The following is a 144179-nucleotide window of genomic DNA, read 5'->3' as shown; positions in this document are numbered from 1 at the left end:
AACAAGTCAAAACACCTTTCTGTTTATGGACAGGTGGTGAGAGGAGAAATTAGTGCTGTTTAAATTAACCCTCCTCCTGTCTGTAACACTTTAACTTCATTTGTCAACTACATACCAACTATGGAAGATTATTAACGCTTTGCTGTGTTTTGTCAAATTCCTCCTCCATATTAATTATATCCCACCAATTTAGTACCACCCATAAATTTTGAAACTGGATTTCCAATTTGAGCCCAAGCCATTTATGTAAGTTGTAAACAACAATGGTCCCAGCAGTGAACCTTGTGGAATACCACTTCACACCTTGAACCCCTCCTCTGTGTTTTGGTACTTTGTAGCCAGCTTGTTATCTATTTTGCTACTTGGCTGCATAGTCCCTATCCTTGCCTCAACTCACTGGCTGCTGAAATCCTCATCCATTCTTTTATCTTGAGACTGGACTATTCCAATGCAGTCAGCCTCCCACATTCTGCCCTCCGTAAACTTGAGATCATCCAAAACGCTGCTGCCCAGTCCTTACTCTCACAAAGTCCCAGTGATCCATGATCCTGTGTTCGCTGAACTACACAGGTTCCCGGACAAGAAGGCCTTAATTTTTAAATTCTCATCGCTGCTTTCAAATCCATCCATGGCCTCACCCCTCCCTATCTCTATAATTTCCTCCAGCCCCACAAACCTCCAAGATATCTGTGCTCATCTAATTCTAGTCTCTTGAACATCCCCAATTTTATTTTCTCCACCATTTTTTCTTCAGTTCCATGGACCCTAAACTCTGCAATTCCTTCCTTAAACCTCTCTGCTTCTTTTTCCTCCTTTAAGACATCCCGTAAAACCTACCTCATTGACCAAGCTTTCGGCCATTTGCTCTAATATAACCTTATACGGTTTAGTGTCAATTTTTGCTTTATAACACCCCTGTGAAACATTTTGGGACATTTTACTGCATTAACGGTGCTATATACATACAAATTGTTGACTCCACATGCTCTGCCTTAGTTATGAATCTACCATGTGATTATCGTGAACCTTTTGGAAATCCAAATGTGACACATCTACTTCACTACCCATATTTACACATTGTTACTTATTCAAAACATTCAATAAGTTTAGTCAAGCATGACCTACCCTTTTGAAATCCATGCCTGTCAACTCAATCAGTTTCTAAGAGTTCTTCTATTAGTTAGAATTCTATTATGTTTCCTACCAACTACCTTAAACTAATGGTCTATGGTACCCTTGAATTTTTCTATTTCCTCTTTTATATATAGGAATCACATCAGCTGAATAGATATAATGGAAACTCCCTCCAGTCTGCCCTTAAAATGCACTTGATCAAAGCACCCACATCTCTACACTCCCAACGTTAGCTATTCATTGTGCTTTTATAACCAAGTTAGCCGTTTTGGAAGATTAAAAAGCATGGAAGCAGAATCCAAGCTGCTTGGCAGTTAAAACAGTTTATTCTAGGAATCATGTGCAATTTGCTCATGGCCTCTACCCTACTTATTTAAATGCAAAAATGTTTACATTCCACACAATGCCTCATCAAGTAAATCTCAACAATCTGACAATCCACATTCTTCAAACCTGGAGAGCTGTTTTCCACAGAAGACACGTCCATGATCCAGCAGAACAGGAACCAATGTAGTCAGTAGAGCATTTGAACATTTCTATCAATCCTCATCCCTATGACCTTATGTCCCACCCCATTCCAATATTTAACCATTTTTTTCTTAAAGAAGCCAACTGACAAAGCATTAACTGCTTTAGCTGTGACTCTATTCCACACATACACAATTCTGTCGGGGCACTGTCCTATTAGTTGCTTGAATTGTGTTCTCAAAATGGAATTTCAATAAAAGTTCACAATATTGAATTAGTAGTTAAACTAAAAGCCTGGAACTGGCTAGAAACAGAAAACTAATTATTGCTGAAAAAAGAGAGACATGCCATTAAAGCTTTTCTCATTGTGCTCATCAGGATATCTCTCAAGAAATTACTAACAGTAATGGGGGAGCAACCATTCATACTGTATGAGGGGAGAGTGCAGGTTGGTTGACAAGTGGACTCTGATTGGTGGAGGCATTGCCAGAGAGAATGCGGCATGGAACAGTTAACTGCCCAGCTTTGTTCAAATTCAAACCGGAAGGTCAACTCTGATTGGTCAAGGCATTGCCCTGGGGAATGAGCCCGGGAATGACTGTTCCCTAAGTTTTTGTTTAGTTGAAGAAGGCGCAATATGTGGACATGTTCCTTCTGTCTGCAAAGGACCCTGTGTGTGAAAATACATGTGGTTTATATCATGCATGAGTGAGTTACAATGTAAACTCGAATGACAATCTTAAATTGTTTTTCAGTGTAATTGTTAGCACAATCAGGATTGTTTAGCGGGTGCTGTCCAATTGCGGATTCACATCTAATGTTGAACACACTGTTTTGAGTTTTGTAAGCATGGGTTGGTTGCGTATGGTCAATACTTTGCTTGCTACGAACAGCCAAAGGGACATGCTATTTGATACAATCTGCCAATTGTTGGGACGTACGGCCTATATACCTGGCATCACACCAGCACTGAAATTCGTATACCACAATGCTCATTTGTGTGACAGGAAAACATCTTTTTGGCTCGACGGCAGCATCTTGTTAGTGGAGAATACCACTTGTTTTGCTATTGCATACTAAAAGCATGAAATGGCTAGCTTCAACTGTTACTCAAATTTTTGAGACACCTTACTCTTCCAGAGTAATTGAAGGTAGACTGCACACTTTTCAGGATAGAAACTTGCAGCCTTAGGCCCATTCATGAGTTTGAGCGATATACAGAGAGCAAGGATCTGATCTGCATAGCCATTATACCACAGAATGGCTTTGATGCGCCTTATTTCAACAACAAGCTTGCATGGTGAGCAAATGGCTTGGGCTCTATTTACGAGGTTGCCAATCAGATCAAAATCCCAATGCGTATATTGACCAGTGAAGGTAGGCTTGCTATCAAGAGCAGTAGAGAACCCACTGGCAGATTTCTCAACTAGCATGTCGAGGAAAGGGAGCTTGTTTGACTCCTCCATTCCTTTTGTGGGAATTTCCAAGGGAATTCTCAGCCAAAGTATTTTGGCTCCTCAGCAACCTCCCATGAAGTTGAAAGAACAGGTTAATATCTTAAAAGGAATTTCCACATTCCAAATTCTTTTCAAACTGTATTATTATGTTTGCTTGAAGTCAATGTCTGACAAGCTTTTGCTGTTACTAAACATAGTAAAACATGTGAAGAACATGCTACAACACAAACTAAAACACTGTCATACAAAATGACAAAAGAAAAACAAGACTACAAGAAAAGCAACTGGTAAAGGTCAAGCCCCTTAGCAGCTGACAGACCATTTGCTTGGTCATGCATCCTATCCAACCCATAGACTTTCCAAATTGTAGTAATCAAATACAGGTCATCCTCTGTGAAATTTCTCCTTCATCATAAAAGGAAACAAAGGAGCAAACTTTCAACATTACAAAGCACTTTCTGATCAGTCACATTCTATAGAAGTCTCATCTATGGTCCCAGCAGCAAATGAATTATTGTGCTCTGAAGATGTATTTGATCATCACTGTCTATCTTATAGTTTTCAAACCTATTATGAAAGAGTTAATTAGCCAGCTTCCCCTTCATTCATCATCCATAAAACAATTCACAAAGCATTGACAAAAGTGACTGGCAGATGATTTAGCTCCAAGTCCAAAATGCTCAATGTAGCATATGCAATTTACATATCATACTTGCTTAACTAATTCCAATATCAATCACAAAAGAGCAAAACAAAAATGAACAATGCCAATTATCTGAAATTTCACTTAATAGATAGGAAACATACCAACAAACAAAAGGCAAGCAGATTGGAAAACCAAATCAGATGACAAGCAGCTACAAATACATGAACAAGGAAAGGAAAGCAAACCAATTGAATCATTCAAGCTCTTTTTTGAAAGAATTTCAGCTATCTGCTGTGAGGAACCAATGAATATAGAAGCAACTTTTTAACATAAACTTAGTTATTTGGTACAAAATCAACAAGCATTACACAATTGTAGTAACACGTCAAAGATACTTCACTAGCCATGAAGTGCTTTAGGGTATGTGAAGTTGTAAAAAGTTGTTACACAAGTGTAAGTACATTATTTTCTTTGTAAAAATACAAAGATACCACTGCACTCTCTTAAAATCAGTTTTAAATCAGGTACAATGATCTATATCATCCAGTTATAAATATGTTTATCTATAAATGTGTAGAATTATTAATGGATTCCCATTTGATTTTATGTGCCAGCCTTTCCAGAATAACTGTTTCAGAGCTTCACTGAAATCCAAGTGCACTGTCTTTACCATAAACAAGTTCTTGCATCACATCCTCAAAGAAAAGCAATAGATTGGCAAGAACTTACAATCATAAGCACAGATTGCCTAACTTTCTTTTATTATTTTATTTCTATCCAGATGCTCCATATTCTTCTCATTAATAAAGGCTTCAATATCTTTACCCAAAAGCCAAACTCAGTGGGCTGTAAATTCCTATTTATGTTATTACTTTCCAAAAATGGGAGTAATATCTGCCTCTCATGCTAGTGGGCATGTTACTGCCTGTAGTGAGTGCAGCTCCATGTTCCTTCTTGTAAAAAAAAAATCATTCACCTACATTTTTCTTTGGGAAAGGATAGAACATATTTCAATCAGGTTATTTACTCTGATTTTATAATAAAGATTACTCTCTGAACAAAATTGACTGAAATAAAAATGTTACAATGGAATCTGTATCTGTGTAATACACGCTATATCCCTATAAAATAATGTCATAACCTGTTCCATCCCATCTCAGCCCTTTGGTAAAAGCAATTTACTTCAGCAATAAGATTTAAACAGAAAATTTTGTATCCAACTTTATTCCTCATTCCCTCTAAATCAAACAAAAATCAGATAGCAATCAAATTGCCCAGCCAAAAATTCAAACCATATTGCACCTTAATAACACACAACCAGTCATCTACCACAAATGTAAAATACTGTGACTGTTGGAATTTTGTAATATGAATAGAAAATTTGGGAAATACTTGACAGGTCAGGCATCAGAAAAAGAAGCAGAGTTAACATTTCAGGTCACTGACCCTTCATCAGAGCTGGAAACTTTTACAGATGTCCTAGGCCCTTAGAAAGTTCAGAGGCAGGGAAGAGTTGGGGAGGTGAGAGGAATGAGCAAAACGGTAAATGATCTCAAATTGCTGAACTTGGTCAAGTCTGGAAGGTTGTGAACTGCCGAATTGAAAGATTATGTCCTGTTCCAAGCTTTCATTGAGCTTCAGTGGAGCCATGTAGGCAGACAAGGAAAGAGAGTCTTAAAATGGCATGCGACCAAAGCTCAAGGACACATTGCATACTGATGGAGGTGTTCAACAAAGTGATCTCCCAAACTGTCTGTGGTCTCCCCAGTGCAAAGGAGACAACAACAAATACAGTATATTGAAATGAAAGAAGTGCAACTGATCGTTGTTTCACCTTCAAATCCTAAACATTGTTCCCACTTGGGTGCTCATAATGGTTCTGCTGTTGTCATTTACAGCTTCTCTAGATCCATCTTTTCTTTCTTCATCTGTCTCATTACTGTCCTTTTTTGTCTTGAGCCATTATCCCTTATATCGTTTAATCGCTCCTGCTTCCACCCTAACACAAGCCTAATTTCACTCCTGCCTCCCCAACCCAATCCAACTCTTTTCCTGCTTCTGGGCTTGCTTAAAACCTGTTACATCAGTAAAATTTTTCAATTCCGACAAAATGTCAACAGCCTGAAATGTCAACTTTGTCTCTCTTTCCACACATGCCTGAACTGCTGAATATTACCAGCACTTTTTCTTTATATACCAGTCGTCTATTATTCTGCATAGCTGATTTCTTGCCTTTGCAACTGTTCAAATCGAGTTCATCATAACTCACAGCAGCTTCCATTTACTCACTTTCATCCTTAATATTAACAGACATAGATCCGCAGCAAGCCACTGATGTGTCATCTAGTTTGCAAGAAAATTAATACTGTGATCGTTGCATCAAAGAGAATGGCCAAAAACATCCAAGGGGGCAAAATTAAAACCACTTAACAGATAGGATGTGGATTTTCATCTGTGCATCAGCAGAGTTAACAATCTCAGCTCATTGGTAATGGTACCATTCAATCTTTAAACATGTATTTTGAAGTCAGTCCTTTAATTGCCAGGCTCATGAAAGCACTATTTTTGGTATAATGATTCCTAATTGAAAGTACAGAACTGCTAATTACTAGATTAGAAATTATAATAATCTTTGTAATTACCACAGAGGAGCAATATTACAAAACGCCAATGCAAAACTTAATCATTACAAGATAAATATAGACACTGAAGACCATTATGCCATCCTGCCTCACCCATCTCAAAAAATATCCTACCGTCACATTAACTGCTTGTAATAAGGGCTTTCCACTATCTGCCCAAAACTTGCTCTTCACCAGTTTGAACCTGCGCCTTATTTGTTTATGGCATAGTGTAAAGTACTGCACTGAATTTACCTTTTCTATAACATTTACTGTTTCAAATAAACTGTTATAAAGTCCGTCAGTTGCCTTCTTTCAAGGATAGGTAGCTCAAGTTACTCCGTTCTAATCTCATAATTAAATTTTCCGACACTGGAGTTCAGCCTGGGACTGCACTAACGATTGTTTTGATTGAAAATGCGATAGAAAATAGGGTATTTCATGATTTTAAGCATCTAAAAACAAGTCAGTTCATTAGCTGACCGAGAAGTGCGATGACATTTGGATCAGAACGCAAACCAGTTTATCATATAAACTAGGACATGGGCTGACAACAGATCGGTTGTATCCAAACCACCCCACCGCCAGCAAACAAAGCAGGTACACGGCAAGTAGGAACAATAAGCTGGCGTGCAACTCAAACCGAGAAGATGACAACAGATGGAGGTGGAGGGGTGCTGTTGTATGTGGCCTCAAGGCAGCTGAAGTGGAGCAAAGTCGAGCCTTTTTAAGACCGACAAGAGAGATCTCCGGTACTCACGCACTGCACCATTTCAAAGCATTTCTATCAAAGAGTGTAATTTGTCAAACAGATGGAATATCACTTGCAACGTGCAGGTAGGATGTCAGCTGCTCATGATCCCGGCGTTCGGGACCAACCCACAAACACTGGGCGAATCTGTGGCCACCCAAAGTGATCGGTAACAAGGATAGCAATAATATTAGAAACGGGGTGAGGCATCTCTGTTCGACCTCTTCGATCAAAAGCAAATGCTAACAGAAATAAAACCGAGACACATGAAAGGTGAGTCATTACGATTCAATTGATTTCTGCTCTGGCAGATGAAAGATGCTCCACCTACTTCGATTTTCCCTACTCACCTCCTGACGAGTGGATTTTTTTTGATTTCCTGGGGAAAGACATCTTGCGGCGGGAAGATGAGATCGGCTGCCGATGCCGGCTGTCAATGGCATGCTCCTGTTCTCCAGAAGTGGCCTCTCTGGGGCGCTCCTTCTCCTGGGCTAATGGCTAGGTCCCTGGCGCCAAGCAGCAGCGCCATGTCTCTGATGAGGCCAACGCATCATTATTGGATAACCGCGAGTGGGGAGAACACAGAGAACAAGCATTTAGCCATTGATGGAACAGCTAAAAGGGATTATCAGTGGAACACTGCTCTGCTCTGTCATTTTCCTGTTCGTTTACAATGAATTCTAACGTGGAAAATAAAAGAACACCCCAGGGAGCGGCATAGATTCGATTAGTATAACCTGCATGTAATCCAGGTTACTCAATCCCACGTTTCCCTCAGAGTTTACATTTTTAAAATTAAAAGTGTTTGGAAATGCAATATTTACTCAGTGTACTCCCTGGCTTGCCATAGTCATGTGACCCTTAAGCGAGACAAGCTGACTGTAGGCAGACATGATACAGGCAGTTCAATAAAGCCGCTCACTGAGCACACACTGAAGTAGTACAGCTGTCCTTAAACATGAAACTGACTTCCAATCTAACCACAGCTCTGGGGTTATTTGGGTTAATTGCAAAATATCTGCAAGCAAGTCATCATCAATGCGGAAAAAAGGGATTCCCTCATCCCCCACCCTTCATAGTTACATTAAAAAGTTTAATCAGCAAATGGCTCATTCTTACTTAAAGCCACTGCCTTGATCATGATTTGTTTCCACCAAAAGTATGCCTCCTTTTTTTCCAAACTGGTTGTCCACTCAGACAATCGAGAGTGTCTCCTTCACTAATTCTTGCTGCTACCCAACCCATATAATTCTTTTTTTTCCCCTCTCCCTCCAAGTTTCTTATTCAATGTTTCCTCTTCTCTGTAGGTCTCCTATCTGTCCAGGTCTCCCAAGCTCTCTCTATTTTTCTCAGATATTACTTTAATAATTTACTTACTCTGTTACATTATATAGAGAGCAGCCACCATGTACCAATCGGAGGGAGATACGCCAAATCACAGTATCCAGAAGCTATAGAAAGGCATGTATGAGAGAAAAAATGAAAGCTAGGCCTTCCGCTCAGAGGGAGAAAGAGACCAACAATTGAAAATGGGTGGGAGCTGGGCCAGGATGCATGTATATGCAAGACCAAATGGTCCTTCCATTATTATAGTGAGCCCAAGACCATATCGCCAATTGGTAGTGTGTGTGATTCCTTGGTTGGAGGGGTGGAGGGGGGGAGGGGGGGAGGGGTGGAGGGGGGGAGGGGGGGGTTGGAGAAGTGGGGAGGGGGGGGTTGGAGAAGTGGGGGGGGGGGTTGGAGAAGTTGGGGGGGGGGGTTGGAGAAGTTGGGGGGGGGGTTGGAGAAGTGGGGGGGGGGTTGGAGAAGTGGGGGGGGGGGGTTGGAGAAGTGGGGGGGGGGTTGGAGAAGTGGGGGGGGGGGTTGGAGAAGTGGGGGGGGGGGTTGGAGAAGTGGGGGGGGGGTTGGAGAAGTGGGGGGGGGGTTGGAGAAGTGGGGGGGGGGTTGGAGAAGTGGGGGGGGGGTTGGAGAAGTGGGGGGGGGGGTTGGAGAAGTGGGGGGGGGGTTGGAGAAGTGGGGGGGGGGTTGGAGAAGTGGGGGGGGGGTTGGAGAAGTGGGGGGGGTTGGAGAAGTGGGGGGGGGGTTGGAGAAGTGGGGAGGGGGTTGGAGAAGTGGGCGGGGGGGTTGGAGAAGTGGGGGGGGGGTTGGAGAAGTGGGGGGGGGGTTGGAGAAGTGGGGGGGGGGGTTGGAGAAGTGGGGGGGGGGGTTGGAGAAGTGGGGGAAGTTGTTTACAGGACTAGAGAAGCCTGCTGAATGGGTGCAGTGCAGTAACAAACAACAGAAAATTTTAGTATTGTTGACGGTGCAGATATTTACCAGTAGTGCCCAACTCCACAGCAAGATGGCAGCCAGCAGATACCAACTCAATTGTCAGTTAAACAGATAGCCATTGAAACTCTCCTTGAAAAAAACACTTATCATGTGCTCATTAATCTATAAAACTAAACAGCCATTCAAAAACCTCAAAATATTTAATGCTATTATATGTTCATAAAGCTGTCAAACAAAATACAGGCCCCCTCACAGCTGCATCAGCAACCACAGCTGAGTTAAATCCATTAGTGGTGCTTGGAGCTCAGCCATGCCTTCATAATGAGATTACACTATACAGCTGAATAAACAGAGCACACAGAGCTCAAAACAACTGACTCTTTTAAGTTGCCTGATCAAATGTCCAGCCATCGGCTCCATCTTTTTTCGAAGGCTCAATGAAGTTTCAGAGAAGTCTGGCTACTTCAGTTTTTTTATTTCAGGCAGCTGACCCATTTAAATCAGATTTTCAATACTGTTGAATGCAGAAGAGGTCTTTATCCACAAATGCAGCTGAACACTTACACAGTGCTAGTCAATTAATGGGCACTTAACATTTTAAGAACACAACCCCATGATCAATCACTTCATTAAAAACATAGGCAACTTTTCAAACAGCATCCAATTATGACAGTTCTCAATTCCACAGCAGGCTTCCCCCGAGATTCACAAAAGGACAGAGCTGACATGGTTTACACAGCCGTCAGGAACACACCGCCTCGAGGAAAGTACCAACCTTGGGTAAAATTGTATTTAGAACATTTAAATGGCAATCCCAATGTCACTTTAAGTGCGGGTCCGCCAACTGCCAAGTTTCCCTCCCTGAGGAGAATGGTGTCCAGCAGGAATGGCACAAGTTTGAAATTGCAAATCCGCATGCCTCCATTTTTAGCCTCCCCACACAAATTTACTGAGCATCGTAAGGGAAAATTCAGCCGTGTGTTTCTATTTTCCCAAAATGGAGCGCACGCTCTGACGCCATAATATTTTCTACTAGTCCAGAGAGCTTCAGCGCACTTTGGCACAGCCAAGGCTGAAGGACTTCTCAATTCTATGTAGTAGTCCTACTGGGGTTTAGTCCTACTAAAATCATGTAATTTCCTAACATAGGACTAATAAGCTTCCTGCTGCTTGTCCAGCCAAACTGTTAGGGCATTGAATATTTAGGTTCTCGTACTGAAAGAGAAGCAGTGACAGAATTAGCCTTCAGAGGTGCATTAAGAAAAGCAACTCCTCATTAACAATACCCTAGGGTACAATGTGTGGCTCAATGGTGGATTCTCCAGTGTGTCACAGAGGGTTAATTGCACTCCAGTCTTTCTTTACCACACATGATCTTGGAACCAACTTTACTCACAAGGTGCCAGGCGCACTTCCCTTCTAACCTCTCCCAGGATTATGTTATGATTTCCATAAAGACTGATGAATTTTAAAAAGATATTTCAATTTCAGTGAAAAGATCACACCACAAGATTTCAAGTTAAGAATTTTACTGCAATAAACAAACTAAAAGCAACATTAACAAAACAATATTTTTGGCAATTTATACTCAAAACTACAGAAAGGTTTCCCAATTTAACTTTTAAAAATGGCCAAAAATCCCTTGCCACGGTTATACTTTATACTGTCTCTTAAGTGGGCACTTGATTCTCCTGGAACCAGTCCAAAGCTATTCTCTGCTCCCGATGGCCTGCTTCCTGTTGCCTTTCTCAGCTGGGTAACTTTTAAACCCAGAACTGACTTTCACTGTGAGGGTCACAATGGAAATTCCTTTCCTGTAGCCTAAAGTAGGCAAATCCTCCAGCCTCCTTTAAATCCTCACAAATTTGGTTTCTTCAATCTGAGCACAAGCTGCCACCACGTTCTGCATAGTAAACAATGGGGTCAGCATTTTCTCTGCTTCAGATGAAGGACTAGCTGACTCTTTCTCCTGCTCGATCTTTCTCAGTTTCTTGCAGATCAACCTGTCTCAGAGTTTCAGGATATCTTAGAAACCCTGTAATCCAATACTACAGTAACTGTGGACTCTTCGCTTCCCAAAGCCCATCTCCATGCCCAAGTGAATCACATGAACCTTATATCCACATTGTTATGACACAGCAGTTGGTAAAGGCTGAGTTGTTTAAATCCCAGAGGGAAACTTGAACAACTGTCATAACCTATATTTTCAATTGGTAGGTTTGAGACGCAGCAGAATTTAGGAATAAACCATACATCAAAGCACCCAGACTAGCTAGCTTTAATCCAATTGAGCCACACACAGACACAGACCCTACTACAAGTCCAATTTTAAAATAATTTCCAATAACATTATAGACATTAATATCTCTCATGGCAACATAGAAATGCCAATTAGCTAATCTCCAGACCCTCAAATCCATTCCATAGTGGAATTACATGGACAGTTGAAAGTATAATCCGCTTATAAAACCTGACATTCCAAAGACCTCCCTATGAGACTTGGAGACTAACAGCCATTAGATAAGATACAGTTAGAGTGCAGTGTGCAGTTTTGGGTGTCCCATTAAAGAAAGTACATTTATACCGTAACAAGCATATGATCAAATGATGCTAGGGATAAGAAACTATACTTCTGGGGAGAGACATCACGTTAGCGCCAGAGCAGAGAAGGCTAAAAGCATATTTAATTAAAGATTTTTAAAATTCTTACATGTTTTCATAGAGTGAATGGGGAAAATTTATTTTCTTTGGCAGGGGGTGTCAATGATGAAAAGCCATCAAGTTACATTTTAAAAAGCCACTAACAGATTAAGGAGACACGTGAGAAAATGTTTCTTTGCACAAAAGTGTTGTTGGGAGAATGCAATGCTTTGCCACAAGCAAATGACTGAGGCAAGGACCATTGCAACTTTTAAGGGAAAGCAGTTAAATATTTGAAGCAGAGGAAGAAATGGGACTTCATAAATAGTTTTGGATTGCTCCAACAAAGTAGGCACAGGCACAATTAGGTTCCTCCGAATGTCTACAGTTCTATTATTGCAAAAGTAAGTACTTTCTGGAATCTACCTTAAACATCTGTTAATAATTTTAAATATTTTTTATTCATTCAAGGGATGTGGGCTTCATTGACCAGGTCAGCATTTATTGCCCATCCCTAATTGCCCTTGAGAAGGTGGTGGTAAGCTACCTTCTTGAACTGCTGCAGTCCCTGTGATGTAGGTACACCCGCAGTGCTGTTAGGGAGGGAGTTCCAGGATTTTGATCCAGCGACAGTGAAGGAACGACGATATATTTCCAAGTCAGGGTGGTAAGTGTCTTGAAGGGGAACTTCCAGGTGGTGGGCATTTGCTGCCCTTGTCCTTCTAGATGGTAGTGGTCGTGAGTTTGGAAGGTGCTGTCTAAGGAACCCTAGTGAGTTTCTGCAGTGCATCTTGTAGATAATACATACTGCTGCTACTGTGCGTCGGTGGTGGAGGGAGTGTATGTTTGTGGGTGGGATGCCAATCAAGCGGGCTGCTTTGTCCTGGATAGTGTCAAGCTTCTTGAGTGTTGTTGGAGCTGCACACATCCAGGCAAAAGAAGAGTAGTCCATCACGCTCCTGACTGTGCCTTGTAGATTGTGGACAGGCTTTTGGGAGTCAGGAAGTGAGTTATTCATCGCAAGATTCTTAGCCTCTGACCTGCTCTTGTAGCCACAGTATTTATATGGCTAGTCCAGTTCAGGTCAATGGTAACCCCAAGGATGTTGATAGTGGTGGATTCAGCAATGGTAATGCCAGTGAATGTCAAGGGGCAATGGATAGATTTTCTCTTATTGGAGATGGTCATTGCCTGGCATTTGTGTGGTATGAAAGTTACTTGCCACAAGTCGACCCATGCCTGGATGTCGTCCAGGTCTTGCGGCATTTTGGACATGGTCTGCTTCAGTATCTGAGGAGTTGTGAATGATGCTGGACATTGCAAAATCATCAGCGAACAACTCCACTTATGACTTTATGATGGAAGGAAGGTCATTGATGAAACAGCTGAAGATAGTTGGACCTAGGACACTACCCTGAGGAACTCCTGCAGTAATGTCCTCGAGCTGAGATGACTGACCTCCAACAACCACAACCATCTTCCATTGTGCTAGGTATACCTTCAATTAGCAGAGAGTTTTTCCCCTGATACCCATTGATTCAAGTTTTGCTAGGGCTCCTTGATGCCACATTTGGTCAAATGCTGTCTTGATGTTAAGGGCAGTCACTCTCACCTCACCTCTGGAGTTCAGCTCTTTTGTCCATGTTTGGACCAAGGCTGTAATGAGGTCAGAACCTGAGTGGCCCTGTTGGAACCCAAACTGGGCATCAGTGAGCAGGTTATTGCTAAGCAATGCCACTTGATAGCACTTCTATCACTTTACTGATCATCAAGAGTAGACTGATAGGGCTGTAATTGACCGGTTGGATTTGTCCTGCTTTTTGTGCACAGGCCAACCTTGGGCAGTTTTCCACATTGCTGGGCAGATGCCAGTGTTGTAGCTGTACTGGAACAGCTTGGCTTGGGAGGGCGGCAAGTTTTGAAGCACAAGTCTTCAGTACTATTGCCTGAATGTTGTTGGGGCCCATAGCCTTTGCAGTATCCAGTGCCTTTAGCTGTTTCTGGATATCACGTGTAGTGAATTGAATTGGCTGAAGACTGGCATCTGTGATGCTGGGGACCTCTGAAGGAGGCCGAGATGGATCATCCACTTGTTATTTCTGGCTGAAGATTGCTGCAAATGCTTCAGCCTTATCTTTTGCAGGGATGTGCTGCTGAGGCTTTATACGGCTCTGGTCAGACCACATTTAGAATATTGTGAGCAATTTTGGGCCCCGTATCTCAGGAAGGATGTTCTGGCCCTGGAGAGGGACCAGAGGAGGTTCACGAGAACGATCCCAGGAACGAAAGGCTTAACATATGAGGAACGTTTGAGGACTCTGGGTCTATACTTGATGGAGTTTAGAAGGATATGGGGGATCTGATTGAAACTTACAGAATACTGAAAGGCCTGGATAGAGCGGATGTGGGGAAGATGTTTCCATTAGTAGGAGAGTCTAGGACCCGAGGGCACAGCCTCAGAGTAAAGGGAAGACCTTTTAGAAAAGAGATGAGGAGAAACTTCTTTAGCCAGAGAGTGGTGAATCTATGGAATTCATTGCCACAAAAGGGTGTGGAGGCCAGGTCATTGAGTGTATTTAAGACCGAGATAGATAGGTTCTTGATTGGTAAGGAGATCAAAGGTTACGGGGAGAAGGCGGGAGAATGGGGTTGAGAAACTTATCAGCCATGATTGAATGGTGGAGCAGACTCGATGGGCCGAATGGTCTAATTTCTGCTCCTATGTCTTATGGTCTTTTGCACTGACCTGCTGGGCTCCACCACCATTGAGAATGGGGATATTTGTGGAGCCTTCTCCTCCAGTGAATTGTTTAATTGTCCACCACATTCACGGCTGGATGTGACAGAACTGCAGAGCTTAGATCTGATCCATTGGTTGTGGAATCGCTTAGCTCTATCTATAACTTGTTGCTTATGCTGTTTGGCATGCAAGTAATCCTGCATTGTAGTTTCAACAGGTTGACACCTCATTTTAAGTATGCCTGGTGCTGTTCCTGGCATGCCCTCCTACACTCTTCTTCATTGAACAAGGGTTGATCCCTTGGCTTGGTGGTAATGGTAGAGTGGGGGATATGCTGGGCCATAAGTGTACAGATTGTGGTTGTGTACAATTTTGCTGCTGCTAATGGCCCATTGCGCCTCATGGTTGCCCAGTCTTGAGTTGCTCGATCTGTTCAAAATCTATCCCATTTAGCACAGTGGTAGTGCCACACAGCACAATGTAGGGTATTTTCCGTGTGAAGACAGGACTTCGTCTCCACAATGACTGTGCGGTGGTCACTTCTACCAATACTGTCAAGGACAGATGCATCTGCAGCAGGCAGGTTAGTGAGGATGAGGTCAAGTATGTTTTTCCCTCTTGTTGGTTCCCCCACCACCTACTGCAGACCCAGTCTAGCAGCTATGTCCTTTAGGGCTTGACCAGCTACCGAGCCACTCTTGGTGATTGATATTGAAGTTCCCCATCCAGAATACATTCTACGCTCTTGCCACCCTCAATACTTCCTCCAGGTGGTGTTTAACAAGGAGGAGTACTGGTTCACCAGCAGAGGGGGGTGGGGGGAGGGGGCGAGAGAGAGAGAGAGAGAGGAGGGAGAGCGGGGCGGGGCTAGTGCTCCGGTACGTGGTAATCAGCAGGAGGTTTCCTTGCCCATGTTTGACCTAATGCCATGAGACTTCATGGGGTCTAGAGTTGATGTTGAGAACTCCTCGGGCAACTCCCTCCCGACTGTCTACCACTGTGCCGCCACCTCTACTGGGTCTGTCCTGCCGGTGGGACAGGACATACCCAGGATGGTGATGGTGGTGTCTGGGACATTGTCTGTAAGGTATAATTCCATGACCCTTTGCTCCCGAGAATTTACATTCATCTTTTCCTTTCCCATCCTGGCAACTTTTATCCCCAGAACTGTGCTTCCCTGTGAGGGCTTTCGCTGGAGATTCTTCCGCTAGCCAAGGTTGGGCGAATCTTCCAGCTTTGTTCTAAATTATCATAAATTTGGCCTTTTCGTTTCAAGCATGAGCTCTCACCTGCATTCTTGCACAGTGAACCGCACAGACTTTTGGCTTCTTGTTTCTCTCTCTCTCTCCCCCACCTCCCTGTCCCCAGATCTTGGCAGACTAGCTGTGTCTGAGAGTTTCAGGGATACCTTAGAAATCTTCCCCTCTCAAAGCCCATCTTTACGGCAATATGAATCACCTGGGCCTTCTATTCAGGTAGAAATGCTGAATAGATATCCTCGAGAGCCCAACTCTCTTTCATCTTTGAACTAAATGGGTAGTTTAAAGTACAACTGCTTACGACGTGACATTTTTGACACTTTTCTGGGACTTTGGAGAATCTCAGTCTTTCCACTATTTGCACACAAGCTGCTACCATTGTCTCCAAGTGTAAACACCTTGCATTTTCCTCCCAGTAAACCGATCTGGGTCCCCTTTAATTTCTAACAATTAAACCACCCAGGCTTGCTGTCAGACAGACTTCAGAAAATATCGCATGACTTCTTTAATTTTACCTTAAATTAAAGATACAGTGCTAAAACATAATAATCTTATAAACCTCATAATTGTAATAATTTTATACTCCATAATCTTCACAATCCATCTTAAATTTCTATTTTTCTATCCTATTGCCACTCCCCATTGCTTGTGCACTTTTCACAAGTTACCAATCATTATCTCCAAATCTTTTTCTTAATTTGGAACTGTAAACAGTTTAAACTGCATAATATACAGATGCCTGGAATCTCCTCATTCAAATACACAAATGCCAACTAATAGTCAATACACATTATTTATGTATTAGGAAAGTTTGTTTCACACAATGGATAATGTCACTAAGTCTACATGTACATCTTGCTGTATTTATGCCGTATAGACACAAAATACAGTTTATATGAACACACCATATACACTTCTGGGAAGGATTTTATCACAACATTTATGCTCTTGTACCTGACTAGACTTAGTATTCTGTGTAATTAGGACACTGAATTAGACGTGCATGGGAAGAATAAAAACTGCTATAGGATTTAATATGCTGTGAAAATAGTTTTGTTAGTTTCAGCCATATAAACTAAAATAAAAAATAAGATTTCAAGCTTTCAACCAGTCAGTTTGATGCAAGGTTAGACTGTAGTTAGGAACCCTCTTATTTTCACCGCCCAAGTATAGTTACTGCATAAATGATAAAATTCAATCAGTTATTACCAAACACACAATTTAAAATGAAAATTTCAACATCAGAGCCCTATTAAAAAACTAGTATAATCTTGTTTAATACTCCGTTATAATTGATTTATATATACATACAAACATGCATTATATATTATAAAAATATATGCATAAACATACAAAATTATATTTCTTTGGTGGATAACTCCATTAGATTCAAGGTTGTTATGGAAAAGGACAAGGATGGGCCAGAAATCAGAGTTCTAAATTGGGGAAGGCCGATTTTAATAAGATCAGATTTGATTTGGCCAGAGTGGACTGGGAGCAGCTATTTTTAGGTAAATCTGCGTCAGAGCAGTGGGATTCATTCAAGAAGGAAATAGGGAGAGTACATGGCCAACATATTCCAGTAAAGACAAAGGGCGGGACCAACAAATCCAGGGAATCCTGGATGTCGAGGGATATACAGGATTGGATAAAGAGAAAAAGGGAGACTTATGGCAGATACCGAGGGCTCAAAACAGCGGAGGCCCTAGAGGAGTATAGAACGTGTAGGGGGAAAACTTAAAAGGAAATTAGGAGAGCAAAAAGGGGGCATGAAAAAACATTGGTAGGTAAAATAAAGGAAAATCCAAAGTTATTTTACAAGTACATTAAGAGTAAGAGGATAACTAGGGAAAGTGTAGGGCCCATGAAGGACCATAGTGGTAATTTGTGTGTGGAGCCAGAAGACGTGGGGGTAGGGTTCTAAATGAATACTGTGTGTCGGTGTTCACAAGTGAGAAGGACAACGTGGGTATGGAAATCAGGCAGAAGGACTGTGATTTAATTAAAGAAATTAGCATAGAAAGGGAGGAGGTTCTAAGTGGTCTGGCAGGCTTAAAAGTAGATAAATCTCCAGGCCCGGATGAAATGTATCCCAGGCTGTTGAGTAAGGCAAGGGAGGAGATAGCAGGGGCGCTGGTAATAATTTTCAATACCTCTCTGGCCACAGGAGAGGTGCCAGAGGACTGGAGGACAGCCAATGTGGTACCGTTATTCAAGAAGGGAGGAAGGGATAAACCAGGCAATTACAAGCCAGTCAGTCTAACCTCAGTGGTGGGGAAACTATTCGAAGCAATTCTGAGACACAGAATTAATCTACACTTGGAGAGGCAGGGATTAATCAAGGACAGTCAGCATGGTTTTGTTAAGGAGTGGTCATTTCTGACCAATTTGATTGAATTTTTTGAAGAGGTGGCCAGGTGTGTAGATGAGGGCAATGCATTTGACGTAGTCTACTTAGACTTCAGCAAGGCTTTTGATAAGGTCCCGCATGGGAGACTGATAACGAAGGTTAGAGTCCATGGGATCCAAGACAATTTGGCAAATTGGATCCAGAATTGGCTGAGTGGCAGGAAGCAGAGGATGATGGTCGAGGGGTGTTTTTGTGACTGGTTCCACAGAGATTGGTGTTGGGTCCCTTGCTGTTCGTGGTATATATAAATGATTTACACTTGAATGTAGGAGGGTTGATCAGTAAGTTTGAGGATGACATGAAAATTGGTGGAGTGGCAAATAGTGAGAAGGATAGCTTTAGATCACAGGAAGATATAGGCGGGCTGGTCAGATGGGCTGATCAGTGGCAAATGGAATTTAGTCTGGATAAGTTTGAGGTGATACACTGGCGCAGGACAAACAAGGCACGGGAATACACAATGAATGGTAGAACCCTGGGAAGTACTGAGGATCAGAGGTACCTTAGTGTGCATGTCCACCGGTCCCTTAAGGTAGCGGGAGAGGTAGATAAGGTGGTTAAGGCGGCATATGGGATACTTGCCTTTATTAGCCGAGGCATAGAATATAAAAGCAGGGAGGTTATGCTGGAACTATATAAAACGCTGGTTATGCCACAACTAGAGCATTGTGTGCAGTTCTGGAATCCACATTATAGGAAGGATGTGATTGCACTAGAGACAGTGCAGAGGAGATTTACCAGGATGTTGCCTGGGCTGGAGAGTTTTAGTTATGAGGACAGATTGGATAGACTGGGGTTATTTTCCCTGGAGCAGAAGAGATTGAGGGGTGACATGATTGAGGTGTATAAAATTATGAGAGGCATGGATGGGGCAGACAGGAGGAGCTTTTCCCCTTGGTGGAGGGATCAATAACCAGGGGGCATAGATTTAAGTTAAGGGGTTGGAGGTTTCGAGGAGATGTGAGGAAGAATTTTTTCACCCAGAGGGTGGTGGGAATCTGGAACTCTCTGCCTGAAAGGGTAGTAGAGGCAGAAACCCTCATAACATTTAAGAAGTGTTTGGATATGCACTTGCGATGCCATGGCATACAAGGCTATGGGCCTAATGCTGGAAAATGGGATTAGAAGAGTTAGGTACTTGTTTGACCGGCACAGACCCGATGGGCCGAAGGGCCTTTTTCTGTGCTGTAGACCTCTATGATTTTACGACACTATCATATGCTCCATTGCTGTAGTAATTCAAATTAGGTCTTGCTTTTCTGAAAGAAATACAGGACAGCCTCTTTGTGTTTATGTCAGTAATATGGTTTACTGTGTTTCTTTTCCCACCCTATACAATATAAATGAGTGAACATTGACCTTTGCTGGAAGTTCAATTTCCTCAGCTTGAGGTTTAAATTTCTTTTCCTGCTTTCAGTGTCAGCAATCCATAGTGCGTGAAAATCATATTCAGTCTTGTAAAAAGAAAATTACTTGTATTCTCATGATTTCTTCCTTTTGTCATGTTTGTTGATAAATCTATACAGTTTATTGAGAATGCTTGGACAAACATCTTGCAATATTTTATTACTATTTTCTCGTAATCAAATGTCCAACAAGTGTGGCCAAGCCTTCTCTATAACTGATTGGCATTTTAGACAGATTTTCATGCCTATCAACCAAGGGCACAGCTGTGATTTGAGACAAGGATCCACTTTCCTAACTCAGTGAAATGACCCCTAGGCCAAAATGGAAACTGCCGTGGCTTCTGGGCCTCATCCAGCTTCCTTAACTTTAACAGCTACACTAGTAATGACTCGGCTGTTGATTGCTATCATCAATTTATGGATATTATTGTTAATTTTCAATTTTCCCAGACTCAATTTCTACTGACAACTCTTACCAACAAGTAAAATTTACAGACACCCAAGGAAAATGAACTCACCTTTTTGCAAATGTTACAATCCCTATAGAGACTGGTAACTTTAAACAAGAGATTTGAATACCCAATGACCAACTTTTAAGGAATTGCAGGCAAGATTTCAAGTTTTATGGCTTTTACTGTAACAAACCAACTAAAAGCAGCACAACTAAACATTACCTAGTAAGCAAACAATACTAAACTACAGAAAAGTTAACCCTTATTAATGCTTTAACAAGATTGATAACCTTCGTACTACATAAATATACAATATAACACACTCTCCACAGGATTACATTCTTTCTAGGAAACAGTCCACAGCCACTCCCACCTTCCAAAGGGTTCACAACTCCCAGTTTCACCAAGTTGTAACATCAAGCTACAATCCAAAGGTGCTTCCTTCGGTTTTCGGAGAATTTCCAAACCAACTTCCAGCACTCAGATCTACTCCAGCAATTTCTCCTCTTGGCTCCGCAAGGGCAAATTGTCCTGAGTCTTTAACTTATGACAGGATGCGTTGCTTCAATAGGAGATTGTTCTCACTCACTTATTCTCTCACAGAGAACATGCAGCCTTCTCTCTGATGACCACACCAGCTGCAGCCTTTTGTCTCAGACTGCTCTCTCTCTCTTTCTGTCCAAAAACCTGGAGATCAAAAGTCTGCCCACAGTTAACCCAGTTGCTCTTGCCCATTTTCAGGTGTGAACATTTCACACCTTGCTCCCACCTCAATCTGGGCTCCCAGTCTCCATGGTAACCAAGGCATCCAGGCTTGTTGTTGGGCTGAATTTGAAGATGAGAGGACCCTCTTCATTCTTCCATTTTACTTGAATTAAAGAGACAGTCCCAAACCATAATCATCTTATAAAACCTTGCATTCATAGCACCTGCCCCCCCCCCAAAGATAATTTTCTACAACACTACCAAAATATAACATTCTAAACACCTTATTAGCAAACATAAAAGCAAAATACTGCGGATGCTGGAAATCTAATACAAAAACAGAAAATGCTGAAAAAACTAAGCAGGTCTAACAGCATCTGTGGAGAGAAAAACAGAGTTAACAGCATCTGTGGAGAGAAAAACAGAGTTAACATTTCGAGTCCGTATGACTTCTTCAGACCTCTGAAGAAGAGTCATACGGACTCGAATGTTAACTGTTTTTCTCTCCACAGATGCCATTAGGCCTGCTGAGTTTTTCCAGCATTTTTCTGTTTTTGTACCTTATTAGCAAAGTTACTATATACAGTACAAATAATATTCTCTGCCTTATCACATTTCACCATTAAACAGTCCATCTTCACAGCATATAAAGCTTATCATCATACTCAATCTCATGTGCCATTTAGGATTTAAAGTTCTTTTTATGGAAGGTTTGTAATTCCTAATTTTTTCTGAATGAGAATTAATTTTACTACAGATAGCTTAATTTTCCATCATTTGTCATAGCAAATCTCCTTTCTCATTTTATCTAGGTTTGTATAGCTTTTCCATGCCCTGGGTTAGAAAATTGTATAGTTGATTCCATCTGGTTAATTTTGTCAAGAACAATGTTGCTTATTTTGGATAATTCCTCTGGTCTTTTGGTATTGACAGATGTGTATTGCAAACCCAGAGGAAAATCTCTGACATGAAGCCTCTGGATTCAGTAATTCTTTTTGTTCTTCTTTAAACTCAGACATTACATGGCCATCAGGGTGTTGACTTTTTAAATACAGTCTTGAAAATGCCCTGTTCAGATTTTAATTCCAGATCTCCATTCTCTTTCTTAGCTGCAGGATTTTTAATATCCAACTCAAAAAGAAAATCTTAGCCAGCCATACAGTTCAATTGTCCTCCTCCTGTTTAAATGCAAGATTACTTTTAAGTTCACTCCCATGATTCAAATTTTCAATGTTTTTTTCCAGGAGAAGCAGGTTTAACATTGCCCCCTTTGCTGCTTTAAGAACCTTGTTAAGGTCACATCGATGATCAGTCAAAATATCCTGACACGCTTTATTTGGCCAGTTCACAAATTTTGGTTTTAAATTTTCCCAATCAGTCAGGGCCATGTCTCACTATTTTCTTGCAAAAGCGATTGCTTCATCATTTTGAAATTTTAATTTATATCCAAGAACATGTATCCTTCCTCGTAAATCCATGGTATCATTATTAGTTTCAGCATAGTCATTTGGTTTTAAAGCACCATCAGCAGCTGCTGTTATCTGTTTTGACACCTCTGGCTTAGGATCTGCTTGCAGGTTTAATTCAGCCAGTTTTAATTTGTTTCCAGCTGCTATTAACTTATTGTTGTTGTCTCATGTTCCAGTGCCTCCTTAACATCAGTAGTCTTGAGTTTTTGACTCTTCGGACACATCTTTAATTGAAACAGTAATTTCCACAATAAGAGTACAGATAGTCACTGATTTCCTTGTGTCAAGTGATTTCCACTGTACATTTCCAATTTAAACTGGACTTGTCTGACCTCATTGAAGATGGCAATACTTTATCTCCAATGAGATCATTTCCTAATATAAAATTGACACCATTAATAGGCAACTTCAACACATTTCCCACAAATACAATACCAGAAATTTAACTACATTTCAAATGTATGCAACAGAGCATTTAAAAAAACCTCCATTAATACCCTTAATCAATACATTCTTAAATAGCATACCTCTAGAGGGAGTTACCCTTCACTTACTACCAGTGATTGAGCTGACCACATATCTTTAAGAATCTTAGTTTGTTTGCCTCATTTACTGGAAAAAATGTGTACACTTCATCCTTGAACACAGAATTCTTATAATCCTCTATGCTCTGTTTTTTTCCTGATAGTAAATACATTCAAACCTATTGGTTTGCCACAAGCATCACCTATAGGTACAGCATTTTCTGCAGTCATTTATGCACACCCACAAATACTACCATTCTGGTTTTTAATTTCCAACAATCTGCCTTCAAATATTCTTTATGACAAAAACAGCATATTGGTCCCCTTAAATTACACTAACTCCCCATACTTTCCTTTCACTACTTTTAGTATCTCTCTTTTTATTTTTGCTGTATTTCAGACTGTAACCAGTATTCTGTTTGTTATCAGATCTCTTATCTATCCAGTTTCTATGTGGTTTTGCAAACAATAATATGCTGCTACTCACATGTTAGTGAAACAATTTGCAGTTATTAGTTGCTCCTATCTTAGAAACTTGATGGTCTTCTTGGTGGGACCTTATTCCCAAAGGGACATTATTTTTAAATTCTTCATTAACATTGCTTACTGTTTTCAAAATCTGGCTCAATCTTCATAGCCCTATAGCACCCATCAAATATCATTTCCTTTTCTCTAGCAAATTCCACAAAAGTCTGATTCTGTTTCTTCCTTAAGTTCTTAAACATTTACCTGTAAACTTCTGGCACTAATTCATATGCACTGAGAATGGCATTCTACAGATAATCACCACACCAGGTGTTCAAAGTCTGGGGTCACAAGCTTTGCAGCAGCAATGCCTGTCATGGAGCTCCGACTGAATGTTAAAAGCTGCATGGTCCCGTTAAATCCTCACATTTTTTAAATGGTGAGCGTGACCTAAATGATCGATGCTTGAGGACTGATTCCTGCTACAAAAACATGACAGAAAGGGTAAGTTTTTAAAAATCTGTGAAGATTAAAAACTCTGCACCTTCCAATCCCCCCTACTCTCTCGGGTCTCTCCACTGCCTGCCCACCCCACTCTCACATCTTCCACTGAGGCATCACAGCAATTTCAAGGTCTCAAAATGAGGTCACAGTGGGAAAAAGTTTGGGAAGCACTGCACTGGACTGTACAAACAAAAATGACAAGTACACTTCTAATGCTTTCCCCACGAACACACTTTGCAATAAGAATGTCTAATTCTCTCTTGGCCATTATAACCTTACAGCAAATTTCTCAGACTACACAAAATACATTTCAACCCCTTCCTCACTGAATTTAGGCAATGGGCAAATATTCCTTGCCAAATCAAAACCAGGAGTTAAATATGAGTCATCACTAAGTTTCCCTGTTACGCCTTGTTCACAAAATCTAAGCCTTTCTCTATCCAGTTCAAATTTCATTTCCAATTTGTCTCGTTCCAGTTTCTCTTTCTTTTTGAAACACAAGGCTTTTCCTGCTCTTTTACTCTTTGAAACCGTCTTTTTATTTTTATTCCTTTTGGAATTCTATTTCAGGTTTTTTGCACGAATTCAAGCTGCTTCATTTGTAACTGAATTCCAGCTAACTCAACCAACCTGCTATCTGGATTACTTTTCTCTTCTTGAAGGTTCAAGTGTTGTGCCAATATCTCAACAATTTCTGCCTTTTTAGCTCCTACTTTTAAATCTATTTCTAATTTTTATGCTACAGCCTTCAAATTAACCTTTGTTAACTGTCACAAGGCATTCACAAATAGGTCTTCTCTTTTGAGATGTAGCCATGTTAACTGTGAAATCGTGTTCATTTAAACTCTGGCAAATTAGAGTATACTCGTTTTCAGCCTCTGGATTCATATTCTGCAAAAGCCCCACTTTTGTTATGTTCCCCATATAGACCTATAACTTTAAACAAGAGATTTGAATTCCTAGTGACCAAAGGAATTGCACAATAAGATTTCAAGTTTTACGGCTTTTACTGTAACAAACTAACTAAAAGCAACATCAACTTAACATTACCTAGTGAGCAAATAATAATCTAAACTACAGAAAAAATAACCCTTATTAATACTTTAATGCAATTGATAATCCTCACGCCATATTATAACACGCTCTCCACAGGATATCGAGCCTTATAGGAAACAGTCCACAGCCACTTCCAGCTTCCAATGGGTTCATGTCTCCCTATTTCACCGAGCCAGTACATCGAGTGATCGTCAAAAGGCACTTCCTTCAATTTCCAAACCAATTACAAGCAGGAGAATCCACTCTGGCAAATTCTCCTCCCAGCTTCACCAGGGAAAATCTTCCAGAGTCTTTTGATTGGCACAAAATGAATCTCTTCAACACAGACTGTCCTCCCTTCCGCATTCTTGCAACTTTGTTCTCTCTGCTGATGACACCAGTTGCAGATTTTTGTCTGTGTGACTCCCTCCCACTTTCTCTGTCCAAAAACTTGGAGACCGAAAGTCTGTCCACAGTTAACCCAGTTACTCTTACCTTTGTTTTCAGGTCTGAACATTTGGCACCCTGCTCCCAGTAAGTCTCAACCTGGGCCTCGGTCTCCATGGTGACCAAGCCACCCAAGCTTGTTGTCAGCTAGAGTTCAAAGAAGATCACATGATCCTCTTTATTCCTCCATTTTTTTTTGCATTAAAGAGACAGTCCCAAAACATAACCATCTTGTAGAGCCTTGCATTCATAACATTAACAGCATCAGTATTGGAATAAAGAATATTCAATATTAGGTTTGTTCACCTCGAATGGGTTTTCTGCCCTTGGCACCAGAACACACAGTTTTAAATTAAGCAAACTTGGCTCCAGGTGATGAATTCTTCAAATTGCCAGCCTTTCTACAACAGAAATGTCTCAGTTAATTAGTCCACAGGAAAGTCCTCTTTGGTTAACCTCATTAATCCCTCAATTGGGATATGGAGTGAAACAGATTTCATTTCAGCTCCCTGAGTGGCAACAACTTTTTTCTATCATTTGAAACCCTAACTTCTTCCCTTGACAGGTCACCAGCCTATTTGAGAAGTTTTTCAGTGAATAGCCCATCCCAGAAATGGAGACAGAAAAGTCAATGAAGTGAAGATTCAGAGATAGACCATTTTGAGGTAAGAGATGGGTATAAATTAGAAACAATGTTGATTAAATTTTCCAATTCAAGGCAAGAGAAAGATACGGCAAAAATACAGCCATTAATGTACCAGAAAAATAGGTGAGAGAGGGGTCCCAAGTCGGACTGGAACAAAGAATCCCACAAAAGGCAGGCATTGCTAGGACACAAGGGGGCACCTATAGCAACACTTTTTATTTGGAAGAAGTGAGTGGAGTTTAAGGAGAAGTTGTTCATGTGAGAACAAGTTCAGCCAGGTGGAGGAGGGTGATGGTGAATGGACATTGCTTCTTCCTTGAGCAGAGGCTTAACCAGAGAACCCCAAGGCCAGGTGGGGGATGGAGTGTAGAGAGATTGGACGTCCATGGGGAAAAGGAGACGGTTAAGGGCAGGAACCAAGAAACTGTGAAAGTGACAGCGGGCATCTACATGGATGTAGGTGGGAAGAGACTGGGCTGGGGGAGAAAAAAATAGATTTGAGATAGGAAGAAATCAGTTCAATGGGTAGGACCATGTTGAAACAATGGGTCCACCACAGCAGTCCTGCTGTGAATTCTGGGAAGGAGGAAGAAGGGCTTTACAGGGTTTGGGGGACTATGGGTTGCAGGCCATGAAGGGAAGATTTCCAGAGGAAGTCAGTAATGGTCCTCGAAACAATGGCTTGATGTTAGGTGGTGGAGTTATGGTACAGGGAATAGGAGAAAGTGTCAGAGAGTTGGCATTCAGCCTTTGCTGGGTAGAGGGTGGTACACCAGATGACAATAACAGCACCACTCCATTCAGCAGGTTTGATGACAACATGAGGGTTGGACCTGAGAGAAGGGTGCAGCAAGTTCAGAGATAGATAGGTTAGAGTGAGTGAATCAGAGAAACTGAGACAACTGATGCCATGCCAGCAGTTTTCAATGAGGCCAAAGAGAGAGATCCAGGTCAGGTAATCACCCATAGTCCACGAGGGACCATATGCATCTCTCTGTTATGGAGAGACAAGTGGTTAGATAGCTTGAGGGACATCAAGCATGGGGCAAGGGGAAAGGCCACCCATGAACCAGCACAACTGGTTCAGGGATTGAACCTGCACCACTGGCATTATATTGTACAACACTCTAGCTGTAGCCATCTAAACTAATGCACCTTCATGGGAGGGATCTAAATGGACACAGAGTACTGGAGTAAAAGGGTCTGGTTTGCAGGGGAAAGAATCCTGGCCAAAGAAGTGGAAATGGAGGCTAAGGTGACAGAAGAAAAGTTCAGCTTCGTGCTGAGCTAAAAATTCACTGAGATGGGAGACCTTAGGCGGATGAAGCAGAGGCCTTTGTTAAGGACAGATCGTTCAGGGTCAGGGAGGGGAAGGTCAGACTGCATCATGAATCCAAGGCAAGGAATGAGATTTAAAGAAGGGATCCTGATGAAAGGCCACAAACCTGAAACGTTAACTCTGTTTCTCTCTCTCTGTGATGCTGCCATATCTGTTGAATGTTTCCAGCATTTTCTGTTTTTATTTCAGATTTCCAGAAACAACCGTTTTAAGTTTTTCCACTCCATCTGTAATAGTATTCATGGCTGCAGAATTCCAAGGTGCAGAGGGATCAAGCTATTCTAGTGCATGAGTCACAAAATGTTAGTACGCAGGTGCAGCAAGTAATTAAGGTGGCTAATGGAATGCTATCCTTTATTATGAGGAGTTGAACATAATAGTGAGGATGTTATGCTTCATATTGTGTGCAGTTATGGTCTCCATATTTAAAGAAGGACGTAAATGCGTTGAGGCAGTTGAGGAGGTTTATTGGATTGATACCTGGAATGAGCAGGTTGTCTCATGAGGAAAGATTTGAAGACAGGGCTTGTTTCCACTGGAGTTCAGAGGAGTGAGGGGTGACTTGGTTGAAGTATATAAGATCCTGAATGGTATTGGCAAGGTGGATATGAAAAGGATGTTTGTGGGTGAGTCTAGAAGTAGGGGGCACTGTTTTAAAATTAGGGGTTTCTCTTTTAGGACAGAGACTTTTTCTCTCTGACAGTTGTGCGACTTTGAAGAACACTGCCTCAGAAGGCAGTGGAGGCGGAGTCATTGAATATTTTTAAGGCGGAGGTAGATTGATTCCCTTGCCTAACAAAAATCTAAGGTTATTGGGGGTAGATGGGAATGTGGAATTCGAAACACAAACAGGTCAACCATGATCTTATTGAATGGCAGAGCAGGCTCAAGGGACCGAATGGCCTACTTCTGCTCCTGTTTCGAATGTTCGCATGATGCACTGCATTGCCCAGATCTTGTCCGGCCAGAGTTGGAAGGTCAGGCAAGATAAGATCGCCTGGAGTTGCAATCCGACTCAATTGCCACATCATCGGAAGTTACGGCTCAACGTGATTTAGCCTGAGGGTGAGATTTTATCATACTATAATGTACCCAAGGCATTGGCCCCAAAATTGAACTTCCAGAAAACTACTGTATTACAAGTGGACACTGATTTACCACACCTGGGCCAGGATTTTACAGGGAGATGGTGTCCTTGCCCACGGGCCAGAAAGTCAGGAACAAACCCGCCTCCACCAGATCTGGAAACTCGACTGGATTTTATGGTCCTCAGCCAACTAATTGCCTGCCGTCATGGCTTCCACTCATCTAATGCGGGATGTGCTAACTCGAAGAGCTCCCAGGAACAACTACAATGGAAGAGGCCTAGAGTGCTGCTAAGTGGCATTGGGAATTTCTGGGACCATCAGGTACGTTCTGGCGAGAGGTGGAAAATGGAGCGGGGAGGGGCACATCTTCCAGTGGGGACAGCACGCAGCTAGGATGGTTCCCCGTGGGCCACTGGGTGTCTGATCAGGAGGGCCTCACCCTATCCCCTTCCACTTAAGAGCCTCAACTGGCCTAAGGACAGGTGGGTCGCCAGCTGGTAAAATGCCAGCATGGCCAGGAAGGCAATAGGCATGCCCCCTACCATCCTTCCTGATTTTGCACCGCTGCCATACTACTCCCACTCCACTGTCTCCTAGCCTGCACCCAGGGGTTGGGGGTTGGGTGTGCAGGGGGGGTTGTAAAATTCTGGCCCAGATCTTAGCATTTTGCCGTTTTTGTTGACAATACGTCAGGCGGCTTGCAGATTTTAAAAGCACTGGTCTCAGAGACTGAAGAAACAATTTTCAGGAGTTAACAATTGATGGTAAGAGATTTCATAGTGTTTATCTAAATCTGCTTCATTATTCAATCCTTTTTGTTGCAAGTTAGTTTAGGTTGACAATGGTTAATTTATTTAATGTAGAAATACAGTAGGTGTATGACATAGAGCTTGTACCACTTAAGTTAAACAAATTAGTGTTCCTGGAGTATCAAGGAAGGTTTATCCTACAAAGCAGGATGTGAAATTTTACTGCAAAACAGGACCAATAATTAACTAATCTGCCTTCTGAGACTTGTCCCAAGTAAAAAGGTTCAGGATGTGGCATAATAATGAGGTATAATCATGTAAATTTGATGTGGATAGTAAGTTCTGAAGTTTTTAAAAAGTGGAGTCTGAAATTGATATATTTCAAGACGACAGCTTCAAGGAAACATCTGCAATAAAATGAACTAAGAGTTTGATGAAATATTTAAATAAGTATCTTAAAGTGACCAAACACTTTCTGTATTTTTACTACCACCAATACTGTTCACATTCCTTCATGAATGTTTAGTTCACAAATCTGCAAAGTAAAGCACTTAATTTCTTCTATTATAATTTTCTGGTCCATTGTGTTTCTATTACTGTCATTAACTCATCTGCTTTATTCCCTCAGCTCTTAAAATCTGTGAAAAACCTTTAATTTTTACTTCATAACAACCTTGCCCAAAATTTTCCAAGAGTCTGACTAGCATTTGTCTTGCAATTTAAATCAATTTACAAGGTACCTACACAGTTATTTGCAACCACATAAGCATGATAATGGCTGTGTGGGTGGACACAAGATGTCTCAAAGAAATCTTCCAGCGGGGCACCAGGAGGTGGCTATAAGCAAGGTCATGAGCTTGCAGTTTTTAAAATTATAAAACAGAATTGCAGGATGCAAACAACAATCCTGGAGGGTATGTGTGATAAAAATAGAACCAAGAAATTTGATTTATTGCTAGACTAATAATAAGTTAATGGAAGTGCTGAATAAAACATTGGAAAAATTTCATGTAATTAAAAACAATTTCAGTTAGTCACTATAAACTAATGATTTAAATTATAAATTATAATTCACACAAGTAGTTATATTTGCTGAATCATCTTCAATGAAAGAACTGACCAGCCCCCATGAATGGTGGTGACTATTTGGCCCATTTGAATTAACATTAGGTGGATTGGCATGAGTATTATTTTCTCGATGGGAATAGAAAGGCCAGGTGTAGCAACATATGACCTGGAACAGCTCTATTTGTTTAATGGACTACTTTTATTAATTCAAAATTAAACACCAATGCATTAATGCTGCACCTCTAGGGTGATTAAATGTATTCCTGGAGGATTCATCATATGACTTGCCCCCACACTCCAGCCATTAGTTGCCAACATATCCATCCTTGTGACGTACTGTCTTCCCACACCAGTTGGAAATTGAGAGGGGAATGATATTATTAACATTGTGCTGGTAGTTGACAGCTCAGAGCTTACCAAGATGATCAATGCAACTCTTCCAAAACCTTCTCCATTTACTCTTGCCATCAAGTGGATCTGTATAAGAAAAAAGAAAATCAAACCATCTGATATCAACAGTAATTATTGTGACTATGAAACACGCTCTATACTTTAGTGAACTGCAAGTGAACAGTAGCAACCATCTACAAAATGCAGGCAGAAAGATTAGAGGCCTGCTTGAAAGATGTCCTGTCTACACACATTCACTCAACTCAATTGTCTTCTCGAAAACACTCATTCCCACTCTACCTGAACACCCTTAAGCTGTGGGGTGACCACATCTATAAATTATCCCTGAAACTCTCAACCTCATAGATACGCCACAGTGATACCAGCTGCAAGAGTACAAATGCAAATAAATCTGGGTCAAATTTTAAAAGACCCTGGGTATCTCCTTTACAATTGTGACTGATGTGCTTGGCCAGTTATGCAATATATCCTGTTCTGTTGAAGGGTCATGAGGACTCGAAACGTCAACTCTTTTCTTCTCCGCCGTGCTGCCAGACCTGCTGAGTTTTTCCAGGTAATTCTGTTTTTGTTTTGGATTTCCAGCATCCGCAGTAGTTTTTTGTTTTTATGCAATATATCTTGTTCAGCTGAGCTAACAAAGATTTCCAGTGGCTGGATAGCTCCTCTTTGCTCAGTTCAATAGCTAGTTGAATAACAATGTTTCCTAACAAGAATCTTGACTTTTGTGATGAAAACCTCCACAATAATCAAATTTCTTTTTCCCCCCCAAAAAAACCCCTGGTGACTCCCCAGCCCATCCTCATCAGTTGATGGATGTCAGCAGTAGAGTAAGGAGTACTTTTCAGACCCCTAGTATTAGCATCAAGCACTCCAGCTTTACACAACAATTACAGCATAAAACTCCTTTTATACATTGCTCCAATAATGAATGAAGAATTCTCCATTGGCAATGTGTAACAAAATCTTAAAACTATTTATGATGAATGTGTTTTTTTAAAGATATAATAGATTGGAGTGTTTTGGAATAAATCCTCTCCTAATTTGCCATCGCCCCAGACCACCCCCTACAGTTTGTGGTATTCAACCCAGGGCCCATGGGCAAAATCTAGCCTGCTTCCTGTTCTTACCCGACCCACAGAACCGCACTATTGATTCCCTCTCGTTTGCAGAAATAGTTGATCTGTCATTGGGTTGGTGGAATTTTACAACCAAATTGTCAGCAAGTGTGCATTTAGAACCATAGAACCATAGAAAAGTTACAGCACAGAAGGAGGCCATTCGGTCCATCTTGTCCACGCCAGCCTGAGGACACCCAGGTGCCCTTTCTAATCCCACCTTCCTGCACCCGGCCCATAGCCCTGCAGCTTACAGCACTTTAGGTGCAGATCCAGGTACTTTTTAAAAGAGTTTAAAGTTTCTGCCTCTACCACCAACTTGGGCAGCGAATTCCAGACACCCACGACCCTCTGCATAAAAAAGTTCTTCCTCATTTCCCCCTTACACCTTCTGCCACTTATCTTGAATCTATGTCCCCTGGTTCTAGAATTCTCCATCAAGGGAAACAATTTTATCCTGTCCACACTATCTATACCCCTCATTTGATGAACATGAGGCTCCCACTCCCAGCAGTGCTGCCTTCCATCTTTAGTCAGCTCCTGCACCATTGTGAATTGCTGTGTCAGGTCCTTCTGAAAGGAAAGCAGTCTGGTTCAGAGGATGAGTTTTAAGTTAATCCGGTTTATTCCTGCTGAGAAAGTCTGTTTAACCATCTAAGGTTTCTTGTTTCTGTCAAGAATCGAACCCAGACCAGCAGGTTCCATCGATGAGTTTTCCAGTTAGGGTATTTTTCATGAAGAACGTACACTTATCTGCCACTTTGTCCTGGGTATGAGAGCAAATGAAGGAAAGCCTTGGAGCAATTAAATGACACAGACTCACAGAGGCTGAATCTGAGGTTGCTAGAATTTCCCTTGCCATCCAACAAACTGCTGGGCTCTATCCCAGTATCTTGTCATCAGCATCCCTTCTCATCATTTCTGGGGAACAGAATCCATCTAATTCAGTCTTAAATATTATAATCTGTTCACTATCTCCTGATCTTGCAATTTCTACCCACTACTACTTCTAGCCTGGCCTTTCACCACTCATAATTACAGAGACAAGGAGAAAAAGATAATAACAGAGGAGTAAGAAACAAGTAAAATCAAACTCAACCCTACCAGATCTGATACAAGCACAAGACCAGGTGCAGAATTTGAGGCTTTGGTGAAAAGGATTTTCAAGAAGCCTGAAAGCTTCAGGATTAGATAAGAAAAAGTTAATACACTACCGTACTCAGTAGATCCAACAGACGATCAGCCGATGACATCATTGCGAGGCAAGGAAGAAATAAATCTTCAGACAAGCTTGAAGATGTTCTGAAGTCCTTTGATACCTCCTTTAAGTAGTAATAAAATTTTAGAACAAGCGAAGCTCATCAAGCGAGTCCAACAGCCTGGAGAACCTGTTGACTCTTTCATAAACTAATTATATAGATTAGCTGGAAGACTGTGACTATGGTGGCCTTAAGTCAGAGCTCATACAAGACTGAACAGTAGCTGAAGTGGCTGATGATACACTTTTGGACATACTGTAGGCAAAAGATGATCTGACCTTAGAAAAGGCCATCCAAATCCTCAAAAAACTATCTCACAGGCGAGAGCAATGTCCAGCAATCTCCGCACAGTATTTCAATTGCAACCGGCTGGGACACTTTGGAAAGCTGTGCAAGTCTAAGACATTGAGACGTGCGGAGTATCGCAAACAGTCCACAGGATTGAGGTGTCACAACAGGAAGAAGTTCAACCGTGCTTTTTGGGTGAGATCAAGGATCCTGGATTCTCCTTTTGGAATGTTGACATCTAGTAAACAGTCATCTCACCAATTTCAAATTAGACATAGGAGCCAGTTTTATGGTCCTCGAATATAGGAGACATTATTTGTACTCCACAATCAAAAATTTTCCCTCTTGAGCAGGATAGCCTGTGTTGACTTCAGCCTTGATGAGGTTAACCAGCAAGGGTCTGGTTCCAGTTTTAAGAGGTTCCAAAACTTTTCACTGGACAGGGGTGACTGAAGACTGCATACAGTATTACAGTGAGACAGGATGCCAAGTCCATGTGCCTGTTCACACCACAGAAAATACTGCACTCACTTATGAAGCAAGTGCAGCAAAGATGACCAAAATAGGGGTCACCTACACCTTCATTCAGCCGATGCAATGGTGGTCCAGGATGGACCCAGTTCTGAAGCCAAATGGATCAATTTGCATCTGTGTTGACCTGACACAACTCAACAAGGCAGTGGCGAGAGAAGTCCACCCGATGTCCCTGGTGGATGACAACTTGATCAAGCTCTCCAAAAGCACAGTGTTATCGAAGCTTGATGCTAACAGCAGCTTCTGGTGACTTCCACTAGGCGAGAAGTCTAGATTGCTGACTATGTTTATCACCCTATTGGTAGATTCTGTTTCAACTGCTTGCCCTTTGGCATTACTCAGCATCCAAGATCTTTCAATACACAATGTTGGCCATCTTACAAGGTCTGCAGGGTGTCATCTACCATATGGATGACGTTTTGGCCAAAGGTATGACCGTTGAGGAACCCAACAGGAGGTTCACAGCAGTCTTTGAAGTCTTACAGGAAGCAGGGCTGATAGTGAATGAGAAATGAGAGTTCTCCAAGACCTCTATTCAGTTCTTAGGACATGGAGAGAGCAGCAAAAGTATCATGGCAGACCCACTCAAAACAAAGATGATCATTCACTCGCTTTTCCAGAACCGCTTTATCCAATTCAGGGTCACGGGGAGTCGGAGCCGATCCCGACAGGCAATGGGCACCAGGTGGGGTACACCCAGGTCAGGACGCCAGACACAGGGCTCTCTCACACACACACACACACACACACACACACACACACACACATTTAACTGTAGCCAATCTACCTAACCAGCGCGTCTTTAGACGGTGGGAGGAAAACGGAGCACCCAGCAGAAACCCACGCGGACACAGGGAGAATGTGCAAACTCCATACAGACACCCGAGGTCAGAATCAAACCCAGGTCCCTGGAGCTGCGAGGCAGCAGCACTAACCACTGTGCCATCTTGCCACCCCACAAAGGCAATTAAGCAAGTTCTCAACCCCATCATCTATTCCAGACTTCCAAAGATTCCTGGGCATAGTGAACCAGTTGCGAAATTTTTGCCCAACCTGCCGCAGGTCACAGAGGCCCCCTGCAGCACTACTTAAAAAAGGCCAAGCCTGGTGCTGGGATGCATACCAAGAACAAGCATTTGGTCACATCAAAGTCACGCTGCTGTCACCCAATATCCTGGGTCATTAGTCCAGAGGCTAGGTAGCAATGTCATGAAAATTTGTTTTGAACAGCAGGAACACTTCACTGTGATAAATGATCTGCTAGTGTATAACGAGCAGTTGGTCATTCCAGTCTCCCTTCAGCTGGAGATGCTCCAAGTGTAAAGCATGGATCCAGTCAGAAGTGTGGTGGCCAGGAATATCAAGGAAAATTGAATAAATTATCTCAAACTGCCAGGTGTGCATACTTCACAAACTTGCCCAGAGGGAGCCCCCTTATCCCCGTAAAGTTCCCTACCAGGCCATGGCAACAGCTAGGAATGGATTTATTCGTGTTTAATCACAGGTTCTTGCTCATCATGGTTGACTATTTTTCCCAAAGAATTGAAGTGAAGCAGTTATACACAATGACCACAGAGGCGGTCATTAGGTCCTTGAAGGAAGTTTTCAAGGGCCATGGCATCCCTGACCAGGTGTCCGAGAATGGCCTGCAATTTGCAAATGAATGCTTCATTCAATTTGCTATCATTTATGATTTTTAACACCTGACCAGCTCCCCATGGTATCCACAATCTAACGGTGAGGCAGAAAGAGGCATCTGCGCCATTAAAACCCTTCTGAGAAAAAAACGAAGACTTCCCAACGGCACTTTTAACATAGATCCATCCTGCTGCAATGTGGACTGGCCACATGAGAGCCAATTCCCAATGCTGCCGAAGAAATTAATCCCAGGGTTGGCAGTCAAGGACTATTGGAAGGTTCAAGACCGAAAGCAGTCCTACAGACAAGGACAGACTTCTGCCTGCAATACAAGGTATTGCACTATAAACCTGACCCAGTTACACAAAGGTGACAAGGTTTGAATCAGGGACCTTGAAAGAGGGGGCATCATTGCCTGGAGAGACTATGATCAACCAAGGTCATACCTGTTCCATACCCTGGCAGGCATGATTAAGCAGAACAGGAGGCATCTCCTCCTCATGCCTGGAGGCAAACCTCCTACTATACATTTAAGAAAATCAGATGGAGACAATCAAGTGCTGGAAACACAGAATACTATGATTTCAATTGCAAGCCAACAAAGCTTTCCCAAAGCAACTGAGCCTATCACTCCTCCAAATGTGACAAGAATGAGATCTAGAAGAATTGTCAAGTCTCCGGACCATCTGAATTTATAAAGTCAGAGGCTCGAGGTGGTTGGGGGGTGGGCGGTGGGGGGGAAGGTATAGCAGGGGTAGCACGTAAAACTTGTACTGTAAATATATTGGGTAAAGTTGGGGGGGTGGGGTGTAGTATAAGGGTGTTCAGCATAGCAAAGGTTAATGTGGGACAGGAGAACAGTACTGCTCACAGTATGATGTAGAGGCATACATGACAGGAGACAGTTGTATGGATAGAGTCAAGAAGAAGTCAATATGAAGTTAGCTCCCAGTTTGTGCTATACTTTGTACATTTGTAAATAGTTGTGTGTTACCAATAAACACTACTGTCCAACTTTACGAGCCTCTGAACCTCTTAGTGAGACTTACTGAATAAACCCTTACAACATCTACCATACCATTGGCATTGCAGCAGCCATGCTAACATGAACTTATTCACAAGTATCTGGCCCATTACTTCACAGGGTTTAATAGCTCTGCTCTAATGCACCAGTGTGAATTTTTCCCACTTCCCACAACAGCAATTCTCTAAGTGGAGCTGATGATTTTTGGATAGTTTTATATGAAAGCTCACATCCATTAAGAACCAAATCAAGAATGCTCAAACTACGTAATCTTACAAGGAAAGCTGACAGCCTGCAAAGAGATGAGACTTTTAACCTGAGCTACATTTGAATCCAAACTTCAGAAATAAAGAGGATGTGAAATCACAGTACCGTTCTTTTCCCCCATTTGATCTGCATTTACCGCAATAAATGTATTTTCCATTAGTATTATAAGGGACATCCAAGACAATGTCACCATTTAGAATAAAAATATTAAAAGGAAGTGAACACTGTACAAAAAAAAATGCTGGAAATACTCAGCAGGTCAGGCAGCATTTGTGGAGAGAAATAAAGTTAACGTGTCAGGTCAATGACCTTTAATCAGAATGGGTTCAAGGTCATCTTCCTGACACGTTAATTTTGTTTCTCTCTGAGATGCCTGAGATGCTGAAAAATAAAGACAACAATGCTGGAAATTATTTCCAGCATCTGTAGTATTTTGCTTCTGTACAAAAATAGCTTGATGTAACTTGAAAAATTGTTGACAGAGGTGCAACTCTGTTCTTCTGCAGCAATGATGTACACCACATCTAGAAAACAGCTAAGAAGGTCAGCAAGGTTTCAGATCTCATGCCTCCAATTTCCTCCATGGTGCAACCTGGAAGTTAGATGTCAAAATGTGCCCATTCCCATGTCCATTCTGCCACAGTTACTCTCAAATTTCCTGCCAATGGAAGGAATGCACCTAAACTTTCCACATAATGAATGCACCATTCAGGGTGGCACTTCTCCAGAAGGGTTGCCAACTAAGATTTAAACTCAAATGATCAGAGCCCATGGATGAGATTTTCACTCTCACTCCCTTCAAATACTTACAGAAATTTACAGAAAATACTTGCAGTACATCTAGCACTATTATAAGTATAATTTATATTTATATATTATATACACACGATAGAATTGACAGTATCACAAGATTCAAAGAACTCATCAACAACAGATTACTGGAACAGAACATTGAACCAAATAATGACATCCTATGTGACTGTCACAAAGGCAAATTTTCCTTCCTCATCCTTCGCAATCTGTCTGAAACCTTTGACAAGGTTGACCACACCATCCTCCAATGCTTCTCCATTGTTATCCTGCTGAGTGGGACTGTTCTCACTTGCTTCCATTATTATCTATCCAATCATGGCCAAAGAATCACTTACAATGGTTTCTCTTCTTGCTCCTGCACCATTACCTTTGGTGACCCCAAGGATTTATCCTTGGACCCCTTCTGTCTCTCACCTACAAGCTGCCCCTCAGGGACATTATCCAAAAACACGGCATTAGTTTCCACATGTACACCCAGCTCTACCTCACCGCCATCTCTCTCAACTCCTCAATTATTACTAATTATCAGGCTGCTTATCTGACATCCAGTACTGGATGAGCAGAAATTCCCAGTATTTAAATATTGGGAAGATTGAAGCCATTGTTTTCAGTCACAGCTCCAAACTCTGTTCCCTAGCTACTAACTCCATCTCTCTCTCTCTCTCCGGCAACTGTCTGAGATTAAGCCAATCTGTTCGCAACCTTGGTCTCACATTTGATCCTGAGATGAGCTTCCAACCTCATGTTCCTGCCATCTCTAAGACTGCCTATTTCCACCTCCATAACAATACATCACTTCACCCCATCTCAGCTCATTGGCTGCTGTCACGTCATATTCCCATAAAAATTAGGAAAATTGACATGTTACTTTTAAAAGGGTAGCATGGAATATCAACAATTTATCTTGACCAAATGGACATGGCGGGGGGTGGGATGGTGCGTCAGGTGACTTCTCTCACAGGCAGGAGTGAACACATGTCTTCCATTGAACAGACAACAGGATACAACAGATCACTTATGGAATTAACAGTTACTATTGTCTGGATATTTGCAGAAACTTAATTCAATGGCTACCCAGATATGGGTGTCTGCAAACTTGAAATCTAATAAAGAGAGCTGTGAAGGAACCACTTTAGCACAAGCAGGTGCAAATGGCCACCATTCATTCCCCATTGTGTGACATAGCTTATGCCATCAAATAATTTGTGTGGATAATAGGAGCATTGATTCTGTGGTCATATGACAGAAACTGGCTTGAGATAGCAGAGATCTTATTATGCTAGAAAGCAGTCTGGGACAAGGACCTCAGAGGGAAGGTATCTCACCTAGCAAAAGGAAGGACCTGCCTAGAAAAAGCCAACTTAGGCTGAGAAGTAAAGCTTTTCTTACACCTACAAAACTATATTGTTTTTCACTATAGAGGATTGACCACTGCTTCAACTAGAAAAGCCAGAAATCTGCTATTGCTTTGAGTACCATTGCAAAATCATCACCAGAGACCTTCAACTGAATTTTCAAGCCTGCAACACTTTCAACAACTTTCTGGCACATCTTTAGGTGTGTGTGTATGTGTGTGTACATGCACACGCATGTTTGCGTTTGTGCGATTACATTCCAGGTGTGCAAATAAACCATTATCATTTCTTTTAATTTAAACTTACAAGAAAACGTGTTTCGTGTCTGTTCTTAAAAGTCACAGCACTCAAGGGGTTAAAACATTGCTTCTCAAAAATACATCTTCTTGTGGTCAGCAGAGAGATGGGGAAAAGGGAAAATTATCCCACATCTCATCCCTGTCCGTAACATCATTTATATCTTTATTATCTCTAGACTCCACTATTCCATCGTACTCCTGGCTCGTCTCCCATATGCTACCCTCCGTAAACTTGAGGTCATCCAAAACACTGCTGCCCATGTCTTAACGTGCAGCCCCTTCCTCAATCACCCCTGTGCTCATTGATCTACATTGGCTCCCGGTCAAGCAACGACCTGACTTTAAAGTTCTCATCCTTGTTTTAAAATCCTTCCTTGGCCTTGCCTCTCCCTAGCTCTGTAATCTCCCCCACACCCATAATCCTCAAAGATATCCACGCTCCTCTAATTCTGGCTTCTTGTGCATTCCAAATTATAATTGCTCACTCATTGGTGGCTGTGCCTTCAGTCGCCAAGGTCCCAAGCTCTGGAATTTCTCCCTACACCTTCCACCTCTTCATCCTTTCATGATATTCCTCAAAACCTACTTCTTTGATGAAGCTTTTGGTCATCTCACCTAATTTCTCCTTACATGACTCCGCATCATTCTTTGTTTAATGATGCTCTTGTGAAGCACCTTGGGGCCTTTGATTATTTTAGAGGCACTATATAAATATAAGTTTTAGTTGTAATAGATAATGGACTACTGATCCTACAATTAAGGTATTTACAGGGTAATGGCCCATGCTAATTTGTGACATTGGGTGAGTTATGGCACTGCAGGCACAGTTTTACTTACAACATTCTAGCTGTTTATCTGAGAGGGGTAAGGTAATCAAAAACATGCCAGTGACTCAGATACACTCACCACTCTCTTCCATTTCAGAGTATCCCAAGAGCTCATTGTCTGACCCCGGCTCCCCCATTTCTGAAACTGAAAAGGTGAACACAAAACTGTCAACAGGAATTTCACTTTGACAAACATCTGGTTAAAATCTATTTCACTTTGATGCTAATATGTACAATCCAATTTTTTTGCATCTATTAATTCAAATTTATATTTGTGGTGTTCTGTTCCATAGACTGGTACAACTTGTATTGCAATCATTTATATGCAGTATTTAAATAGACTGGATATATAGCATATATGATACAAATTACCCATACAGCTACTTAACCAGGCTGCCTAAAGTCTAGAGGCTAGAAGGCAGTAAAATCAAAAAGATTGAGGATAGCATCAGCAGTTCTAGTAACATCCCAATAGAAGGAAAAAGCTTACACCAATGAATATGATTTACAGATTCTCTGAGGAACAAGGCCAATGTGTTTGGAATCTAACAACCAAATATATGAACAGTAATATTCAGTATATGACAGCTTGGTCCAGAAGCTGAAAATGCGCTTGAATGGACCTCAAACAGTGCAAGAAATATGAGTTTTACTAGAATAAAATTGACACTGGATCTTAAGACTTCAGAGTCTCAAATGGATCTCTTTCTGAGCTAAGATTTTAAAAAGCAATCCTCATACAGGAGGTGAATTTTCTTCCTCATTCTCATCAAGCATACAATCCCACTCCACCACCACAGCATGCATTATTTCTTCAAAATGAGCTGAGAGTCTAGCTAGAAATAGACACCATTTGCTCTCAATTTTCCTGCACTCTTAACTGATGTTAACTGTATTTCACGGCACTCTTAATTCAACTTAATTATTTGAAAATAAAAATAAATTCTCCTGCTCAAGAAACAGTTGGGAGTGTTCCCTTCAGCAGGCGCTTCAGTGACAAGCTTTTCCTACAACTAAGAACCTAGTCAACTTGACAAAATGTCAAGCAGAACTTGCTATCTGAGCCAGTCTTTACCACCTCCCTTCTTTGCCAGCAGGAACCATGATCTCAGGTAAAATGTCTGAATCTCACCAAGAGCAAATTTATACAATTGGTCCAGAGTGTTCTGCGATAAGAAGTTACCCTTTATCTTTGGGCTTTGCCTCTCAATGTCAAAAATCTTGATGAAGGGAAGACAACCAAGAGGAAATTCTTGAGGCAAGGGCATTGTCAGACATCAGATACTGAAAAATTGGAATGAATTGTCTTTCCATTGTGATTGGATTAATATATAACTGGCATTTATATAGCATCTTTCGCCACCTCCGGACATCCTAAAGCACTTTATAGCCAAAGAGGTATTTTGAAGTTTGGTCACTGCTGTAATGTAGGAAAACCAATTTGTGTACAATAAGCTGTCACAAAAAGTGGAAGATGATGAGCAGATAAAGTGTTTTAGTGACATTGAGGGATAAATATCCAACAGGACATGGTGGATAATACTCCTCTGCTCCTTTGAAATATTGGCCAGGATCTTTCGATTGGAGCAATGGGGAACATTGAATTGCAAGCACATGCACTTCCGATGGTCAAAGAGACGCTGTCCCGACAATTCCACGGACATCTCCGACACTGACCCTCCCATCGGAGATTTGAGCTAATGCCAAGGCTGTCCAGAAATTTACACCAGAAAGCCTAGAACTTTTAATCATAGGCATAGGACGAAGATGGGAAGTGACTTTCAGTGTAAGTTGTATCGGGAAGGCCTATTTCTTATACAAAGTGGATTTAAAAGCAAATTTGCATAACAATCAGCAACTCTACCATGAGATAACAAGCTCAAGGGCATGTCCTTGAGTATGGGTTGAGAAGTTTAGATGCAAAGCAAGATTAAGGGGTGATAGGAGGCAGTGAACTCAGGAGAGAGAACATGATGAATTGAGACGAGGTTGAAGTCACCAAGGATGAGAAGTCACTTGTTGCAAAGGCAGGCGGAGGAAAGCACTGAAGCTATCTCAGTGAGAATATGTTTATGGAACTTGGGTGGGTGTTGGAGAACAAGGATTTTAAATGAGAGGCAAGAGGAGCAGGACAAGGCGAGATGCTCAAAGGAAGAGAAAGTGCCAGAGGCTTGGGGACAGACCAAGGTGTAATTTGGTAAAAAGAGCCACACCACCATTGCGACAATCTGGGCAGGGCAAGTGGTTGAAGGTATAGCCAGTAGAAGAGGTTTCACTCAGGGGAGGGAGTCATCGTTCCTCAGGCAGGTTTCTATTAAGACCATGATATTGATCTAATCATCCACAATGAGCTCATGCATGGCAAGGTGGTCGTTCACAAGTGAATAGACATTCTGGAGAGAGTTGCAGAGACCAGCTGTTATAGAGTTGATTGTCCAGGCAACTTTTCTTGGTGGAAACATTGAACTTTATTTACAAGACAGTAGCAGCAGCTACATGTGTGCATCTATCTCTACAACTAAAGAAGAACTTCCCACTAGAAGTTCCCCACGCTACAAACGGATTGGTTTACATAGCTCATGTGATCTTACAACACAGGATTATTCTTAAAGTTGTAGTCCTACGTTTATCAAAACTATAATTACCACATTCCTCCCCCTTTGACTTTTCTGTACATTTGTATTTACAAGGATATTTATCTTATGACATTACAATATTTACACAGGTCATGAAATTATAAGTTCTGTCTTTCAGGTGGTTTCCTGATCAGTGTGAAACATTGTAGCTCCACGTCTTCCAAATCTTTGACAGCAACCAGAGTCTCTGGAACCGCAATATCATCAGGTACCTCATTAGGCACAGGCAGTTCAGTGTCATCCACTCCGACAGAGACATTGGGCATGTCTATCGTTGGTTGAACAACTTCAACAGGAACCACTAGTTCAACAATGGTTACAGGTGGAACATCATTTTCTTGGGGTATCTCCCTTCTTCTTAAACGATCCACAGGCTTATGGGTGATCTGGACCTCCACTTCTACATGGTACGACAATGGTCTGGTCATGGAGTTTGCTTTACCAGGTGACCACTTCAGTCCTCCACCGAAATTCCTTACATATACTGCTTCTCCAACAGTAAATTGTCACTTGCGACTATGCAAATCATGAGTCACTTTTTGGTTCACTTGACTTTTCTCCACCGTCCCCTCCAAATTGGGAAGTATCAGGCTTAGTCTTTTTTGTAGATGGCGGCTCACCAGTAACTCTGCAGACATTGCACCTGTAGTAGTGTGTAGTGAAATTGGAAATGAGCAAGTTTAGTTTCCAACGATTCACCTATTAACCTTTTCATTCCCACCTTTTATTGCCTTTTTGGAACCTTCTCTCTTTTTGTCTTCTTCTTTCTACCACAGAGTTAGTCTCATCCTTCATTTTGACTTCACTGTCAGCCACACTTCTCTCAGGTGAAATCTCAACTTGTCTTAGTTCAGTAGTTGAGCTACCTATGATTTCATTATCTACTCGCATCTTGGAAAGTTCTCCAACTTTTCCTTTCAAGGCCTCTTGAGCTTCATTCAGTTGATTCCTCAACTCTTCTGTCTCCCTCTTGTATCTGTTGGCTTCCTCCTGGAATCTTGAACATTGCTGCGTCTTCCCTGCCAACTGGTTCTTCAGTTTGTTCAATGTGGCATTAAATTCTTCATGTTTCTCTGCGTAATTTTCCAGAGGTACGAACTTTGACCAGAGGGATCCTTGTAGTGTGCAAAGGTCCTTCAACAGGTTTTCCTTTTCTTTGCAAATCTCACTTGATTCATCTTGAATTCTGTAATTCAGCAGACTCTCCTTGAGTTTCTTCTGCTGTTCTTCCATGTCATTGTTTAAGACAGTCTTCATTTCTTCAAGTTGCTGAATGGCTACACACTCCTTTTTCATTCTATTGCAGTCCTTGGACTCTCCAGCCTCTTTATGAAGTACCTTGTCATGTTCCTTTTCCAACTCAGGAACTCCTCCTGCTTCCTTTTGAAATCTCACTGGCCAACGAAGGTTAATTTCCCTCAACCAGGAGGAGGGAGGAGGAGGAGGGGGGAGGGGGAGGAGGAGGAGGGGGGAGGGAGAGAGGGGGGAGGGAGAGAGGGAGAGAGGGAGAGAGGGGGAGAGGGGGAGAGGGGGAGAGGGGGAGAGGGGGAAAGGGGGAAAGGGGGGAGGGGGAGGGGGAGGGGGACGGGGAGGGGGAGGGGGAGGGGGAGGGGGAGGGGGAGGGGGAGGGGGAGGGGGAGGGGGACGGGGACGGGGAGGGGGACGGGGAGGGGGACGGGGACGGGGAGGGGGACGGGGAGGGGGACGGGGAGGGGGACGGGGAGGGGGACGGGGAGGGGGACGGGGAGGGGGACGGGGAGGGGGACGGGGAGGGGGACGGGGAGGGGGACGGGGAGGGGGACGGGGAGGGGGACGGGGAGGGGGAGGGGGACGGGGAGGGGGACGGGGAGGGGGACGGGGAGGGGGACGGGGAGGGGGACGGGGAGGGGGACGGGGAGGGGGACGGGGAGGGGGACGGGGAGGGGGACGGGGAGGGGGACGGGGAGGGGGACGGGGAGGGGGACGGGGAGGGGGACGGGGAGGGGGACGGGGAGGGGGACGGGGAGGGGGACGGGGAGGGGGACGGGGACGTGGAGATTAGGAAGATTAATATCTCATGGTAGAAAGGTTGGTGAGAGTAAGATAGGGCAACTGTGTTGATGCTTATGTGGAGGTATCGACATGCCTCAATAGGCTTTTACAAGAATGCCAAGAGAGGCACAAAGGGAAGCTGTAACCTTATTTAAGGAGGAGTCAAGCTTGAAATGGCACCAGGGGAATTGGAAGATCAAGAACTGTTGGAGTCGGGATTTTGCAAGCAGCATACCCAAGAGAAAAAAATCAACAGAGGCTAAACGACAGGAGGGCGGGGTCACGGAGAGGTAAAGAGAATAGCAGCTTAAAAATGTTTTTAAAAAGTGGCAACTATAGAGGCAACGGGCTCAGGCCCAGAGCAGCAACAAAAACCTACACACGAACGGACACAGGAAATTCAAGTTACATAGGCCTGGTTACATCACAAGTCTTGGGATACACATATCTTGCTAAAATACATGGATTAGAAACGCAACAAAACAAGGGAATCCAGAGATCAGGGTAGAGGTGCCATGGTAGGAGTAGATAGCGAGGAGAATCAAATGACTTTTGTCCAAGTTCAGAGACAGATGTGGCAGGTGAGTGAAGTCCAGAAGCTATTTGAAAGGTAGAGTATCAGAGCACACACTGATTGAGGTATTTTGTAGGAATGAAGATCCAGGGATGTGCAGAATCAGTTTCAGGGAACATAAAAAACAGTAACAGAGTTGGAGGTCCACGAAAAGATCCAGGGCTATTCTCTGTCCGGGAACCAGACTAGCTGAAGCTGATACACCAGCAGGCCAGTCACAGACTCAGCAGCGTGTATGGGAAGGGCTGCAAACTGATCAAGGTTACATGAAAATTTAAGCAAGAGTAGATCAGAGACATAGGGGCTGAGTCTTACAGTGTAGTCTTAATGTCCAGAGAAGGTCAATAATTTGGAAGCTAAATTAAAAAGAGCCATTGTTCATTGAGGAAAGCAAGGATCAGGCATGATTGGGAGATAGGTAGCAGCTGTTTGAACTAACAGTTAACTTGGAGTTAAGGCTAAAATACATTCAACTTATGGAGCTAAGGGAATTTAAACAGTGAGAGAGAGGAGGGTGGGAAAGAAAGGGCAAAGGATGGTAGAGCATAGACACAGAGGTGCACATTAGGGAGTTCCCTGCCCACTCAGCAGCCATCTTGAATCTCATATGAACCCACTGACAATATCATTCTGAAAAAAAACACACCTATATGGTACTGGAAATTGTTAACAGTAGATGTGAATATTTATTGCGAAACCATTTTATCATTTACATTACAGTAATGAACGCGCAGTTTGACATCCTTTAGCAGCGATCGCAGTGAATTTTCACTATTTAATCTAACTCAAACCGACCCCTTAAAAATAAGTCTAATAAAGACAGTTGTTGAACGGAGCCAGAGAGGATGGAGCAGGCTTGAAGAGAACAGACAGCATCTCCCACACACACACGCACCGGGTTTGCAGCCTTGTACTGCCACTGGTCAAAACAAGCCTACTTCAAAATTCAAACTATCTGTCATTATGGATTTTAAACAGATGGGAGAAGATAAAGGAGAATAGTGACAATTAGAAAATAACACGCAGCAAACCCAAGGTATTTAACTCGCATTAGTGCAGCACGACACATGAACGGAATTTAGGAACTCATTTTAAGACAAACCATGAACCCTCCAATGTAAAGGCCTCTTGTCTGGAATATAAGTGCTTGCTGTAACTCTCAACCTCCCCCCACTTCAACAAACACTTCCTGTCAAACACCAAAAAATTAGCCAATGTACCATTTCCACATTGTTAAAATAACGACCTTGTGACGAATTGTGCCCCAAAACATAACAGAATAAAACTCACAGTGGGACAGTCTATCCCCCTGCGGCAAGGAGCAGCAGCCCTGACATTTACTGACGAGTTTGTCCCCCTCCCGCCGGGAACCTTTTCACCCCAACAGCGCTCAGGTGTCGCTGTCTGCGCCATCTACTGGACTGGCAGAGAATCGATTCCAACAACTTCCAGGGGACTGGACAAATAAACATGGCGCATCAGTTCAAATCCCATTACTGCAGTTTGTGAAATTGAATTCAGTTCAAAGAAGCAATTATAGAAGAACCTGGAATTAAAAAGCTGGCATTAGTAAAGATGACAATGAAGCTATCGGATTGTTGTAAAGCCCATCTGGTTCATTATTGCTCGTTAGGGAGGGAAACCTGCCATCCTTATCTGGTCTGGCCTTTATGTGATTCCAGACCCATAGTAATGTGGTTCACCCTAATTGCACTCTCAAATGGCCAAGCAAGCCACTCAGTTGTAGCAAACTTCGACAAAGAAGTACAATAGGAATTAAACTAGATGGACTTCAACCGAGGCATGAGGTATAACCTGGTCCAGTCAACAGCCTTGCCACAAAATTGGGAGAACTGCCCCAGAGAGCAGCCAAGTGACCACCTTATATAGTCATACTCACAGATCACAGCTACCTGCACTGACCAACTTCTGCCACTAGATGGAACCCAGGACTTAGTGAAGCCAGGAGCAGATCAGGAGTTGGGAACTACTGAAGAACAGCCACTGAAGACTCAGGTAAGAGCAGAGGACAGGAGGCAAGGGGGTAGTCTGCAAGTGGAGGAAGAAGCAACTAAGGCTGGGAGTTGGCAAGTTGGGGAGAGACATGGGTGGGGTGGGGGCGCTGGGTGAGAGAGGCAATTAAGGCCCCAAGGCAGGGAGTTGGCAAAGAGGGGAGTCTTCAAAGGGGCAGTCAGCAATAAAGGCCGGGAGTCGGAAGGCCTAGAAAGGCAAAGCTAGGGGAGGCAAGGGGGTGGGAGAGACAAGGCTGGGAGCAGGAGGAAGAGGGACAGAGGGCGAGAGTGGAAGCACTACAGGAAAAGTCATGTGTGCAGACAGACCACAGAAGAGGACGTCTTTGACAAATGATGTTAAAGAGAAACGAGAAAAATTAAATGGATACACTGACACTACTTTATTAACCACGTTAAAGTGAAACAATGTTAAGTGAGTTGACGGTAAGCGAGGGTTTACTGTATCTTAATCCATGAATTGCTGTTTGCTGATGGCACTGTGTTGGCATCCCATACTGAAATTCACTTGCAACAGCTTGTAGGTTGGTTTTCCCGAACTTGCAAAGAGCTTGGACTAACAGTCAGGAAGACCAAAGTTATGGACCAGGCTGTAGAGACTCCACCTTCCATCTACATCAACAATCTCACTCTGGAGGTTGTCGATAGCTTCACACACCTTGGACCAACAATTACCAGTAATCTGTCCCCTGAAGCCAAGATCAGCACCAGGATTGCCAAGGCCACGAGGACTTACAGTCATATGAGCTAAACGGATGACAGCCACATTTCCAAAGACATGCTCTATGGCGAGCTTGTTATTGGCACGAGACCAACAGGTCACCCACGTCTGCAATACAAGGATGTCCACAAGCAAGAGCTCAGGTTGACTGGGAACAGAGTCAATGCATGGGAAATCCTCGCTGCTGACCTGAGTGCCTGGTGACAAGCAGACAGGAAAGGTGTGGAAAAAGCAGACGACAAAAGAAATGACTAGATGGCAGAAAGGAGAGCCCACCAGAAGGAAAGAAACATCAGTCGACATCAGGCCAACTCTATTCGTCTGTGCCAGCTGCAGAAGGGAATGCCACTTACAAATTGGTCTCTACAGTCGCCATAGACGATGTTCAGGCCAGAAGTGACATGCACCCTGGGCACAGTCCATCATCTCCCACGATGGATGGATGCCATCATTGAGGCAAAAGAAAGGATAGAGCGTACATTTACATGGTTATGGTCTTTTATAAGAAAATACAAATATGGAGAAAGACTTGAAAAATTATGGCTATTTTTATGAGGAAAGAGCAGATTGTGATTTAATATAAGTATTTAAATTTATAATGAGATGGAACTGTTTTCAGTGATTGAGAGATCTAAGTTGATAAAACAGAGATATAAGAATAAATGTTAAAGATTTAGTACAAACAGCCAGTGAAATTATTTTACACAGAGATTGATTAACTGTAGAACGCATCACTGTACCAGTTTGTGATTTCAGTATTTAAGAAGAGGATAGATAAGTGGTTGAACAAAGAGGAAATAAATGGATATTGGAAAAGGGTGAACACATGGAATTAGGATTGTTACTCATACAAAAAATAAACCAGTGTTGTAACTTCTGTCATTTTTAAAATTGGTTTCTACATTTGAAGATAGACATTCTATGGGAAATGTGAAAGATGAGTGAAAATGGAAACCTCCTTTACCTGTACTTATCTTTGTAAACAATAAATTCCTGTTATGTATCTGTACTAAAGCTAATATTACCATTACTTTTGTCTACTGCTCTCTTGCTCAATGCATGAAATAAAGAAAGAGCTCCAATATGTGGCACAAAATTTAGAAGTGTTGTGAACTGTGAGGAAATTAGTGATAGGCTTCAAGAGGATATAGACATTTTTTGAATAATCAAAAGCATGGGAGACAATAGCTCCCTGGTGCATCCACCATAGCAACATTTCAACCAACTAGGGTCGACTTGCCAACCAATCAACCTTGCCAACCCTTTTCACGTGCAGTATAAATTGTTGTTCCCTTTGAAATTTGGCATCCCTGATGAGTACAAAACAAAAAGCTTCCACAGCATGTCTCTTTTTTTCTTCAATACTTTTTGCAAAGTTTATATTTACTATTTATTGCCCAAACCTAATTGCCCTTAAGAAGATGGTGGCGAGCTGCCATCCATGAAGGTACGGCCTAGCCAGCGACACACACATCCCATGAACAAATAAACAAATATATTTTAGTGCAATATTTTTGGTGAGATATTCCATATTTCTGAAATCTTAATGAAAATGTTAATTTTAAGAAAACATTTTAACAGCCATATAGGCTCATTCCTTAAATTTCTCTTTAAACACCTTAGTTTCATTGGAAAGATGGCACAAGATAAAATAAAGCATGCCAGGCTAATCAGCAGGCCCAGAATATTTTGTAGTCCTTGGCAAACCTATTGGGAAATTGTAGGATATTGACCTCATCTTGTATCAGGTGAACAGGACAGAGCTTTGCCGTTTGTAACAAGGACACTTATCAGCAAAACTGCAATGTAGCAGTGGCTCTACCAGTCGTTGGCAAAATCACTGCAGCCCTCAGTTGTTAGGTCCATGATTTCTTCACTGCCCGCAAATGCAACCAAACAACTCCACTTCTATCTTCTTTCTCATTGAACATCATAACACACTTGCCCAATGTTACCACAATGACATGTTACCCAAAATGTAGGAGATCACTAATTGCTGTTCTGTGACCAACTTGAAACTCCTGGAAGATGTGATTATAGCAAAGCTTTTATTGTGCATCGTATTTTGACTGCATGTAAGGATGGTCTGGTTATATATTATTTAGCATGGGTAAGCACTGTAAGATAACCTAGATATTATATTATACATCCATATGTAGGGTTAGGATTTTGTTTAATCTCATGTGATCAGGGTTTTGATTTCTTCTTCCCTATACATAGTTTGCAGATTAGTATTGTAAACATAAATAATGAATTGTTTAAAGTTATTCATCCCCATGGTGCTTTAGGGTTTCATGTGTCGGGGGACAATTTAGCTGACTGTGCTGCTTTGCTTCTGCTGAGGTGCAAGATGTGCGATTTGCGTCTTTTGTTTATTTTTGTCACCACATTGTGAATGAAGATAACCAAAACAGTTTTTTTATTAGTTCATGGGATGTCAGCGTGTTGGCTTTGTTGCCCATCTCTAATTGCTCTTGAGCAAGTGGTGGTGAGCGCCCCCCCCATCTTCAACCATTGCTGTCAATGTAATGTAGGAACACCCACAGTGCTGTTCAGGAGGGAGTTCCAAGACCCAACGACAGTGAAGGAATGCTAATACCTTTCCCAGTTAGGATGATATGTGACTTGGAGTTGAATTTGCAGGTGGTTGTGTTCTCATGAGTCTGCTGCCCTTGTTTTTCTATGTGGTAGAAGTGGTGGGTTTGGAAGGTGCTTTCGAACAAACCTTAGCGAGTTGCTGCAGTGCATCTTGTGGATGGTACATACTGCAGCCATGGTGTGCCAGTGCTGGAGGGAGTGAACGTTTAAGGAGATGAATGCGGTGCTGATCAAGCAGGTCACTTTGTCCTGAATGGTGTTGAGCTTCTTGAGTGTAGTTGGAGGTGCACTGATCTAGGCAAGTGGGGAGTATTCCATCACACTCCTGCAGTGAGCATTGTAGATAGTGGATAGGCATTGGGGATTAAGGAGGTGAATTACTCACTGCAGAATTCCCAGCCCCTGGCCTGTTCTTGTAGCCACAGTATTTACATGGCTAGTCCAGTTAAGTTTCTGGTCAATGGCAACCCCCAGATGATGATATTGGGGGATTCAGCGATGGTAATGCCATTGAACATCAAGGGGTGATGGTTAGATTCTCTCCAGTTGGAGATGCTCATTGCCTGGCACTTCTGTAGTGCAAATGTTACTTGTTACTTATCAGTCCAAGACTTAATATGTTGTCCAAGTCTTGCTGCATGCAGGAACAGACTGCTTCGTTATCTGAGGAATTGTGAATGGTACTGAACACTGTGAAATCATCAGCGAACATCCCCACTTCTGACCTTATGACGGAGGGGAGGTCATTGCAACTGAAGATGGTTGTGCTTAGGACACTCCCTGAGGAACTGCTGCAGCAATGTTCTGGGGCTGAATCTTGAGATTGGAAGTGAGATAATCAGCCAGGATAGTGAACAAGTTAGCATTTGGCATTGTAGGAACTAGCTCATTTCTGGGAATCTTATTTACAGTAACACATCATGCCACAATGAATCAACAAGGGACAGTGTGAATGACTATTCAAAGATCTTGAGCTTTCCTTAAAAATTTGAAGAGAGCGAGAGCAAGGTTTGAAAGGATCAACGAAGGTTACATTTTTACTCCGAGATAAATAGGGGAATTGCATTTATTTCTCTGTATGTCAGCTGCTTAAAGACATTACATGCATCTGGACTTGGTCAAGCACAATTGAAGGATAATGTTGCAACCATTTCTGGTTTGTCAGTTTCACATTGCCTTACAAGCAGTACGTTTTTGCACAATCTAACTGTTACATGGTACTACTAGTGTTACCTCAGTCAATCTTTTACTGTACCATCTGCTTCTACATCTGTTTACAGGTGCAATAGACAATTTACTGTCTGGCTGCCATTCCTGCCAGATATGGTGCATAATAGCTCTCTGAAGCGGTGGGGTGCACTGGAGTGTCCATCAGGGCAGACTCTTTGTGCCTACCTCAGCTACCAGCAAGTTATCTTCACCAGTTATCATGTGGCATTGGAAAGATCAATAAATATATTGAACATTTTTTAGCCTGTCTGAAGGCTGCAAACATTTTTTCAAACCCCACACTCCAAAAGTAAATTGTGACTATGTCACTTTAATTTGGAACCACAGCCCTTAAGGGCTACATGCTTCCATTCCATGGGCCTCCCTTCCCAATGACCCCTGCACAAGGTTCAAACTGTAGAAGGAGTGAATGGTCACATATAAATGATTGGATGCTGCAAAGTCCAGTAGGCTTGGGCTACCATGCTACCAGCATGGGAGCAAATAAGTACACCGAGATCACAGGCCATTTTTCTGTCTGAGCAGAGAATCAGTCCTATAGTGTTGTCTTTGAAAGAACAACCCCAATACTTTACAATCTCATCAACATTTTTGATGTCCAGAAGCCAGAGTGAAAACACGATTTATTGACCAAAATGAAGCTTACACTATCAGTATGAGGCTTTTCCTCATCAGTTCTTTTGTATGCAGCGTTTTGGCTCAATTTCCAACAGTGTAGCAGACATTTAAGGGTTTTAATTTAATACACACACTTTTGGAAATTGTGTTGGTGTTTCTTGAGCAACTTAACCTTTAGTGACATAGGGTGGTCTGCATCCTTGATATTGGCTTGTCTTCTCTTTTCCTCCAGAGGTTGTTGAATTATGTTCCACATTGCCAGCTTCGCTTTCAATTTCAATTTCTCGTCAATTTCAAACCTTCTGAACTCACAAATGTTCTCTGTGTCTCTTAAATGTCTTAAATGTCATTTATGATGATTCATCTTGTTATTAAAATTACTTCAAGCATTTAACTATCTTCTGTTTTCCTTAAGATCTTCACAGGTTATTCTACTTCCTCTCACATTCAGTGAGTGAGATTTCCTCTTCCCTCTTTCATTTGTTGTGCCCTTATTAAATGATTTTCATCTTTAATTTTTCTAGATCTATTGAACCTGAAACATAAACTTGTCCACCAATGCTGATGGATCTGCTTAATGTCTCTAGTATTCTCCGTTTTTGTTATAGATTTCCGCCAGTCTTTTTACTCTTCATCTAAACGTTACATGTTGGATAGCCAAATAGTTGACACTATGTACATCAAGTGGATTTGAGCAGCTTTGTGCCTAGGTTATTTTTCTTAAGATAGCATTACTATGACATGTATTGTTTATAATCACTCATTCTGCTGTTTATAAATGAAAAAATGTTTTGGTGCTTTTTGTTCTAGATTAGATTCCATAATGTTGGATAGCTAACAATTTGATTCCATTGGTCTGCCATCTGTTACAAGTCAGCGCAATGGAGAGTGTGACTATGAGACCTATGGCCTGCACTGAAATGTTGCACGAAGTTGAGCTGCAATGAAATGTAGGAAGGAAGAAGACAGGAAGGTGGAGGGGCATGGGTGGACAGGCAGAAGTTCTTAGGTGGCTGAAAACAGGAAACTAGATGGAGAAGGCTGGTGTGAGGGAAACAGGGTGCAGTGAGAAGCAAGAGATCCATGGTCACACTATGTACAGCTTGGTCATCATGCCAGAGAGCAGTATAAGGGTGCATTGGGAATTGAGAAGGGGCATAAGACAGGAGCATACTATTGTCCTCAATGTTCTCATGATTCTGATGCTGAATGCCACAGCTGCCTTGGAGCTTGTCCCATAATACTGAGGGCTACCTCCTCCATAGTACTCAGGAGATGCAGGCAGCCTCATACCCCACCAGTTTGCTTTGCTCACTTGTCCTGCAAGAGAGGGCAGAATACCATTTATTGTTGTTATGATTCTGATAGAGACCGTTTTTGTTTAAAAAATGCTGTTCTGATTTCTTCTTTAAACATTAACATTAATGTTTAAAGAAGAAATCAGAACAGCACTTTTTGAACAAAAACAAACTTTCTTGCATATAAAGAGAAATTAAACAATGCAAGCCTCACTAACTTAACACTGTAGCTTATGAAGATTTATGCTATAAATTCGGTTCTACATTTTACCTCCCCCCACCCCCACCCCACCTCAAGAATTCCCTTATCTTATAAAATCTTGGAAAATTCATTCACTTTTCCTAGGACCAACCCAAAGTCCTCCAGAAGTTACTTTAATTTTCTGCAATGTTCCAGCTATTCACCCCCCCCCCCCCGCCCCGCCCCCCACCCCCCGAGGTAAATTTCTATGGGAGTCCTTCCATTAGCTTTTTGGCCACGTGACCCTCCACTTTGTCTTTACAGACCTTATGACTGTGGCTGCCTCAGCTCCGTGTTTGGGTTACTGGCAGATACCCAACTGCTTTACCACAGTTTTTCAGGCTGACTGCTTTCCACCACAATTCTCTGTATGAACCACTGTAGATTTCTTCCGCTAGCTGCAAACTGGAGCAAAACTTCCAGCTGCTTTTCACCCTCATAAAATCCAAACTTAGATAGAGCCCCACCCATGCTCCACATGGTGAATGATGAAGTTAGTATTTAAAGGGCAGTCCTAATTGACTATCATCTCCTGTTGGGTCTGAATCCTGTTAAATGCAGTCTACACTAAAGCAAAGCTGCCTTTGTCTTCTTCCCAAATTGAACTGCCTGCTTCTGTCAGCAGACACACATATATAACTTAAACAAAAGAAGCATCTACCCCACAACCTATCTTTATGACAACGTGATCTGCTTCAAGATGGTCTCAAACTGAAACGTAAATTAATCATTTTACCTTCAACATGACCCTTTGATTCTATAAACCATAAGAATAACTTACATTGCAAATAGAGTTTATGATCCTTTCTCCAGCATTGCCAGTTTTTTAGCTTCTTTTATAGAGATGACAATAGATACCCTGGCTCTACCGACAGGTCCAGAAATGGGTCACCCACTGGTTAAGTTCTTTTTCCACTTTTTTTCCCCCCACTATCAACTTTGACCTTGTCAGATAAATGCAGATTAATTCAACCCAGGCTTATGTGATTTGCCTTCACATTAGGTTTATCAGTTTCTTAACCAGGCTTTTCCCATTTCATCTTATATCTAACACTTAAATCTCCAACCTAAAAATGATATTCTAAAACATTTAAATTTATGAACTAGATATTTGCAACATTGCGTAGTGCTGTGTTTGTGTGATGTGCTGCCATAGCTGAATAAATGGAGATATGTGGAGGCAGAGAGAGAGATGGGTGTGAGGAGGCAGAATTGGTAGGTGTGTGAGGGTGAGGTGAACTATCTAGATGTTAGTTTTGAGTCTTGAGTGCAGGGAATGCTGATGGGTGATGTGGTGCATAGAGCAGCATGAGAGGTTGGTGGTGTGGACAGTAGGAGATTTCATGTGAACATGAAGTTACTGATGTTGACCACCAGGTAGGTCATTAGAACTCTCGTACAATCATATCCTTCCTTCAGTGATCAGACTGTACACCATTGAACGCCAGCTGTAGTCACAATTGTGTTTTATACAGTTCTAGCATAACCTCACTGCTCTTATATGAGAGATAATATATTTGAGATATTGGTCAATAAAAGGAAAGCATCCAGTTTGCCTTCTTGATCAACGTTTCTACCTGTCCTGCTCCCTTCAGATATCTATGGATATACACTCCCAGGTCTCTGTTCGTCTACATTTTTCAGAATCCTACAATTTGTTGTGCATTTGCTTGTCTTGTTTGCATACCTAAAAGCATAACCTCACACTTCTCCAGCATGAATCCCATTTTCTAGTTTTTAGCCCACCTTTGATATCTATTGATATCTTCCTGCAGTCTGCAGCTTTCTTCCAATCAACCACACGGCTAATTTTTGTATAATCTGCAAACGTCTTAATTATGCCCCCTATATTTATTCTAAATCATTGATATATATCATTAACATCAAGGGATCCAGTACTGAACCCTACTTGGAAACAGTCTCCCAGTCACAAAAACACCCATCAATTATAACCAAGTTTGCATGTTGTTCACCTCCCATGGAATCAGCCTGGGCAGGTCACAAATCCCGACCCTGGGGCAAATGAATTTTTAGCTTGAATAAGTTCCTGTTCTACAAATTTGCTTCAGCACAAAAAAAAATAGCAGAAGGACAAGTGACAGCAAGAAACAATTATTACTTTGCTCATATTGGCAGAGAGAGGCTTATTCTCAGTTCCATGCGGATCAGGATTACTGGTGATGGACTATTGTCAAAACATTGAGTACAACTCTACTTAGGAGTAAACATTGGCTCAGTGTAGTACCTAGGAAACTGCCCTGAGGAACTCCTCTAATGATGCTTTAGGGATGAGAATATTGGCCTTCAGCTATCACAACCACAATGTGGTGAAAGAATCAATAGGAGGGATGAACCTACTTTACCTCACCCTTATCCTTCACCTCATTCTTTGCCAATTCCTCGTTTGTTGCTGGGTCAAAAACCTTAATTTCCTCCCTAACAACACTGTGGGTGTACCTACACCATATGGACTGCAGTGTTTAAAGAAGATGGCTCACCACCATCTTCTCAAGGGCAATTAGAAAGGGGGAACAAATTTTGGCCTGACCAGCAATGCTCACATCCCATGAAAGAATTTAAAAAAAAACTATATTTGCATAGTGTCTTTAGTCCGGTAGAACATCAGAGACCTTTTAAAGGAACGTTATAAAGCAAAATTAGACTTGGAGCTGCATACGGCGATATTTTGGCAGTTGGCCAAAGGCTTGGTCAAAGAGTAGATTTTAAGGAACATCTTAAAGGAAGAGAGATAGAAAGCTGGAGAGGTGTAGGAAGGGAAATCCAGAGCTTCGTGCCTCGGCAGCCTAAAGCAGGACCATCAGTGGTGTAGCAATTAAAATCGCTACTGCTCAAGAGGTCAGAATTAGATTAACGCAGAACTCTCAGAAGATTGTAGTGCTGGAGGAGATGACAGAGATTGGGAGGGGGGGTGGCAAGGGCATGTAAAGATTTGAAACGTGGATGAGAATTTTAAAATGATGGTGTTGCTTGAATGGGACCCAATGTATGACAGTGAGAAAGGGACTTTTGGAAGACCTCATTTACAGAGGGTAGAATGTGGGAGACCTGCCAGAAATGCATTGGACTAATCAAGTTTGGAGGTAACAAAGGCATAAATGAGGGTTTCAGCAGCAGATGAGCTAAGGCGGGGTGAAGTCGGGTAATATTACGGAGGTGGAAATAGGCATTCCTGGTGATGTAATGGGCATGTGGTTGGAAGCTCATCTTGGGGTTAAATATGACACCAAGGTCTTAAACAGACTGGCTTAACCTCAGACAGGGACAAAGATGGGATTGGTAGCTGGGGAACAGAGTTTGGAGTGGGGACAGTAGACAACATTTTTAGTCTTTAGTTGAGGTGATTTCTGCTAATCCAGTACTGGATACCAGATAAACAATCTGATAACTTAACAATGGTGGAAGAGAGTGGTGGAGAGTGGTGATCTAGGTATCATCAGCGTACATGTGAAAACTAACATTGTACTTTTGGATGATGTCACTGAAGGGCAGCATGTAGATGAAAAATAGGAGGAGGCCAAGTATGGATCCTTAGGGGGGATATCATATTAATTGTGTTTAGTTGTATGCAGGTAATGGGCATTAACTGTGCAGTCATTTGAGATCTTATAAATAGAAATATACTAAAACTGTGGTTGTTGGGCTGGAGGTGCATGCTTGTAATGTCTAACTTCACCAACTAGCTTTCTGGATTAGAACACACCAGAGGTAATGGTGTAGGAATGGGAAGAGAAGCCCTTGCAGATGATACTCAGGCTACGATTAGATAGATTGAGGGCAACTCGGCGAGTGTAGTACCACCAAGTTGGACAACAGGAAAACGGTGTGGTCAACAGTGCCAAAGGCTGCCAACAGGTCAAGGAGGGCTAGTTTACCTTTGTAACAGTCACATAGGATGTCATTTTGATAAGACCTGTTTCACTACTCTGTCAGGGGCAGGAATCTGATTGAAGGGATTCAAACATGGAGTTCCATGAACAATGGCACAGATTTGGGAGATCACGACACATTCAAGGACTTTGGAGAGGAAAGGAAAGTTGGAGGTGGACAATGGTTTTCAAGGATGGTGGATAGAGGTGACGACAGCAGATTTAAAGTAGAAGGGGACAGCACCTGCAAAGAGAGGACCATTAACAATATCAGTTTACATGGGGACTAGAAGGGGAAGTTAGTTGATCAGCAATTTAGTGGGAATAGAGTGAAGGGAACAGGAAGTAGCTCTCATGGACAAGATAAGCTTAGAGAGGACATGAGGCAAAATAGGAAAGAAACAAGAAAAACATAAAAGTTCAGGTCTATGGTAGGGTGGGTAACTTCACAGAAGGTTTGGCACAGTGGGCTAATGGAAGCATGGGAAGTGCAGAGGCAACTCATTGGATTGTCTTAATCTCAATCTTAGTGACCAAGAAATTCATGAGCTCCTCGCATTGGTTGGAGGTGAGGGTGGAGGCGACAGGGGAGAGGTGTTTAAGATGATTTGTAGTAGAGAAAAGCAACCAGGGATTTTCTTTGCATCTAGGGTTATCCTGGAATCGTTAGTAGTTTTAACAGACAACAGCAAGATCCTATAATGCTTTATGTGATCTAGCCAGATCTGATGGTGAATGGTTAAACCAGTTGTCCACCATATCTGCTCAAGTCTGCCTTCCTTGGACTCAAGGGAGCAAAGATGAGGGCCATACAAGGGGAATGGCCAGAGTGAGAGAATATAATCTTTTTATTGGGGACTAGGGTAAAGCTGGAGGTAAGGATCCAGTTGAGCAAATAAGTATCTGTTGAAACATTGTGGTGAACGGAGGGCTGAAGATAGACAGTTGGAATTTTTAAAGTGTAGTCGTAAGTGAATTGGGGGGTGGTTTTTCCCACAGAAAATACAGAAAGAAGTAGGAAGGGGCGTGAAAAGGGGATGTGGGTGGAGAGTGAACATAAGAGAATAACATAAGAATAAGAAACAGGAGTACACCATCGACCAGTCAAGCCTACTCTGCCAGTCAATACAATCATGGCTGATTTTGTGTTTCAGCTCAGTTTTCTTGCCCACTCCCATTATCCCTTGATGCTCTGAGACACCAAAAATCTACCTAGTCCAGCCTTAAATATAGTCAATGATGGAGTATCTACAAACATTGGGGTAGAGATTTTCCAAGATTCCAATCATTGAGTGAAGAAATTTCTCCTCATCTCCGTCCTAAATGATCAGCTCCTTATCCTGAAACTTATGCCATATTCTAGATTCCACAGCCATTGGAAACATCATCTTAATGACTACCCTGTCAAGCCTCTTCAGAATCCTGTAGGTCTCAATGTGATCACCTCCCATTCCTCTAAACTCCAGAGAATATAAATCCAAATTACTCAGCCTCTCATTATAGGACAACACCCTCATCCCAGGGACCAATCTAATGAACCTTCACTGTACCACCTCCAATGCAAGTATATCCTTCCTTAAAAATGGAGACCAAAATTGCACACAGTACTCCAGTTGTGGTGTTATAAAACCTCAAATTCACAAGATGCTGCTGTTTTGGGACTGTCTCCTTAATTCAAGATAAAATGGAGTAGTGAAGAGGGTAATTTGATCTGATACGAATTTTACCTGACAACAAGCCTCGGTGGCTTGGTTAGATGTGGACAATGGGGGCCTAGGTTGAGACTTACCAAGGGCAAGGTGCAAAGTGTTCATACCTGAAAACAAAGGCAACCGCAGCTGAGCTAACTAAATCCATTGAATGAGAAAAGGTCGCTCAATCATCAAGCTGTTCCTTTCACAGACCAAGTACAATTGATTTATCATGCAGAATATTTACCCAAGAATTAATGCTACAATGTTGTGTCTTTCTTCGCTCAAGTCCACCTATCAGAAAAGGTTTGTAATTGATGGTTCCTTTCACCATTTCATATAAGTAAACCTGAAATAAAATACGTAGGCAATGTTCTTTTCATAATCCTGGAGAGTGAGATTTCAATAAAATATATTTAAAAAGCTGTGGATAGATAAATGTTTAAACCATTCAAAAGAAAGACTAACACAAAGGAATTAAATAACTCTCTCTTGTTAAAGATCTATTTAGACAGCAACTGTCCAGATCTAGGAAATTTAAGATGTCCAAAGTTTTGTCTGGCTTGAGCTATTCATTATTCACGAGTTCAATTTAGACTAACAGTTTACTTGCACCAAATCTGTCCCTCTTGCACAAAAAAAGCCATAAATTTGCTGACAAAATAAGTGAGGCTAATAGCAATTATTTATGCATAAATGGTGCAGCATCTTGAGGCGAAGGCAAATGTGCATTTAAAAGCAGAAATCTAAAAGTTGCCATGTAAGATGTTCTGCTCTGCCATTGGCTTTGCATAAACACCATCTCGCTGTCTGCTTCATCATTGAAATACATTGAAGAATGTAAATTTGCTTTACTTGTGCAATAAACTCCTCATCACTGAATGTCCAGAGTTGCCGATTTCAATCTTGGCAATTAATGCTTAATCACACTGTTAAAAGGGTGCTGCCAGTTAACCTCTCAAGCGCTGAAAATTAACTATTACAAGAGCATTTGATAAGGTGCCACATAAAGTTTATGGCATTGGAGGTGATATATTAACATGGATAGAGGATCGGCTAACTAACGGGAAGCAGAATTAGGATAAATAGGTCATTTTCAGGATGGCAAACTGAAACAAGTGGAGTGCCATAGGGATCAGTGATGGGCCTCAACTATTTACGATCTATATTAATGACTTAGATGAAGGGACCGATTGTATTGTAGCCAAATTTGCTGATGATACAAAGATAGGCAGGAAAGCAAGTTGAGGTAGAAAAAGCATGTTTTGAGGGGGAGACAAAGAGTCTGCAAAGGGATAGAGGTTAAGTGAATGGGCAAAAAATTGGCAGATGGAGTATGTGGGAAAATGTGAACTTGTCCACTGTAACAGGAAGAATAGAAAAGCAGAATATTATTTAAATGGAGAGACTCCAGAATGCTGCAGTACAGAGGGATCTTGGTGCCCCTATACATGAATCACAAAAAGTCTATATGCGGGCACAGCAAGTAATTAGGAAGGTAAACGGAATGTTGGTATTTATTGCAAGGGGAATGGGATAAAAAAGTAGGGAAGTTTTGCTACAGTTGTACTGTGATCTGGTGAGACCACATCTGGAGCACGGTGTAGAGTTTTGGCAGCCTTCCATCTTGTAAGAAAGTGATTTGTGCCATGGTAGTCAACTTTGTGTTAAGCTTCACCTGATGTGACTCAGGATCCCCACTCTGGCATGGCTGTCTCTATTGTATTTGTTACCAAGCAAGATGGGGCTGAGAAGGTGCAGAATCACTGGCCTCTTATCTCTGGGCCCTCTTCTCAGCCAACTGAGCTTTCTATTTATCCCTGCCTATCCCAATGCCCTTCCAAACAGCCTCCATAAGTTGTGACTGTCTACAGTTTCCTGTGTTAATATCCAGCATCGTCATATCTCACTTTCAGGTATCCTTGTCGTGGGGGCATGGGTGCCCAATTCACAGCACATAAAGTCTTTTAGTGTACGGCCATCATCCATCCAACAAACGTGGCCAAGACTGCATAGATGTCATTGGCTTAACAATGAGTGTATGCCGATGGAATTAGCACGTTCTAAGACCTCTATGTTGGTGGCCTTGTTCTGCCAAGAGATGCTGAGGATGCACCTGAGACAGCAAAGGTGAAACTGTTCAGCCTTTTCTCCTGCCTGGTATATGTTGTCCAATCTCAATCGCTGTAGAGGAGTGCCTGTAGGCACAGGCTTGGTAGACTCGCAGTTTGATGTTCTCAAGTCAGGTTGCTGTTTTCTGTACTCCCACTCAATTTGGGCATAACAGTTGGAGCTTTTGCAATGTGCATGTTGATTCCAGAATCAAATAACAGATTGCTGGTGATTGTGGAGCCTAGATATGTGAGCCTAGATATGTGAAGCTATCAACGACCTTCAATGTCACATTATCAAAGGTGATAGATGGCGTAATGGCAACGCCCTGGACTGTAACATTTGTCTTCCTGATGCTGATGGTCAAATCAAACTCTTACAGGCATGAGAGACTCTGTCTATTTGCCATGGTGTTCCTCAGTATAGAATGCTAATGCTGCAGTGTCAGCACAGAGCAACTCTTTGATGAAGACATGGCATACCTTTGTCTTCAATCTCAGGTAAGGCTTACCAACTTTCCCACTGCTCTGGTATCCAAGTAGATACTTTCTGTAAATGGCCTGAAAGTACATGACAGTAGCAAAGAGAAGAATATGCCAAAGACTGTCAGTGCCAGAATACAACCCTGTTTCACCCCACTGCAGATCTGAATGTTTAGATGTTACCCCATCATAACTGACCTTACCCATTATGTTGTCATGGGAAGAGATCACATTGAGCAGCTTCAGTGGGCAGCTAATTTTCTGCAGCTGCTGAAATAGGCCACCTCTGTTCACATGGTCGAATGCCTTAGTGAAATCAATGAAGGCAATATATAGTGGTCTCCTTTGTTCACAGCATTTCTCTTGCAGCTCCTAGACTGAGATGATCATGTCATTTATAGATCTTCCAGCTCTGAAAACACATGGATTTGGGCTAGATGCGCTCAGCCAAAATCTGCAGTCTGACCAGGGAAACACAGGCAAATGCTTTTCCCATTATATTCAGCAGAGGAGCTGCCTTGATTGTTGTTGCAATCGCTGTTGTTGCCCTTGTTCTTGTACAGGGTCACAATCTTTGCATCACACATATCCTGGGGCACTGCCTCCTTCTCCAGCAGAAAGAGAACTTTGTGCAGATGCTACTGGAATTCAGGCAGATGGCATCATCACCTAAAGCTCTGTCTATGGCAAGCAAGTCAGTAGCTTTGCCAAGCTCCTCCAATTTGGGTTTCATATCCAGGTCTCCATGACAGGCAGCTTTTTATGGTAACTATCTACTCAAAACTATTCAATGAGCACCTAAATATAAAGAGTGAAACTTAAAACAAATATTCTTTCACAGGAAGTGAAAACTCTTGAAGTTGTATTTAAAGGTAGGAAAAATTAACCACATGAATAGCAAGGAAGTAGGAGAATGAACATTAATTTTTCCTGAGAAAAACTATTCACATGGAGCAATACAACTCCTGCTGCTCGCCAGAAAAGGAGTCACCAACAATAGCGTACGCACACTCTATTTCTACTGCAGCTGCCAGTACACGTGCAACTGCTCATGAAGCCTTTCTGGTCAGTGGCAGCAGGAGTTAGTGATTTTGAAATATTTAAGAGGGGTCACTTGTGAAGCTTTCTTTAAGCCCAGTGAGGTCTTTCCTGCTTTATTAATAAGCTGTGGTTATTTGAACACATGAACAAATGCAGGGATTTCCCACACAACCTGGCTAGCTCAGCTGGTAGATAATAGGACTCTTAATCCCAGGGTAATGGTTTTGCACCTCACATTGAAATAGATTTTTTTCTAAAATATCTCCCAAAGAATTTTATTTTACTTATATTTTTAACAGGTTGCTGGGGGAAAATATCTGTATTGCTTTAAAACAATGTTGCTTTATTTAATAATTTGCAAGCCTTTACATTAAATAAGTTGAGTTGCATCATCAACCATCGAAAGACATAATGGTAATATACTGGACTAGCAACCCAGAGGCCCAAGGTGAATCACAGAATCGCTCAGTGCAGAAGAGGCCCTTCGGCCCATCGAGTCTGCACCGACACCTGACCTACCTAATCCCATTTACCAGCACTTGGCCCATAACCTTGAATGTTATGACATGCCAAGTGCTCATCCAGGTACTTATTAAAGGATGTGAGGCAACCCGCCTCCACCACCCTCCCAGGCAGCGTATTCCAGACCATCACCACCCTCTGGGTAAAAACGTTTTTCCTCACATCCCCCTAAACCTCCTGCCCCTCACCTTGAACTTATGTCCCCTCGTGACTGACTCTTCAACTAAGGGGAACAACTGCTCCCTATCCACCCTGTCCATGCCCCTCATAATCTTGTACACCTCAATCAGGTCACCCTTCAGTCTTCTCTGCTCCAGTGAAAACAACCCAAGTCTATCCAACCTCTCTTCATAACTTAAATGTTTCATCCCAGGCAACATCCTGGTGAATCTCCTCTGCACCCTCTCCAGTGCAATCACATCCTTCCTATAATGTGGTGACCAGAACTGCGCACAGTACTCCAGCTGTGGCCTCACCAAGGTTCTATACAACTCCAACATGACCTCCCTACTTTTGTAATCTATGCCTCAATTGATAAAGGCAAGTCTCCCATATGCCTTTTTCACCACCCCATTAACATGCCCCTCCGCCTTCAGAGATCTATGGACACACATGCAAAGGTCCCTTTGTACCTCAGAACTTCCTAGTGTCATGCCTTTCATTGAATACTTCCTTATCAAATTACTCCTTCCAAAGTGTATCACCTCTCTCTTTTCAGGGTTAAATTCCATCTGCCACTTATCTGCCCATTTGACCATCCCGTCTATATCTTCCTGTAGCCCAAGACACTCAACCTCACTGTTAACCACCCGGCCAATCTTTGTGTCATCCGCAAACTTACTAATCCTACCTCCCACATAGTCATCTATGTCGTTTATATAAATGGCGAATAATAGGGGACCCAGCACAGATCCCTGTGGTACTCCACTGGACACTGGTTTCCAGTCACTAAAGCATCCTTCTGTCATCACCCTCTGTCTCCTGCCAATTTTGAATCCACCTTATCAAATTACCCTGTATCCCATGTGCATTTGCCTTCTTTATAAGTCTCCCATGTGGGGTCTTGTCAAAGGCTTTGCTGAAATCCATATAAACTACATCAACTGCACTACCCTCATCTACACACCTGGTCACCTCCTCAAAAATTCAATCAAATTTGTTAGGCATGACTACCTCTGACAAAGCTATGCTGACTATCCCTAATCAAACCTTGCCTCTCCAAGTGGACATGGATTCTCTCCTTCAGAATTTTCTCCAATAGTTTCTCTAACACTGACGTGAGACTCACTTAATGCTGTGGGGATATGGGTTCAAATCCCACCATGGTACCTGGTGGAATTTAAATTTAATGAATAAATCTGGAACATAAAGCTGGTCTCAGTAATAGTGGTCATGTTGCAAAAACCCATCTGGTTCACTAATGCCCTCTAGGAAAAGAAATCTGCCATTTTTTGCATGGTTTGGCCTTCATGCAATTCCAGACCCACAGCAATATGGTTGATTCAGCTGCCCTCTGAAATGGCTGAGCAAACCACTCAGTTCAAGGGCAATTATGGATGCTGTGCTTGCTAGTGACACCCACATCCCATGTGTTGCAAGTATCTAGTTCATGGTTCATGTGTTTTAGTATATAACTTTTAGTTTTAGGAATTAAGTTGAACTATAGAGAGCTGTAAGGAAAACCCAAAATAAACAGGTAATCATCTGATGTAAATGCAATGTAAACAAGCTGGGAGGTTATTATACTTAAAAGGCTAGAATAAGATAGCTACAAAATAGTATGCGGAGAGACTTAAACAATGCATGACTTAACTGAAAACAGAAACAGAAAAGAGAAACATAAAAAGGAAATTGGCCATCCCAGTTTCTAAACAAACAAAAACTGAACCTGAGATTGTGAAACCAAAACTTCTGAGCAGACTGAAACTGGTTGCGGCTATATAAAGGGATGCAGAGCCATCCAAGCTCAGTTGTTGCAGTTTGCTCCTGGTGTGATTTGCAGCTCATTAAGAGATAGCAGAAGAGAGAGTTAGGCCTGCACTGTAAGCCGAAAAAGACTAACCATCATTCACCAGGTGGGTTGCAGGTGAGGCTTAGTTAGATTGTGAATTTTGTGAGGGCACAGACATTTGAAGATTGCCTAAACTGGTGGAAGGATCTACAGTGGTTCTGTTAGGAACTAGAGATAGTTTAAGTTATATTTGTATTTGTGGGGTTTAGGAATGAGTTTTAGCTTTAAGTTTAATTTGTGTTTCTGTTTTGGTGTGTTCAGAAAGGAGGGAACTTGAGTTTTAGTTTCAATTCAAAAGATGCCTGCATTACAATGCGATTTTATGACTCTTGAAGGGAAGTTAAAATTAACAAGGTAGAAAAACTGTGCTGTTGCCTAGCAATTGGAGTCCAGCAAGAAGGATCCATAGAGACAGAGAAACTGAAAGCAGTTTGAGTTCAGTTGGTGATTGTGCTCTAAGATGGAGGAATCAGTTGAAGTCTCCCTAGATGGACATACTAGCAGATTACGGAGGAAAATAAGTCTAAGAATCTTAGATGAGTTGCTCTAAAATTAAAGTAACAGTGAATGTCAAGTGAATTCTGGATCTCAAGAGTGATATCAAGTTGTCAGCAGTCTACTGGTAGAGGGAACTGCAGGGAGCAGGTCCTAAAGGAAAAGGACAAGGACAGGAATCCAGAACAAGACCCTGTTCAGTGGAAATGAAAGCAAGGAGCAGAGGCAAAGGCTCCAAGTTTAGAGAAAGCAAGCTGTAGGGAGTGGACTTAGAGCAAAATAGGCTTGCAAGAAGCCAGAAGACCCAAGGAGACAGCCAAAGGTCTGTAACTCTTTACTGTGGGAATGTGAAGCAGGGGTGTTCTGTTGGTGCAGCTGAGTCTGAGGAGTGTGCATGGAAGACACAGATTGAAAGCATGTGGTGATCCAGGGGAGAACAACTACAGAAGGAGAGTTCAAACCCTGGAGGTGTCCCTTGTGGAAGGTGTCTGAGAGAAAGCGTTGTTTGGGAGAAGATTCTAAGGTGGGTTTTGAGAATGGAGATTGGAAACCCTCACGTGAAAGACGGAGTTCAGTGTGACTGATTGGCTCATGGTATGACAAGCGTCTGAGGGAGTTGATGAGAGATCAACAGCATCTGTTTGGGGTGGCATCTGACACTTGGTTTCAGAGTGGTGCACCTGACCACAGGTCACTCATTGGTTTGCATGTGTACTTACTGTGAATGAGTATAAAATAGCTTTTGTAACTTGTGTTATCCTTACAAATCTGTATATATCTGTAAAGGTATAGTTGTGGGTGAGGGTGTATTGTAACATGGTTCATCTTTTCTGGTTTAATAAATGCTTTATTCTTTTGTTAAAAGTTCATCAACTGACTCGTGAGACTGTTCAGTAGCCAGTCTCCATGTTTTTAAACAAGAAATAAAATTTAGGATCTATCAACCTGGGTTCCACCCTGGGTCTGGCTTGTCCAGTGGTAACGTCAGCTGGGACCACAACAGTCCTCATTGAATCCTATGGCAAAGAAAGCAACCAACAGATTAGCTTGGAACAAGAGACTGAGGTATCACAATTAAGAGATGATAAATGGAAGTTTTACATCTGAGTGGTGAGGAGAATCAAAGTAATCTTTAAAGCAGAGGGCTGTAGCATATCTTTGGGTGGTCCCTACAGAAGTAAATAACTTGAAGATTAATGTGTCTTATAGGAGAATTGTTGGGGGAAGCAACAAGTAAACCTGAGTGCATAACAACATGGTTTATAACTCCATATGCTAAGTTAATAGTGCTTGTTATAAGCCTTTTATATTGAAAAAACTTTGCTTTTGAAAACATGAAATTTTGTGACGTAGTTCTAATGGTTAAAAACAAGGTGTTAGGAGTTCTTTTTTAATGGTCCCTAACATGAAAGGATAAAACTAAAGCTCTGAAATAAGATTCATTATAATCAGTCAGATTTTGAACACTGAAAAAAAGATATTTTAATAGAATGCACAATGTCTCAGGGAACACATTCAAGTTCTTCCACTAAAGGTAAATTCCTATTTTTTAGCAATTTACCAGATAGATTTCCTCATCTGCACATGTGCAGGAAGTGCTCCCCTTGTGTTGTGGCACAAATAACCACAGCCAACTAACAAAGGAAGGGAATATTGTAGCACACAGTTCCTTTGACAGTTTTCCATGTGAATACATTGTCAGGTACAGGTGGTTAAGTTTTGAGCACAGAGGTAAAAAAAAGAATTACATGTTGTCACTAAAAGGATATAATCAGCACAAATTCTGCTAGTTTTACATTTTAAGATGATCCTTAATTAGTACAATATTCTATCCAAAAGAAAAACTTAGGGATTTCAGATGTTATCAAACTTAGTTGAAGCCAAATGGAAATTTTATTTCCATTGCAGACTTCTATATTTTAATGCCATTTAAAAAAAAATCAATTAATTTCTTCACATCAACACGTCCATCCACTGCTGCTCTGAAAGCATAAGTATTTAATGCTGCTTCCGATATCAGTAGTCTACTGAAAATTAAATAAACTGTGAAGAGTTATACATGTTTAATTCCACTTACCTGTAGTTACATTACACCAGTATCAATTATGATGTTCAAATTACAATCTTTACGTAATGCAAAAAGTGAGAGAGGGTGCCACCTATTGCTGAACACATGAAATAAACACGAAACAGAAAGCATTGTCCCTGGAATATTTAATTTTGGCATGGGCATAAACAGGCAATACCATATTTCCTTTCAGGCAACAGATATATCACATCACTTGTTTTACGCCCTGCTGGAATTGAAAATACCAGCCTATATTTCTGTTGTACAATATAAATGCGATCAGTGCTAAAATATACTGAACTCATATGACCAAGAATGTGTAGAGCAGGGTTCTTTGCTTAGTAAAATGTCTGGAGAACTGTAAGCATACAACAAAAGTAGTTAAATAAAATCTTATGATAATGCAACTTCAATTTTGAGGATAATGGAAAATATGTTTCATTATCAACAGTAAGAATACTTACAATTTCATGAATCAAGATTCGCATTTTGATAGATATTTAAAAATACAATTTGCAATGCTAAAGTGTATACGAACTGCCGTAATGAAAATTACATGTGCACAAAAATATACACATCAATGGTTGACAAATAGGAAGAAGAAATCAAGAATGTAAAACCAGTTTTCCTGATATAGGCAAATGCACTAAACCAATCTGGTATTGAACTAGAGACCGAGAAGGTCCAGCTTTGATTCCCTGTCCATAGCCAGTTAAATAATCTCACCTACAGTAGTATTGGGGAACAATTGCTCTCAGCGTACAGGGACTGGGAAGGGAAACAAAATCAATATCAAGTTCCCAAAATAAACTGCATTAGCTGCTGGAAGGTGGTTTTAATTGTTTTATGTTATTGTCTCCAAATGTAAATGCCAAGCAGCATAATACTCAAGGTAGCCAAAAGGATATCGCTGCCAGGGTACTGAGCAGCTGAAATACTCCCCCCTCCAGTGGGGAGCCTAGTATGGTTTACAATACGCTAATACTTTCCTCTGCAGTAGGAAAGTGTTGCAACAGGCAAAAAGAATTGGGAAGAAAATTTAAATCACATACATGTACGACTGTCATAAAAGCCATTCAAGGTCTGTAGAAACTGACCTGTAGTATAAACTAAGTGGTTTCTGCAAAAGGAGAATTTCCAACTCATTTTCTGTTCAGCTGAATTTCATCACTTTTAAAATAACTCACCAGATGAAATATTTACAATGCAAAGTTACAAAGTTTAAATCTAACAAAAGAAGCATCAAGATAGTTAGTCAACATTTGCAGACACAAACCTAGTTTGTGTGTATCACCATATGGAAGAGCATTTGATTGAAAAATTCATAGGATTTTCTAAATGAAATGTATAATTTGGCCTTTTTTCGATGGTTTTTCACTCCTCTAACTTTGAATGAAGAATTATTGGGACGTTAAAGGTTTCGCCTCAAAGGTGAAATTCTCTATCTGATCATATTCTATAGTGTGGATTTACACCAAAAGGAGGGAATTAAGACAAACCAATCTTCAGGATATTAAGGAGCTCCCTTTTAATTAAAATATGTTTCTATTAAAAGGACAAAGAGGTGTTGAAGTGAAGCTCAACGCAAACTGGAGGAACAGCACCTCATCTTCTGACTAGGCACTTTACAGCCTTCCGGACTGAATATTGAGTTCAACAATTTTAGATCGTGAACTCTCTCCTCCATTCCCACCCCCTTTCCGATCCCCCCCTTTTTTTTCCAATAATTTATAAGGATTTTTCTTTTCCCACCTATTTCCATTGTTTTATCTCTACCTTTTAGACCATTTCGATTCCTTCACCCCACCCCCACTAGGGCTATCTGTACCTTGCTTGTCCTGCTTTCTACCCTTAATTAGCACATTCCTTAGATAATATCACCACCTTCAACACCTCTTTGTCCTTTTGTCTATGACATCTTTTGGCTATCTCCACCTATCACTGGCCCTCTATCCAGCTCTACCCTCCCCCCCAACCCTTAAACCAGCTTATATTTCACCTCTTTTCTATTTTTACTTAGTTCTGTTGAAGAGTCATACGGACTCAAAACGTTAACTGTGTTCCTCTCCGCAGATGCTGCCAGACCTGTTGAGTTTTTCAAGGTATTTTTGTTTTTGTTTAAGAGATAATGGGAGCTTGTCAGAAAGGTACAGCAATATCATGGGGGATTTTAATCTACATATAGACTGGAAAAATCAGATGGGCAAAGATAGCCTAGATGAGGAGTTCATAGAATGTTTTCAGAATAGGTTCTTAGAACAGCATGTTCTGGCACCAACCAGAGAGCAGGCTACATTAGACCTGGTGTTGAGCAACGAGATAAGATTAATTGATAACCTTATAGTGAAGGCACCCCTAGGCAGCAGTGATCATAATATGATTGAATTTTACATTCATTTTGAGGGAGAAACAAGTACATCCAAGACTAGTATTTTAAACTTAAATAAGGGCAATTACGAGGGCATGAAAGTGGAGCTAGCTAAAGTGAACTGGCAAATTAGGTTAAGGGATAGGTCAATGGAGGTTCAGTGGCAGACATTTAAAGGGACATTTCAGAATACATAAAATAGGAGCATTTTATTGAAAAAGAAAATTCCGAGGGGAGGGCGCACCATCTGTGCTTAATTTAAAAAGTTAAAGACAGTACCAAACTTAAAGAAAAAGCAGATAATTGCACAAAGACCGGTGGCAGGTCTGAAGATTGGAAAGAATATGAAGAGCAGCAAAGAATGACAAAAAGATTAATAAGGAGGAAAAAATTAGAGTACGAGAGAGAGCTAGCTAGAAATATAAAGATGGATAGTAAGAGTTTCTATAGATATTTAAATAAGGAAAGAGTTAACAAAGTGACCATTGGTCCTATAGAAAGTGTGTCTGGGGAATTGTTAGTGGAAAGTAGGGAGATGGCGGATGAATTAAACAGGTATTTTGCTTCAGTTTTCACTATAGAGGACACAAGTAACATCCCAGAAATAGCTGTAAGTCAGGAAATGGAAGGGAACGAGGAACTCGGGAAAATTACAATCACCAGGGAATTGGTATCGAGCAAATTGTTGGGACTGCGGGCTGACAAATCCCCAGGTCCGGATGGACTTCACCCCAAGGTCTTGAAGGAAGTGGCTAGTGAGATAGTTGATGCATTGGTTTAATTGTCCAAAATTTCCTAGGTTTGGGGAAGGTTCCATTAGATTGGAAAATAGCTAATGTAACTCCTTTATTCAAAAAGGGAGACAGAAAGTAGGAAACTACAGGACAGTTAGCCTAACTTCTGTCAAAGGGAAAATGTTAGAAGCTATTATTAAATATATTATAGCAGGGAACTTAGAAAAATTCAAGGCAATCAGGCAGAATCAACTTGGTTTTGTGAAAGGGAAATCATGTTTAACCAATTTATTGGAGTTCTTGAAGGACTCAAGCGCTGTGGATAAAGGGGAACCGGTGGATGTACTGTACTTAGATTTCCAGAAGGCACTTGATAAGGTGCCACATCAAAGGTTATTGCAGAAAATTAAAGCTCATGGTATAGGGAATAACATATTAACAAGGAAAGATGATTGGCTAGCTAACAGGAAGCAGAGAGTTGGCATAAATGGGTCTTCTTCTGATTGGCAGGATGTGATGAGTGGTATGCCACAGGGATCAGTGCTGGGGCCTCAGCTTTTTACAATTTATATGAATGACTTGGATGAAGGGACCAAAGATATAGAACCTTGGTGAGGCCACAGCTGGAGTACTGTGTGTAGTTCTGGTCGCCACATTATAGGAAAGATGTGATTGCACTGGAGGGGTTGCAGAGGAGATTTACCAAGATGTTGCCTGGGATGAAACATTTAAGTTATGAAGAGAGGTTGGATAGACTTGGGTTGTTTTCGTTGGAGCAGAGAAGACTGAGGGACGACCTGATCGAGGTGTACAAGATTATGAGGGTCATGGACAGGGTGGATAGGGAGCAGCTGTTCCCCTTAGTTGAAGGGTTAGTCACGAGGGGACATAAGTTCAAGATGAGAAGCAGGAGGTTTAGGGGGGATGTGAGGAAAAACGTTTTTACCCAGAGGGTGGTGACGGTCTGGAATGCACTGCCTGGGTGGGTGGTGGAGGCGGGTTGTCTCACATCTTTTAAAAAGTACCTGGATGAGCACTTGGCGCATCATAACATTCAAGGCTATGGGCCAAGTGCTGGTAAATGGGATTAGGTAGGTAGGTCAGGTGTTTCTCACGTGTCAGTTCAGACTCGACGGGCTGAAGGGCCTCTTCTGCACTGTGATATTCTGTGATATGGTTGCGATATTTGCTGATGACACAGATAGGTAGGAAAGTAAATTGTAAACAGGACATAAGGAGGCTAAAAAACGGACATAGATAGGTTAAGTGAGTGGGCAAAGATCTGGTAAATGGAGTATATTGTGGGCAAATCTGAAATTGTCCATTTTGGCAGGAAGAATAAAAAAAAGCTTATTATCTAAATGGTGAGAGATTGCAGAGCCCTGAGATTCAGAGGGTTCTGGGTGTTCTGGTGCATGAATCACAAAAGGCTGGTATGTGGGTACAGCAAGTAATTTGGTGGGTACAGCAAGTAATTTGGAAAGTACATAGAATGTTATCATTTATTGTGAGGGGAATTGATTACAAAAGTAGGAAGGTTATGCTTCACTTGTACACATCATTGGTGAGACCACATCTGGAGTATTGGGTGCAGTACTGGTCTCCTTATTTAAAGGAAGATGTAAATGCGTTAGAAGCAGTTCAGAGAAAGTTTACCAGACTAATACCAGGAATGGGCGGGTTGTCCTATGAGGAAAGATTGGACAGGTTAGAATTGTATCTACTAGAGTTTAGCAGAGTAAGAGGCGACTTGATTGAAACATAAGATCCCGGGGGGTCTTGACAGGGTGGATGTTTCCTCTTGTGGGAGAATCTAAAACTATGGGGTCACTGTTTAAAAATAAGGGGTAACTCACTTAAGACAGATGAGAATTTTTTTTCTCTGAGGGTCATGAGTCTTGGAACTGTCTTCCTCAAAAGGAAGTGGAAGCAGAGTGTTTGAATATTTTTAAGGCAGAGCCAAATAGATTCTTGATTAACAAGGGAGTGAAAAGTTATCAGGGGTAGGCAGGAATGTGAGGTTGAGGTTATCAGATCAGCCATGATCTTATTGAATGGCGGAGCAGGCTCGAGGGGCCGAGTGGCCTACCCTGCTCCTAATTTATATGTTGGGAAGGGAAACTGGTCTGACCAGAGACTGGAGTAGGATTTTAACTTTTGAGCAGGCAATAGGTAGAGTCTGCCCCTTCTGGAGAGACTGAAGGTATGTATTTCAAGGCTCTCCTGCTTCTCTTGGTCCTCCAAAATAATTCAAAACTTATCTTTTCAGGGTCTCTTCATCTCCCTTGTTACTGAAACTGGTTGGAGAGTGCATGGCATATGATCCAACAAGTTCTAACTTAAAATGGCACTTTATGTTCTAGGACTCAGATTTGCTTGTTAAAGGGGTTTGCCACCTGAAGCAAGTAGGCACTTCGACCACCCAGCAGTAGGTCCCAATGAAGGTAGCACCATGCAGTTAACCGGCATTTAAGAAAGGACAAGTCAATCAATGCCATTTTGAGGTCATTACTGTTCCGAGAAATCGGATGTCAGCAAAAAAAAAAATCAGCCAGAGTAATTTAGTGCACCCTTTAGTGGCTAAACCAAGAAGCAGTGCTGAAGAAGGCTATGAATGTGTTTCTGGACTTTTACACTCCATGCCACTGTTAGAGATGGCGAGTCTGGCTGAGCGACAAATGGGAGTATTATTAAGTTGCTTTTATGCAATGTACTGCAACGTTTATACAAATGACAATAATCTGTCTCCAAAAGTCACTGGACAAATAACTCTCCAGAAGGTTAACCACCTTTCCATATTATCACATGGTCCTGAAACCCACATCGCTTGTTCAATATGCTTAATTTTATGGTGCACAGTGCAATATTCCAAGTTACCAAATAATTATGGTATTCTTATATTATGCTTTCCACTTAAGAAAAAAAAATCCAACAGCAAGGAGAGCTTTTCATTTCAGGTGCTTTTGAAACTCCAAAGAGAACTTTTTAAAGCAACTGCCTCACCAAATCCACAAGATGGAAATAGCCCCTTCCATCTGAGGTGCTAGAATGGTAAATTTTCCAGATAAATTTGGAAATGAGTGTTAAGCTGTGACCACTGACCTCAGGAAACATTAGGAAATCTGACATAGGTAACCAGTTTCTAGGTTACCATGTTTGCGTAACTTACGGCAATACTGCAAAAAGTAAAATGTTTTTCAGGGATGGGTGGTGCAGCAGGGGTGGCGGGAGAGGAGACAAGAGTAGAGTGGAGCAAAGTCTCATCACATTCATAGGCACATATTAGCAAAAAGTACATCAAATGATTCTTTATTAGGAATATTGGTTCCAAATTTAAAGTTTGTAGTAAATATCAGCAAGTTTCATTTTAATTTGGCAGAAATATCAGTCTATTCTCTTGCAAATGTTTTGCGTGTTTTTTATTTGCAGAATACCAATCTCATTTTATCAATCTGTAAAGTCGTTATTTTATATATCATAAACAATGATTCAGGGCAATTTAATTCTGCTCATCAGATGATTTGCACTATAAGTCAGACTGAATGACAATTGCCTTATGTTAATTTGCACTGTATTCCTGTAACAAAAAGAGCACACTATAAACCACAATTGTATCTACAAATGTATTAGATATGATTAATCATGTACAATAATATACTTCAGCTTGGCTCACTTTTCAGTTCCAATCATTCCAATGACAAAGTGCTCAGCTCAACAAAAAATGTCTAAAAAAATAAAGCTTCAGCAAGAAGCAATAAGAATGTATTTCATGGTTCTATAATAGAATCTATAACATTTGTTTTACAAACTCCTATAACTCAGGTTTTTAGTGCTTTAAAGTTTCCAAAATGGACAAGATGCTTGTGTACAACATCCTCCCCAATCAATTACTGGATCCCAAAATAGGCTGTCGACAAATAGGACAGGTGGAATTTTCAGAAAGCCAACGGTCAATACAATGAATATGAAATTCATGTGCACAAGGTAGTCTTCTAAGCTTGTTTCCAACTGCATACTCATTAATACATACACTGCAGGTTTTGCTAACTTCATTCTCTGCACTGATGTTTCCATAATTCCGAGTTAAAAGATTGTCAATTTGTTCTTTGGTCAGACCCCTCTGACGTTCCTCCTCATCATCGTCATTCAGTAAAAAGAAGTGAGCAAGCCGTAAAATTGGCAGGGTACCATTTTCTACTAAACTATTTGTGTCTCGGCTTTGTCTGGTCTCTCTGCTTTCAGCCGCATTGTCAAGACTTTCGTTCTGCATGCTTTCATTCATTCCTGATCGGTCCCCTGTTAATGTGTCAGTTGATTCATTATTTGGATTCAAGAGATTGCTGTTTGAACTAATCTGCGAGCTAATTGAATCAGCACCATCAGATGGATTCTGCTGAACTCTTTGGTTAAGTTCAGAATCAGAATCATTCTCCATTAGAGAGCTCAATTCACCAAATCCTGTCATAATCTGACGAAGTATTGACCTCAAGGCTATGGATGATGGCTCACCAAGCCCAGTTTCAGATATCCTGCGCAGAGGTATACGGATAGTGCTAACATAAGTCCTAATACCTGCAAGTTCAGATCGTGAGATGGTACGGCGGAAACCACCACTGTCACTTTCAAAAGTCACTGTATTTTCTGCCATACGGACACGGGATCGAGTTCTATTAGCAATACTGTCACGATCTCGGTTTTCTCCAGGACGTATCCTTCTAACCTGAAGATCTAACATAATAGTTGGGTGCCTTCGAACAGCTACAGAGGATCCACTGGAATGGTTTACATCTCCTTCATCCATAGCTTCTTGTCTAAGCATTCCACCAACTGTTGATTGCGCAGAAGGATTGCTACTGACAGCCTGCAGTTCCTCAGTGGTCATGGTGGATTGGTCCATTGTCCGTTGCCTTCTCACGTTCTGTCTCGGCTGTATATAATCTTCCTGCTGGAATAGAGACCCATCCGAAGAATTTATAGTAACACTTTCTCTACGCAAGGGTGATCGACTTCGTCTGGTTTGAAAGTTCCGAGAAGATCTGTGCTGTTCCATTTGCCTGTGCACATTACTCTCTCTCACAGCGGTTTGAATGCTGTCCCTTTGCAACTCCGCAGGTTCATTCCAACCCTGCTGCTCCTCTTCCTGTATTGTTCTAAAGCTATGCCGTCCTGTTCTTCGTCTACCAACTTGTCGTTCAACAGCTACACTTAAAGCAGCTTGTCGATTTGCACTTTGCCTCCTAGGTCTCTGCCTACTTGTAGCTCTTTCAATAGTTCTGCTTCTGATACTCCTTTGGGCTAAAGGTGGAGTAACTTCCATGGGTTCAACTTCCTCAATCCTCACTGTGTCTCCAAAATTGCTTTCAGAGTTTGTCTGTTCATCAGCCAGTTGGACTTGGGCTCGAGTTCGACTTCTTGTACGACTGGCAACAGAACTCAACAAACTTTGTGGGTGGGCATTTTCTATGTTTCGATTCCTGTTATTTTCTACTACAGACGTGTCCAAAGACTGACCATTGCCAGCTTCATGCTCATGATTAATGTTGATTTCAAGGCTGAAACGAAACTCGCCACTGTTAGGATTTGTCCGGCTAACAGCTCTCCAGGTCTGGTTCCCACTTTGTCCGCTACGGGTGGCATTTCCAGTACGTCTAAATGTGTTAAGCCACTCAAGAAGGGAATCGCTATTAGAACTTTCTCCGGGTGTGTCAGAGCCTAAACAGGGAAACAAAAATGCATCTCATTAAATCTTCCAGAAATATTTGCTTACCCTTTTGGCTAGATTATGACTTCCTAATAATTAAGTCTTTTTTATTCTTTCATGGGAGGTGGGTGTCCCTGGCAAGGCCTGCATTTGTTGTCCATCCCCAACTGCCGTTGAACTGAATGGTTTGCTAGGCCCTTTCAGAGGACAGTTCAGAGTCAACCACATTGCTGAAGACCTGGAGTCATATGGAGGCCAGACCAGGTTTGGGGCAGCAGATTTCCTTCCCTAAAAAGGACATTAGTGAACCAGGGTCTTTACGACAATTGATGACAGTTTCATGGCACTATTACTGAGACAAGCTTTTAATTCCAGATTTATTAATTGAATTTAAATTCCACCAGTTGCCATGGTGGGACTGGAGCCTATGAGCCCTGGATTATTCGTCCAGTGACATTACCACTACACTGCCATCTCCCCCAATTGTGAAAGCACTTGAGCTTGTTTTGACATAGCCAATGTAATGCACAGGTCAGCAGTCATTAGTAAAGCATTTAACCTCAGCTCTGCTGGTGCAAACTCTTAGTTGAGTATAAAATTTCAAGTTACACCATGGCTTCTTATATACCAACGTGCAATTTAATTCTTTGTGCAGCTTTACTTGCTTCCTCAATAGCCATCAAAGGAGCATAGCATTGGCAAATAATGGTGCTGCTGTAACACCTAAAAAGCACAGTTGTTTGTTTGTACATTTCTGTCTTGAAAAGGACAATTTACTTTGATACATTCAGGAGGTGTGTCACTTGGCACTAACTGGTAACACCACTTTAGGCTCTTGGGAAACATGAAAAAGAAACACAGAAGTCCAGACTTGCCAAAATAAATGACAATGTTTGATACTCTATTTAATTTAACCCAGTCTTGTTGAATGGCTGAGTAATTCCTGAACTTTGATGGTGAGAGGACTGGTGAGAAAAATGAAGCAGTGCAGTGGATCAGACCTTCAGACGGATCAAGTTCAGCACCTGCAACATTAAAATATATCTGCACTCGTCCGGCCTCCAACCGTAATATCCTTGCTGTATTCTTGCAATCTGTCAAAGATGCACAACAAAGTGTTTTTTTGAAATAAAAACAAAAATGCTGGCAATACTCAGGTCAGGCACTGCTGCAGTATTTTGCATTTGTACTAAGTGTTTTTTTGGTTTAGAATGTAATAATTTATTTTCTGACAAAAACAAACTAGATATGCAAAGTTAAGATATTAATGTACTTAGAATTATAGAACGTTCACAACACAGGAGGCCATTGTGCCCATCATGCCCACGCCAGCTCTCTGCAACAGCAAATTAGTTAGTCCAACACCCTGCAGCCCTGCAAATCTAATCACTTCAGATTATCCAACTCCCTTTAGAAAGCCTGAGAGTCTGGTGGAGACAGATTCAATGTATTACAGATCCTAACTATTCACTGCACAAAAAAAGGTTTTTCCTCGTGTCACCTTTTGTTGTTTTACCAATCACTTTAAATTGGTGTCCTTTGATTCTTGAACCTTCTGTCAATGGAAGCAATTTCTACCTATCTGCTTCGTTGAGATCCTTGAATTTTCAACATCTCTATATTTCCTCTCAATCTTCCCTTACCCAAGAAGAACAACTCCAATCTATACATCTAACTGAAAGTCCCTCGCTCCTGAACCCATTCTCATAAAATCTTATCTGCACCCTCTCTAATGTCTTCACATCCTTCCTAAGGTACAGCACCAGAATTGGACACAATGCTCCAGTTGAGACCAAACCACTGGTCCAAATCTTGCAGACTCTGGATTCATGTATGTTGAGATATGTGCATCAGGACCTTGTGGATGTTCTGACGCAGTCATACTTGGGAATTGCCTGGGAAATTTAAATTTCCAATGGACTGATTCCCTGCTGCCTGGGACCCTCCGCGAAAGTCTCCGACACTGAGCTTAGGGCGGAGACTTGGGGCAGATAATGCTGGACTTACCTGCATACTAATCCAGGAAACATTAAGGCGGTTTAATATCTGTTTTAATAGCTGTGTAACTCAACTGAGCACCATAACTAAGCCCCACTGACCGACCACTCCCCCCACCACACCTATCTACCTCACCCATTCACTAATGCAGGAAAAAACTTGGACCTTGAAAAAAACTGAAAAAGGCAGCTAGTGCTGTGAAAAGGGGGCGCTTCCTCGCCTTCCTTTGTCTCTTCTTGCACTCGATGGATTTGCCCTGGAGAGGCTGCACTGATTGATTTCTGCTTCAGCCAGGATTTTGCTCGTGTTCTGCAATGGGCCAACATTCATGTGCAAAACTTCTCTGTTGGTGACACTGATGTCTGCTATAATTATCTGCCTAATCTTGATGGCAAAGGGCTAATCAGCACCACCACCACCACCCCCCGTGTCTCCCTTTGTATTGGACCAGTTGATAATGGATATCATCAGGCCAGAAAAAGTTTTGTGGGCAGTGGCAATGATCCCATATGTTTTAAGCATCCCAACCCGTGCATTAATGTGCATTATTGATCACATTAGTTTTGTCCAAATAAAAGTAAATCCTGTTTTATTTCAGCCTGAATACCAAAATAGCCAGCATTAAACTGTCCACTTTATTTATCTATTCTTTGCAGGATCCTTCCATAAGATAACAATGACATTGATATATTGCTGGAGGATACAGCTGCAAATGGAAAGCAACATGCAGTTCCTCCAAATCGCCGTTTTAAGAGAGAAACAAAAGTCAGTGATTCAACCATAGCCAACTAAACAGCCCACCAAACCTTACAATCACCAGAGAACTTGGGGAAAATAAGTATAAAATGGATTTAATTGCTCGCGTTCTGCAACGGGCCAATGCTCATGTGCAAAATTTCTTTGTTGGTGGCACTGATATCTGCTATAATTATCTACCTAATCCTAATGGTAAAGGGCTAATCAGCACCACCACCACCCCACCGTGTCTCCCCTTGTATTGGGCCAAAATGTTAAAAGCAACTTTTGGTAAAGGCGTAACACAATACATAGAACTAACACCATAAACAAGCCATTTGGCCAAACTGGCCAATACTGGTGGTTTATGTTCCATACATCCTACCCTACTTCATCTGAAATCTCAGCAAACAAAAGTGGTCCATCTGCCCAAACTGCTGAAGGGTCGTTATGTAGAAAAGATGGAAGAAGGGAACAGCTGATGAAGGACAGACAAGGGGCTAATTTTCTTCCTCATTTCTTCAATATCTGAAGACATAAGAAACAGCAAGCAACTCCATGTGTTTGAAGAAAAAAGCGTAAACTGCAAATCCTTTTTGACAGAAGTCCATTTGCTGTTGCTTGTTTCTCTGGTAACAAAAAAAAGAGGCCTTGCCTTCATCATACATACTATGCTGCAATACCAGAGCATTACCTTTTTGCATTGCTGTACAAAAGATAGTCATCAAGATCACAATCGTGATTCAAATCACAGACTCAAAACTTACCTTGGGTCTGATTATGTTCATGTTCACTGTTGCCCAGACCGTTCTGTGTTGTTAATTGCTCCTTAGCACCATCCAAACGCTGTTGTAGTTCTTCTGCTGTAATTTCACCTGAAGCAATAGCGAAACAAAGTATTGAACATATTCTGGCACACTTTTACCTGTGTTCTTGGTAAAGTATAGAAGTTCAAAACAAATTGAAAGTTACATTTATTCCATTCAAGAAGAAATTGTAAATGTTTATTTTGAAAGTTTTCAATGAGAGACAATAAGTTACATTCATATTTAAGCTATTTCAACTCACTTGGAATTATTCAAGGTATATGGACAGATTTTCCGACTTGGGAGCAGGTATTCCGGACAGTTGTATATAGTAAATGGTGAGTTATTGTTTTGGCAAAAACAGAGCAAATTTAATATGCATCAACTTACTTTACTGGTATGATGTTATAATGGGCCAGAACTTCCATGAGTGACAGAGTCAGGTTGCCACTCCACTCCTACTTGCTTACCTGAAATTTTTTTCAATCCGATCTCACCCGACCTTTTGACTCATGCCCCATGCGAGATCCGGGCAGCGCAGCACATCCCCAGGTCCGAGCAATGAGGGCAGCTCAGTCGGATGTAATGAGGCCACGCCCTCTTTTTTCATACGCAGCACGAACTACCATAATTCAGGTAAGTTAAAGGTCCAGCCAAGTGTGAAGGTCCTTGGCAGGCCAGGGAGAAGTTAAATGTCTAAAGTAAGAAGGTAGGGTTTGGGGGCGGTTGGGTGGGGGGTAGTCTTTTTGGTAATGATGGCTGCTTTAATCCGGATTATTGTAACAGTTAGAACCATCAGAAGTTTGCGATTTAAATCGCATTTGCTGTTGGTTTCCAGTGCAAGGCAACTGCCCAAGAGACGGTTGCACTTCTGGGCAATTGTCATGCAAGCCTCAGCTGGGAATGTTTAGGAAGGTGGAGGGAGAGGGCATGGTGCTTTCCTCAGCACATCTTTAAGGTACCCCCCATTTACACTGTCCTGGAACTCGCAAGTTATAGCACAATATTTCACGTGATTCTATCACAAAAAAGAAATGTGGAAGCATAGCACTTAATGGTTGAAATTGATCTCCTTGAATAAAAAGATTAGTACTAAGTAAGAAAGAGGCTTAGTGCTGCACCCTATTAAAAAAAAAAGACTACACTCAACCACTGTCAAAAAAAACCCAGAGCTGCAGGCGCTGAATTGAAGATAAGTGACTGAAGTGAGAGGCTCCATCATTGAATTTGCTAAGTATCTTGGTAACTTTGATAGGCTTTCAAGAATGTGATGTATGCTCAAAAATTAGAGATCTAATAACAGTTCCAAAGTTGATGCACTGCTATACAGTAAATGTTTAATGAAGATATGTTAACTGTATTGATGATACTGGTTTAATAGAAAAGCATATGCTAGTAATCCTTTCTCTCCACAGGTGACCCTGAACGGAGGTCTGAGATCATGCAACACATAATGCAGTAGCAAAAATGTAAATATGCACTGGGCAGGAATAGCAAATGATCACTATACGAGGATTCACCCATTACTACTGACCGAAGTGGAACCACAGATTAGTGTAAGATTACAGGTGGTATAGGACTTAGTGGGGTATCTGCAGTATTTTACATTAGTTACAGGGACGAATAGGAAGGATTTTTTTTTATTAATTCACAGAATGAGGGCTTTGCTTGCTGGGCCAGCATTTACTGCCCATCCCTAATTGCCCTTGAGAAGGTGGTGGTGAGATGACTTCTTGAACCGCTGCAGTCCATGTGGTGTACGTACACCCACGGTGCTATTAGGAAGGGAGTTCCAGGATCTTGACCCAGCGACAGTGAAGGAATGTTGATATATTTCCAAGTCAGGATGGTGACTGACTTGGAGGGGAACTTCCAGATGGTGGTATTGCCATCTATCTGCTGCCCTTGACCTTCTAGATGGTCCTGGTCGTGGGTTTGGAATGTGCTGTCAAAGGACCCTTGGTGAATTCCTCCAGTGCATCTTGTAGATGGTACACACTGCTGCTACTGTGCGTTGGTGGTGGAGGGAATGAATGTTTGGGGATGGAGTGCCAATCAAGTGGGCTGCTTTGTCCTGGATGGTGTCAAGCTTCTTCAGTGTTGTGGAAGCTGCACTCATCCAGGCAAGTGGAGAGTATTCCATCACATTCCTGACTTGTGCCTTGTAGATGGTGGACAGGCTTTGGGGAGTCAGGTGGTGGAGTTACTCGTTGCAGGATTCCTAGCCTCTGACCTGTGCTTGTAGCCGCAGTATTTATATGGCTAGTTCAGTTCAGTTTCTGGTCAATGGTAACACCAAGGATATTGATAGTGGGGGATTCAGCGATGGTAATGCCATTGAATGTCAAGGTGCGATGGTTAGATTCTCTCTTACTGGAGATGGTTATTGCCTGGCACTAGTGTGGCACCAACGTTACTTGCCACTTGACAGCCCAAGCTTGGATATTGTCCAGGTCTTGCAGCATTTAGATATGGACTGCTTTACTGTCTGAGGAGTCATGAATGGTGAAATTTGTGTGATTATCAGTGAACATCCCCACTTCTGATCTTATGATTGAAGGAAGGTCATTGATGAAGCAGCTGAATATGGTTGGGCCGAGGACACTAACCCGAGGAACTCCTGCAGTAATGTCCTGGGGCTGAGATGACTGACCTCCAACAACCACAACCATCTTCCTTTGTTCTAGGTATGACTCCAACAAGTGGAGTGTTTTCCCTGGTTCCAAATGACTCCAGCTTTGCTTGGGCTCCTTGATGCCACACTCGATCAAATGCGGCCTTGATGTCAAAGGGTATTCACTTTCACCTTACCTCGGGATTTCAGCTCTTTTGTCCATGTTAGATCCAAGGCTGTAATGAAGTCAGGAACTGAGTGGCCCCGGTGGAACCCAAACTCGGCGTCAGTGAGGCTATTGCTAAACCAGTGCCCTTCTCTCAATGTCTGCAGTGCAGCCCATCATTGATAAAATTTTATATGAGACAACTCCAATTAAATCATCAGTGGCCTAAGTTTTAGACATATAGCCATATCTACATCCAATGTAACATCTCCAAACAGCTCAACAGTCCAAGATTGGTCTAAGATTTCAGCCAAATGCACGACGCACTTCTGCATATTTTGGAAGGAAAAGAGAAGAATGAGGATGAACGGAAGTGAAAGGGAGAGGCACAAAACAGCTTTCCCAGGGCTAATGAATGTCCTTTAAATTGTCCCATGACAATGTCTACAGTCTGCAATGGATGGACAGCAGGGGACCCACAAAATTGGATGACGAAAGTCAGTATGTTGTGCCTCAAGTTAATAAGTCATTTTTTGGGCAACTTGGGTCAAGAGATTCAGAGATGTTGAAGCCTCCATGCCAATTGCTTTTGGCACTTCGCCCTGATTAACCAAGAGTTGAGTGCTACTGCTGCCACTTGATAACATACAAAAGCAGATCAGAAATAATTAAGCTTCTGCTTAGCAGTTGTTTACAGGGGAGAAAAACAGAAAAGTACATTTCCCAACACCGCCCACAAAACCCCCAAGAGTAAATTATTCTAGGGTACACAATATTTCGAAACATAGTCAAAAACAAGAGAGGAGCAGTAGCCCTGATAGCAAAGGATGATAAGGACATTAGTGCGAAAATTATCTGAGTCAAGATCTTAAGTAGAATCAGTATGGGTGGAGATTCTGGGAAGAAAAAGAGTTCTCTGAGGATGTAACTAGTAGGGTAGATAAAGGAGAACCAGTAAATGTAGTATAACTGGATTTCCAAAAGGCATTGAATAAGTGCCACACAAAAGGTTAATAGACAAGATGAGGGCTCATGGAGTTGGGAGTAATATATTAGCAGAGACAGGAGATCAGTTAATGCTCAGAATAGCAAAGAATAGGCATAAATGGCACATTCTCAAGTTGACAGGCTGTGACTGGTGGAATGCTGCAAGGATCAGTGCTGGGGCCTCAGCTGTTGATAATCCATATAAATGACTGAATTTTAAAAATCTTATTCACGGGATGTGGATGTCGCTGGCTAAGCCAGCATTTATTGCTCATCCTTACTGGCCTTCAGAAGGTGGTGGGGGGCTGCGTTCTTGAACCGCTGCAGTCCGTGTGGTGTAGGTACACCCACAGTGCTGTTAGGGAGGGTGTTCCAGGATTTTGACCCATCAACTTTGAAGGAACGGCGATACACTTCCAAGTCAGTATGGTGAGTGGCTGGGAGGGGCACTTCCAGGCGGTGGTGCTCCCATGTATCTGCTGCCCTTGTCCTAGATGGTAGAGATTGTGGGTTTGGAAGATGCTGCCCAAGGAACCTTGGTGAGTTTCTGCAGTGCATCTTGTAGATGATACACACTGCTGCCACTGTGCGTTGGTGATGGAGGAAGTGAATGCTTGTGGATGGGGTGCCAATCAAGTGGGCTGCTTTGTCCTGGATGGGCACACCTGACTTGTGCCTTGTAGACGGTGGACAGGCTTTGGGGAGTCAAGAGGTGAGTTACACGCCACAGAATTGCAAGCCTCTGACCTGCTCTTGTGGCCACAGTATTTATATGGCTAGTCCAGTTAGTTTCTGGTTAATACTAACTCCCAGGATGTTGATAGTGGGGGATTCAGCGATGGTAATGCCATTGAACATCAAGGGGCGATGGTTAGATTCCCTCTTGCTGGAGATGGTCATTGCCTGGCACTTGTGTGGTGCAAATGTTACTTGCCACTTGACAGCCCAAGCCTGGATATTGCTCAGATCTCGCTGCATTTGGACATGGACGGCTTCAGTATCTGAGGAGTCGCGAATGGTGCTGAACATTGTGCAATCATCAGTGAACATTCCCACTTCTGACCTTATGATGAAAGGAAGGTCATTGATGAAGCAGCTGAAGATCGTTGGGCCTAGGACACTGCCCTGAGAAACTCCTGCAATGATGTCCTGGAGCTGAGATGACTGACCTCCAACAACCATCTTCCTTTGTGCTAGGTATGACTTGAACCAGCGGAGAGTTTTCCCCGATTCCCATTGACTCCAGTTTTGCTAGGGCTCTTTGATGCCACACTCAGTCAAATGCTGCCTTGATGTCAAGGGCAGTCACTCTCACCTCACCTTTGGAGTTCAGCCCTTTTGTCCATGCCTGAACCAAGGTTGTAATGAGGTCAGACGTGGAGTGACCCTGGCGGAACCCAAATTGAGCATCAGCTAGCAGGTTTTTGCTAAGCAAATGGTGCTTGATAGTACAGTTGATGACTACTTCCATCACTTTATTGATGGAGAGTAGACAGATGGTGCAGTAATTGACCAGGTTGGATTTGTCCTGCTTTGAGTGTACAGAACATACCTGGGCAATTTTCCACGTTGCCAGGGCGATGCCTGTGTTGTAGCTGTACTGGAACAGCTTGGCTAGGAGCACGGCAAGTTCTGGAGCACAAGTCATCAGTACTATTGCCGGAATATTGTCAGGGCCCATAGCCTTTGCATTATCCAGTGCCTTCAGCCGTTTTTTGTATCACGTGGAGTGAATTTAATTGGCTGAAGACTGGCCCGTAATACTGGGAACTTCTGGAGGAGGCAGAGATGCATCATCCACACGGCACTTCTGACTGAAGTTTGTTGCGAATGCTTCAGCCTTATCTTTTGCACTGATGTGCTGGGCTCCATCATCATTGACGATGGGGATATTTGTGGAGCCTCCTCCTCCAGTGAGTTGTTTAATTGTCCACCACCATTCATGACTGGATGTGGCAGGACTGCAGAGCTTAGATCTGGTCTATTGACCGTGGAATCGCTTAGCTCTGTCTATCACTTGCTGCTTGTGCAGCTTGGCACGCAAGTAGTCTTGTTTTGTAGCTTCACCAGGTTGACACCTCATTTTTAGGTATGCCTGGTGCTGCTTCTGGCATGCCCTTCCACAATCTTCATTGAACCAGGGTTGAGCCCCTGACTTGGTGGTAATGGTAGAGTGGGGGATGTGCCGGGCCATGAGGTTACAGATTGTGGTCAAGTACAATTCTGCCGCTGCTGATGGCCCACAGCACCTCATGGTTGCCCAGTCTTGAGTTGTTAGATCTGTTCTAAATTTATCCCATTTAGCTGATAATACAAATTTTGATGGGAATACAAGTTGTGAGGAAGACACATAAATGCTACAATGATTAATAGACACATTAAGTAAGTGGGCAGCAAGATGGCAGATGGATTATAATGTGGGGAAATGAGGCGATCCACACTTTGGTGTAGAAAAGAAAAGCGGAATGTTTGTAAAAGGCATGAAACCTGTAAATGTTGATGTTCAAAGAGACTTGTGTGTGCTTGCACAAGGAATGAATTAGGATAGCAATAGCATGTTGGCCTTTTATGCAAGGGGATTGGATTAAAATAATAAGTAAGTCTTGCTACAATTGCACAGAGTTTTAGTGAAACCACACCTAGATTAGTGTGTGCAGTTTTAGTTTCCACATTTAAGAAAGGCTATACTTGTATTGGAGGCAGTACAGCAAAGGTTCTCTAAATTGATCCCTGGAATGGAAGTTTGTCCAAAGATAAGGCTGAGTAACTAGGTCCTATAATCATTGGGGTTTAGAAGAAGTGATCTCAATGAAACGTACAAGATTCTGAAAGGGCTGCTGGGAAGAGTGTCCTGCAGTCAGCATCGCAGTGAAGCAGTCTGGGAAGAATGTCCTGCAGTCAGTTCTTGTTGAAAAATAACAAGAGTGACATCACAAGACAGCACGAGAGAGTGGCAGAGAGATCAGAACCAGCGTGAGTGTGGGGAAGCTTCAAAAAGTGACGTCAGCACAAAGGTGAGAGCTGATTGATGAGTAATGGGTAAGTGTTTTTCTCCAGTTTTTTTCTCCAGTTCAAAATAGATTAAGCTAAGGAAAGGTAAGGGTTCTAGTTTTTATTTAAAGTACATAAATAATTTAATGTTTTTTTTTTAAACTGTATTTAACTTAAAGGGTTTTTTTTTCAACAAGAGGCATGGCAGGGCAGCTCAGTCCCGTGTTATGTACCACCTGCAACATGTGGGAAGTCCTGGACGCTCCTTGCACTCTGACCGACCAAGTGTGCAGGAAGTGCCACCAGCTGCAGTTACTTGAGCTCCGAGTTTCGGAGCTTCAGCGGTAGCTGGAGGCACTGAGGTGCATCCGGGAGGCTGTGTTTCACGGATAGCACATTTTTTGACGTGGTCACCCCACAGCTTATGGAAGTGCAGAGAGAGGGGGAATGGGTGAGCAGTCAGAAGAAAGGTGTCAGACCGGTAGTCAGGAAATCCCCAGGGTGCATCTCGCTCGAGAACTGTTTTTCTGTGTTGGAAAACGGTGAGAGTGACAGTTCATCTGGGGAGTGCAGCTACGCTCATGGCACTGAGTGGCTCAGCTGTACGGGGGGTGGGGTGGGGGGGGGGGGGGGGGAAGAGCAATAGTGGTAGGAGACTCGATAGTAAAGGGAACAGACAGGCGTTTCTGCGGCCATAGACGTGACTCCAGGGTGGTATGTTGTCTCCCTGGTGCCAGGGTCAAGGATGTCACTGAATGGCTGCAGGGCATTCTAAAGGGGGAGGGCAAACAGACAGAGATCGTGGTACATACTGGTACCAATGACATAGGTAGAAAGAGGGATGAGGTCCTGCAAGCAGAATTTAGGGAGCTAGGAAACAGATGCACAGGACCTCAAAAGGTAGTAATCTCTGGATTACTTCCGGTGCCACGCGCTAGGGAGTATAGAAATAGGAGGTTAGTCTAGATGAATGTGTGGCTGGAGAGATGGTGCAGGAGGGAGGGCTTTAGATTTCTGGGATATTGGGACCGTTTCTGGGGGCAGTGGGACCTGTACAAGGCAGATGGGTTGCACCTGAACCGGAACGAGACCAACATCCTTGCGGGGAGGTTTGCTAGTGTTGTTGTGGAGGGTTTAAACTAACTTGGCAGGGGGATGCGATCCTGAGAGGAGGTTCAGCAGGGGGAGATGCACAGCCAAAATTAGGAGAGAGCAAGTGAGTCTGGAAGGCATAGAAATTATAGGTCAGTTAAGGCACAAGGGAGTTTGGCAAGGTTGGATGGTACTTATTTGAATGCAAGGAGTCTGACGAATAAGGCAGATGAGTTGAGGGCACAAATTAACGCATGAAAGTATGATGTCATTGCTGTCACAGAGACATGGTTGAGAGAGGGTCAGGATTGGCAGCTCAATATTCCAAGATATAGGGTCTTCAGGCGAGATAGGGAAGGAGGTAAAAGAGGAGGGGGAATCGCAATATTGATCAAGGAATCAATTACAGCAGTAAGGAGGGATGACATCTTAGAAGGCTCTTCAAAAGAAGCCATATGGGTAGAACTGAAAAACAAAATGGAGCAATCGCATTGCTGGGAGTGTATTATAGGCCCCCAAACAGTCAGGGAGAAATATAAGAGCAGATATGTAGGCAAGTTTCAGAGGAGTGTAAAAATAATAAGGTAGTAACAGTGGGGGATTTCAACTTCCCCAACATTAACTGGGTTAGTCATAGTATGATAGGTTTAGAGGGAGCGGAATTCTAAAAATGCATCCAGGAGAGCTTTTTAAGCCAGTACATAGAAGGTCCTACAAGACAGGGAGTGGTCTGGACTTAATTTTAGGGAATGAAGCCAAGCAAGTGGTAGAGGTATCTGTGGGGGAGCATCTTGCAGATAGTGATCATAATTCCATGAGATTCAAGGTTGTTATGGAAAAGGACAAGGATGGGCTAGAAATCAGAGTTCTAAATTGGGGAAGGCCGATTTTAAGAAGATCAGATATGATTTGGCCAGAGTGGACTGGGAGCAGCTACTTTTAGGTAAATCTGCGACAGAGCAGTGGGACTCATTCAAGAAGGAAATAAGGAGAGTACAGGGCCAACATATTCCAGTAAAGACAAAGGGTGGGACCAACAAATCCAGGGAACCTTGGATGTTGAGGGATATACAGGATTGGATAAAGAGAAAAAGGGAGGCTTATGGCAGATACCGAGGGCTCAAAACAGCAGAAGCCCTAGAGGAGTATACAATATGTAGGGGGGAACTTAAAAAGGAAATTAAGATAGCAAAAAGGGGGCATGAAAAAACATTGGCAGGTAAAATAAAGGAAAATCCAAAGTTATTTTACAAGTACATTAAGAGTAAGAGGATAACTAGGGAGAGAGTAGGGCCCATTAAGGACCATAGTAGTAATTTGTATGTGGAGCCGGAAGACATAGGTAGGGTTCTAAATGAATACTTTGTGTCGGTGTTCACAAGGTGAGAGGGACGACATGGGTATGGAAATCAGGCATAAGGACTGTGATATAATTCAAGAAATTAGCATAGAAAGGGAAGTGGTTCTAAGTGGTCTGGCAGGCTGAGAAGTAGATAAATCTCCAGGCCCGGATGAAATGTATCCCAGGCTGCTGAGTGAGGCAAGGGAGGAGACAGTAGGGGCGCTGGTAATAATTTTCAATACCTCTCTGGCCACAGGAGAGGTGCCAGAGGACTGGAGGACAGCCAATGTGGTACTGTCATTCAAGAAGGGAGGAAGGGATAAATCAGGGAACTACAGGCCACTCAGTCTAACCTCAGTGGTGGGGAAACTACTGGAAGCAATTCTGAGGGACAGGATTAATCTACACTTGGAGAGGCAGGGATTAATCAAGGGCAGTCAGCATGGTTTTGTTGAGGGGAGGTCATGTCTGACCAATTTGATTGAATTTTTCAAAGAGGTGACCAGGTGTGTAGATGAGGGCAATGTATTTGACGTAGTCTACTTGGACTTCAGCAAAGCTTTTGATAAGGTACAGCATGGGAGACTGATAAGAAAGGTAAGAGCCCATGGGATCCAAGGCAATTTGGCAAATTGGATCCAGAATTGGCTGAGTGGCAGGAAGCAGAGGATGATGGTCGAGGGTTGTTTTTGTGACTGGATGCCTGTGTCCACTGGGGTTCCACAGGAATCGGTGTTGGGTCCCTTGCTGTTTATAATCTGTGGTATATATAAACGATTTAGACTTGAATGTAGAAGGGTTGATCAGTAAGTTCGCAGATGACACGAAAATTGGCGGAGTGGTAAATAGTGAGGAGGATAGCCTTAGATCACAGGAGGATATAGACGGGCTGGTCAGATGGGCTGATCGGTGGCAAATGGAATTTAATTTGGATAAGTGTGAGGTGATGCACTTGGGCAGGACAACTAAGGCACGGGAATACACAATGAATGGTAGAACCCTGCGGATCAGAGGGACCTTGGTGTGCATGTCCTCCGTTCCCTTAAGGTAGCGGGACAGGTAGATAAGGTGGTTAAGAAGGCATATGGGATACTTGCCTTTAATAGATGAAGCATAGAATATAAGAGCAGGGAGGTTATGCTGAAACTGTATAAAACGCTGGTTCGGCCACAGCTAGAGTATTGCGTGCAGTTCTGGAATCCGCATTATAGGAAGGATGTGATTGCCCTAGAGAGAGTGCAGAGGAGATTTACCAGGATGTTGCCTGGCTGGAGAGTTTTAGTTATATGGGGAGATTGGATAGATTGGGGTTATTTTCCTTGGAGCAGAGGTGTATAAAATTATGAGGGGCATAGATAGGGTAGACAGGAAGGAACTTTTCCCCTTGGTGGAGGGATCAATAACCAGGGGACATAGATTTAAGGTAAGGGGCAGGAGATTTAGAGGGAATGTGAGGAAGAATTTTTTCACCCAGAGGGTGGTGGGAATTTGGAACACTCTGCTTGAAAGGGTGGTAGAGGTAGAAACCCTCATAGCATTTAAGAAGTATTTGGATGTGCACTTGTGATGTCATGGCATCCAAGGCTACAGGCCTAGTGCTGGAAAATGGGATTAGAATAGTTAGGTACTTGTTTGACCGGCACAGACTCGATGGGCCAAAGGGCCTTTTTCTGTGCTGTGGACCTCTGAGTCTATGGCTTAACACAGTGGATACTGAGAGGTTGTTTCTGCTGGATGGGGAATCTAGAGCAAGGGGGCACAGCCTCAAGAAGGGGTTGATCATTTAGGACTGAGATGAGGAGAAATTTCCTCTTTCAAAGGGCTGTGAATCTTGGGAATTCTCCACCACAGAGGGTTGTGGATGCTCCATCATTGACTTTATTTCATCATCATCAGCTGCCCCTTGAACAGAGAATGACATCTACTCAGCATCGAGTGTTTCTGACATGGGTCTTCATATAACTTAAGAGGCCGATTCTTGACCTGCAGATCTTTGGACAAGAGGCAGGAAGTCTTGAGGTGCTGGGATCCAGAGTGCAGAATTTTCTTCCTTTTCTTTCCTCCTCCGCCGCCACTCTGCATCATCATTAAGGCATTTGGATTTGAAGCCTGATGCAGCTTGACAGACAAGTTGAGCCATTTCGAATGATTGATAGCTAGCTCATCCCAGCCATTCATTTCAATGCTGCCGTGCTTCAAAGGGACCTGCGGAGTGTCTTTGAAGTACTTTCTTTGCTATCCCCTGGAAGGTTGGCCATTTGAAAGTTGAGAAAGCAGGAGCTGGTAGGGTTTTGTCTGAATGCTTGTGGAGCTGGTTTCAATAAGGACACCAGAGTTTGTTTGACTTTCCTCCCATTTGAATCCAGAGGACGTGGCAGAAACATTATTGATGGAATTTCTCTTGTGCTATTTCACTGATACACAGTCCTGGTCTCAGTGCAGTACAGGAGTGGTGACGACAACTGCTCTGTACACCAGAATCTTTGTTGACTTGCAGAGGTCTTTGTGTCAAACACTTGTTACTGTAGTTTGTAGAAGGCAGAGCTGGCGCAGCTGATCTGGTGTTGAATCTTCTCGTCACTGGTGGCCTTTTGAGAGAAGTAGCTGCCAAGGTATGGGAAGCGCTGAACATATTCCAGATTGTCTCCTTCAACATATATGGGAGGTCGAATATTGGGCTGACCAGGTTTGGGTCGATGTAGGAGCTTTGTTTTGGCAACATTGTAGTCAAGCTTGTAACCTTTCTAACCTACATCAATCTAGCTTGGAAAGTGTTAAAAAGTCGGTATATGTAGACTTATGGATATCTTAGTGTGCAATGTCACCAGCACTTAGCTCAGTGACATGAAAATCAATGCAACAATTCAATTTTAAAAAATTATTTCAAGCACAAAATTGTGTCAAACCTCCTAATTTCTACAATAGTATGCAGTACATAGTACTGTGCTGCATTACAACTTGAAGCACTGCATTTACAAGATAGTGCAACTAAATCTCAAAATGTTAGTTAAATGCAAAACAAATTACACATATTTCAAGTGAGCAACCAAAGTGAAGAGCCAGAATTCATAATATCAGACACCACCGAAGTTGGAGCACGTGAAAGAGGAGACAAGGTAAATCAGGAAGCCAAGTAGATGTCTCTAGCTTGTATTTAAATTGGTTAAAGATCATAGGAAAAGGGAAAGACTGAAAGGTCAGTTACACAGCTTTAAGATCTGGGAAAATGAGGTCAAGTAGGAGACTCTATAATCCGACTACACTTTTATCCGCATGGGCAGATATTCTTGCTTGTACCAGATAGTGACAAATATATCCAGAATACGTTGGATCCTATTTCTTTGAGAGTAATTCACGAAGTTGTAAAGCATAATTTAGAACAGAACTAGGTTTGTTTGAGGTATAATGTTTACGCTTGGTTTTAAAATATAACACAATATAATTTTCTTTTACTTTTTTCTTTTAAAACGTCTGGTTCTCTGGGATATGCTATTAGTTTACCTGGAGTGCCAAGAAGGTTGCTGTCTCTCATAAGTCGGTAGTCCTCCTCGCTGAGGTCATTGATAAACTGATAGTACGCTTCCTCTCGGCTCAGGCGCTCCAATTGTCGGCTGCGCTCATCTTCACTACGGTTGATGTTTTCTGTGGGAGACTGTTGATCTCCTCTGTGATTGGCAGGATGAGGAGGGTCCATGGTGCTGGGAATTCCAACTAGCTACAAAGTAACCAATAAGGCAAAGTTACATCTCACAAGAGTTAGCATTCCCCAAGCAGGAAACTTAACACATGCTTCCCAGTTATCAAATAAGCAATGTACAAAAATGGATCAAAGTGCATTCAGTCCCCTGATTTTATATATTCACAGTTTTGCTACACATTGCACAAGAAATCTTCCTGTATGTCCACAGTGAAAAAATGACATTTTCAATAATTGATTAGTTTTGTAAATTGTCAGTTAGCTAGAAATAATAATGTACCCAATTTACTTTTATTGATAGTTGCCATGTAACTTGCCTACTTGCCTTTTCAACTTATTCGCCTTGCTGCAAATTTCATTTTTTCTTCAACTGGCTCCTGAATTTTCTGTCAACCTGGTATCCTGCACACTACCTGAAATCATTATTTTGGACTTACTGCTGACCTTGGGAATAGTTGGTAGAAATGTAAAATCCAAGAACCAATTGTTTCTCATCTTATTCTTCCATTTCACCAGATTTCCTGTGTTTCTCCAAGTTTTGATAACAGATTGCATTAGGGAAAGAGGATAGATAGTTTTATGACAAAGAACATAATCCAGGGCAGGTGATTTGAATCCTAATCTCCAATGACATCTTGCTGGCCAAACAGTCATGTGCAGCAGCACAGAGCCACAGTACTTGACAAATAATCCTGCAGCACCTACTTGCAGCTGAATTTGAAAGTGTCTCCCCACGATTGCTTCAGCTAGTTAAGACAAGAGAAAGATCCCAAGGAGGGGAAAATATCAGCCAGTTTCTCCTCCTGGTTACTATTCAGTTACCCCTGCTCTAAGTTGGTGTTTGTAGTCAAGTGATGATAACATCCAACTTAGCTGTGATACCTCCTGCAACCAAATATTTTTCGATATATTGTCTCTGTTCAAACTGGGCCACATATTAATGGCCACGCGGGCGAGGGTGCCTGCCTGTCATCCATAGAACAGTGCCCCAATAAAGAGTCAACACTTTTATGCTAAGAAGTCGGGAGAAAGTGGCAGAAAGGAGAAATTTACACTAAATATTTTTCCAAGACTGCTTTTAATTAACAAAGCACAGAACAAATGCGAAATATCAGTTTAGATTTATAATACTCTTTCGAATGCCGAAATAGGGCTTCCCCTTTAAAAAATAAAAAAATCAAATGATTATTTTTCTCAAAAACTAATCTGGCAGGACAACTGATTTTAATTTTTCCTTCAGAAACATCTCTTATCACCTATCTTTTGTTTTTAAACTAGAATTACAGAAATTACAACACAGAGAAAGGCCAAACAATCCAACCAGTGCAAGTTGGGTCAAATGACCTGTTTTCATGTTGCAAGATATTTAATTGCTCCTTATGTCACAATTTCCTTATTTGGGTTTCAACATTGTAACACAGATACATATTTCTACCACAAGATGGAGTTTCATTAACTCAATAGCTACAGATCCTTATATATTCCTACAGTAGTAATATTCATTCAGCGTCACAGCTCCAGGCCACCTCTTCATGACCACACACCTGCATTACAGTATGTCCAGAATAACAATCCATCACTTCCTTCTTCTCTTGCTTGAGTTTGCCCCATGCTTAAGTAAACGATTTCTGAAACTCCTGAGTATTTTCCCTTGAGAAATTCTACAGCTATTATACAGACCTTGCCAAACCCACAACACCCGTCTTCCACCATTCAGTGTTCCGTGCTATTCTGAATTCCTTTGAAAGTGCTTTTGCTTCCACAAGTTCCTGTTACTAATCTTTCCTGGCTTCAATTCAATTTTTGGCAGCTGCCAGTTTTTCATGCTTTTTGAGATTAATTCCGTAGGACGTTTCTGCCGTTTGCCTTGACTTGCGCAGCTGCACACTTCGACCAATGGCTAGAACTGCAGCATTTATTTATTTAGCTGCTGCAGACTCAGTACACAATTCCAACCATCTTAATGCACTGTTACCACCAGAATGCCTACAACATAGATCACGAGATAGTTTGGTTAATGGGCATGATTCAACAATGCAGAGCCTAGTTTCTATTTGTCTGCAAGAACATCTGTCTTTGTTATTAAGGGCCCATGGGTGAAGATTTAATGTGTACAATTCCTGTCCCATTGGAAATTAGTAGAAGTGCCCAACTATATTGTTGGCAGTTGAGTCCTGGTTGACTACCTGTAGGAGTAGAAATCATATGGTGAGTGAATATCTGCTGTCAGCTCTTCATGCCAGCCTGACAGTAAGGAAATGTTTGATCACGTGGAGTGCCTCAAAGGGAGCCACGCTGTAGATGGGGAGAACAAATCAGTGTGTGACAAAGCATGTTGCTAAATCAAAGTCTATTGATAGATTTTGCTACAACATCTAAACGATGAAGATACGGGAGACCAAACTGCAGAGGACTGATAACCATGGAAGGGGAAAGAGGATGCAATTGACACAAAACACATAGTCGAAGAATGTATCTGAATATCCACCAGCTTACAGTATGGTGAGCAAGTTCTGCCAATGCACAATCTTTCACAACTAAGGCTGGAATTCAGTGTTGGTGGTAAGGTCCTGTTGCTGACCTCCAAAGAAAAAGGGGAGGTGTGTGTTGTGTGTGGGGCGGTGGGGAGAGAGCCTTGCTTTGATGGTCAGTGGGACCTGGGGACTGCACCTAGTCAATGGCAGCCAGCTAGAGATCCAGCAGCTCAGTACTGCCTGTAGGAGCAGCGGCCATTTCTGGGTCTGCAACTGGATGAGGAGGGTGCAGTGATGGACGTACACCCTCAATCAGCTAAGTGGGTTCTGGGGGTGCTGGGACCCAACAGGCAGGCTCCAACGAGGGGGCTCAGACTGGAATTGAGGGCAGTTGCCACGGGGAGGCCATTATAGTCCAATGCCCCACCGTGGGCCAAATAAAGAGTTCCCAAATAGGCAGCCACTCCTCCCCCTCTGCGCTGCCTGCATGGTAGCGGAGAGATGATGGGTAGGCCACCAACACCTTCCCTAACCTCCCAGCCTATCCCCAGAGAGCTGGTGAAATTCAACCCTAAATAACAAAAGTGCAGTAAGTGGAGACATTTACTCCCCAAGTAGAGCTGGCAAAGTTAGATAACTAGGTAACTTTGGGGTTTTCACTTTCTCAGCAGCATTTACTAGATGCTTTTGGAGCTTTGTGACCAGGTGAGGTTTATGCCCAAGTAGGTTGGATAAACAATGTTTGAGGTGGTGACCATTTAAAATGATAAATAAGTTTACTTAAGGTGTTATGCATGTGAAAGACAAGTCTTTGATCTACTTAATTAAAGGTGACATTTAAGACATTACTCCACCTGAAGTTCCATATCAATGAGTGTAATTTCCAGCATCTAGAAGTCACAAGTCTGAGTCTCTCTTTTCTCTCCTCTTAGGCAGACCCACGGGATCTAGCATGACTTGCTTCCACTGTGGTTCGATGGGTTCTGAGATAGCTGACAAATCCAATGCATGATCTGCAGACTCTGCCACATGCTGAGTAGATGGTGCTTTAAGGGTTGGGTGGATGGGTTGTTTTGAGGTTTGTGCCCTCCCTCTGATGCCTCGACTTTACCTCTGCATTTTCATGATGAAGTCTCTCGATGTGTTCCTGGATGAGCCTTCTCCATTTTGGTTGGTCACAAGCCAGGAACTCCCATGAGTTGGCAAGGATATTTGATCTCTACAGGGATGCTTTAAGGATACCCCTAAAGCGTTTCTGTTGTCTTCCTAGGAGTCTAATGCCCGGAATCCAGTCAAGGCAGAACAGTTGCTTCAGGAGTTTGGTATCAGGCATACCAACGACATATCCCACATCGTGGAGATGGTTTTGTGTGATTAGTGCCTCAACGGTGGGTAAGTTGGTTTGGGAGAGGACGCTGCTGTTGGATCACCTTTCTTGCAAAAGAAGAACTTATGTCTGTACATTATGCAGCGATCCTCTGCGGTTAAGAGTTATGGCACCTAAAGAGAACCTTATTATACAATTGGGTGAGACAGAATCTGGAAATGCTCAATGCTGATAGACATAAAAAATGGAAAACGGTTTCATTCATCAGCAATGAGCACCAAAAACCCCCCCAAAAACTGGATTAAAACAACAGTTATTCCAACTCAAACTTAGTTTTCCAGTGATGGCCAAAACTTGAACTAGTAAAAGGCAAGAAGTTGGTTAACAAATGGATAAGAGGTGTCTGCCTTTAGTTTTAAAAACCTAATTTCTTTCCTTCATAGTCATGAAATCTGCCAAGACACGATTATGGTAACACTTACGCCACTGGGGCAGAAGAGCACTTGAGAAACAATCCACTCGGCACTTCTGGCTAAAGATTGTAGCAAATGCTTTGGCCTTATCTCTTACACGGGCATGCTGGGCTCCTCCATCATTGAGGATGGGAATATTTGTAGAGCCTCCTCCTCCAGTGAGTTGTTTAATTGTCCACCACCATTCACGACTGGATGTGGCAGGACTGCAGAGCTTAGATCTGATCCGTTGGTTGTGGGGTCGCTTAGCCCTGTCTATCGCTTGCTGCGTATGCTGTTTGGCATGCAAGTAGTCCTGTGTTATCACTTCACCAGGTTTTCACCTCATTTTTAGGTATGCCTGGTGCTGCTTCTGGCATGCCCTTCCACAGTCTTCATTGAACCAGGGTTGAGCCCCTGGCTTTACGGTAATGGTAGAGTGGGGGATATGCTGGGCCATGAGGTTACAGATTGTGTTCGAGTACAATTCTGCTGCTGCTGCTGCTGATGGCCCACAGCACCTCACGGATGCCCAGTCTTGAGTTGCTAGATCTGTTCGAAATCTATCCCATTTAGCACAGTGGTAGTGCCACACAACACAATGGAGGGTATCCTCAGGGTGAAGGCGGGACTTCGTCTCCACAACGACTGTGCGATGGTCACTCCTACCATACTGTCATGGACAGATGCATCTGCGGCTGGTTGGTGAGGATGAGTTCACGTATGTTTTTCCCCTCTGTTGGTTCCCATACCACCTGCCACAGACCCAGTCTCGCAGCTATGTCCTTTCGGACAGCCAGCTCGGTCAGTAGTGGTGCTACTGAGCTATTCTTGGTGATAAATATTGAAGTCCCCCACCCAGAGTACATTCTATGCCCTTGCCTCCCTCAGTGCTTCCTCCAAGTGGCGCTCAACATGGAGGAGCACTGATTCGTCAGCTATTGGAGGGGGGGCAGTATGTGGTAATGAGCAGGAAGTTTCCTTGCCCATGCTTGACCTGATGCCATGACACTTCATGGGGCCCGGAGTCGATGTTGAGGATTCCCAGGGAAACTCCCTCCCGACTGTACACCACTGTGCCGCCACCTCTGCTGGGTCTGTCCTGCTGGTGGGACAGGACATACCCAGGGTTGGTGTTCTGTATTATCTGTAAGTGTGATTCCGTGAGGATGACTGTCAGGCTGCTGCTTGACTAATCTGTAAGACAGCTCTCCCAATTTTGGCACTAGCCCCCAAATGTTAGGAAGGAGGACTTTGCAGGGTCGACAGTGTCAAGTTTACCACTGTCGTTTCTAGTGCATAGGTTGATGCTGGGTAGTCCGTTCGGTTTCATTCCTTTTTTGAGACTTTATAGCGGTTTGATACAACTGAGTGGCCTGCTCAGCCATTTCAGAAGGCATTTAAGAATCAGCCACATTGTCGTGGGTCTGGAATTACATAGGCCAGACCAGGAAAGGACGGATTTCCTTCCCTAACAGCATTAGTGAACCAGATGGGTTTTTACAAAAAAAAATCGACAATAGTTTCATGGTCATCATTAGACTTTTAATTCCAGATTTTTATTGAATTCAAATTCCAGTGTCTGCTGTGGCAGGATTCGAACACTGGTCCCCAGAGCATTGCCCTGGGTCTCTGGATTACTTCTACAGCAACAATACCACTATGCCATCGCCTTGCAGAAATCTTGACTAGTAGCAGCACTTATCGACATGGTTAGCTTGGGCTTCATAAACAGGGGTTACATAGGATATACAGTGCATAACCCAAACAGTTCATGCTGGTGTACATGCAACACTTGATTCTCCTATTCCCTTCTACTTCAAATGTTTGTCCAGGTTCCCCTTAAATGCATCCGTATTATTTGCTTCAACTAATGCATCCGTACTATACCCTCCAACTACTCTCTGTGGTAGCGAGTTCCACATTCTTAACACCCTTTCAGACAAGTAGTTTCTTCTGAATTCCCTGTTGGATTTCTTGGTGGTTATCTTTTATTTATGACCTCTAGTTATGCTCTGCCCCAAAAGAGTAAACATTCTCTCTGTATCCACTCTATCAAAATATTTTTATAAATTTAAAGACCTCACCCCTCAACCTTTTTTCAAGAGGAGACCAGCCTGTCCATCTTTTCCCGATATGTCTATCCACACATTTCTGGTATCATCCTTATAAATCCTCTCTGCACCCTGTCCAGTGTTTCTATATCTTTTTTATAATGGTGACCAGAACTGCACAAGGTGCTCTTTAGAGTGTTCTAGCCAAAGTTCGGTATTAATTCAACATAAATTCCCTCCTTTTCTGGCTTACCCCTCTAAAAATAAAGCCTACTGCTCAATTTGCTTTTTTTTTTAAAAATGGCCTTGCTAACCTGTGGCACAATTTTTAGTGATTGGCATAGCTGTACCCAGAGATCCCTTTGTTCCTCTACCCCACCTAGACTTGCACCTTCCAAGTAATAAATGACCTACCTAGTCTTCGTAACTAGAAGGTAGTACATTTTTGATATGTGTTGAACTTCATTTGCCAATTATTTGCCCATTCTGCCAGTTTATTAGTGTCTTCCTATAATTTATTACAGTCCTCCTCAGTGTGGACAAGCCCCCAGTTTGGTGTCATCCACAAATTTAGAAGCTGTTTTGATTCCAAAGTCCAAATTGTTAATGTAAATGGTAAACAGCAGTGGTCCCAGTACTGATCTTTATGCAGCACCACTTCCCACCTTCTGCCACTCGGAATGATTGCCCTTTGGTACTCCCACTCTCTGCTTTCTGTCTCGAAGTCAATGCACAATCCATTTTGCCACTTCTCCCCTGACTCCATATTCTCTCATCTTATTCATTAGTGTATTATGGGCACCTTATTGAAGGCCTTTTGAAAATCCAGAAAATTACTGATGTTCTGATGAAGGATCATCATTGATCTGAAACAAGAACTCTGTTTCTCTGCAGATGCTGCCTTACCTATTGAGTATTTCCAGCATTTTCTCTTTTTATTACAAAGACGAACTGCCTTGCTCTTATTTGAAAAGTTGCTGTGGAGTTTTTTTTGTGTCTGAGAAAAGATGGAGCCATACTTCTTACAAAATATGGCACACTTCTAACTATGCAGTACCACTTCAGTACTGAAGTCAACTGCAGCATAGAGTTTCTGCTCAAGTCTCTGGATTGGGAGATGCACTGACAGCCTTTTGACTCAGAGGCCCGAATTCTCCCCACTTGCCTGGATGTGTTCAGCTTCAACAACACTCAAGAAGCTCAACACTATCCAGGACAAAGCAGCCTGCTTGATTGGCCTCCATTCACCACCTTCAACGTCCATTCACTCCACTACTGCGCATATGGCAGCAGTGTGTACCATCTACAAGATGCACTGCAGGAACTCACCGACCTTCCTTTGTCAGCACCTTCCAAACCTGAGGCCTCTACCACCTAGAAGGACAAGGGTAGCAGATGCATGAGAACACCAGCCCCTCAAGCTCACACCAGAAAAGACAGATAACCCATAGCGCCCATGGATAAGGACATGTTTCTACACAGATTCTTAGAATCAGGGTCATTTAGAGCATAGCAGGTGGTGGCCATTCAGTCCAGCGTGTATATGCCAGTGCTTCAGGGACCAAGTCAGTTCCATTCCCCCGTTCTATCCTTGTAGCACTGCAAGTTTATTTCATTCTAATTTCCTTTCAAATCACTGATAGTCTCCACTTCCACCATCCTCATGGGCAGCGAGGTCCAGGTCATTCCATTTGCTGCATAAACAAGTTCTTCCTCACATTTCCCTTGCATCTCTTGCCCAGAACCATAAATCTATGCCCCCCAGTCCATGTACCATCAACTAATGGAAACAGTTCTTCATTTTCTACTTCATTGAAACCCGCCATTATCTTGTACACCTCTACCAAATCTCCTCTCAATCTCCCTTGCTCCAAGGAGAACAACCCAACTTAACTTTTGTAGCTTAAAATCCCCCATCCCTAGAACCATTCTGGATAAATCTCTTCTGTGCCCTCCCAAGGACCCTCACATACTTCCTAAAGTGTGGTGACCAGAACTAGATACAATACTTGATCTGTGGAGTAACCAGAGTTTCATAATGGTCAGCATAACTTCTCTGCTTTTGTACTCAAATATCTCTATTTATGAAGCCCAAGACCCCATAAATTTTACTAACCACTTATTTTATTCTTTCATCCCTCCTTGCCCTTAAGATGTTGGTAGTGAGCTGTCTTCTTGAACTGCTGCAGTCCATGTAATGTAGATAAATCAACAGTGCTGTTAGGAAGGGAGTTCCAGTGAAGGAACAGTGATATAGTTCCAAGTCAGGATGGTGTGTATGTTGGATGGGAACTTGCAGCTGGTGGTGTTCCCATGCATCTGCTACCCTTGTCCTTCTAGCAGGCTGCTTTGTCCTGGATAGTGTTGAGCTTCTTGAGTGTTGTTGGAGCTGCACACATCTAGGCTAGTGGGGGGTATTCTATCACACTCCTGACTTGGGCCTTGTAGATGGTGGACAGGCTTTGGGGAGTCAGGTGGTGAGTTGCTCTCCATTGAATTCCCAGCTTCTGACCAGTTCTTGTAGCCACAGTATTTATATGGCTGCTTCAGTTCAGTTTCTGGTCAATGGTAACCCCAGGATGTTGATAGTGGGGGATTCGGCAATGGTAATGTCATTGAACGTCAAAGAGAGATGGTTGGATTCTTTCCTGTTGAAGATGGTCATTGCCTGACCCTTGTGTCGTGCAAATGTTACTTGTCAGCCCAAGCCCGAATTCTGTCCAAGACTTTCTACACATGGGTACGACTGCTTCAGCACCTGAGGCGTCGCAAATGGTGAACATTATAGTCATCAGCGAACATCCCCACTTCTGACCTTATGATGGAGTGAAGATCATTAACCAAGCAGCTCATGATGGTTGAACCTAGGACATTACCTGAGGAGCTCCTGCAGTGATATTGTGGGACTGAAATGACTGACCTCCAACAACCACAGACATCTTCCTTTGTGCTTTGTATGGCTCCAACCAGCAGAGAATTTACCCCCAATTCCCAGTGACTCCAGCTATTTTAGGGCTCCTTGATGCCACACTTGGTCAAACGATGCCTTAATGTCAAGGGCAGTCATTCTCGTTTCACCTCTGGAGTTCAGCTCTTTTGTCCATATTTGAACCAAGGCTGCAATGTGGTCAGGAGCAGAGTGACCCTGGCAGAACCCAAAATGAGCGCTTGTGTGCAGGTTATTGCTAACTAAGTGCCACTCGATAACATTGTCGACAACCCTTCTGTCTCATTACTAATAATCCAGAGTAGACTAATGGGGCAGTAATTGGTCAGGCTGGATTCGTCCTGCTTTTTTTTTGCAGGTAGAATTCATCTGACATGCATTACCACCTTCTTTTGTTTCATCATATTCACCATCTCCATCCTCATCAGCCGTTTTCTGGTTCCTCTACCTTTCGTCTTTGTTGCAATGTACCTAGTTTGTAACTGAAGTTTCGCCTCTTTAAAGGTCACCCATTGTTTCATTACAGCTTTCCTTTCAGTCTTGTTCTATTTTAGCCCTGACTAGATCCCTTCCTATCCATCAAAATTAGCCTTCTTCTAATTCAGACACCTACTTTAGATTGCTCCTTGCTGTTCTGCATTACTAGTTTAACTCTTAGGATACAATGATCACTCTTAGTTAAGTGTTCCCCAAAGACACTTGGCACACCTCATTCCCAAGCACCAGATGCAGCAATGCCTCCTTTCTAGTTGGACCGGGAACATACTGGTCAAGGAAGCTGTCCTGAACAGATTTCAGAAATCCCTTTACTCTAACAGGACCCCAAATCGATGTTTGAGTAAAGTCCCATAATATCACCACTCTATTGTTCTTGTATATGTCCATGGCTTTCCTGCAGACTTGGCCCTCTATTTCTCTCTCACCATTTGTCGGCCTATAGAATACCCCTGAGAAGCATGATCATAGCCTTTGTGCTTCTCAACTCAAACCAAATGGATTCTGTCTTTGCCCCCTCAAAGGCATCCCTTCTTTCAGTACACACAGAAGTGACAAAATTTGCAGTTAAATCAGTTGAAGTCATATTTTCTTTGTACAAAACAGTAGGAATAGTCATTAAACAGGAAAGCACAGAGGCAGAATTTGTTTAATTTTTAAATATCCAAAACCACATAAGAACTAAAGTAATGCAATAAACAGCAAGTAATTTTTTTCAAAAATGTATTTTAGTTTGTTTGATTTGACTGCTAAGTAAGAAGGGCTTATCATTTATAGAATCTCTTCATAATTGGCAGATCAATGTGACATCAACCTGAAGACCAATTGAAAGCTAAACTTGGAGATGAGTGTTCATATTCCAAGGCTGCACAGTAGAGGCAAACTGGTTTCTTCTAAATATGCTAAGATGATTCATGAGAACTAACTTGTTCTGCCAATGTGATCAAGCTTATTTCACAACAATATAAAATGGAGTCAGCGCATCCTGCACAGACACTCTCAATCAGGCAAGCAAATGCTCTACTTCAACTTCTTGTGACTATAAAAAAGGATTGGAATAGCATTGTGAGGCTGTACCCTTTTTGTTCCACCAGCCTTTTTTAAAAATTCATTATTGGGATGTGAGTATTGCTGACAAGGCCAGCATTTACTGCTTATCCTTAACTGCTCTTGAGGTGATGGTGGTGAGCTGCATTAAATAAACTGCTGCACTCCGTGTAGTGTAGATACACCCAGGTGCTATTAGGAGGCAGTTCCAGGATTTTGACTCAGCAACAGTGAAGGGGTGACTGTATAGTTCCAAGTCAGGATGATATGTTTAGGAGGGGATGGTGGTGTTCCCATGCACTTGCTCTTCTAGGTGCTAGAGGTCGCAGGTTTCAAAGGTGCTGCTATCTTGCTACACACCTCTCAAATGCTGCCGTTGAACATTTTGGTAAATCATCAGGATCTCCATAGCTGCCAACTGTCGCTTTGAAAGAAGTTACGGCTATATGACTTCCAACTAAAGCTATGCTCCATGGCCATATATTACTCTCAAAATTGCTCCCTTAGTTTTTGGATCCTCGTTTGACTCTTGGTCAATTAACTTAGCTCTTCAGGGCTCTGTTCTCTCTTCCTTTCTGTTCCTTAATATTAATAACCTTGTTCACCTCTGTCCGCTTTTTCCACTGATTCCACTCTGCTTTCAATAAGAGGCACACGGTCACAGAGGGGAGACTTCGGCCTGAGTGAGACAGAGACCGAGTGAGTATATTTGGGAATTCGGTGCTTGGGGGAAAAGAGATACTTTAGGTAAGGTTTACTGAAGAAGTGCGACTCTTCTGAGTGCTGGGACTTGGGTAATTAAGGGAGTTAGGGAAGGAAGGGAAAGAGGTATTCTTTTGCTTTCGAACTTTCTCAGCCTTCAGCAAGTGGTTGTACTCTGCTACTGTGAAGAAGCTCGTTATTTGGTGAGTACCCGGTAAATGACTAAGGTTTATTCTATTCCTCAGGTTCAAAATAGTCTAACAACTGGTGGTAAGGTTAATAAAATTTATAAAAACAAAAGTAAAAAAGATAATTGAATAAAATAATTAAATAGTTAGAGCACATTAAGGATGTCAGGACAGGTGATGTGTCACAGCTACAGCATGTGGGAGCTCCTGAATGCCAGTTTGATCTAGGGCAAACACGTATTCAGTAAGTGTTAGAAGTCTGAGCCGCTTCAGCTCAGAGTTTGAGCTGGAGGCTGAACTACAGACACTGCACAGTGTGGGGGGGCCGGGGGCGGGGAGCTCCCTGGATTCTTTGTACCAGGAGGCAGTCACCTCTCTTAGGACAGGGTCTTCGGATTTGGAGAGTAGTCAGGGACAGGAGAGTGTGACTGCGAGTGAGGCAGATAAGATGACTCCACAGGGCAGAAGTGTAGGAGCCTCGGCCCTTGCAATTGTCCAACAGGTGAGAGATTTTTTCAACTTGTTTGGATGACAGTGGGGGCTGCAGGGGGTGGATCAGTTAACTGGCCATGGCACCATAGTACAGGAAGCTATTCAAGTGGGGGGAGCAAAAAAGAATGTAGTGGTAGTGGGGGGATAGTGTAGTCATGGGATCAACACCATTATCTGCAGCAAAGAGCTCGAGTCCAGATGGCTGTGTTGCCTGCCTGGTGCCAGGGTTTGGGACATCTGCTCGGGGCTGGAGAGGAACTTGCAGTGGGAGTGGAGGACCCAATTGTTGTGGTCCATGTAGGTACTAACGACATAGACAGGACAAAGGAGGTGGTTCGGCATAGTCAGTATGAGGATCTAGGCACCAAATTAAGAAGCAGAACCTAAAAGTTCATAATCTCTGGATTATTACCTCAGCCACATGCAAATTGGCATAGGACAAATAAGATTAGGGAGATGAATGTGTGGCTCAAAACTTGGTGTGGGAGAAGTGGGTTCTGGTTCATGGGGTACTGGCACCAGTACTGGGGAAAGTGGGATCCGTACCGTTGGGATGGTCTACACCTTAACCATGCTGGGACCGGTGTTCTTGCGAGCTGCGTAACTAGTGAAGTAGAGAGGGTTTTAAACTAAATATGGGGACAAGGAATCAAATTTGGGAGGATGTGTAAATCAAAGAGCAAAAACAAGCCAAAAGAAGAAGGTATTATTACGGGAAATGAAAAGCAGACCGTGACACGAGGGGATAGTGAGTACAAATCTAACAGTAAATCAACAGATAAAACTAGAGATTATAAAAAGAATAAAAGGATAAAGCTAAAGGCTTTGTTTCTGAAGCACGTAGTTTTGTAAACAAAACAGATAAACAGAGCGTACATAGAAATAAATAATAATGACTTGATAGCCATTACAGAAACATGGCTACAGGAGGACATGGATTGGGACTCGAATATTGAAGGGTGTAGGATATTTAGGAAGGACAGGAAGTGAGGAAAAGGTGGAGGGTTGGCTCTGTTAGTTAATGATGGTATTAGCACAATAGAGAGGGATGACCCAAGTTCAGGAAACCAGGATGTGCAAACGGTTTGGGTGGAGTTGAGAAATGGTAAAGGCAAGAAGTCACTTGTGGGAGTTGTGTACAGGCTCCCTAACAGTAACCACATGGTAGGGCTGAGCATAAAGGAAGAAATAATTGGAGCTTGTCAGAAAGGTACGGCAATAATCATGGGAGATTTTAATTTACATCTAGACTGGAAAAGTCAGATGGGCACAGATAGCCTAGATGAGGAGTACATTGAATGTTTTCAAGATAGTTTCTAAGAACAGCAAGTTCTGGAGCCAACCAAACAGCAGGCTATACTTGATCTGGTATTGTGCAAGGAGATGGGATTAATTAATTATCTCATGGTGAAGGTGCCCCTAGATAGCAGCAACCATAATATAATTGAATTTTATATTCCGTTTGAGGGAGAGAGGAGTGGGTCTGCGACTAAGTTCTTAAACTTAAATAAGGGCAATTATGACAGCATGAAAGCTGAGCTGGCTGAAGTGAATTGGTAAATTAGGTTAAGGGATAGGTCAATAGAGATGCAGTGGCTAATATTTAAGGGCTATTTCAGAATGCACAGAATAGATACATTCCAATGAGTAAGAAAACGTCCAAGAGATTGCCACACCATCCATGGTTAACTAGAAAGGTTATAGATAGTATCAAACTTAAGAAAAAGCATATAATTGTGCCAAGGCAGGTGGCAGGTCAGAAGATTGGACAGGATATAAGGAACAGCAAAAAATGACTAAAATACTAATATGGAGGAAAAATAAGAGTATGAGAGAAAGCTAGCTAGAACTATAAAAATAGATAGTAAGAGTTTTTATATATTTTTTTAAAAAAGAATCGAGTTAACAAAGTGAGTGTTGGTCCTATAGAAAGTGAGTCTGGAGAATTGATAATGGAAAACAAGGAGATGGCAGATGAATTGAATAGGTATTTTGCATCAGTTTTCACTATAGAGGATACAAGTAACACCCCAGAAGCAGCTTTAAACCAGGAAATAGAAGGGAGGGAGGGAGGGACTCAGGAAAATTATAATCACCAGCGAAGTGGTACTGAGTAAATTGTTGCAGCTGTGGGCTGACAAGGGCCAGGATCCTGATGAACTTCATCCTAGGGCTTTAAAAGAAGTGTCTGGTGAGATAGTTGATGCATTGGTTTTAATTTTCCAAAACTCCCTAGATTCAGGAAAGGTCCCATTAGATTGGAAGATAGCAAATGCAACTCCATTATTCAAAAAGGCAGGGAGACAGAAAGCAGGAAACCACAGGCCATTTAGCTTAACATCTGTCGTAGGGAAAATGTTCGAAGCTATTATTAAAAAAGTTTTAGCAGGGCACTTGGATAAGCTCAAGGTTATCAGGCAGAGTCAACATGGTTTTGTGAAAGGGAAATAGTGTTTAACCAACTTATTGAAATTCTTCGAGAAATTAATATGTGCTGTGGATAAAGGGGAACCGTGGATGTACTAGCATTCGATTTCCAGAAGGCATTTGATAAAGTGCCACATTAAAGGTTATTGCGGAAAATAAAAGCTCATGGCAGAGAGGGTAATATATCGGCAAGGCTAGAAGATTGGCTGGCTAACAGGAAGCAGAGAGTAGGCGTAAATGGGTCCTTTTCAGGTTGGCAAGATGTAACGATCGGTGTGCCAGAGTTCAGTGCTGGGACCTCAACTGTTTACAATTTATATTAATGACGTGGATGTAGGGATGATTGGATGGATGGGATGGTTGCCAAATTTGATGATGACACAAAGATAGATAGGAAAGTAATTTGTGAAGAGGACATAACCTATCTATATCTTTTTGTAGCCTCCATAAGTGATTGGGCAAAGATCTGGCAAATAGAGTATAATTGGGAAAATGTGAAATTGTCCATTTTGGCAGGAAGAATAAAATAGAAGCATATTATCTAAATGGCGAGATTTCAGAGCTCTGAGGTACAGAGGATCTGGGTGTCCTAGTGCATAAATCACAAAAGGTTAATATGCAGGTACAGCGAGTAATTATTTCTTCTTCACCGATGCTGCCAGACCTGCTGAGTTTTTCCAGGTAATTCTGTTTTTGTTTTGGATTTCCAGCATCCGCAGTAGCTTTTAGCTTTTTGTTTTTATAAGAAAGTACATAGAATGTTATCATTTATTGCAAGGGGAATTGAATACAAATGTAGGGAGGGTATGCTTCAGTTGTACAGGGCCCTAGTGAGACCACATTTGGAGTACTGTGTACATTATTGGTCTCCTTATTTAAAGGAAGGATATAAATACATTGGAAGCAGCTCACAGAAGGTTTACCAGGCTAATACCTGGAATGCTGGGTGCTCTTATGAAGAGAGGTTGGACAGACTAGGCTTGTATCTGCTGGACTTCAGAAGAGTAAGAGGAGACTTGATTGAAACATATAAAGATCCTGAGGGGTCTTGACAGGGTGGATTTGGAGAGGATGTTTCGTCTTGTGGGAGAATCTAAAACTACGGGTCACTGTTTAAAATTAAAGGGGTTGCCCATTTAAAACAGAGATGAGGTGAAAAAACAAAAACAGAAACAGAAATACCTGGAAAAACTCAGCAGGTCTGGCAGCATTGGCGGAGAAGAGTAAGATGCTGCCAGACCTGCTGAGTTTTTCCAGGTATTTCTGTTTTTGTTTTGGATTTCCAGCATCCGCAGTTTTTTGTTTTTATATCTATAGAGGTGAGGTGAATTTTTTTTCACTCAGGGGGTCGTGATTCTTTGGAACTCTGTTCCTCCACCTTCTGAGACAGAGTTCCAAAGTCGCAGAACCCTCAGAAAAAAGTTTCTTCTCGTCTCTGTCCTAAAAGGGCGACCCCTAATTTTAAAACAATGCCCCCTTGTTCTGGACTCAGCCATGAGGGGAAACATCCCCTCCACATCCACCTTGTCAAGACCATTCAGGACCTTATATACTTCAATCAAGTCATCCCTCACTCTTCTAGACTCCGGTAGAAACAAGCTCAGTCTGTCTAACCTTTCCTCATAAGAAAACCCGCTCATTCCAGGTATCAATCTAGTAAACCTCCTCTGAACCACCTCCAACACATTCACTTCGTTCCTTAAGAGAGAGCAAAGCTGTACCAATATGATGCATAACAGCCTTCCTTTAATGTTCAATTCCTCTTGTAATAAATCATAGCATTCCATTAGCCTTAATTACTTGTTGTACCTGCATACTAACTTTTGTGACTCATGCACAAGAACACCTAGATTCCTCTGTACCTTGGAATTCTGCAGTTGTTCTCCCTTTAAGTAGTACCCTGCTTTTTTATTCTTCCTGCCAAAGTGAACAACTTCACAATTCCCCACATTATACTTCATCTGCCAGATTTTTGCCTACTCACTCAACCTATCTATATCCATTTGGAACCCCATGTCCTCTTCACAACATACAAAGATAGGTAGGAAAGTGTCATCTGCAAAGTTAGCTACCAGGCCTTCGCTTCCCTCATCTAGGTGATTGATATAAATTGTATAAGGTTGAGGACCCAGCACAGACTTCTGTAGGACTCACTCGTTACATCCTGCCAATCAGAAAAAGACTCATTTATGCATACTCTGGCTGGCAGAAAACAATCTTCTATCCATGCTAATATCCCCTATACTATGAGCAGTAAACTTTGGTGTGTAACAAATGCCTTCTGGAAATCCAAGTACTTATTTATCAGTGTATTTATCAGTGCGCAACTCCATCAGTTTGCTCAGTACTGCTTCCCTAGTGATTGCAATTTCACCAAGTTCCTCTCTCCCTTCTGCCTCCTGATTTACAGCTATTACTGGAATGTTTTTTGTATCCTCTATAGTGAAGACAAGCAAAATATTTGTTCATTTCATCTGCCAATTCCTTATTATCTGGTATCAAGTCCCCATTGTCACTCTCTTGAAGACCAACATTTACTTTACTTTTTGCCTTTTTAAAATATCTGTAGAAATTCTTGCTTTCTTTTTTTACATTTCTAGTTAGCTTCCTTTCGCCTGATTAACCTTAGTCATTCTCTGCCATTCGTTATATTCTGACCAATCATCTGACCTCCCACTCATCTTTGCAGTTATGTGCTTTTTCCTCAAGTTTGATGCTTTCTTTAACTTCTTCAGTTAATCACAGATCCTCCCCCTAGAATTTTTCTCCATAAAGTAGGAATATATTTATTCTGAGTATTCTGAAATATCCCCTTAAATGTCTGCCACTGTTTCTCTATTGATCTATCCTCTAGCCTAGTATCCCCGTTCACTTCAGCTAGCTCAGCTTTCATGTCCACGTAGTTGCCCTTAAAGTTTAAAATATTAGTCTCAAACCCACTCTTCTCCCTTTCAAACTGGATGTAAAATTCAATCTATTGCGGTTGCTTTTATAATTGTTCCATTATAAGTGTTTCACCATTGCTGGCCGTGCCCTCAGTTGCCCTGGCCCCAAGCTCTCCAATGCCCACCCCCCTTGCACACAGCTCTCCATCTCACTTTCCTCGTTTAAGACATTTCTTAAAACCTACCTCTTCAAATCAACCTTTTGGTTATCTGACCGAATATAGCCTTTTGTGGCTCGGTGTCATACTTTGTTCATAATGCTCCTGTGAATGCCTTGGCATGTTTCATTACGTTAAAGTGCTATATTTATCGTTGTTATTTACATTTGATAACTCCATCTTTAGTCTTTCTTCATCACTGACCTCTCCTCCGATTTCCACCAGGGAGCATGGATTTTCTTTTTCATATTGACTGTCAGCCTTGCTCCATTGGTAGCATTCTTCCCTCAGTCAGAAAATGGAGATTCAAAATCCACAATGGATTTGAACACAAAAATTAAGCTGACACATCAATGTAATTCTGAAGGAATGCTGCATTGTTAGAGATGTCATCTTTTGGAATGAGATGTCTAGTTACTCAGTCAAGAGATTAAAAAAATTGCTGTGGGAATACAGAAAATTTTCCTGATGTTCTAACCAAACTCAACCAACACCACCACCACAATAGATTGGCTTTAAAGATTTTGGCATATTATGGCAAGAGCTGCATTCTGGCATTTATGAGAAAATTACTGCATGAAGTTCTACAGTAGTTTTACGAATCTTCATTCCACATGAATATCCTTGACAGTTTGAGCCACTTCCGGGATATGTCAAAAATCTCTGCTGCTCAATACATAGCCTTGCCCCCATGTAAAATGTTTACACAAATAATGCACTGACAAATTTGTGTCCAACAAATTAGGTTCAGCACAGCCCAAAAAAAAAATCATCTAATATTTACGTGACAGATTTCCAGAGTTAGATGGAGATTTTCTTTGTGATTTTTATTTTTGAATTTTTCTGAGATCTGCAAAATACTTATAAGTGCTGTCTGTTGCAGAACACCCAAAGTAATTTAAGACTAAGCACCTGGAATAACCTTTTAACTGGGCATATATCTGTTCTGCATAATATTGGAAAAGGAGGTGGCTGCAGTAGGGAAGACACTGTCCTGCACCTCTTTCTGGAATATGTCTTTGCAAAGCAGGTCTGAAAAAAGATACAATGGTATGGAGGGATTTTCTTATGAGGAGAGGTTGAGTAGGTTAGGCCTGTACTCATTGGAGTTTAGAAGAGTGAGCGGTGACCTTATTGAAACATGTAAGATTCTTAAGGGGCTTGACAGGGTAGATGCGGAGAGGTTGTTTTCCCTTGTGGGAGAGTCTAGACCAGAGGGCATAATCTCAGAGTAAGGGGTCAACCATTTAAGACAGAAATGAAGAGGAATTTCTCCTCGCAGAGGGTTGTTATCTGTGGCATTCTTTGCCACAGAGGGCTGTAGAGGCTGAGTAGTTAAGTATATTCAAGGCTGACATAGACAGATTTTTAATCAGTAAAGGAATCCAGGGTTATGGGGAAAAGGCAGGAAAGTGGAGTTGAGGATTAGCAGATCAGCCATGATCTCACTGAATGCTGGAACAGACTCAATGGGCCGAATGGCCCACTTCTGCTCCTACGTCTTATGGTTCCTGTCCAGGTTCATCCTGGGAGCTCCAAAATATAGGACTCTGTTTTCTACGGGCTGTCCCCAGGGACACACACAGAGATAAACATCAACTGTTGCCTGAGGACAATCAATTCGGTCTAAGGCACTCTTTGGTCTGCCCAAAACCTACTGATCTCCCAGTGTAAAGAGCTGTTGACGACTGAATGTTGTAGACTGGCACATTTCAAGGGCCAGGACTATATGTTGAGGGATGCAGTAAAACTTGAGGCAGCTTTTGAAGGCTCCATGGAGAAAGGCTACTTCCAAGGCCCTCCCACTGTAGTACACCAAAGGATTGGTAATGCTGTATGTTTCACATTCAATAAATATTGTTAATAATCTGCATATTGAAGTGTAGCAAGGCACCTCAGAGTGCCACATAGTGCATTGAAAGAAACGCATCTGTTTTGCACTTTTATGCAATGTCAACTTCAAATTATTATGAAATGAATTTTTAGAAATTTTATGAATAAACTATATTTTTGGAGAAAAATAATGGAAGAGGAAGAGGAGCTTCAGAGACAACAGGCTCTCCCAACTGTGGCCCCATGTCACAAAAAAACGAAAGAATGAAGTGATAGGTACTGCAACACAATATTCTGTTAAGGATGTTACCTTCAGCAAGATGGTTATGAATATAATTCAGACATTAACAATATTAACAATGACTTCTTTGACAATACTGTTGCATGCTGCCTAAATTCAAACCAAGGAGGCCATGCAAACTCATTGTGTTACAGGACATAGTAATGGAGCACATACATATAGAAATGAATGGCTAAACCAGAAACAAGTTTCGCTCCAGTAAGCCCAGTGGTAAAATATGTCAGGGACCACAAAGAGACAACTGAGTTCACATCCTAACTGAACTGAGATTCACACTCCTGCATTAAGTTTTGGTATTTTTTCCTGTCAGACTAGTAAATAGTGAAGTAGCCAACTGCTCTGCTTCAGTACTGTCCAAAACATTAGCTAAATGTGGCTAATTGGGAATAGAGATGCAGCTAATTGCATTTATTAGTAAATAAAAAGTTTGAAACACCATATGCATATCTATTTTAACTGCTTAGGTCAGTAAAATAAGCTGAAATGTAGCATGTGCAAGCGTTTTTTGAGCTGTATGGGTTTTATCATCTTTGGAAAAGACAAGTTTTCTACTAATAAATGGCATATTCAAATCATGGCTTGTCATTAATTTCTACCGGACAACACTATATTTCACATGCCACACAAAGAAGCTTCCTCATTTTAACCAAAAAAAAATTCAACTAAACAACAATAAAAACATAGTTAAGTCTTTATTTTCTGATGGGAATACAGATTTTTTTTTTTAAAAAACAGCTTGTAAAAGCATGCAGAGTTTTAACAATTGGACATTTGCACTTATTTTATACCAGTTGTGTGCCAAAGTAGGCAAATGAGTTCTGCAAAGAATTTCAGCACAAGCTCCCTTCAGCAAAACAGGCACAGAAACTGGCATAAATTTTGATATAATTCAGCATAATTGCATTAAGACATTTGGGGCAAATATCTCCTCAGTTCATCTGCTGTTTGAGAGAACTTGTCATGTGCAAACTGGCTGTTACGTTTACGTAAATAAGAGCAGTAACAATATAGCAAAGTAATTTAATTTGCTGTCAAGTACTTTGAGATGTCCCGAGGACACAATAAGGCACTCCATACAGGCTAGTACGTTTTTCTTACATTCCTGAGAAGGATGCAAGAAAGTATTTGTCCTGTGATAGGCAGTGCCACATCTCCAGCCTCTTCCAATTACAACCGCATGTATCCTTTACCTTTTAAATCTATCTACAGTTCAAATATACCATCCTACATCCTCTTCTCTTATTGCTACACATCTGTTTTACAGAAAAAAAGACACACCATACTTGAACTCTTTTCTTGGCATCAGAATGCCCAAACACCAGAATTCATACTTCAAGCTTTGAAAATCTAAGTTTGGCATTGTCTCAGTTTTTTTCTGATTTATCTCATCACTTGTAAACCTTGATGGCTTCGGCCCTTCACCGTCTCAATATAAAATGGGCAACCTTCCAGCTTTCACTGCAGCAAGCAGAGAAAGCCTTGTGCTGACTCCACCCATTGAAGCCATGTTTCCCTTACCAGGCAGGCAGACTGCCTATCTGAACCTTTGATGCTATAGATGATCATCACCTGTAGGGAGACTTCAACATCGGTGTTAGAAGTGTCCTCCATAGTTTCTGACAGCGTGTTACTCTTACTTGGGCCAAGGTGAATCTGTAAAAACAAAATAATATTTTTACCTCGGGTTTTTAAAACTGAACGAACTTAAGTTGTTACAAAGAGCTAATGCAGATGAAGCAAAATCACTTACTGTGGTTACCAGCAGCAAGAAGTGAAGGATACAGGACATTGTTGAAGGATTTGCAAGACTTCCAACCTATACATGCATACTTGTTATAATCGACTATGAACTTTACAACATTATGTATTTATTTTTTGGAAACAATATGGAAATTATTCTATGACTTACCAGATTTCTCAGCAGTTGCAGACAGGGAGATGGTGTTGTCACTACGCTTTGGTCTGTAGCGATGAGTTATAATACCATTAGGTTTTCTCAAAAGTTTTTATAGGTGGCTTTTTGTGGTGGCCAGCTGGAACTGTTTGCTGATTTGTTGAGGTCATTATTCTTTAGGAAAATCTGATAGATGTTCCGAAGCTTAAAAAAAAATTAGTTAACTTTTCAAATCGACTCTCGGGCTGATTACAGTCTTGGCCCAAACAAGGGAAAGAGAATGGAATTCCAGATTTATGGTATGAGTGTCCTTGGCATCAAGGCAGCATTTTACTTAATGTGGCATCAAGAAGCTCTAGTAAAATTGAAGTTAGTGGGAAACAGGGGGAAATCTCTCCATTGGCATAAAGGAAGATGGTAACGGTTGCTGGAAACCAATCATCTTTGCCCCTGGGCATTGATGTAGGAGTTCCTCAGGGCAGTGCCCCAAGGCCAAGCATTTTCAGTTGGTTATCAATGACCTTCATTCCATCATAAGCTCAGAAGTGGAGATGTTTGCTGATGATCGCAGTGTTCGGTTCCATTCACAACAACTTTGCTAACGAAGCAGTCTGTGCCCACACACAGCAAGGCATGACAACAATCAAGCTTGGGCTGATAAACAATAAGGAACATTTATGCCACACAGATGCAAGGCGAAGACTCTCACTTGTTGCTGATAGTCAAACTATATCCCCCTGACATTCAATTGTATTACCATCACCAAAACAACAATCAACATCTTAGGGGGGGTTCAGTGACCAGGTAATTAGCTGGACCAATCATATAAATACTATAGCCAGAAGGTCAGAGACTGGGTATTCTGCAGTGAGTGACACACCTTCTGACTCCTGAAAGCCTTTCCACCATCAGCAAGATACAAGTCAGGAGTGTGATGGAATACTCACCACTTGCCTGGATGAGTGCCATTCCAATGGCCTATCTAATTGTGGGTGTACATACACCACACAAACTGCAGTGGTTCAAGGCAGTGGCTCACCTCCATCTGAAGGACAATTTGGGATGAGCAATAAACGTTGGCTGTGCCACAATGCCACATCCCATGAATAAATCAAAAATTACTAACCAGTGCTTAAAATTATGATTTTTTAAAAAAAATAAGGATTCCTTGTGTTTAAATAATAATTGATTATCAAATTTCACCCCTACAGTTTAAAAAAAACTTTGCATAAATGTGATTCTGGATCACCTTACAGAAGCCACTTTTCACACTACAGAAAGTCACACAGTTCGCAACTTCTTCTTTCATGATTTTGTTAACCTGCGCGAAAGTCCTTGTACACACAATCGCTCACCACAGCCCAAAATCTGTCTATTTGTTGTTTTTAGTTTCCTTAAATTGCGAGTTCTTGTAACAAGCCAATTCTTCCTGCGTGTGTATGCACGTGCGTGAGAAAGAAAGAGAGCGAGAGAAAGAGCGAGAGAAAGAAAGAAAGAGAGCGAGAGAGAGAGAGAGAGAGAGAGCGAGAGAGAGAGAAAGAAAGAGCGAGAGAGAGAGAAAGAAAGAAAGAGAGAGCGAGAGAGAGAAAGAAAGAAAGGAGAGAACGAGAGAGAGAAAGAAAGAAAAAGAGAACGAGAGCGAGAGAGAGAGCGAGAGAGCGAGAAAGAGAAAGCAAGAGAAAGAGAGCGCGAGAGAGAAAGAAAGAGAGCGCGAGAGAGAAAGAAAGAGAGCGCGAGAGAGAAAGAAAGAGAGCGCGAGAGAGAAAGAAAGAGAGCGCGAGAGAGAAAGAAAGAGAGCGCGAGAGAGAAAGAAAGAGCGCGCGAGAGAGAAAGAAAGAGCGCGCGAGAGAGAAAGAAAGAGCGCGCGAGAGAGAAAGAAAGAGCGCGCGAGAGAGAAAGAAAGAGCGCGCGAGAGAGAAAGAAAGAGCGCGCGAGAGAGAAAGAAAGAGCGCGCGAGAGAGAAAGAAAGAGCGCGCGAGAGAGAAAGAAAGAGCGCGCGAGAGAAAGAAAGAGCGCGCGAGAGAAAGAAAGAGCGCGAGAGAGAAAGAAAGAGCGCGAGAGAGAAAGAAAGAGCGCGAGAGAGAAAGAAAGAGCGCGAGAGAGAAAGAAAGAGCGCGAGAGAGAAAGAAAGAGCGCGAGAGAGAAAGAAAGAGCGCGAGAGAGAAAGAAAGAGCGCGAGAGAGAAAGAAAGAGCGCGAGAGAGAAAGAAAGAGCGCGAGAGAGAAAGAAAGAGCGCGAGAGAGAAAGAAAGAGCGCGAGAGAGAAAGAAAGAGCGCGAGAGAGAAAGAAAGAGCGCGAGAGAGAAAGAAAGAGCGCGAGAGAGAAAGAAAGAGCGCGAGAGAGAAAGAAAGAGCGCGAGAGAGAAAGAAAGAGCGCGAGAGAGAAAGAAAGAGCGCGAGAGAGAAAGAAAGAGCGCGAGAGAGAAAGAAAGAGCGCGAGAGAGAAAGAAAGAGCGCGAGAGAGAAAGAAAGAGCGCGAGAGAGAAAGAAAGAGCGCGAGAGAGAAAGAAAGAGCGCGAGAGAGAAAGAAAGAGCGCGAGAGAGAAAGAAAGAGCGCGAGAGAGAAAGAAAGAGCGCGAGAGAGAAAGAAAGAGCGCGAGAGAGAAAGAAAGAGCGCGAGAGAGAAAGAAAGAGCGCGAGAGAGAAAGAAAGAGCGCGAGAGAGAAAGAAAGAGCGCGAGAGAGAAAGAAAGAGCGCGAGAGAGAAAGAAAGAGCGCGAGAGAGAAAGAAAGAGCGCGAGAGAGAAAGAAAGAGCGCGAGAGAGAAAGAAAGAGCGCGAGAGAGAAAGAAAGAGCGCGAGAGAGAAAGAAAGAGCGCGAGAGAGAAAGAAAGAGCGCGAGAGAGAAAGAAAGAGCGCGAGAGAGAAAGAAAGAGCGCGAGAGAGAAAGAAAGAGCGCGAGAGAGAAAGAAAGAGCGCGAGAGAGAAAGAAAGAGCGCGAGAGAGAAAGAAAGAGCGCGAGAGAGAAAGAAAGAGCGCGAGAGAGAAAGAAAGAGCGCGAGAGAGAAAGAAAGAGCGCGAGAGAGAAAGAAAGAGCGCGAGAGAGAAAGAAAGAGCGCGAGAGAGAAAGAAAGAGCGCGAGAGAGAAAGAAAGAGCGCGAGAGAGAAAGAAAGAGCGCGAGAGAGAAAGAAAGAGCGCGAGAGAGAAAGAAAGAGCGCGAGAGAGAAAGAAAGAGCGCGAGAGAGAAAGAAAGAGCGCGAGAGAGAAAGAAAGAGCGCGAGAGAGAAAGAAAGAGCGCGAGAGAGAAAGAAAGAGCGCGAGAGAGAAAGAAAGAGCGCGAGAGAGAAAGAAAGAGCGCGAGAGAGAAAGAAAGAGCGCGAGAGAGAAAGAAACAGAGCGAGAGAGAAAGAAACAGAGCGAGAGAGAAAGAAACAGAGCGAGAGAGAAAGAAAGAGAGCGAGAGAGAAAGAAAGAAAGCGAGAGAGAAAGAAAGAGAGCGAGAGAGAAAGAAAGAGAGAGCGCGAGAGAAAGAGAGCGCGAGAGAAAGAAAGAGAGCGCGAGAGAAAGAAAGAGAGAGCGCGAGAGAAAGAAAGAGAGAGCGAGAGAGAGAAAGAGAGAGCAAGAGAGAGAGAAAGAGAGAGCGAGAGAGAAAGGAGAGAGCGAGAGAGAAAGAAAGAGTGAGAGAGAGAAAGAAAGAAAGCGAGAGAGCGAGAGAGAGAGAGAGAGAGAGAGAGAGAGAGCAAGAGAGAGAGAGAGCGAGAGAGAAAGAAAGAGAGCGAGAGAGAGAGAAAGAGAGAGCGAGAGAGAGAGAAAGAAAGAGCGAGAGAGAGAGACAGAAAGAGCGAGAGAGAGAGAGAGAGAGAGAAAGAAAGAGCGAGAGAGAAAGAAAGAGCGAGAGAGAGAGAAAGAAAGAGCGAGAGAGAGAGAAAGAAAGAGCGAGAGAGAGAGAAAGAAAGAGCGAGAGAGAGAGAAAGAAAGAGCGAGAGAGAGAGAAAGAAAGAGCGAGAGAGAGAGAAAGAAAGAGCGAGAGAGAGAGAAAGAAAGCGAGAGAGAGAGAAAGAAAGCGAGAGAGAGAGAAAGAAAGCGAGAGAGAGAGAAAGAAAGAGTGAGAGAGAGAGAAAGAAAGCGGGAGAGAGAAAGAGAGCGAGAGAGAGAAAGAAAGAGAGCGAGAGAGAGAGAAAGAAAGAGAGCGAGAGAGAGAGAGAGAGAGAAAGAAAGAGAGAGAGAAAGAAAGAGAGAGAGAAAGAAAAAAGAGAAAAAGGAGAGAAAGTGAGAGAGATGAGAGTGAGTGAGAGAGAGATAGAAAGAAAGAGTGTGAGAGAACATGCTTAACAAGTAGAAAATACTGACCAAGTTAGAAATTTACTGGTGTGAAAGTTTGGAGAGAAAAAGACTCACATTCATATAGCATATCTTCAGGAATATTCCATAGAACCAAACATTCAATGAATAACTTGTATCGTCACTATTGTCACAAAAGCAAAGGATCAGCCAATGCATCCATAACAACGTTCCAATTAGATACTAACCAGTTATTCATTTTTGGCTGTGTTTAGCTGCAGGGAGAACATTGAGAAAACTCCACGGCTCTTCTTTGAATAGTGCCATTGGATCTTTGATGTTTACTAAGTCCAGTAGGTAGGGTCTGCAGTTAACATCTTAATTCAAAATACATCATCTTTGACAACGCACTACTCTTCATCTTTGCACTGAAGCATTACATTAGATTGTGTATTCAAGTCTTGGAGCAGGGCTTGAATCCACAACTGCCGAGACCATGCAGTAGAATGAGTTTTATCACTGAGTTTCCTGTCCGTGAGGTGCTAACAATAGAGAATATATTCTATCATTCATTTTCCAAGTCCTTCCTTGGTGTTTGGTCTCCCTTAGGCTTTGAAACTATATAAAACAAAACAGCTGTTGGACAGTGAGCTGATACGGCCATTATAAAAAGCTCCAGCAGCAGTGGGAACATTATTTCAGTTTTGATTTTAAGAGAAGGTTGAAAGATGAAAAGGTTGCAATTTCCTGTTATAAATGGAAGTGGAAGAGATTCTTTCACAGGAAACCCTGGAAGATCCTAAAGACTATTTGAAGTGTTCCAAATTAACGTGAGATTGATTAATAACCAATACCAGATCTCACAAATTCTATAAATTGATATCAGAGCTACCATAAGTGCAGCCTTCCACAACTGAAACTCAAGATTTTTTTTATTCATTCATGGGATGTGGGCGTCGCTGGCTAGGTCAGCATTAATTGTCCATCCATAGTTGCCTTTGTTGAGGGGGAATTTAAGAGTCAACCACACTGCTGGAGTCACTGCCAGACCAGGAAAGGATGGCAGATTTGCTTCCCTAAAGGACATTAGTGAATCACATTTTTTTTTTACGAAAATCAACAATGGTTTCATGGTCATCATTAGACTTTTAATTCAAGATTTTTACTGAATTCAAATTCCACCATCTGCCGTGGCAGGATTCGAACCTGGAGTTTTCCCCTGTGTCTCTGGATTACTAGTCCAGCAAAAATACCAATATGCCATCGCCTCACCTTAGGAAGATTGCATAGGCTAAAAGTACATCAACCTGCGCTAAATCAGAGTTCCCAACTTGCAACGAGCAACCCTCCTGGCTATTCCTCATTTGTCAGAGCAATGGCCGATGGAAGAGAAAAGAAAAATTTACATTTGCACAGCACCTTTCACAACCTCTGCACATCTCAAACCCTTCACAGCCAATGAAGTACCTTTGAAGCGTATTCACTATTGTAATGTAGTAAGTATGGCAATCAATTTGAACACAGCAAAGTCTAATAAACAAAGAGCAATGTAACAATAAATAACATCTCTAAAATAGATTATCTGGTTAAGGATTAAATATTGGCCAGGATACTGTCATGGGAGGGGAGAAATTCTCCTATTCTATGAAATAGTGCCATGGAATATTTAACATCCACCTGAAGGGGCAGACAGGGCTTCGGTTTAATGTCTCATCCTAAAGACAGTGTGATTTGAGTATCCTAAGAGCCTGAGAAATAGGAGCAGTAGGGCATACAGCTCCTCAAGCCTGCTCCACCATTAAATATCATCTGCCTCAACTCTACTTTCCAACCCTATAACCATATTCCTGTCAGTTTAGATTTTCTACTCAAGTCTCTACAATGGGACTTCAACCCATAGCACTCTTGCCTCTGAGTCATAAGGCTAACAGCCATGACTGACACAGCAATAATTTCAAACACAGCCATAGCTTGAAGCTGATGAGAGAATCCGTCGAGAGAATCCGTCCAATTAAATAAAGCGAAAAACCTGGAACCAAAAATCTCGTGGAATGCCCCTGTTCTTTAAGCATGTGTCTCGGCTCTTGACAAGAGTAGTGCTGGATTGCTGCCCTGACAGGTTGCATTTCAATGCTTGGAATAGCAGCTGCTGCATCAGAATTTTCAGTGGTTGACATCATGAATTCAATAGATCTTAACCCCATTGACTTGGGCATCTAGAATGGGGGATTGGGTAGGTGTGTGTAATATCACAATGTCAGTTTGCACAAGACTGAGCTTGTGTTAGGCAACTGCAAATCGTTTTCTCCAGACTTGCATTTCTGGCATCAACTGGTGTTACTCTAGCTCTCTCATCACGGTTGGATGAGACACGTAATCCAGTTCTGCAGGAACCTTGGTCTTCGCCCTTTTCTTGCCTGAAGCATCACTTTGTTTAGTTATGCTGAGCATCAGCTGCTGTTGAGATGCCCCAGTGCTTGAATTTATCAGGTGGATTTGTTTGTGCTTTCAGTTCCTCGCAATATTTTCCTGTGGAATGAAAAGGTCACTGGGTGACAGCCCCAGCAGGTAGTCAAAGAATCCCAAGGCCAATATGCCAAGTGAACAGAAAGGTACACACACTTCTGGGTTCTATTCTGACCATCAGTAATCATGAAGATCCTACTGCAATATGCACTTAATGCTTTTTGGCTCACTGATATGGGTTTTAATGTTGACCATGTTTACATGATTTTCCCTTTCACAGAAGCTAATGGATTGTTAGCATCCTTGTGTGGCATTTAGTGTGCTCCACTTACCATCTTGAACAATGGCTAACTGATGGATAAGGTGGCAAGCGCTCCCAAGTGCAATATTACATTTCTCTATGGTTCAAGTATAAACTTAATTCGCCAAGAGCACTTGGCTGAAAATTTTACAAAGATATGACTGAGTTTTCCCTGAAGCTTAAGATAGTCTCGGAGTCATAACGTGCCCTAAACATTAATTATGAGAGCAAAATCCAGTCTATTCCTTCCTGACAAGGTCAAAAGCCTTCTAACTACCCAATCGACATGCCATGACAACTTGAAGAATTACCTTTAACAGCCAATGAAATGAGATTCCATAATCATTTCAAATTCAACCAAATAGAGCCTTGAAATTTCACCAGGACTTCAATTGTGGATAGAAATCACCAGGATGGATTGGAACACTAGCCATGCATGCCTCAACAGGATCCTATTCAGCAACCTCAGAATGGCAGTTACAATGTGAGAGGTGACTCCTGACACTACTTCTTTGTGGCTTTCCCTCTTCCCCACTTGCCTAAAATAGTTATCAGGAATTGCTCATGAATGCTGAGGGAACCAGGCAATTGTGTGAAGTCCACTTCTTTTCAAAACTAACTCAGTAATTTTGTCCATCTGCACAACTTGCTCCATTTTCCAAACTCCATGCAAAGGAGGGCTGTTGCGTTCCGATGTCAACACCACAAAATGCCCTCTCCAAACCCTGAGATAGTTTGTTTGTCCAGTCACATGTACTGACCCAGAAGTGCCTTTTTGATCACAATTAACAGACTTTTGCTGCAAGTGCAAGGTTTCCAAGATGGTTATGCTTTAAGCTCTCTCTTTTAATTTAAGGTATAATGGAGCAGTGGAGAGGGACATGTGGTCTACTACTAATTCTGCCTGACGATAAGCCTATATTACCTGCTTCCCATGGGGACTGGGGGCCCAGGTCAAGTCCTATACAAGCCCAAGTGCCAGCTTTCACACCTGAACATAAAGACAGGAGTACCTGCCTGTCTTTGGGCAGACTTACAGACTCCCAGGCTGTCAGATTCAGAGGCTCGAGGGAGAGGGAAAAAGGGGGAAATGTAGAAACATCTGGACACTGGAAGATTTGCCTTGGCATGGCTGGCAAATGAGTTGCCATAGTGGGCTTTGCCGCTCGAAATCTGTTGGAGAATCTCAGAAGATTGAGGGAAATGACTTTGAACAGATATTGGACAATATAACACAATGAAATGGGGAGCAGCATGCCTTTTTGAAGCTGGGAGTAATGTTGGACTGGTTCCTGTAAAGAATTCAGTTGTGTTAGCGAGTTAAGGGCGGGTGGGAATATCTTTTCTGTAGTTTATTGTATTGTAATGTTTAGTCAATCTTGATTTTCATTGGTTACAGTAAAAATCTTAAAACTTGAAATCTTGTGTGATCCTGAGTCAGTCACTGGGAATTCAAATCTTTTTAAAAGTTAGCAGTCTCTACAGAGATTGCAATACTTTAAACAACAAAAAATTGATTTAGGATCACTTTTGCACAATTGCACGCCCTTGCAGATGAACACAATCCACTAATCAGTGTACTCTTTCAATGGGCTTCTCTTTCATTTTAGTTACCATACTAGGATGCACATTAGAATAGAATACACAGATAACAGTTTCCAGCTTGTTTGTTGATGACCACAGATGCAAAGGAAAGAAATCACTGACCAAATTATCTAGTGTCACGACTGCCCTATTGGCAGTTGCACAGACCTGGTCCCTTCATCTGCAATATCCTTACAATAAATCTCATCAGTCACTCCAACCTGGAAATCATCCACTGTTGAGACACCAGAATTTTCCCAACAGTGAAAAACTGCCCTTTTGATAATGAAAGTAATTGGCCAGGACTAGCAAAAGACATGCCAATTCACAATTAGAAAATAATTGCTGCACCATTCTGAACCCTGTGCTGACAACAAAAAGCTGCTGGAATGCAATCAAGAGAGCACTGCATCATCTTTGAAGCTGCAGGACTGTCACATTGCTATCATGCATCAGAAAAAATGGACAGTCAAGAAATATTTTGTGACTCCATTCAGAAACATACATGGTCGCAAAGGTCCTCTAATGCTCAGCATCATGCAACTTCTAAGAAATGTATAAAGATCCTCAGATGCAAGGCCCCAATCCCTTGAAGGCTGTATTTTCCCAGATACAATTAATGAAACACACCCCAAATCCCACTGCTGGTGAATAGGCCATTTGTTGTCTGGATCCAGAAGCACTTCAACTATTTAGTAATCATGAAATCTTAGGTAATGCTAATTGACTCTTCCATAAATTAATGTCAAAAAACTGATCCTGAAAAGGGAGAAAAAAAAAACCGACATTGGGCTTCTTACCATTCAAGGAAATGACATTCCACCTGTCAAAAAAGGAAAGCTCACACTTTTGGAGAGAATTTTTACATTTCATGATACAAAGAATTTTTGAGGCAGCTCATCAATACTCCCTAATACACATGTTGAACTGGTCACTGTAATGTTTATACTCATGACCAACATCCTTACGATTTTAAGGACCCAAGTTTCCACCCTGCTGCCACTCATATCTCTAAGTTGTTCAACTGAAATGCTGAGCAAAACTAAACCAATGTTCCCCTCCAGGATTTATTTTTGTAATAAAATTAGTTACGATATTGTACGTGAAAAGACTACATCAAGGAACAATGGTAGATTACCACAACATCTATATTAGAAGCTTATATCTGCACACTTGTCAACTTTTTCCATCATAAATTCTTAATTCCACATTTATGATGGAAACTACCATATACGCCTGCCATGCTGCAATTATATTCTCCACCTCGATCCACAAATGTGGGACTGCTGCATTACCATGGTAGGAGGAAGCAATTACAGCTTGCCCAAATTACATAAGAAGATTCCATTAGAAATGCATATAAAAGAACTTATAATGGAAATATAAAAATAAAGACTTTAAAATGGAGGCTAAATGAGGTATGGTCCAATTCTCTCCCAGCCTCTAACCCCACTTCATCTAAAGATTACATTTAGTCTTCATTCACTACGCCCAACTCCGCAGGTGTTGCCAGATCTGCTTAAACATTCCCAGCATCTGCAGTATTGTCCTTTTGTTCCACAGATCAATCATCCTAAAAATCACTTGTGATGTAGATAGGGTTTTCATTTTTCAACAGCTACACTCAAATACAGAATGTGCTACCATTTTCTTCTTGTTATTAAGAACAGCAAAGGTGTCAAAGTAATCAGGCTCTCCCTGATTTTCCTCCTCTTTGCTATGCCTAAGGTATATTAACATCATAGCATGACAGTTTGGAGTATTGTTTCATGGATTTTAGATATGAAAAAGCAATGCTTCCAAATAATGTGATCTATGTTTACTGGGGGTGAAAATTACAAATGATGGACATACAAATAATGCAGCTATGCTTATGTTTAATGAAAGCATTGGCATGGGTACATGAAGTTTTAATTCAATTGCTTAGGGTACAATTGTTCTTCAGAAGATTTTAAAAAACCTTGCACTAATGTAAAACATCAGCAGACATTACAAAGAAACTAGACTGAATTAAGAGTAAGGAGCCGGGCAATGATGTACAAGCACTGACACACCAGCCTGATCATACTCAATGTCAAGAGGATATCAGGATTCAGAACAGCTAAAGGAAAATGGCAGTTCAGGATACAGAAAACACCGTAATTTGCAAAGTCACTTGAAAATTTAAACATCTTAACCTGGAAATGTCATACAAATAGTGTTAAGGAGATCATACACATCTCTTTAGGAGTGCTCCCCAGAGCATTCCTTAGATTGGAACCGCCAAGTCTGCTAATAAATTCAGAGACAAGTCAAACAAAGATTTGCAAAACCTGTGCACTGTCATCCAACAAAATGGCTGCTGGGTCACTATCACAAGGTACAGTAAATGCTTCTTAAAATGGTAAATTAAGTGAAGTGAGAATTTGTATTTGAAAGATAACTGTTAAGGTGCAATTTATATACTAGATTTTATAGTATTCAGATCAACAGATTTCCAACTTAAAGCAAATTCAATTTCTATCCTTTAACTCTCACAGCAAGTTGTGCTGCTCTGTACCAAACGACACAATTAATCAAAACAAGCGAAAAGAAGAAATATATATAAAATATTTGGAAATACTGTGACAACATCCTAATTGAGAGGATTGGACATTATCAAACCGTTAAGAAGAAACTAGAATGGTTTATAGCAGTAATGTCACCCTAAAATTAGATTGCAGCCTTGAAATAATTCACCTATAATATTAATTGCTCACTGCAAATATAACATTTACGTTTTATATACTCATTGATTTCATTCTTCAATTATGATGGCACAGATGCCAATTTACTGAAGGTTCATTACATAAAATGCCACAACATTGCAGAAAATTAACTAGAATATATAATCTATAGGTGATGGATTGCAAAATATTATCTGGGAGATATAATCTATAGGTGTTGGGAGAAAAATCTTTATGCAGCATATGTTGGATTGTCCTAGATTGTTCTGGATCAGGATAATAATGAGCATGGTTAGCCCAGATACAAATATACTAACATACAGAACATCAGATGGCTAAAAAGTTGAAGAGATAGTTTTATTTTTTCACTATTAATGCATGGACACAAACCAATGGCACAACTGATGTTTGTAGAGTTCATTCTGTCACGATACGAAATGAAATCTTCGTCTCCCCGGTCAACTAAATGGAGCGGAATTTAAGATAAAATAAAAACAAAATCTACAAGAAATATTAAAATGATGATCTAGAAAAGCTTTTTAAACCCAGTTTTAGGCCCCAACACCACAAACCAAAATACAACCTAACGTGATAGCAAGCGACAAGGGAACGATTGACATCCAAACTGACCATACGAAATTCAAATCATCTCTGACACCATTTTCTGCGACACAACCCAACAAATCAACATTTAACCGGGGCGGGACTAGGCCATCACGTTAGACTGATCCGCAACGGATCCTTAAAAAAAAACAAACGGTTTAAATGGGACTGAAAAATAGAAGATTGGATAAATGAGCCGCCGATATTTTTGAAATAAATATCGAACTTTGTACTTGACGTTAATAAAACCCCAAGTAGTCACACGGCGCCGAATGTGTTAGAGAAAGGCGATACCTCACAGTCGACGCTTCTTCGCCGCTGACACAGATTCGACTTCACAGCTGCTGCTTCGACCATAAACTGGGCAGCAGCGCGTGCGCACGTATAACAGAGCGACGGCAACAACGTAACCCTGGCTCTCAAACGAGCCAGCGGCGTATTGCGCCTCGTGCGTAAGCGTGCTCGCCACGAAGCGCGCCCCGCCCATACCCCTTGCGTGCTCCTGATGGCGCCGCGCTTTGGCGCATCCCCGCGACCCAATGGGTGCGAAGGGCGACAGCAGTTGAACGATGTGGTTTCTTTACATTCTGTTTTGGGGAACGGCGCAGATAAATTTTATTTATTGCAAGAAAGAAGGAATACCCATCGCAACTTTTAAAGTCGTCACAAGAACACGAGAAATAGGTGCAAGAGAGGACCATATGACCGGTGGAGCCATTCGGACGACCATGGCTGATTATGTCCTTCAGCTCCACTTTCCCTCCTGCTCTCCATATCCCTTGAAGCCAAAAATCTGCCCATCCCAGCCTTAACTGTATTTAACAATGGAACCTCCATAACCCTCTAGGGTAGAAAATTTAGAAAATTCACCACCCTTTGAGTTAAGTAATTTCTCCTCATCTCAGCCATAAATGCTTGGTCTCTAATCCTGAGACTGCACCCCTGTGTTTTAAATTCCTTGATGAGTGGAAACAATTCTCAGCATCTACCCCAGGCTTGTCCAACCCCCAGCCTGTGGGCCCTGATGCCTCTGTATGTGGGCCACAGACGCCCTGTTCAAACTATGGGTAAGTTCAATGAAAGATTTGCAAGGAGCTGCACTTTCAGTCACAGGTCATTTCTCTCCTGTCATGAAGCTATTAATGTATATAATATTTTGGAAAATATTTTTCTTTTAATGTAGAGGTTTAATCTGCGGGTATGTCTTAATTGGATTAAAGCTGGCTGGCCTGGGTGCTTTGATATATACTAGTTTTGATATGTAAGAGGGATAGCATGCATTTGAATTTTTTGATTAGAACATTCAAGAGGTGGGGTGAAAATTGATGCCTTTTTAGCAGCTACCAAGCAATATGTTTTTATATTAAATTGGTACAATGAATGGGGTTTCATTGTTAAAAGGTGAAGTTCAAAGAGGTTGTTGATACAATGAGATTTAACGTTCAATGGGGCTGGTAGGTATAACTTCAGTAGTTTTCGGGTGTGCAGGCAGAGGCAATGTAAGATCAAAATGCAGCTGCAAGCCTCCAACTGGCTCCACAGTGAAAAGAACCTCATTTTGAACTAGTAAGGTGAAAATGCTTTGCCTGGTGTTTGGTTAAGTGTATGGGGTGCTATTGCCTTAACGGAGATTAGTTTGGGAATTTGTTAGAAGTTATGATAGTAGTAGTTTGTAGCCATGTGTATATATTTTAACCTGTGTAAATTAATAAAATGTTTCAATTAGTTTAATGTAAAGCCTCGAGAACTGATGGTCTGATTCCTGAATTTAAGGTCACATCTCAGACATAACACTTAAATTATTGGTTATGACAGTTGTTTAAGGTTTCCCTCTGGGATTTTGAAATAACTCTGCTTTACCATCTGCAGCGGTCATAACACCTGTGACGAGCCTATCAACAACAAATTCAGTAGAGAATCAGTTTCTGATTGGAGGAGCAGTGTGAAGGTGAGTGGCTTCTTCTTTGTTTTTACAGTGTGCTCATGCTCACCCTCCCATGCAGGCACCAGCCCCTAAAGGATCACAGAGGTCGGAGAGTCCATGAGGATCAGCAGAGTTGCAGCAACAGTGCCCACCCAGCCCCATGTCTGCTTGAGGCAGTTGGAGTCCCAGACAGGGTGGAGTGAGGAAGCACAATTTGGCATCATCACAGCCATTGCACTGTCTTTCAACTGTAGTTGTTTAAGTCTAGTTCATTTTGGGCAATCTATCACCAAACAGCAGCTAGTCCACTGCCTCACCTGATTATTCCACCTTTTGGCTGTGTCTGTTGTTTGCTCATTTAATTTATCACAGATATATCTTTTACTAAAAAACTGAAATAAAACATCAAAACCTGCAAACAAATACAGAGCTGGCTGAGAACATGAGATGAAACCATGCTGCTGGCTGATGGACTGATCGATCCATGGGTCTTCCCAAGCAAAGGAAGCAAGCAAGGACTTGGGAGAGGGACAGCGAGAAAATTGGCAAGCAGGAAACAACAAGTGTTCAGCAATTGGGAGGAAATTTGGAAGGCCCGCGGAGCAGGAGGCAGAGACATGGTCTGTGGAGTGAGTGGAGACCATGGAGGCCCACCAAATGGAAGGAGGTCCATTTGGTGGGCCTTCATGGTAAAGTGTCAAAACGTTTTGGACCCAGGTGGAGAGCGAGCAAGTCTCTGCGAGCAAATGACAGCGAGAACCACGACTGGAAGTGAGCAGCACACACACTCCCCTTCCCATGCTCCTCCCTCCCCAAAAACCTATCTACAAAGCAGGCCGGGAGAGGAGGAAAACCCAAGCTGAAAGGCAAGCCTTTCCAACCCCACTTTCATATGAATTCTGCCGAGGCCACCTCAGTGCCACCACTGGAGAATGCAAGGTCAGTGTTAGTTAAACCCAACATCTTAGCTTGACTCTGGTCCCCAGCCCTTCCCTGGTGACCGGGACTTGGGACTTAATCTATGTATCTAGCTCTGCTTAAGCGAAAAGGCAAAAAGGTTTTAGTGATTAGCCCTGCTGCTTCTACCAGTCCTCTGTGCATCTTGCTTCTCCTCTGTTTCAAACTTAAACTCCCTTGACAGTTGGCCTATATTCAATAATGTTGGTGTATAGAGAAACATATTTAAGCAGGGCAAGTGGACATATAGTCATACAGCACAGAAACAGGCCCTTTGGCCCATCAACCACAGTAATGTGGTTGACTCTGAGATGGCCTAGCCAGCCACTCAGTTGTATCAAACCGCTACAAAGTCTCAAAAAAGGAATGAAACCAGACGGACCACCCGGCACCGACCTATGCACCAGAAACAACAACGGTATTCACAGCCCTGTCGATCCTGCAAAGTCCTTATTAAAATCTGGGGACTAGTGCCAAAATTGGGTGAACTCCCTCACAAACTAGTCATGCAACAGCTTGACATAGTCATCCTCACGGAATCATATCTTACAGATAATGTCCCAGACATCACCATCGCCATCCCTAGGTATGTCCTGTCCCACTGGCAGGACAGACACAGCAGAGGTGGTGGCACAATGGTATACAGTCAGGAGGGAGTTGTCCTGGGAGTCCTCAACATCGACTCCGGACCCTGTGAAGTCTCATGGCATCAGGTCAAACATGGACAAGGAAACCTCCTGCTGATTACCATGTATTGCCCCTCCCTCAGCTGATGAATCAGTGCTCCTCCATGTTGAACTTCGCTTGGAGGAAGCACTGAGGGTGGCAAGGGCGCAAAATGTATTCTGGGTGGAGGACTTCAATGTTCTTCACCAAGAGTGGCACGGTAGCACCACTACTGACAGAGTTGGCCGAGTCCTAAATGACATAGCTGCTAGACTAGATCTGCGGCAGGTGGTGAGGGAACCAACAAGAGAAATATATACTTGACCTCATCCTCACCAACCTGCCTGCCACAGATGCATTTATCCGTGACAGCATCGGTAGGGGTGACCACCGCACAGTCCTTTTGGAGACAAAATCCCGCCTTCACATTGAAGATACCCTCCATCATGTTATCTGGCACTACCACCCGTGCTAAATGGGATAGATTTCGAACAGATCTAGCAACTTGAGACTGGGCATCCATGAGGCACTGTGGGCCACCAGCAGCAGCAGAATTGTATTCAAACACAAACTGTAAGCTCATGGCCCAGCATATCCTCCACTCTACCATTACCATCAAGCCAGGGAATCAACCCTGGTTTAATGAAGAGTGCAGGAGGGCATGCCAGGAGCAGCACCAGGCATACCTAAAAATGAGGTGTCAACCTGGTGAAGCTATAACACAGGACTACTTGCGTGCCAAACAGCAGAAGCAGCAAGCAATAGAGCTAAGCAATCCCACAATCATCGGATCAGAACTGAGCTCACGACCACCAGTCATGAATGGTGGTGGGCAAACAAACAACTCACTGGAGGAGGACGCTTAACAAAAATCCCCATCCTTAATGATGGAGGAGCCCAGTATATCAGTGCAAAAGATAAGGCTGAAGCATTTACTACAGTCTTCAGCCATAAGTGCCGAGTGGATGATCCATCTCTGCCTCCGGAGGTTCCCAGCATCATTAATGCCATTCTCCAGCCAATTCGATTCACTCCACGTGATACCAAGAAATGGCTGAAGGCACTGGATAGTGCAAAGGCTATGGGCCCTGACAGTATTCCAGCAATAGCATTGAAGACTTATGCTTCAGAACTTGCTGCGCCCCTAGCCAAGCTATTCCAGTACAGCTACAACACTGGCATCTACCCGGCTATGTGGAAAATTGTCCAGGTATGTCCTGTACACAAAAAGCAGGACAAATCCAACCCGGCCAACTACCGCCCCATCAGTTCACTCTCGATCATCAGTAAAGTGATGGAAGGGGTCATCAACAGTGCTATCAAGCGGCATTTGCTTAGCAATAATCTGGTCACTGAGCCCAGTTTGGGTTGCGCCAATGCCACTCAGCTCCTTACCTCATTACAGCCTTGCTTCAAACATGGACAAAAGAGCTGAATTCCCAAGGTGAGGTGAGTGTGACTGCCCTTGACATCAAGGCTGCATTTGACCGAGTGTGGCATCAAGGACCCCAAGAAAAACTGGATTCAATGGGAATCAGGGAAATCTCTCTGCTGTTTGGAGTCATACCTAGCACATTGGAAGATGGTTGTGGTTGTTGGAGGTCAGTCATCTCAGCTTGACAGCATCACTGCAGGAGTTCCTCAGGGTAGTGTCCTTGGCCCACCTATCTTCAGCTGCGTCATCAATGACCTTTCCATCATAAGGTCAGAAGTTGGGATGATCGTTGATGATTGCACAATGTTCAGCACCATTCACGACTCCTCAGATACTGAAGCAGTCCATGTCCAAATGCTGCAAGACCTGGATAATGTCCAGGCTTGGGCTTCCAAGTGGCAAGTAACATTTGCGCCACACAAGTGTCAGGCAATGACCATCTCCAACAAGAGAGAATCCAACCATCGCCCCTTGATGTTCAATGGCATTACCATCACTGAATCCCTCACGATCAACATCTTCAGGGTTACCATTGACCAGAAACTGAACTGGACTAGCCACTGTGGCTTGACTAGCCACTGTGGCTACAAGAGCAGGTCAGAGGCTAGGAATCATGCGACAAATAACTCACCTCCTGACTCCCCAAAGTCCACCATCTACAAGGCACAAGTCAGGAGTGTGATGGAATGCTCCCCACTTGTCTGGATGAGTGTAGCTCCCACAACACTCAAGAAGCTTGACACTGTCCAGGACAAAGCAGCCCGCTTGATTGGCACCACATCCACAAATATTCACTCCCTCCAACACCAACGCACAGTAGCAGCAGTGTGTACCATCTACAAGATGCACTGCAGGAATTTATCAAGGCTCCTTAGACAGCACCTTCCAAACCCACGACCACTACCATCTAGAAGGACAAGGGCAGCAGATAGATGGGAACACCATCATCTGGAAGTTCCCCTCCAAGCCACTCACCATCCCAACTTAGAAATATATCACCGCTCCTTCACTGTCACTGGGTCAAAATCCTGGAACTGCCTTCCTAACAGCACTGTGGGTGTACCTACACCACGTGAACTGCAGTGGTTCAAGAAGGCAGCTCACCACCACAAGGGCATTTAGGGATGGGCAGTAAATGCTGGCCTAGCCATTGAAGCCCACATCCTGGGAATGAATTAAAAACAACATTCCTGGTTGCAATTTATTCAAGCAAAAAGGAAGGAAAAGGGGAAGGGGTGGCAGCAGTTTTCAAAGAAATTATGACTGAAAAGGGATGATATAGTTGAGGGGTCAAATATAGAATCTGTTTGGTTAGAATTAAGGAACAACAGTGGGAGTTATTATATTGCTGTATGTACTATAGCCAACCAAATAACGGAAAAGATAGAGAAGCAAATTTGTGGGGAAATTATAGAAGATGCAACGACAAACTGAAGAACTTCCAGTTATACTAATATAGCATCGGTGTAAAGCAAAGTGGAGGAGGAATTCCTGAAATGGACACAAGGGAACTTTCAACCACTGTGGTTTTTTATAATTTTTTTAATGGGATATGGGTGTCACTGGCAAGGCTAGCATTTGCTGCATATCTTTAATTATCCTTGAACAGTAGCTTGCAAAGCCAGTTAAGAGCAACCCAAGGTAAGAATGGCAAATTTCCTTCCATGAAGGTCAGTGGTGAACCAGATGGATTTTTACAACAATCTATGATAGTTGTCATGGTCGCCATTTTTGAGACTAGCTTTATATTCCTGATTTATTAATTGAATTGATATTCCACCAGCTGCCATGGTAGGATTTGAATCCATTTACTCAGAGCATTGGCCTGGGTCTCTGAATTACTAGTCCAGTGATATAACTAGTACCCCACAGTCACCCTGTCTTTGTCCATCCAATGAGGAAGGAAGCAGTGCTGCATCTAGTTCTGGGACATCAGGTGAGGCCTGAGAACATGTTTCAGTGGGGAAGTGTTTAGAGAATAGTGATCATAATATCAGGTTTAGAATAGAATAAGGAACAAACAAGCTTAAATATACTTCACTGGAGGAGAGTTAATTTCAGTGGGTTGAAAAGAGACATGGCCCAGGTGGATTAGAATCCAAAATTGGTAGGCAGAACAGTACTGAACAATGGTGGGGCTTCAAGGAGATGGTTTGAATACAGAGTAGACATATTGCAATGAGGGTGAAGGAAGCACATCTTAGTGTTCCCTGGACGATGAAAGATATCAAGATTAAAATGAAACAGAAAAGGAGGCTTATAACAAAAGGAAGGTTCACAGTAGAGAAGAAATCTTAAAATGAACGTGGCAAAAAGAGTGTATGAAAATAGTTTAGTAACTAACGTAAAAGGGAACCGAAAAGTCTTTTATTAGCATAAAAATAGTACAAGGGTAGTCAAAGGAAGGGTGGAGCCAATTAATGACAAAAAGATTGTTAATGGAGGCACAGGGCATTGATGAGGTATTAAATTAACGCTTTGCTTTCACTGGAGACGAGGTTGCTGCCTATGTCGGAGTAAAGGAGAAGGTAATACTGATATTGGATAGGATAAAAATAGTTAAAGAGGTACTTGAAGGTTGGCAGTACTCAAAGTAGAAAAATCACCTTGTCCAGATGGGATGCATCCTAGCTTACCGAGGGAAGTAAAAGTGAAAATTGCAGAGGTTGTGGCCACAATCTTCTCTAGATGTTGGGGTGGAGCCAGGGGTCTGGAGGACTGCAAATGTTACAACCTGTTCAATAAAGGAGAGAGGGATAAAGCCAAAGACTTCAGGACAGTCAGCCTAATGTCAATGGTGGGGAAATGGAGAAAACCTGCAACAAAATTAATTGGCACTTGGAAAAGTATGGGCTAATAAATGAAAGTCAGTGTAAATTTGTTAAAGGAAAATGGTGCATGCCTAATTTGATTGAGTTCTTTGAAGTAAGGAAGAGGATTGATGAGGGTAACAGTTTACATGTGGACTTTCAAAGGGTATTTGATAAAGTACTACATATCAGACATTAGCAAAATTGAAGCCCACAGAACTAAAGGAACAGTGGAAACATGAATATAAAATTGGCTAAGGGGCAGAAAGCAGAGTAGTGGTGAACGGTTGTTTTCAGACTGGGAAATGTATAATTTTGTTCTCAAGGGGTCAGTGTTACGACCATGTTTTTTTGACATATATCAATAACCTGGACTTGGTAATATAGGGCATAATTTCAAAGCTTATGGGTGACATGAGAGTCAAACATAGTAACCAATAAGGAGGATAGCAACAAACTTCAGGAGGAAATAAAAACAGAAAATGCTGGTAGAACTCAGCAGGTCTGGCAGTATCTGAGGAGAGAGACAAGAGTTAATGTTTTAAGCCCATATGATTCTTCAGAGCTCAAGACGAGATGGCCTCTAGCTCTGAAGAAGTCATATGGACTCTCAACATTAACTGTTTCTCTCTCCTCAGACGCTACCAGACCTGCTGAGTCTTACCAGCATTCTGTTATTATTTCAGATTTCAAGCATCTGCAGTATTTTGCTTTTGCCTTTAAACCTCAGGAGTACTTTGACTGACTGGTGAAATAGGCAGGCAGATGGTGGATGAAATTTAAAATGCAGTTTTGGCAGAGGAGAGCAGGACCCAAGAGTGAGTTATGTAGTCCAGCCAGGTCTAATAGTGAATGGTTAGACCGGTTGTCTGCCATAAACATTCAAATCATATTCTTGGAGCTAAGGGAACAGGGTCAAGAACCCAACTAGGGTGAGAAAGTGTAATGCTTTTAAGGGCATTAAAGATCATGGTGAAGGTGTCATTGAGCAGATTAGTAGCTGAAGAAATGTAGTCATGAATGGACTGCCAAGGCTAGACAGTTGGGAATTTGCAAGTGCTGTCGTTAGTAACTTGGAAAGTTTTTTTTAACCCCATGGATGGACACAGAGGAGACAGTATTGGGAGGAGGAAGGGAGATGTGAGTGGAGAGGGATACAAAGAAATGGTCAGAGATGGTCATACCTGTGATTGATATGATGCGAACAGAGGCCACATAAGGTTGCAAGATCAAAGAGGTATCCATGAATATAGGCAGCTGAGTTTATTTGGAAGGTGAGATTAAGAGAGAATGGGAGGGCAGTGAATGGAGGTTGAAATCATGGCAAAGAGAAGTCTCTCTACAGAGGCTGAGGAAAGTGGCAAGACATGTCAGTGAGAGACTTGGTGTGGCAATTGGGTGGGTAGCAGGGAATGAGGATTTCAAAAGGGAGGCAAGAGGGATTAAACGAGTGTGATTCTCAAAGAAGGAAAACAAGCCAGAGGAGCAAGGGGACTGAGCATGGTGTTATTTGATAAGGGCCACTCCATGGGTGTGGCAAGTTGCTGGAAAGTATAGCTAGGTGGGGAGATGTCATCGCCCTTCACCCTAGTTTCTTTGAATGACAAAGGCTTTCTTCACAAGCAGAGAGATATGGTGAGTAGAGGTGATAGCTGCTCCATAGGAGCAAGAGTAGGCCTTTTGAACCCTTGAGCCTCTTCAACTATCCAATGAGATTGTGGCTGACCTGCAGCCTAACACCTGCCTTTGCCCCCATATCCCTTAGTAACTTGAATTAACAAATCTATCAGTTTTAAATTTAACAATATATTTAAATAACCATTTGCAGCAGAGTTCCAAACTTCTACTACCTTTTACACATTGAAGTGTTTCCTAATTTCACTCCTGAAAGGTCTGGCTCTAATATTTAGATAATGTTCATTGCACTAGACTCACCAACTAGCGGACAAAGTTTCTCTCTATCTAAACTATCTACTCCCCTTAATATGTTATGTTACAGACCGGGGCGGGGGGGGGAGGTGTAATTTGAACAGCCCCGATTTCTCCTCTCACGAGCCATCCGTAAACTCAAACTTTTTTTGATTCCCCCCCCCTTTATAAGTGATGGCGTAGTTTCCCCAACCCTTCAGTTTTGGAGTTATCCAATCCTCTATTAATAATCCTACAGCAAACTTGAGATAAAGTAAAATAAGAGGGGTTGGTTTATTTTACACACACAATGCCGGAAAGGGTTTCGCAACGTCCATCCCTTTTTGCATTCGTGCAATAAAAGAGGGATAAGGGAAAAAAAGGGGTTCAGGGCAGAGACCACAATAAAAAAAATAAGAATTATGGTTTCATGTGAGTCTGGAGTCAGTATCCAAGGAAGGTTCTTTTAGGTGGCTTTGTCTGGCAGAATTCCTGGTCTTGGTCCTAGGAACTCAGTTGCAGGTTGAGTCTTTTGAAGATGCAGCAGTATCCTGGGTATTAGCTCACTGTAGGCAAAATACAGGGTTCTTTCTGGTAATCAGACTTGGAGAAAAGTGGAGGTCAAAGTCAGGCTGCTCGCCTGGAGCCCAGTTCTTGTCAGAGGTTAAACTGCAAATGAGGAGAAAATTCAAGAGCTGTATAATTAAAGGAATTCAGACAGCTCAAGTCTCAGTCATGTGACAGGATGGTTTCAGGTTGAGCTCTTCAGCCAATGAGGTGCCGGTTTGAAACCCATTGTGTTCTGGAGCAGGTAATGGTGGGCCATGAGCACAACCTTGGAGATCAGGAGTCACAAATAGCCTTACCTTTATCCATAGTTGGCTGGTGCAGACTTATCTACAAATCCTGTGTCCTGGCTTGGCTGGAATGTTTCTATAATACAAGTCACATTCCAGGAGGTTGATGAGGTAGCCTTTGTCAATTGGAACAGCTTAGAATATTCCAGAACCATGAGCACGTGCTCAGCTACAGCGATTTTATCAGCCCAGCAATTATCCATTTTGAAAAACAGAAGAAATAATTTTATAAAGTAGCTAGGCTGACATAGATATATATACATATATATAGTTTTTCCTGTCTCCTGGGTGGGATATGTAAAAACTTCGATTAAATCATCCTTAACCTTCTAAATTCCAGGGAATACACACTGGTTTATGTAATCAATCCTTATAATTTAACCCTTAGAGCCCAGGTCATCATTTCTAGTAAATCTATGCTGCATTCCCTCCTTCCTTTCTGAGGCATGGTGCCCAGAACTGTCCACTATGCCAGTTTTGGTCTAACCCAGGCTTTGTATTGTTGAAGAAAATCTCCAACCCCCTTGTTACTCTAGTCCTACAGAAATAAAGACCAACATCCCACTAGCTTTATTTTCTGTATCTGTCCATGACATTTTGATTATCTATGTACCCAGACCCTCAACGCTCTTTTGACTTCCATGGTTTCTAGCTTTTCACCATTTAGAAATTAACCTCTTCTATCCTTCTTAAGTCCAAAGTGGAACTTACATTTGTCCACATTGACATCTAATTGCCAGTATTGACCATTTACTTAATCTATCAATATCTGCACATGATTTTCTTTCATCAGCACTTGTTCATAGAAAAACAACATTGGAGTTTCTAATACCCACCCTCAAGAGCTGGATCTGTACTTGATGGAAAGGAAAATGGGTGTGGTTTTTGGAATACAGTTCTTTATAGTCCCAGAACATCACTGCAGGAGTTCTTCAGAGAAATATCCTTGGTCAAACTTTCTTCAGAAGCTTCATCAATGATCATTACCTGCTATAAATTCACTGCTCATTCACTGAATAAAGAAGGAATCGAGCCAGTCTTTCCTTAACATAGGTTTATTCAGAAAACACAAGCGCGGACTTCCTTTTCCTTTCTCCACACAGGTGGAAACTGGTTCTTATATAAACTTAAGAATAATGCCCTCATCTTTTCCCAATTCTTAACAGCTGATCTCACTTACAACTAGAGCGTACAATTCATTTTGACAGGTTTGTAACATTAACATTACCTGCAGTGTCAGAAGTGGGGCTGTTCGCTGTCAATTCCACCATATTCATTTTAATTCACAACGTGTCAGACAGTGAACCAACATATGTCTTAAAACAGCAGGATCTGGATAATATCCAGGCTTGAGCTAACAAATGGCAAGTAACATAAGTACCAAGTAATGACAAGAGAAAACCAAGCCATTTCCCCTTGCACTTCACCAGTTACAATAATTCCGAAACCCCACCATTAACATCTTCGGGATGACCATTGAGCTAAAGTAAGACTGGACCAGCCTATCAACAGTGGTTACAAGAGCGGGCTCAATATATTGCTCACCACCTGACCCCTCAAAGCATTTCCACCAACTACAAGGCTTAAGTCAGGAGTGTGAAGGAATTTTCAGTGCTCATCTGAAAAGATTGGTATCTTCTGGGGCAAAGTACTTCACTTGATCAGTGCTCCTGTCACTGAATTCATTATCCCCTCCATTACTAGCACACTGTGACTGGACTGTTTATTAACTACAGAATGCACTGAAGCAACTCACGTCCCGTGCACCTCCATCCCTTGCAATCTTTACCACTAAGAAAAAGAGCAGCAATATAATGGGAGTGGTATAGTTACATGCTACACCAATTTGGATATATATTGAGATTCCTTCATTGCCATTTGTCAGCATCTTGGGATTCCCTACTGAACACCATTGTGGGTGCACCATCACCACAAACACTGCAGCAGTTCAAGGATAACGTCCCTCACTAGCATCTCAGGCAACTATGGATGAGCGATAAATACAACCTTGCCAATATTTCCTATATCCTGAGAACATTTTTTTGAAATGGCACCAATAGTTTCTACATTGACAGCTCTTACCAGAAATAAAAAAGCTTGCATTTTGCTGGAAAGAGAGATATGTTACTGAAGCTTTTGGTCTTGCACTCATTAGGACAAACAGAAGAATGCCAAATTTCAAACAATCACAACAATTTGTACTACATGAGAAAAGGGTGCTGATTGGTTGACAGATCGACTCTGATTGACCGAGGCATTGTCATGGAGAAAGAAACGGGGAACAATAGGCTCCCCAAGCTCCCAGGTATTTCAAAAAAGGTGAAAACCCTGAACATTTTTTTTTTTGCTTTTTGCCTTTTATGTTTGCAGGGAATGGGTACTTGTATATGAATGTATGTTACTTCTAGCAAGTGTAAATGAGCCACATTACGAACTTTACTGATTATCTTAAATTGGTTGTTAGTGTAGCTATTAGTGCACTCAGGATTGTTCAGGAAGTGCTTCCCAAATTGTGGAATCACATTTAATAGCTCTTTTGTTTTCGGTTTTACTAATGTGGCTGGTTCAGTACCCAGCCTATTATGAACAACTGAAGGAACATGCTGTTTAGTTCAATTAGCCAATCACTGGGACATACAACCTATCTACCTGGCATTGCAGTGGCACTGAAATTCATACACAATGTTGCTCAATTGTGTGGTAGGCAGAATGTCCTCTTGGACTGACAGCAGCATCCTGTTAGTGGAAAATATCACTTGCGCAGCCACTGCATTGTACCAGCATGAAATAGTTTGCTTACCCTGTTCAAATTTTTGAGATACTTTGCCCTTCCAGGGTAATTTGAGGTGCACCAGCCATTTTTCAGGTCTGTCAGTGGTGGTCTTTGGCACATTTGTGAGTTTGTGCAATACACAGTGAACAATGATCTTATCAGGATAGCTTTGATGTGCTTTATTTCTACATCAAGCTTGCAAGGTGAGCAAATTGCTTGGGCCCTATTTAGAAGATTGCTGATAAGGCCAATCTTATAGCGGGTGAGCTGTACAAATCCCAACATGTGTTTTGATTGGTGAAAATAGGCTTGCGATAGACAGTAGTGGAGAACCCATTAGTGGATTTATCAACCAGCACGTCGAGGAAAGGGAGTGTGTTAGATTGCTCCATCTCAAAAGTGAATTTGAACACAGGGTGGAATGTATTAAGGTCTGTAAGGAAATCCTTATATGCAGCTGAAGATTCAAAGATCATGACGATATCATCTACATATCAGAAATATCCCTGGGTAGGAGGTTAGGGCTCATTTCATGAAAAACGTGTTTCTCGTGGAAATTGACGAAAATGTTAGTGCGCACTGGACCTAGGGATCCCCTGACTACATCATCTATTTGGGCATACATAGTGTCACTAAAACTGAAGTCGACTGCACGATTTGCAAAGTTCTTAAATTTAGTGAATACAGATTCAGAAAATGGTGGCGCATCTTTATTGCCATGATATAGAGACACATCACAAATGTCGATGGCTTCCTTCAGCGGCGTGTTTGTAAATAAGCTTGCAACGAGCACAAAGACAAGCCATTGCTAACTTATGTATAATCTTTGCAAAGGTGAAGGAATCCTTCTCTGTATATGTAAAATTCACTAAGAACTGGCTGTAGTAATTCGCTCAACCATTTGGCCAATTCAGCTAGCTGTCTTGCAACGTTATATGATAGGATTTGTCTTCATGGCTCACTATGTCCATGCATGTGTGAGCTGCCGAAGACACACACATGTGATGTCCCATTAAGCCCTATTTTATCAATAACCAGTTCTGCGCAGCATAAATGAATGAAACAAACTCTGGTGCATGCCAATTCAAAGATAGTGTACATTGCGGCACTACTCAGGTTGTTAATGTTTGTGACAAAAGTGTGCTAATTTTTGTAATATTTTTCTGGTTATTGTAAAGTAGGTTTATGGGTGTATGTATAGGTGGTTCTGTCTGTGTGACTTAATTACATTTGGAGTCAAGTAGACTGCAAGCTTGAAATCATCAAAAGAAGCTAGGTGTAGGAATGTGCTTGAGATGCTAATGAGTAAACATGGATGCTGGCTTAGCATGTAAGTTGTGAAGGGAATTTACATTTTTTTTAGATAAATAACGGGATTGTTTGGATTTAAAAGCAACATTAATCTATTTACAACTAGCCAGATAAGCAAGGCTAAGGAGTGTGTTTATTTTTACCCAAGGCTACTGACAAAACTGGCAAAATTAAAGTTTTTATATTATGAGGAAAATACAGTCTCAAAGACAAATGGAACAATATAATTTACATATTAAAGAGAGAAACATATATAAAGGAGAATGAAAGGAGAGGAGAGAGCCAAGTAAGATCTAACAGGAGTGTGTGAAACAGCCTTCAAGAAGCCTCCAGCCATTTGTACATTAGTCTGCTCTGTAAATTGACTGAAGTTGGGGAAGCCATTGGGAATTCCACTGTCAAGTGGGTATTGTGCTAACTTGCTGGTTTCCTTTTAAATCTAAAATATATTTTGGACTGGTGCCTTAAAGCGGGTATGTAACTGGGAGTCAGGTCAATTAGGAATTTTAAGAATTGTTATAATAAGTAATTGTAGTCTTATGTCTGTACTTGAAATTTTTTATTTTGTTGATAAATATTTTAATTACATTTTTAAAAATCTCTAAAGGTCTTAGTGGACTCATTACCTTTGAATTCAGTGCACACATTTCATTATAAATACAAATTGCAAAACCATTGTGACAGTCCAACCAAGTTTCCCTTGTGAACTTGGTCCACCAGGCACACATCATCTGCCATGTCATAACATATTCAAGCCATGAATGAAATACTGCTATATAGTAAGACATCAGGATAGCGCCAAATTAATGGCCTGAATCTTCCAATCAGTGGCAATGCTCTGTGCATTGCCACTGCCCGTGAAGAATTTCCTGCACATTTCTTCCGGAATTTTCTAATCCGAGCTGAGGAAGAAACGCACAGCGCAGTGTCCCCTGTGGAATCCATCAGACCAGAGTAGAGTTGGGGAAAGAGAGGATACATGTCCTTTTTAGGACATCTGCTGCCATGCTCAGGTAAGTTTAAAGGTCCAGTCTTTGAATGTGGTTAGTGAATGGACGAGTGGATGAATGAGTAAATGGGTAGGTGGGTGATTGGATTGGATACTTGGGTAGGTGGTAGATGGGTGAGGTGGGTAGGTTGGTGATGGATAGGTGAGTGAGTGGGAAGGTGTGTAAGTGGGTGATGTAGGTACATGGGTGAGGTGCATAGGTGGGTGACTGGGTAGGTGGGTTATGTGGGTACATGGGTAAGTCGGTGAGGTGCATAGGTGGGTAAGTGGGTAGTCAGGTCAGGGGGTATTTAGGTGGTTGATGGCTAGTCGGAGGGTTGGGGGAGGGGTGATTTGGGGGGTTGGTTGCGGAGCTACTCAGGAGTTAAACCAGGTTTTAAACTGTCTATAACATTTCCTGGGTAACTATCGTGGTAGGTCTTGCAGATTTGTCCCAAGTCTTTGTCTTGAGCTCAGGGTCTGGGCAGCAGGAAATTGCCCATTGGAAGTTTAAACTTCCCAGGCAATTCCCACGTAGGTCCGTGCGTCAGGATTTCCGCACAGTGCTGATGCACACCATCTGTTCGACGTCTGGTCTCCGACAATCCAAAGACCAGAGGATTTGGCTCAATGTATTCAGAACTTGAGACACATAGAGGGGATGTACCTGTATGCACCCATATACTTGGAGAAAGCCACACTGGCCTTGAGTAACGTCCAGTGGTGTAGCCTGCCTCTGGGAAAAGGTTTTTGTACGCAAATGAATTTTGTGCCATTTGGGGAAGAAATTCATTGTGCAGATTTATGTTGATTCCCTGGGGAAGACAGTACTGTTTGACCCACCTGGGTTTCCTCATTGTTATCATTGCTACCTGCCCCTGGGGAATTGGCGTAGTATGCAGAAGTGGCGCCAAGGCAAACAAATTTCTCCCATTTGTTACTGGGATATTTGTTTGACCAGCAGGTGGCAGCAGAGGTGCAGTAAACATCAAACAACGTCGAAATGTGCCCAGGAACAAGTCGAATGCAAATGGGAAGAAAACGTAAATGCTGGAAATCTGAAATTAAAACAGATTATTCTGGAAATACACAGCAAGTCTTTTTTTAAAGAGAAAGACAAGTAATGGTTTTGCTATGGGCTCTTTGTGGACTAGAACTAGAAGCTAAAGCAAGCTATTTAATGGAATTGGGTGGAAGGAGTGAATGTTTAAGGTGGTGGATGGGGTGCCAATCAAGCAGGCTACTTTGCCCTGCATGGTGTCAAGCTTCTTGAGTGATGTAGGAGATGTACTCAC

At 42.2% G+C, this 144179-nt stretch overlaps 2 protein-coding genes and 1 long non-coding RNA gene across 7 annotated transcripts in view; 1 reads left to right on the top strand and 2 right to left on the bottom strand.

Moving 5' to 3' along the window:
* atp8a2 (ATPase phospholipid transporting 8A2) overlaps positions 1–7770 on the bottom strand; it is a 624855-nt gene extending 617085 nt beyond the window's left edge. For both annotated transcript variants that reach the window (XM_078545400.1, XM_078545401.1), the window contains exon 1: positions 7428–7770. In XM_078545400.1, the coding sequence (XP_078401526.1) occupies positions 7428–7470 (43 nt within the window). In that variant the 5' untranslated portion in view covers positions 7471–7770. The remainder of the gene's footprint in view (positions 1–7427) is intronic.
* A 67035-nt stretch (positions 7771–74805) lies between these two features.
* Positions 74806–127624, bottom strand: rnf6 (ring finger protein (C3H2C3 type) 6). Of its 4 annotated transcripts, none has more exons than XM_078545396.1 (5): positions 127550–127623; positions 115053–115136; positions 93446–93659; positions 80714–80821; positions 74806–77224 (listed from the first exon to the last, which is right to left on the bottom strand). In XM_078545396.1, the coding sequence occupies exons 1-5, from the start codon at positions 127610–127612 to the stop codon at positions 75396–75398; spliced, it is 2298 nt and encodes a 765-aa protein (XP_078401522.1). In that variant the 5' UTR covers positions 127613–127623; the 3' UTR covers positions 74806–75395. The 4 variants fall into 4 exon arrangements, with proteins under 4 accessions (XP_078401522.1, XP_078401524.1, XP_078401525.1 ...); XM_078545398.1 differs by lacking the exon at positions 127550–127623 and adding an exon at positions 115393–116529; XM_078545399.1 differs by lacking the exons at positions 115053–115136; positions 127550–127623 and adding exons at positions 95828–95936; positions 96970–97063.
* Positions 127625–127742: 118 nt separating this feature from the next.
* Positions 127743–143970, top strand: LOC144682457 (uncharacterized). Its single transcript, XR_013577037.1, has 3 exons — positions 127743–128322; positions 129125–129203; positions 143849–143970. It is a non-coding gene; the product is annotated as an uncharacterized LOC144682457 (long non-coding RNA).
* The last annotated feature ends 209 nt before the right edge of the window (positions 143971–144179 follow it).

The sequence above is a fragment of the Cetorhinus maximus genome, chromosome 7, assembly GCF_964194155.1.
Source record: "Cetorhinus maximus chromosome 7, sCetMax3.hap1.1, whole genome shotgun sequence".
NCBI lineage: Eukaryota > Metazoa > Chordata > Chondrichthyes > Lamniformes > Cetorhinidae > Cetorhinus > Cetorhinus maximus.
Note: the sequence above shows the minus strand (reverse complement) of the source record. Positions and strands in the feature narration are given on the sequence as shown.

Coding starts and splice junctions, on each gene's coding strand:
- rnf6 (XM_078545396.1), bottom strand. CDS start 127,612: ATGGTCGAAGCAGCAGCTGTGAAGTCGAATCTGTGTCAGCGGCGAAGA. Junction 93,660..115,052: donor ATGTTGAAGTCTCCCTACAG/GTGATGATCATC, acceptor GTTACTTTGTAG/CTAGTTGGAATTCCCAGCAC. Junction 77,225..80,713: donor TGAACATAATCAGACCCAAG/GTAAGTTTTGAG, acceptor TTCCCTGTTTAG/GCTCTGACACACCCGGAGAA.